The 144,179-nt window shown below is 38.2% G+C and overlaps 4 protein-coding genes across 4 annotated transcripts; 3 read left to right on the top strand and 1 right to left on the bottom strand.

Annotated features, from left to right (window-relative positions):
* The first annotated feature begins 9,772 nt into the window (after window positions 1-9,772).
* Window positions 9,773-12,801, top strand: LOC139131208 (uncharacterized). Its single transcript, XM_070697175.1, has 3 exons — window positions 9,773-10,219; window positions 10,590-10,688; window positions 12,257-12,801. Exons 1-3 carry the CDS (start codon window positions 9,788-9,790, stop codon window positions 12,413-12,415), a joined length of 690 nt encoding a protein of 229 aa, XP_070553276.1. The 5' UTR covers window positions 9,773-9,787; the 3' UTR covers window positions 12,416-12,801.
* A 23,177-nt stretch (window positions 12,802-35,978) lies between these two features.
* LOC139131207 (coiled-coil domain-containing protein 22 homolog) lies at window positions 35,979-63,975 on the top strand. Its single transcript, XM_070697174.1, has 17 exons — window positions 35,979-36,092; window positions 50,314-50,485; window positions 51,313-51,445; window positions 51,980-52,113; window positions 52,719-52,803; window positions 53,970-54,139; window positions 54,892-55,092; window positions 55,541-55,606; window positions 56,204-56,323; window positions 56,936-57,055; window positions 57,774-57,890; window positions 58,936-59,037; window positions 59,625-59,732; window positions 60,168-60,263; window positions 60,676-60,735; window positions 60,998-61,072; window positions 61,584-63,975. Exons 1-17 carry the CDS (start codon window positions 36,043-36,045, stop codon window positions 61,698-61,700), a joined length of 1,926 nt encoding a protein of 641 aa, XP_070553275.1. The 5' UTR covers window positions 35,979-36,042; the 3' UTR covers window positions 61,701-63,975.
* Window positions 41,609-46,669, top strand: LOC139131206 (uncharacterized). The gene is made up of 2 exons (XM_070697173.1): window positions 41,609-42,906; window positions 44,478-46,669. Exon 2 carries the CDS (start codon window positions 44,530-44,532, stop codon window positions 45,262-45,264), a length of 735 nt encoding a protein of 244 aa, XP_070553274.1. The 5' UTR covers window positions 41,609-42,906; window positions 44,478-44,529; the 3' UTR covers window positions 45,265-46,669.
* A 2,067-nt stretch (window positions 63,976-66,042) lies between the features above and the next one.
* Window positions 66,043-142,204, bottom strand: LOC139131211 (kelch-like protein 5). The gene is given in 12 exon segments (XM_070697184.1): window positions 66,043-71,018; window positions 71,563-71,734; window positions 76,456-76,552; window positions 76,555-76,667; window positions 77,724-77,886; window positions 78,457-78,681; window positions 79,164-79,353; window positions 82,882-83,094; window positions 91,436-91,632; window positions 106,029-106,339; window positions 138,843-139,043; window positions 141,997-142,204. Coding segments are annotated over 12 exon segments (1,971 nt in total). The 5' UTR covers window positions 142,005-142,204; the 3' UTR covers window positions 66,043-70,937.
* Window positions 142,205-144,179: the final 1,975 nt, after the last annotated feature.

The raw sequence follows: 144,179 nt of genomic DNA, 5'->3' as shown, positions 1-144,179 counted from the left end.
ACATAGTCTTTAGTTCATGTGGCTAGGTATAATAATTTGGTTTCTGGGTTGGTTCCAAATGTAGGTATTAGATTTCCATTAAATGTAACCAAATTAGAAACCAATTTGAAGAAAGTGATTATTAATGCTGACATTATTGCTCGGTAATACCCTCAAAAATCCTCGACTATAAATTAAATGGGATATTTTTGCCAATTGTTAGTCGATAATTGGCTTTATAACAAAGTATGTTTCGTCAATACATAGTCTTTAGTTCATGTGGCTAGGTATAATAATTTGGTTTCTGGGTTGGTTCCAAATGTAGGTATTAGATTTCCATTAAATGTAACCAAATTAGAAACCAATTTGAAGAAAGTGATTATTAATGCTGACATTATTGCTAGGTAATACCCTTAAAAATCCTCGACTATAAATAAAATGGGATATTTTCGGCGATTGTGACTCGATAATTGGCTTTAGAACAAAGTATGTTTCGTCAATACTTAGTCTTTAGTTTATGGTGGTGAATATCAAGTGGGTCAGTCCAATCACAGTCCATATGTGAAATTTGCAGTGGGTACTTGTAGACAAATGGATACATGAGGTGTGAAAAATAGTTCACAAGCCCCATCTGCTACTATACAATAGATATGGCTATATATCCCCTTATAGGTATAATAATTTGGTTTCTTGGTTTGTTATAGGTATTAGGTTTCAATTAAATATGACCAAAAAATATAATAATTGAAGAAAGTGATTTTTAATTCTGACTTTATTGCTCGGTAATACCCTAAAAAGCCCTCAATTATAAATTAAATGGGATGTTTTGCCTATTGTGATTCGGCAATTGGCTACTCTGTTTCGTCAATACTATAGTCATGCTTTTCTGGCACACCACGTTATATACAGCTGGTGCTGGTCATATTTCGGTTTTGTTTTCAATGGACTTTTATTCGTTCATCTGCTTGCTGGTAGAAGAAGGATATGCACGCAATCTACCCACAAATTAACCAAAAACAACGACGGAAAGATCGGCTCTTATACGACATGGTAATTGCATTGCTCAGGAACACAAAATATCGATGTATTTTCGAGTAATTTTCCTGTTCGGTTGTAAAATATATTCTCTATGCTACGATTAAAAAACATATAGAATTGCCGATGATTTTGGATTTGCCAACAAAACCCGCATGTGTATCAAGTCCCTGGTATATTTCGAAAATTGAATTCAAGTCCGGACTAGACTTCACTTCTGCGTACTAAGGCATGAGATAATCCGGTGATAATCCATGTATCCAAAGATAAACACAAATGTTGTTGAGAAATATGAAAACTTGGATAATTTTAGAGAGATGTTTGATTTTAGAGTATAAAAACCCCTAAACATGAAAAGCAGACGCATGGTTGATTTTACGTGTAAGACGGATTACAATACTAGGTTTTCATAAACAAGTACATAGATGATTAATATCATTACGTTCAAAAATCAGTATGTAGAGCTCATAAAACCCAAGCTCATTAACTGCAATACCTTAAAAAAATAAGACAAAGGTGAGTATTGTTTTAACAGTATGTAGCCACAAAACTTTTCGAAAATGATTTCTCTTTCAAATGTAAAACTATATAAACGAAAACTGTGCAAAAGAAGTTTAGTGGCTCGGCCATCCTCATGTAGTATTCGCCTCTAAATTGAAAGACTCAAAATTTCGCTGAAACTTTCCTCAATGAAACTTTAAACCAGTTTCTTTCAAAACCATGAATAAGATTTAATGATAGAAATTATTTTATCAATTACGGGATTCAGCGCGTCTTGCCAAAGACTTGCGATCGTGTAAAAGATCGCGAAAATGTCTTATGTACAATATCATATTGGATGATCACGAACTAAACTCTTCTCCTTTGGTTAAGGAAAGTTTTCAAAAATGCTTTTATCAAATCTAATCAGTTACTTTCTATTTTAATGTGGCTTCATATATATTTAAAGTTTAATCATTTGGTGTCTACTTTTATGTGGCTAAACACATTTTGTTGATTATATTAGATTTCTGTTAACTGTAACCATCTGTGAAATCGATTTGCAAAAATTGTTCATTAATTCTGTCATTTTTGCTAGGTGGATTCCATCCAGATTGTTTTAATATTAGAATGTTACTAATTCCAAAGGAAGATGACGTACGGTTCATTTCCTTTGGTTGCCTTTCGAAAGCGGAATACAAAGGCGTACTTGTACCCTCACAATTCTCACTAAATTAAATTCTTTTTTTTTAACAGTCAGTAAATATATTTATATTTTGTATACTTTAGGACACAATAAAATATATTGCTTTCCCGCAAAACAAACAATTAAAATACAACTAGTTCTATAACCAGATAAAGTTATGCTTTCACCGCAACACCATCCTTGTTATTTTTCTTGGTTTTGAATCTTTGATTCTTTAATTGGTACGCATGCCATCGACAATTTTTGATAACTACATTGTTCAATAGCAACAGCTTACATCAACGTTATAAACATATACATGTATACGGCAGTTAAAGATTAGTGGTTGCACACACACAGAGTATTTCAACTTATCATTATTGATCTAGGTAGTCATAGGGCTTCGGGATACAGCACATAATAACAATACCCTGCAGAAAACCCTTTAGGCTCATATCAAAATGCAATTAAATTGTCGACTGATCCTTATTCAAGCCATGTGAAGATACATGGAGGTATGTTGCTTTGCCTATCAAATGTTGTTCACATCAATTTGATTTCAGATACATTATCAAAGCAACAACTTTGTGTCTTCCAAATACGGACGTCAAGGTCAGAGAGTTTATTGAATTGTGTTGACCCAAAAGCTGCAACGCTAATGTAATGTCACAGCTGTAGCATATGATAAGATGGTTTAATAACCCAAGCACGGTACCTGTATTGGAAACATTGTGGAGACAAGGCAGTTTCGTTGACTTTTCAAAGTAACTTTATCTTCGAGATAAAGTCGACTCAGAATATTGGAAAATATATTAAAAAGTGTAAGCCTTAAAAACGGCCAGAGGGATCTCCTCGAAAAGGTCTCTTGCAGGGAAGTTGATTCGGGGCTTCGACTGAAGTTTTTCAAAAAGTACGAGTATAAACTCAAACCTTCAAAGTGGAAAAAGCCCTACCTCACTCCGAAGAAATGTATTGACCAAATACTAGTTTAACTTAGTGTCGCGTGTTATGCAAAGGAATGATCCTTTCTGTCAGCCATGACATCGATGCAAATGAAAATCCAACTCAACACTCTATTGACATTACTGCAGATGCAGCCTCTATATCAGCTTCCGACTGCTATTCCCCTTGCCCAGTATTCTGATAATATTGTGATGCATCTCATTTTGCAGAATCACCCTTTCCGTAGTAGATACGTATAGCTATATATGTACATGTATTCAATGACAGATGACCTATGCAGAATCTTCAAGACACCCATAACAGCCAGTTTCTCCGGTTTTCACCACTATATATGATCATCTTGATTTCCACATGCAGTCATATGGTAGTACAGGCAACATCCCAGCTCCAGCTGCTCTATCTGCAGCACCGCTTTGCAGCACCTAGCCCCTTCTCCGGTGTAGTTTGAGATTTAAGTTGACACTCATATGGCAGTCTTTCATCTCACAGCATCCAGATTTCCTCTAACCTGTCCCCTCTACCCGTAACCTGCGGCTATCAATAGCGGATCAATCTTCATGGCCACTAGAACATAAGGACGTTGATTATTTATTATTAAACTGGCCCATTGGGTTCACCTTATCCACCATTTTATTAGGTCAATATAGACATATTGAAGTGTGCATCAATGAAGAAATCAGGTAGGGTACACTACTTGGTCCCTTTATGAGCAATCAGTCGACGTTGAGGCATCATTTAATTCCTCCCTAGAAAGGAAAGACATCTTGAAAAGACGGATTGATATCTCCTTCGTAGCACAACCAGGACTTGTGACGATGGAATGCCATGCAACCACTTTCATCGTACTACATACAAAATGCCGAACCCTTCCATCGATGATATCAGTATCAAAAATGAATGCGGTCAATGTCACTTCGCCGAGCGCGAAGTTTTTCAGGGTTTATGGCTGGGTTCCTGTGGACTCTGGAGACTCACAAGCACCGAGCTCTTTTCGGAGATACAAAACTCTCGTTTGGTACCATCATGTACGCACCATAGTTAGTGCTTGTCAAGCGATGCTTTCTGATAAAAATGTATTTGATAAAAAGGCTACACAGCATTGAATTAAATTGGTGACTTTAACGGAGCTTAAAACAAGTGTGCGAAATTAACGTCGGTCCGACGGTCCGAGACCGACAGATTTCTCGTCGGCCCGAAAGTTATAGCAACATGTCGGTCCTTATGACCGACTGAAATTTGGAATAAGTGATGAAAATGTCTCCGTCAAGACCTATAACAGATGCAGATGATGACTGACTCTGAATCATGTGGTTCAGACTTGAATGTCATGCACCTATCAATGTTTTCCACCGTGGGAGTGAGGGGCAACATTGTTTCGATGTATACCATTTTACGACAGGTATGCAAAACTCACCGTCATCCTGGGCTGTATGCCTAATGTCGCAAAAATTACGTCTTTTGAGATTTTACAGTATCATTAACTGATCGTGGCGATGGTTTTCAGCAGTATCGAGTGTCTGTCAAACTTTTTACAAACATTTAATAACTTTAAGCTTTGAAAGGACGATCAGACCCAGCAATCGCTCAGGCAAAACTTTTCGATCAGAAAATATGCATTCATTTCCGCGAGTGGCGACGTGTGCCATTCATGATGTCTGCAATTTCTATAATCGAGAAAAAAGTTACGATACTTGTCCTTTTAATTAAGGCCAAAGTAATTAAATTCTTTGTTTTGCGTCCCCACCCACTTAGGTTTTCAAGGTTTTCATGAAAAACACACACAGTGTATTCGAATAGGAAATTTTAGGACATTACCGCTTAGCTTTTCTGAACTAAATATTTTGTTACAATTTTTTATTTGCTGCAATCAAATTACATTGTGTTAATTTTCTTGTGTGTGTTTTTCAGCCGCTTAGACGCCTACCTTTTCCCATTTTGAGTGGACGCAAAACAAAGAATTTAATTAATTTGGCCGAAAAGTATAACTTCATCTGTTTCTTCATAACAGAGGCCACTTTGAGCATATTTATTTTTTGAAAAATTTTGAAAGTAATCCATACGTCATATCAAAATACGAACCAGGTATTTTTCCCTTCTGTTTCACATTACAATAAAAAAGACATAGTGATCAATGTTTGCATAAAAAATTATTCATACACTCCCCTTACTCATGATTGTTTTCAGGATACTAAGTTATTCAGTCACTCTTCTACCACTCGCGTTGGTTTATTTCAGAAGTGATTTTCAGCTCGCCAACCATTTTCAAATCACAATATCACATGCCCTGATGTATTGTACAATTGTATACAGCAATGTAGAGAACACCATTCCCCATGAGAGAAAACTTTCTCGCTTTCATCAGCCACATGTAGCCAGTGCATGAGCCCGTATTCCCCAGCCCCTGGGTGTTTGACATCATTTTATAGTCCGAGAGTGGGGGATTTGACATGACTAGAAAAAAATTCAAATTCTCCTGTTAGTCCCATAGTCCCCCCTCCGTGGTGAAAAACATTGATAAATGTGTGCCCACGACAGTGAGGAAGATGAGGGCTGTGATCTTTTTCAGATTCCAGATAATGTAGGTGAATGATTCATGATCATTCACTTACACTATTCTGCAATCTATGTGAACAATAGTCCTTTTAGAGAATACTTATTGACTCTATTGATAAAGGGACATGAAAAATTAAATATTACAACATACAAAACCATAGTATTGGTGGAGAAGTTGACTTTAATGGTCGTTAGCAACTGCATTCATTGAGGACCGGCAGTTTTCTGTAAGGACCTGAAGCTTTGGCTTGGTGCAGGCCCTTATGACCTGAAGCTATTTTCTCTTAATTTCGCACACTGCTTAAAAACCCTAATAGAGATGTGCAGGCTTGAAATGCTCTCACTCCCGTACTTATGTAACGTGGTTTTGATCAACTACTGTCCTTCCATTTTAATAATTACATGTTTTACATTTACATGCGTGTTTAACCTAAAATTGCGATGATTCAGAACAATAAATAAGCATTATTTTACTAAAATTGTTTTATCATAAAATTACCTCCAGTATAGATCAGATACAATCTACCGTCACTTTCTCTTATGTATAGGGATTTTTACATATCAGTTATGTTATTACTGATACGAAATAAAAGTGACCCTATTTTCAATGTATTTTGTTTCCAATGAAAAGGCTAAAGGAGATGAAGCCATATTTGGCTAGGGTAATGATTCAGCGTGTATTGTAACATGTGAAAATTTGAAGGCTAGGAAATGCAACTTTTGCCTGTGAGACCGTGCAGTTTCTTTTTCCTCCAAAGGTAGAGTGACACATTTGATCAGCATAGCCATGCATACTCTGACTAAATGACCCTGACACTAACATTATCGCAGGCATCATTTTGCTCGAGTTGGCATCGAATGGTGGGAATCCAATACAAGGAATTGGGTTAACTGAACCATGGGGGGAAAGCCCTAGTACCTCCATGAGTGAACGGATATGGTCCGAACCTCGAATTCGCTTATACTCGGGACCTTCCGACGATGTGCTCCAGCTGGTCCATCCGACTTAAATATTAGACTGTGGAAGATCGCCTAATTAATTTCAGTAAAGTTTTATTATACCTTTTTTGTTTTAACTTAAAGGAGCAGGTCATTTATCAGCGTTGTCTAAAAAAAACATGTTGACTAACTTGATAAAAATTACTATAGAAAACAGATTGCAAACACCATGTCAACAAGAATTAATTTCAAAAGCCAGGGATTAAGAACAGCCCATTTAATTAAAGTTAGTGACGCAAAGGCGGGGCGGCTGTTTCGTAGCATTTTATTTTATAAGGTCATCGGTTCGGGAAAGTAAGTCCTCTCGAATGTAATGATGCTTAACATTCTAATCAGAAGTGGACAAAATTCAATTGGCAATTTTCAAACAATGAATTCACCAGCGCTGGCAGGCAGGATCCATAGAAACGGCTGTTGCATATCTGAAAACCGCTGTCAATCAAACGCATAAACTGATGTGCTCTATAGTGTAGGGTGTGTTTATCTAATCATATTCGTTCCGTTCGAAATTAACGGTAGGCAATAAAAATGTTCTTATCTGCTTTATTTGTACTATATGAATCAAAGTATCATCCTTACTCTTTGAAATATAATAGTGGTATACATCTGCCACGCTACAAGATGACGAAAATGAAACAAGCTTACTGTTCAGTACCGAGCACAGCATGCATTTTATCCATCAGATATTATTTATTTTATTTAGTCAGTCAATCATCCAACGGGCTTCAGCCCAATTAAGCGATGAGGTACCAATGACCTACAAACCAAATCATAGAGCACTGAGGAGTGAATTGCCTTGCTCATCAGGGGCACAACACAGTCCTAGTCTCGAACTCACCGTCCTCCGACAGTGAATCCGCTACTCTAGATCTGCATCTACGAGTCCGTTATCCTAACCACTGGTCCACGGTGCCTCCATAAATTATTCGTATTTTCGATTGTGATTTGACGTTCACCATTCAAAGCAAGGCTGAAGCGACTGTAGTGTATTCATCGACGCAAGAGAGGATGAGAAAAAAAATCATTGAGCTTTTTTGGCCTTCTGCAAGTCAGGAACTTCATGAGCAGACTTCTCTGGTATTTCTATTTCTAGGGACGTAATGTACTTTTTCACCTTCCCAGTTGTAGACCTAAATGGTTTAGGCTGTTATATCGCAAATGCACTCCAATATATCTGTCTTTCTGATATTACAGTAGTGATGAGAAATATTCGCATATTGATCCAGCTACACAAAAGACGGTTTTACGATGTGAAATCGCCGCATGTCATATGATGAGGTCTGTGACTCACAACTATGTCAGCATGACCTCGTTGAAGGTCACATAGCAGTCAGATGGCGGGTTGGAAACACGTTATATACTGTGCAAGGCTAACGGTTTATATGGTGTACGGTTGCTGATAGTTGAATTCCGTGTAGAGGCAGGTCTTGCAACTATAGACTAGAATCCAAACGGTTGATAATGGACAAAGTGGACGTTCTCCATTCTGATTTCGTTGATTACCATTTCTGAAAAAGCTCAATGCCTTTGTAAATTCTCCTTGAGCCTTTGCTACTTTATCTTGTCGGTCAATTACTTTAATTGAATCTCATAATGTCATTGATCGTCAATTTCTGGCTTCCCATGTAGGCTTAGTACTGCTGAGTGTATAACTTTGCTAAATTCACGCTCAACTTTAAACCACTTATTCTCTTTCACCGGATGTTACATTGCAGCCAGCATACTCAGCGATTTTCCTCGGCGAGCTTAGTGTTCAGACAGTGCAGTTGTTTGATTTTCTCATCTATTGCAAGATGTGAGCTGTACATTGACGAAACATTGCATGAAATTTATAATGTCCGTTTCTTTGGTATGCTTTCAAACTGAAGTCAAGTACACCGTACTTTATTGCATGACGTGGAATGGTATAATATGTGAAGCGGAAATATTTGACTTAATTATTTCACTCATGAATATTGTTAATGAAAAGAGTGATGCATTTGGAATGTCGATGTCAAATGTTTAAGAAGTGAGGGGAATTTATACCAATTCTGTGTTAGAATTATGTGGGGATATAGCAAGATATTATATTTCGCTCGGAAGAACATGAGGGCCTAAGCACACTGTCATCGCGGCAGATGTATACGCTATTCTGGTTACTTCTACTCCTGGTGACGGCTGTACGCGTACTTCCATTAGCCTTCGGTCAAGTCCCACTCTTTTGCTGAGAACAACTAGCGCGTAATTGCCTTAATGAGCACAGTCCCTAAACCCACTTTAGTTCCTGTACACTCCCAATAATTGCATTCGTTTCTGCATTTTGGATCACAAGCACGCGATGGCACAGCACTGATTGCGGGTATGTGTACAGCGTCAATAACACCCAAATTATTGTATTCCACGTCAAAGTTATTGGACTCCGTGTCCTCTGATACTGACACTTACTGTGTGACGAAACTCCATAGGTTGCAGACACAAGTGTATAATAATTTACTATACATTTGTCGGTTCGCCCTACAAATATCAAATGTTATACGGATCTGTTGACGAAAACAAATGACGACAAAGTATTTAAAGAAGAGACGAAATGTGTTTTTAAAATGATGCACTCAACAAGGTTGGCTGATGTTAGCAACATTTTCAAAAGAAGCAATGCTGCAGTATTAAGACAGATATTTAATGATTTAAAATTATTGTATTATTATCTACTTATTTATTCATTTTGCACAAAGGAAAGCTGCCGATAGTCATCGTCTTTTTCCATCTTTTTCGATCGGCTGGCTGATAGCAAAATATTTGCCATTGTTGAAATATTTGCGAATCATCGCAATACAGGGGTTAATATCGCAAAATACCAGCGAGCTGCTATGCTTGTGTAGGCTATATCGTTTAAAATCAAACGACAAAATGTAATCACACCCTCTATGGCGCACTCAGTCAAGCTATCCTTGTTCGGACCATGCAACCGGGGGTCAAGACAAACTATCATGGAAGGGACTGGTTCCGTTGTGGTTAGACATATCAGGTCACGAATTTCACGCTTGAATGTATCGTGAGTGCGTACCCCTGGTACTGCAAATCCTTTAAATAGCGCTCCACCACTGCCGGATAGATATGTGTAGACCTGTCACAGCCTACCGTGAGAAGTCTGAGGTCAAAATGCGATACCTCTTGTTGATCGCTTTCGTCTTGGTGTCCAGCGTTGGTGCTGAGTATCCTCCTCATCTTCATCCTCCTAACCTTCCTCAACGTCCTCATCCTCCTCACTGTCGCCGAGATGACGACAGTGTCCTTCGGGGTCGGTGCAACACTTGCCTGATGTGCACAGTCAAGAGAATCACAGGGGGCATCGATAACATGGCCTGCACCCATGAAGTTGTCTGCCCTCCGGGCATGCGACAGGCGCTACGGGAGACCGAGAGCCAGACACCTAATGCCACAGTTTCGGGCTATTTGACCACTTCAGAATTCATCGACAAGACCAAATCGTTCTTGATCTTCAGTATACAGGATGAAACGTTTGACAACAATACTAACATCGACTTGGTAGGCTTTGTGTGTAAATGATTGGGTTAATAGTTGTAGCAATGTAATTGTGGTGAATATATATAGTACGTTGTCACTCACGTATCGGTAAATACACATTCGATTTGCGTCTACTTTTGATAGAAATTTCGGGATAATAAGGTTGCTGTCCGGGTACAAAATACTAACTACGTGTATGTCACTTCGGCGAAATATGAAATATGAAATATGAAACGCGGTGTAAAGTTCCTATCATTGGACGCACGGTTTGTCCAATGGTGTGAACACAAAATAAATCGATATGCCATGGTATTATGTTCGACAAATCGGCTACTTATACTAATAATATGCGTGCGAGTGACTTTACGCTCTTCGTTTGCCATTCTTACAGGGAGAGTTGACTGGTTTGGAACGCGTTGACTGTGTCAGATGTGTCACCGATTTGTTCTTCAGTTCGGGTTGGGCCTTGGTCAGATGTACTCCTTTAGACGTAAGTCATACATTTTTTGAAACAAAAGTTTGCCACGTTAATCATTTATGCAATGCGACATGTTTCCGTCTCCTGATGTGTTTTTGTAACCTTTTCCAATATATGTACGTTTAACTTGTAATGCTTTATCACTAGTTTGGTCAGGACTGAAGAATGATTGACATATATTATGCTGTTAGTTGTACAAGACTGGATTATCCCAGCAGGTTGGCTTGCACCCCTATAGGCACTTATTTCTATCATAACGAGCATATGACCCGATGCCGTACGGATGTGCCTGAATTTCGGCAGCCAAAGAGGTTTATAAATTGTGTGCTACTTTAATACAGGCCTATAGAGACACAGGACGTTACGGTGGTCAGTTTAATTAAATACCCTACGCATGCTTACACCGGTTTATTTGAATGGTCGAGTAATTCGAGGTGGTCTTGCACATTTAGACCCAGAACACATGCTCCATTAAGTGTAACATTTCCGTCGTTTTTGTTCTTGCAGCTCGTCTTGAACTCGTTACGGTAGAACGCGCCTCAAGAACAGATATTTGAACTCTCAAATTTTTACAATTCTTTTCTGATATACCACTTGTTAGAGTTCATCTGAAAGCTCTTGGTGAAAGAAAACTCTTTACCACCTTAGTTTTTCGAAATTCGAAAATTTTATTTTTCTCCATAGATTTAACATTGGAATGGCGGCCATTTTGAATTTCAAATATGGGTAAATCTTGGGTTATTTGTTTCTCTTGTATCAAAATTTGCACGGTGACCCCCGATTTTTATTCCTGATTTTGAAAGAGAGTGGTCGAAAGATTCCTTGAGGAAAGTTTGAGCAAAAGTTTAAATCTTTCACTTTCGAGGCGCATACTACCTTTAAGGGACATAGCTGTAACTTTTGACTAATTTTTTCACTACTCTGTTTCAATGTATCAACTACAGAATTTTACTATAATCCGATCATCATGACCAATGCCCGATGTCTTGCTTGCCAACACAGCCTGTATATGTGAAATGACCATTGTTATTGTTGATAAATGTATTCTAGTCCTGACCTGAATACAAAGTTTAAACAATAACAATGCAGATTATACTCATATAGGGTATATTTATGAGCTAAATATCAAGAATTTCTCCATGGTTGAGGGATTCAAACCAGAAACTGCAGATGATACAAAGAACAAACAAAATTTAAAAACTGACCAAAGTTACAGCTAATGGATCTTTAACTCAGCCTGCTGAGTGCAATGTCAAGTGTTATTAATCGAAAACTGAACTTTGTCCGGACTAGCATTTGTCTGTTAACGATAATCCTAGCGTCGTCCCGCCGGGTGCGTTTTGTTTACGGTGCGAATAATCTGTATTTCAACATACTTTCGGTGAGAGGAAGAAGAAATTTAGTTGCTTTCTGTAACAAAACTAATGAAAATTCGATCAAAAATTAAAAAAAAAAGAAAAAGAAACTATGTCTCTTTCACCTTCAATCAAATCTAAGTGAAAGACTTCTTGCCCCATGAACAAGATAATGATCCATGTGAAAGTGTCTATTGAAATATCTCTGTCTTTTTATTCTTTCAGGAGTGTCCGGAACAATTATCGAACGGTGTTCGCTTCAAACCTCCAAACACCGAGGTGGAAACCGACGTCCTGGTGCAGTATTGCTACTACACCCGAGAGGGTAGCAATACTGACAAGTTCCTCTGCAGGGACAACTATGTCTATATTCATCCCGAATGAACGAACTTATGGCCAGTACAATACCTTATTTTCTGTTGAAACCGGGGTGTGCCAGTTGCATAGAATGGTGCCACCGAATGCCTTACCTCAACCTTTTAGACAGTAAATGTTTCCCTGAAAGCTTAGCTTCCAATTTACTTTGAATTTTCAGGAACCTCACAAAAATGTTAACATGATTAATGTTTTACCTACTTTTGTGGAAAATTCAGCAAATGAGCATATTATGGATTTTCTGTCTTCGATATAGTGCATGGACTCTCTCAATCGTATGCGCCATTGCCCTTATTCAAGTACTTCGCTTTGGTGCATCTATATCTATCAAACTTAGACTTGCTCTAAATCTATATTTAACTTTGAATTCAATAAAACTTTCCTCCACTACGTAACATCTGGTTTGTTTGGGTTTTTGTTCTTTTGTGTAAAAGTGGAACGGATGCCAACCAGTCGCAAGTTGGATTTGATTTTGGATTTTTTCGAGTGTTGTATAAGTTTATACTTCAATCTCAGTCTGTACATATAGAGGGCGCCATACTTTCATGTCTCGAATGTAGACAAACTTTTGCGGTGCAAAAGGGGTCTTTTTTTTGCTGAGAAATCTAGCAAAAGATCCTCTGCAACATTACATATCGATCGTACGTAGCTGCATTCCGTGTTTTCTTGCCTGCCAAGGCTGAAAAAAGTACACGTTCCAGCGCATGCCCCGAGTGCGCTTCGGGTTATGATCATGCCTTGTACGTGTGCGTTCAAACCTTCAGTTGGTGGCTGCACGCGGAATCGCTCAGAGTGAGACGAAAATATTCAACGCTATATACGAGTTACAAACGCCAATACTGTTGACGTACATTCGTACTAACAGTTACTTTTGCTCTGCTTGGAGAGGCGGTTTCTTGGTTCACTCCATAATCAAGTCGAAGAATGCTTAATGTTTACAAATTTAGTTTGAAGCAAGCCTGTATACGCAATGTCCGATGTTGCTGTAGAAACAAAATTGTGGTAAGGCCAGAATCATATAATGAATATTGCACGCAGAACATTGAGTTTCTAAAAGCTGGTACTTTGCATTCGTTCATACTTCAGACAAGCGGAGAAGAAACTGTACTTGGTATTTAGTAGGGAAACCCTAAAATATTATTCATAGGTACAAGTTTGTTCCCCTTTAAGATAGTATGCGCCTCGAAAGTGAAAGACTTAAACTTTTGCTTAAATTTTCCTTAAGAACTCTTTCAACCATTCTCTTTCAAAATCAAGAATAAAAATCAGGAGTCACCGTGCAAATTTTGGTACTAGAAAAACAAATAAATAGGATTATCGATATTTAAATTCAAAATGGCTACCATCCCTGTGTTAACTCCATGGAGAAAAATAAAATATTCGAATTTCGAAAAAGTAAGCCCGTGAAAAGTTTTCTTACACAAAGAGCTTTAAAATGAACCCCCACAAGCGGTAGATCAGAAAAGAATTGAAAAAGTTTGAGAGTCCGATAATCTGTCCCCGAGGCGCGTTCTACCTCAATAGTTGGTGACTCTGAATCGAAATGCTTTCAGAAAGAGGACGTTCTGTCGACTCTTTGTATTAGAGAGGTTTAGATACACATTTTCCGTACTGACGTAAGAGTTTTTGGTTTAGTTGTGCGTTCCTGCTATTATATTGCTGCAAGTTTTCTCGGAAACATGCAAAATTCGTGTGACTTTTGGAAAAATTAATTTTTCTGCGTGACGACTATTTTTACACCTCATTCTATCCTTGAATTAAGTCGGCCGAATTCTTTACTGCAGATATTTATGAGGAAGAAATCTTTCTCGAAGCGTTAGATAAAGAGTGGACTGAGGCCACGACATTCCGTCCGTGTCAAAAATCCGACAGTCAGTACTCTTGTACTGGTGAAAACTCTACGAAATATTGTGATATCAAAGATGTTTGCAAATTTTCAATGACTCTTTATGACGTTGCTTGCCTAAATTAACGAGGAAAAAGCGTCCAGGAAATCTGCAAAATATTACACGTAATTATGACTACGTGTACAAAAGTGTCGTTTGCCTTTGGTGAATGTCCCTGTCATACGTACATGACTTCTGGTTCTCACATGATGGATTGCATGTAACTCGACCTCCCTATACTGCCGCTATTCGGAAGATAATCTTCGTTCATCTCGGTACAGTTGACGGCTGCCCATCAGGATTTACTTAACTAGGACAGACGATGATTATATATTATGGTAAATACAAGATTAGCTTGTCGCAGCTATTACACTGACCTAAAACTCGCACATATGTGACTAATGCTGTTCTAGACTACTACCTATCACTGGACAAACAACTCACAAAGGTGGATGAAGCCACAATGCGCATGTACCATTCTGTTCCAATCATAATGCATTCACTAACAAGTCGTTCATCTCCTAACTAAGATTTTTTGGACTGAAGTTAAAGATAGTTGTCATGATTTCAGAAGGTCATTAACGTAACCACTGCTAATAGACAAAATACACCAGGTCCTGTTTCAGTGATGAGTTGTGCATGTAGATTAAGCAGTTTCTCGAAACATTGTTTTGGTAATTTTTTTGTTCCACCTATAATCTGAAGGACTCTACACAATATCTACGTTGTATATTCATCCTATGACTCGCCATAATTCTCAGTACCTTCGATACGATTAATTGCCACCTATTAAGTAGGTCATACAAGTCTCAGGTGGTCAGCGGTCGACCATATTTTCAATATGGCGGATTTCTTCTGGTAAAACACCTACGATTGCGGAAGCAAAGGTAAATTTATAGGTTATTCAGGAATTTAATGCCAGTCTGTCTAAAAGATGACAAGATGAATGAGTTTCGCTAGTTCACGAACAAACAGACAGACAGGCGAATCGGCAAACGGGGATTCGTTAACAGAGCCGAGGGTAGATAGGTCTAGGAAGATACGCACAGAAAAGTTGAGGAATAGACTTTACCAGCTACATATATACCAACGACTTGCATATGACCTCTTCCAAACTCTAAAATAATGACCTCGATATGACCGAGTAAAGCTCCAACGGACAAACACACATAAGATCTTATGGCTCATGAACAACAGCTTGCATATCGCAAAATAGAGAGACGTCAATGTATTTAAAATAAGAGAAGAGGCAAGTATTTTTTATAAGCGAACAGATTTCAAAGCAGATTATTGTTTGTGGTAACATATTGCGGAAGAAACATTACACGGCAAGAACAAACGATTTCAATCGATCGTAAGGGAGCCTTCAGTAATTACAGGGGTGGGCCGGCCGGGGGGAATTCTGGGCACACCTGTACTGTAAAATGTGACCCTCCCCTATCCTCTTGTCTAAAATGTGACCCTCCCCCTTGTCCGACATTCTAAAACTTGACCCTCCCCAACCACTGCAGTATTCTTCCAAGGAATTACTGAAACAGTAACAGCTAATTTACATAACAATTGGTTTAATTGTTATGTCAGTTAGCGACAAATTACGGAGGGGAGTGCTGGCGTTTTGGGAGGGAGTCGCAATTATCACACATGCATTTTTGAAGGCACATGATATTTAATACATTTGAGGTCACCATATTTTGTGCAACTATAAAGAAGGCAAGGTGTGGCTGATATAGTGCTTCAACCCAAAATATCAATTTATAATACATGGAGTCTATCTGGCAAATTATTGACAATTTCCCCCCACAAAACAAGTTATATCTGTATATTATATATATTTGATAATATATTTAAATGTGCTTTGCTTGATGTGGGAAGTAACATGTGAATTTGTGTACAAAAAATTCGATTTTTAAAAAAAAATTTTCCAATACAAAACTAGGTAAATCTGTGTATTTATGCGTGCTTGATTATTGACATTAATATTCATTAGGGGACGACTGCATTAACTTGCATGGTACCTGAAACCCGAGTCCTTGCCTGAGCAACTCGGGTGACAACAGAAGACTTTTAACCCCCAAGGTGTGAATGTTCCATTGTAATGTTTATCTAATCCAGCTGGTGCTATTGTAGTGCCATTGTAGGAAAGGCAGCTCTGTGAAATTGATCCTCTAGGGAAGTACGGTATTCCTAAGTTAATGGGGCTTTCCCGTAATGTTCTTGATTAGACTAGAGTAGTTGCAAGTCCATTGTTGTGCAAGACATTTGATTTTGGAATTTCACGGAAACGTTGATTCACTATACATGGCAGTCTATGATGAAACTATGAATAATTTTTTCCAGTACAAACTAGGTAAATCTGTGTATTTCTGTACGCTTGATTAGACTAGTGTGGTTACAAGTCTGTATGCAAGAAATTTGATGTTGGAATTTCACTGAAATGTTGATTCACTGTAGATGTAATCTATGAGAGAACTATGAACATTTTTTTAGAATACAAAACTAACAATATCTTTACATTTATGTACATTTGATAATTGATATACACTTTTCCACCTGTCGCATATGTTTTTGTCTCCTGTATTTCATCAGTTTTAACTGTTCAAGGTGTTTAATGTAGGATACAACTGCATCTTCTTTGCTTGTGAAACTTGTGGATAATGTGTATGTATTTAAAAGAATTGGCATATTTCGTCGGTGATTTCCTACACAGGAATTATCACACGGACAATCAAAGGTTTGGCCGTAAAATCGGCTTCTGTCAAAAGTGACCCTCCCCCTAAGGGAGCGTTCAGTTTTTACGGCCTGGGGGGGGCGGCAAAATCTTGTCGCCGGTGTTCAAAAAATATAGACCCCCCCTGCATTTTTTGTGAAAAAAGATGACCCCCCCCCCTTTGTCAGAAGAAAAAAATTGATGACCCCCCCCTGAAAAATAACCAAACCCATACGTCAAATTTACCCGCATGGTTTGGATTTGAACTCCGGTATGCGGCGCTCTTTATTCGATGCCAGTGCACAAACTTCTCAGCCACATCCATTGAAACGTCTGTTAATTAGGACGACTGTAAGGCAATTTTTAACTTCATTTCCATAGACAACTCATGTCCATGGACAAGAGCAGCCATCCGGTTAAGAGGGTCATGGGCCATTACGTAAAGTCAACTTTATTCTGTGGGCCACCCAAGGTGGCACACCGGTAAAGAGGGTCGATCATGGCTATTGCATAAAGTAGACTTTACTGGACAGGGCCGCTGAAGGCACGCGGCCATTACCATTATTCAGTGCGTGATCCCAGGGGTCCCTCAAAAATGTTTCTAATACAAGCCGCGGCTTCAATTTGGAATAAAGTCAATTTATTGTAGTGGGCCGCCGCAGGCGGCCCGCCGGTAAAGAGGGTCAATCATGGCCATTGCATGAAGTAAACCGAATTGGAGTGGGCCGCCAAAGGCTTCTGCCCGTTAAGAGGGTCATGGGTAATACATAATGTACCGGTATATTTATTGTAGTGGGCCGCCGAAGGCGGCCCGCCGGTAAAGAGGGTCGATCATGGCCATGGCATAAAGTGAACTTTATTGTTGGTATTATGTTTTTGAAATGTGGTGACCCCCCTTTCCTACCAGTGAAAAAGCGATGACCCCCCCTTTGCGGATTCCAAAATTATGATGACCCCCCCCTGAATTTTGCCGGGCCCCCCCGGCCGTAAAAACTGACCCTTCCCCTAAGATAGGTTTATAAAAAGTGACCCTCCCCCTTGATCAGTTTTCTAAAAGGTGACCCTCCCGCCAATTCCCCCGGCCCACCCCCTGTAATTACTGAAGGCTCCCTAAGTCCTACATGCAGCAATTTTAATGTGAATCGACTGAAATGTCTGACCAGAAAACAGTTCGATTCCACCAAACGGAAAGGTACCGGCTCTCCAACATTGTGAGCGGACGGTTTCAAGAATTTTCGACAATGGCATCTCCTACCAGACAGTATCACTCATCCCGCCCCTCTGCCGAGTCAGTGTAAAGGTGTATTGAGCCATTTTACCCACTTTGGCTTAGTATATTATAGCAGCTTTAGTTCCCTAAACTCACCCATACAGAATGTATGCTTTCAGTTGCCCTCAAATGTTAATTTTTTGTTGAAATGCGAAATATGGGCAGGGTGCGAAATTCACGCTTCATGCCGGTTCAGTAACTCGTAAAAGAAGCAGGCCCGACTGTCTTGTTGTTTCTAAAGAAGTGGTTGAAACTTTCACTTTTTGGCCTACCTACATATAGATTGAGCAAGCTTCAACACATTCAGAACTCTGCTGCTCGTTTGGTAACTGGACGGAAGATGGGCCGTCACGTTGATATGACATCTATACTCAAGGAGCTACATTGGCTCCCAGTAGAAGAACGAATCCGTTTTAAAATTCTTTGTTTGGTTTTTAAAATTGTCCATTAAGATGAATTGGTTCCAAATTACTTATCAGAACTAGTAACAATTGATAGCCCAGTACATCCTAATACGAGAAGGAGTGTCGGTGTATGATTGAATCCCTTTTCTGTCAAAGATCACGGGAAACAACTTTCTAGAACATATGGTGACAGAACTTTTAGCGTGAATGCCCCTAAACTGTGGAATAGTTTGCCGCCCGAACTTCTGATGATAAAGAAATTCGCTCTTTTTAAGAAGTCTCTCAAAACCATTAATTTCGTCAATGCTACTGTTGACTTGGATATAATTTTTACCTGCATTTTTTTATATTTTATTTAATTTTTATCATTTTTTAGTGAATTTTTTAGAATACTTCCTTTGCTGTTTTTAGGTGGATCCTTTAGTCTAGATTTTAAGCTTGCTTGTTTTTATCGATTGGTTTTAATTACACTATTTTCTTTGAGTTGTTTTGTATTTTCTTCGAATGTTTTAGTTCTTCCAGTAATTTTCTATAATGTACAGACCACTGACACAAGGTGTGTAGTGGTCGTTAAACAATAAATTATTATTATTATTAATATGATATGTGAGGTGGTGAAATCTCCGACAGAGGATATTTACCCACCGTTTTTGACAAGTCTATAGTATTGTATATTGTCGAAGATAGTGTCGGACTAAAGAAGTCAGGCTTGGCCAGACCGCGGGGCCAGATCTGTAAGGTAGTGAAATCGCTCATATGCATCGGATATATACCCGCGATTTGACAAGCCTAGATTCGACTAGTATCGATATTAGTCCCGATATCGCCGACAAATATCGGCGATTTTTATAAGCTTAGACCAGATGTGCCGAGACACATAGCACATTTAGACCCAGAAAACATGCTCCATTAAGTGTAACATTTCCATCGATTTTGTTCCATTTCTGAAATACATGCCTGTGCAGCTCCCCCAGATTACGTATAAATATCTCGTCTTGAACTCGTTAAGGTAGAACGCGCCTCAGGGACAGATATTTGAACTCTCACACTTTTACAATTCTTTTCTGATATACCACTTGTTGGGGTTCATTTGAAAGCTCTTGGTGAAAAAAAACTCTTTAACAGCTTAGTTTTTCGAAATTCAAAAATTGTATTTTTCTCCATAGATTTAACATTGGAATGGCGGCCATTTTGAATTTCAAATATGGGTAAATCTTGGGTTATTTGCTTCTCTTGTACCAAAATTTGCACGGTGACCCCCGATTTTTATTCCTGATTTTGAAAGAGAGTGGTTGAAAGATTCCTCGAGAAAAGTTTGAGCAAAAGTTTAAGTCTTACACTTTCGAGGCGCACACTACCTTAACTCTGCCTGCTGAGTGCAATGTCCAGTGTTATTAATCGAAAACTGAACTTTATCCGGACTAGCATTTGTCTGTGAACGATAATCCTGGCATCGTCCCGCCGGGTGCGTTTTGTTTGCGGTGCGAATAATCTGTATTTCAACATACTTTCAGTGAGAGGAAGAAGAAATTTAGTTGCTTTCTGTAACAAAACTAATGAAAATTCGATCAAAAATTAAAAAAGAAAAAAGCAACTATGTCTCTTTCACCTTCAATCAAATCTAAGTGAAAGACTTCTTGCCCCATGAACAAGATAATGATCCATGTGAAAGTGTCTATTGAAATATCCCTGTCTTTTTATTCTTTCAGGAGTGTCCGGAACAATTATCGGACGGTGTTTGCTTCAAACCTCCAAACACCGAGGTGGAAACCGACGTCCTGGTGCAGTATTGCTATTACACCCGAGAGGGTAGCGATATTGACAAGTTCCTCTGCAGGGACAACTATGTCTATTGATCGACAAACGGCTTCATCCCCACTGAACGAACTTATGGCCAGTACAATACCTTATTAGACAGTAAATGTTTCCCTGAAAGCTTAGCTTCCAATTTACTTTGAATTTTCAGGAACCTCACAAAAATGTTAACATGATAATGTTTTACCTAGTTTTGTGGAAAATTCAGCAAATATGCTTATTATGGATTTTCTGTCTTCGACATAGTGCATGGACTCTCAATCGTATGCGCCATTGCCTGTTATCAAATTACTTCGCTTTGGTGCATCTATATCTATTAATCTTAGACTTGCTCTAAATCTATATTTAACTTTAAATTCAATAAAACTTTCCCCCACTACGTAACATCTGGTATGGTTTTTTTTGTGCTTTTGTGTAAAAGTGCAATGGATGCCAACCAGTTGCACGTTCGATTGTATTTTGGATTTGCGGGTCTTGAATAATTTGATACTTCAATCTCAGTCTGTACATATAGAAGGCGCCATACTTTCATGTCTCGAATGTAGACAAACTTTTGCGGTGCAAAAGGGGTCTTTTTCTTGCTGATAAATCTAGCAAAAGATCCTCTGCAACATTACATATCGATCGTATACGTAGCTGCATTCCGTGTTTTCTTGCCTGCCAAGGCTGAAAAAAGTACATGTTCCAGCGCATGCCCCGAGTGCGCTTCGGGTTATGATCATGCCTTGCATGTGTGCGTTCAAACCTTGAGTTGGTGGCTGCACAAGGAATCGCTCAGAGTGAGACGAAATATTCAACGCTATACGAGTTACAAACGCCAATACTGTTGACGTACATTCGTACTAACAGTTATTTTTGCTTTGCTTGGAGAGGCGGTTTCTTGGTTCACTCCATAATCAAGTCGAAGAATGCTTAATGTTTACAAATTTAGTTTGAAGCAAGCCTGTATACGCAATGTCCGATGTTGCTGTAAGAAACAAAATTGTGGTAAGGCCAGAATCATATAATGAATATTGCACGCAGAACATTGAGTTTCTAAAAGCTGGTACTTTGCATTCGTTCATACTTCAGACAAGCGGAGAAGCAAATGTACATGTTTTTTTTTTTGTAGTGAAGAAAACCCTAAAATATTATTGATAGGTACAATTTAGTTCCCGTTTAATAATCGAAATGTTTCGAATTCTCTTGTCATAATAGGCAGGTGAGTAAAATGGATGAAACTAAGCTTTCAAAAAGAGGGCCTTCTGTCGACTCTTTGTATTAGAGAGGTTTAGTTAGTTACACATTTTCCGTACTGATGTGTGAGGTTTTGGTTTAGCTGTGAGTTTCCGCTATTATATAATGCTGCAACAAATGTTCTCGGAAACATGTGGCGAAATTCATGTGACTTTTAAACATTAATTTTTCTACGTGACGACGATTCTTACACCTCATTCAATCGTTGAATTAAGTCGGCCGAATTCTTTACTGCGGATATTTATAAAGAAGAAATCTTTGTCGAAGCGTGAGATAAAGAGTGCATTCCGTCCGTGTCAAACAATCCGACAGCAAGTACTTTTGTCCTGGCAAACTCCACGAAATATTCTGATATCAAAGATGTTTGCAAATTTGCAATGACGTTTTATGACGTTGCTTGCCTAAATTCACGAGGAAAAAGCGTCCAAAAATCTGTGTCATATTACACTTTACTATGACTACGTGTACAAAAGCGTCGTTTGCCGTTCTGAATGTCCCTGTCACACGTACGTGACTTCTGGTTATCACATGATGGATTGCACGTAACTCTGCTATTCGGAAGATAATATATCTCCGTTCACCTCGGTACTGTTGACGGCTGTGCATCAGGATTTACTTAACTAGGACAGACGATCATTATGTAGTTTGGTAAATACAAGATCAGCTTGTCGCAGCTATTACACCGACCTAAAACTCGCACATATGTGACTAATCAAGTCACAAAGGTGGTGTCCTAGGCATTAACATATTGTCCTGGGCATTCAATATATTGTGCTGGGCATTCACTTCCTATGACTGGATAATCAACTCACAAAGATGGAGTGAAGCCAAAACGAGCATGCACCATTCTGCTCCAATCATAATGCATTCACTAACAAGTCGTTCCTCTCCTTACTAAATTTCTTCCACTTAAGTTAAAAATAGTTCTCACGATTTTAAGTAGATCATTAACGGGATCACTGCTGATACACTAAATACACCAGGTCCACTTTCATTGATGAGTTGTGCATGCAGATTAAAGAGTGACTGGAAACATCTTTTGCTGGGTTTTTTTGTTCAGTTCTCTCATCTGAAGGACGCTGCGACAGTGTCTATTGTATATTCGTCCCATGACTCGCCCTAATTCTCGGTACCGTTATACGATTAATTGCCACCATGGTAAGTCACGCAAGTCTCAGGTGGTTGGCGGTCGACCATATTTTCAACATGTTCAATATGACGGGTTTCTACAGGTAAAAACACCTACAGTTGCAGAAGAAAAAGTAAAGTTATAGGTTATTCAGGAATTTAATGCCAGTCTGTCTAAAAAAGATGAAATCATGAATGAGTTTAGCTAGTTTTATGAACAAACATACACGACTATCTCAAACTCTTGCTGTGGTGAGAAGTCGACGTTTTACCCACAATGCATTTCAATATCACGTAGTTTGGCCCCCCTCCCCACACACACACAAGACAAAAGCTATTTACAGTAAGATACCAAGAATAGTTAAATGCCACCATCTAGGCATTCCCTTGCAGATGTTACTTCCTGGGTTTCAAATGGAATTTTAGTCAACCGTTTGGCCCAGATGGTATTGAATGCAATTGGTCCAATCGACATAAGGTCAAAAAGAACTTGAATAATGTATGTATGATGATTGCCAAGATAGGTGCATCTTAAATTTCCATGACACAATATTGAAGATTGTTGGTCGCAAACAACATGTTGAATTAATCACTAGTTTCCTAGTGAGTCGTCGTTGTTTGGATTAAGAGCAAAGTGCGTAGGACTAAAGTATATACGTGCAACTGATCTTTAAAAAATGTTTCAGCTTAGCTGTATTTGTAGGAATAAAATGATTTCTATAATTTAGGAAGGGAGCAATAAAATAAAGAAATCATGGGTATTCATGTAAGGAATACAACATTATCAAAAGTAATATTCTGAAAACTGGTTGTTCTCTGTTGCAGATAGCGTTTTGATGGTTACAACACGTGGAAGTCAGTAAACTAGTTTTTAGATATATCGTGTCTGTAATTAAGTTAATCAAGCAAATTTTAGCGCTGAATGGGAGAAGGCAAACTGCACTATACCACGCCTTTCTTGAAGAATGGAGAGACGAGGAGAGAATGACAGGCGAATCGACAAACGGGAATTCGTTAACAGAACCGAAGGCGGATAGGTCTAGGAAGAAAAGCTGAGGAATACATGTAGAGTCGACCAGCTATATGTATAGACCATAGGCTTGCATATGGCCTATTTCCTAACACTAAAATAAAGGGCCTCGATATGATCGAGTAAAGCCACAGCGAACAAACACACAAGAGATCCGATGGCTCATGAACAACAGCTTGCATATTGTAGAAAGAGAGACGTCAATGTACATTAGATGAGAGAAGAGGCAAGTACTTTTGTAAGCGAATGGATTACGAAGCAGCTCATTGTTCGTGGTAACATATCACGGCAAGACCAAACGATTTCAATCCATCATAGTCCTACATGCAGCAATTTTAAAGTAAATTAAGCGAAATGTCTGACCAGAAAACAGTTCGATTCCAGCAAACAGAAAGGTATCCGGCCTCCAACATCGTGGGCGGACGGTTCCAAGAATTTTCGTCAATAGCATCTTAACTGCTTTCCTATACCAGACAGCATCACTGCCCACTCTACCCAAGTTAGTTAAAAGCGGTATTGAGCCAAAACCATATGTATTTTTATCCACTAGGCTTGGCATGTTATAACAGCTTTAGTTGCCCAAAGTCACTCGTACAGAATGTATGCTTTCAGTGGCCCTCAAAGGTTTAATTTTTGTTAAAATGCAAAATAAGGGTCATGTTATGATTCCTAAACTTAAACCAATTTGACCAGATTGTGACATCTTTTCTTCGCGTTTGCTATACGTAATGAGGAAGTCTGCTTGTCTTTTGCGATGATGTTTTTAACGACTATGATGTTTTTAAATCTCATGTTAAAAATTACCTTTATCTGTAACCTTTTTAAACTTTTTTTTAAAACTTTCGCTTGGTATGTGGTTCTGCGCCTTTAGGTGTTGTTTTTACATGGAAGGCGTTTTAAAAAAAAATATTATTGTACTTGGGCCTCAGCCCAAGTACATTTGTTTTCATTCCGTGGGAAAAAACTGTAAGGTATAACCATTTCTGGCTGAGACCAGGGAGGGCAAAATGTATTGGCTTCATCTTTCTTGGCATAATAAATGGCGTAATGATGTTAACTGAATGGAAGTGCTGCTCTCAGTCAGTCTTGAATAAGTGAGATGTGAATATAAATGCTTCTCTATCTGAGTTCTGGCCACAAAATCTTCTGAATATAATCAAAATGTGCATCGAAATGCAACAATTAATGCACCCTCCGTTTCCTAGGCGATGGCACGACCCTTGCTACACCCACTGGACGAGCCAAAGTGGGAGGGTAATTTCGGTTTGGTCGAACAGGAGGGCTCGAGACCAGAATTTAACATTTAAACTTGAAACATGTTTAATCACTGACAAGATGTGGATTAGTGTTAATCAAAGAGAAAGTTTGAAAAGGAAAGGTTTTATATCCCGGACACAATGAAAACATTACGACTGGAAACTGTACCCCCGGTTGAGAATAGTAATGCCCACAGCGATGGAGAACACTTATCCTTGAGCTGAGAAAACCAGACCATCATTTCGAAATAGAGCTGCAGATTCGAGAAGCTCGTAAGAGTCGTTAAAAATAGCTAGGTACACCCCTAAGGGGTGGTTTCGCGTCTTGAGGGCAAATTTCGCCTCCTTCATTTAGAAATCGTACGTTTGTTTTTCCAGGGGAACACATCATTTGACACAAAATTTGCATGAAAAGGGGTCGCCAGTAAGCACGTGGTCAAATCTGGCATAAGAAACAATATGAAATGTTGGGTAAAGCCAGTCCAAAATAAACTGATTTGAACTTTTGTGTTTTGTAATTTATACCACTGCAGTAACATGACTTTTTTTTACAACATCACACAATGTAATACGTTTTGAAACTGAATACTCCGACGTATTTTGTGTCCCCTTTGCTAAAAAATACGGTATGCCAATTACCATGTAAGGAGATGATGACGTCAAGACAGATTTGTAGTGCGTTTGGTCTTGGATGGTGCACGAAGTTTTGTCAAGGTAGCTTGTGTATTTATTTCCTAAATGGGAGATATTAGGGTCGATCTAAAAGAAGGCCGAAAAATGTTATGATACTCTAAGCGAGCTGAACTCCAATGCGAATGGTTGGATAATTTGGAGGATGTCTAGACTGATCTCGTCTCATTAAGATTATTTGGCGGTCAGTATTGAATTTCAACTGCGTCACAGGTTTGCGTCGAACGGTCAACGAACGATATTTTAGAAATCTGGAGACATGGCACATCGCAGTTTTATTTAGTATTTTATATTTTACAAAAGATGTAAGAAGCAATGATTTTGTTGAAAATTCTGAAAAAAATATAGGAAGTTTGATCGCGAACACATTTTCACTTGGGGTCAACTAGCCCTGCGTACGATGCTGTGTGTTCCGCTACAGCTAACTGCCCCGCTCACCACAGCCCTGCAAAGACCCGTACGCGTACGTAGGGTCGGTGACTTCAAATCCATTTTGGGACTTGACGTAAAAAGCCAAATTACTGCCGAAATTCAGCGTTCTTGGGCCCAAGTCGTATCCCAGCCTACCTCAGCTACTCGATCGCTTCCAAAAATGACAGTCTTTTATTCACTTCTCGTAAATAACCGTCGATGTCGGCAACTCTCTCGCTGGCCCTGCGTACGATGCTGTGTGTTAGCTGTAGCACATAGCATCGTACGCAGGGCTAGGGGTCAACATGGGGTCGCAGCCATGTTGCCTCAAAACTTATTTCTGTCTGCACTCAAAACTCAAAAATGTCGCATATGAACCTGAAAAATCGATGTAATTTTGTCAAACTTCGGCGAAATTTCAGCCTATAGACAAAATTTCATCTAGGTAAGGTAAATTTACTGAAATTTGATCGACAAATAATCCTGAGCTCGAACGTGACAGCTCGCCTTCTCCGGGAAGTCATGCATCCGGCCAGCTGCCCATATGGCCGGGTGCATGAGATTGTTTTCAAGCGACGGCGGCAGACCGTACGGGGCTCTGGATATGAACCTACCGCCGGTGTAGCTGTAATAACTGTTGCGTTGTTTTTAATCACCACGGACGAAGTCCGAGGGGACTTATAGGTTTGGTCATGTCCGTGCGTCCGTTCACGCCTAGGACCCAACCCCATACAGATGCACGTCGATTTGTTTCACAATGCTTTCAAATTTGGCCGTGTTAGAGGACTTTTTAGTTTACACCTCCATAGACTCCCATGTATAAGGCAGTTCTCCATAGATTCGCATGTATGATGCCAAGAAAAATAAAAATTTAGTTTCTCATCGTATTCATATTGCCTATTAAAGGATGCAGTGACACAGTTTTTTTGTCCCCACGGATAAAGTCCAGGGGGCTTATAGATTGGCTCATATCCGTCCGTGAGTCCATCAGTGAGTCCATCGGTTCACGCAGATATCTCAGACATTTTGACAAAATATCATGTGACCTTGGTGACCTTTGACCTCAAATATACATTATTGTCCATAACTCAGTAACCACAAGTGCTAAACCTTTCATATTTGGTATGATGGGACACCTTATGACGCCACATATTGTACCCCATTAATTATGTGCATATCTAATTATGAGCGAGCCAATAGAGCAAGAGGTCTGATTTCTGGTATATAGGGATAAGTTAACAATATAATTTGTTTGACAAAACTTCACGTGACCTCAATGACCTTTGACCTAAAATATACATATTTGTCCACAACTCAGTAACCACAAGTGCTACACCCTTCATATTTGGTATGAAAGGACACCTTATGACACCATATATTGTACCTCATTAATTATGTGCATATCTTATTTTGAGCGAGCCAATAGAGCTAGAGGTCTGATTTTTGGTATATAGGAATAACTTAGCAATACAATTATTATGACAAAATGTGACGTGACCTCAATGACCTTTGACCTCAAATATATATATTTGTCCACAACTCAGTAACCACAAGTGCTACATCCTTCATATTTGGTATGATAAGACACCTTATGACACCACATATTGTACCTCATTAATTATGCGCATATATAATTTTGAGCGCGCCAATAGAGCTAGAGGTTTGATTTTTGGTATGTAGGAATAACTTAGCAATACAATTATTTTGACAAAATGTCACGTGACCTCGATGACCTTTGACCTCAAATATATATATTTGTCCACAACTCAGTAACCACAAGTGCTACACCTTCATAAATGGTATGATGGGACACCTTATGACACCACATATTGTACCTCATTAATTATGCGCATATCTAATTCTGAGCAAGCCAATAGAGCTGGATGTCCGATTTTTGGTATATAGGGATAACTATAGGGTAGAAATCTAAATATGCCCATCTAAATATTAGACATCTACCATCGAGAACAAAAGAAATTTGCTGAAATTTGAATATTTAAGGAGTTTAAGCAATTCCCGCTATAAATAAAGAACCCCTGCCTCAAACTCCACAAAAGTTGCTAGACATATTTTGCCGTTGTCATGCCATTGCTTCGTTTAATAACCAGTTAATCAAATGCCTCATTGACAGGAGGAAATTCAAGACCATATTTGAATAGTAGTATATATTGTCCTCAAAATTACTCTATCACGGCCCAAGTACTCATTGCCTTCAGCAATACTGCCTTGTTATTATTATTATTACTATTATTATTATGAAATGATTAAACAAAACAACATCGATAACGAAGGAAATACTGACAGCGGCTTGACAGTTGCAGTTTGAGTGAATCCCTAGAATCGAGAAACGTAACTGATCACTGACAGGTTATCGGTTTGGCGAGTTGTTAAAAGACTATGAGTGTAAACATGGACGAGGTGGCCATTATCGAATGGTGGGGAGATGGAAAAGGAAGGTTCTCTGCTATCAAGTTACGTGCTGCATAGGCACGCAGCAATATGGACATCTGTTCATTTATGTAAACAGGATAAATGAAATATGAGAGATAAAAGATATCCGGCAGAAACATGATACATTCGACCGTGGAAGGGCCGTGATTTGATAAAAGTTTTTGAAATGGACAAAATCAGTGAGGGCCCTGTAGGGAAGAAAATGTAAGTGAGATCGGATAGGTGAAGATCGGACGTAGACCTTTGAAAGATTAAAGTGGTTCTCCATTGTAACACTCTACGTACCTCTCTGTCCTCAAACTAGGTATAGCTACACCAAACGACTCCCTAGCTTACTGGCTATTATTCCTGTACGGAACGCTGTGGCGTCCAATCGTCTTCACTCTTGCAAAAGCAAACACATAAGTAAGGAGATAAATAGAATCTCACACCCCAAGGACCTGGGATCAGATTTCTCACACGAGTTGGGATATTTTGTCTCACACGAGCCGCAGGCGAGTGTGAGACAAAATATCCCCAACGAGTGTGAGAAATCTGATCCCAGGTCCTTGGTGTGTGAGATTTTTTTTTCTCACATGACCACAAAATGCGTTAAATTCATATTGGACACGTACAATATTATCAAAACTCGTGACAACTCTGTCGTCTGCCACTGTACTTTGACCTGCTTACTTTGTAGTTCTGGTCCGTCTGTTACTCGTCGTGCCATTGGATAACATTTTGCGCGTGGAACAAAACAGACTGTTTATCATCCAATCAGAGCTCGTGTAATATTTACTGCAGAGTGTGGGACGGTTTCTGAGAGTGTGGGATCGATTTATCCCACACTGTCGTTCCCGCACTCCCAGCGGCCAGGAATGTGAGAAAAAGTTATGTACATTTAAATGCGGAAGTACAAAATATGTCGATGAGTACATACCTTGAAATGATCAACAATTGTTAAAAAGTAGACAACGAAAATCAAATGAAGAAAAGACGGAGTAGACAGAAGACCATAAAACGAACGAAAAAAATATCAGATAGAGAGAGTAAATAAAAATTGGTCACAAATTTTCACCATTAACGGCAGTTTGAAAATATGTCTTGAATAACGTAGTATTATATATCACTGGATTTGGTGAGGCCATCCCTAGATTGTGTCCTATCGGTGCGAGGGTAAAGAAATAATAGTACAATGGTATCAGTATCTGTTTTGGTAATTTCTTTTTTGGTCGTAAGGCAGCTGGTTTCAATCAGACACTAGTAACACGTGACATTTCCAGGTCTACCTTTTTATAAATGGAGACACTGGAAAGAATATTGAAATATATACAAATTTCACCCTTCATTTGGCTGAATTTTTGTTCAGGCTTCCGACTGATCGTGTGAAAAGAACGAGGTGTATTGTATGGTCATATGCAACTTAGTGTTCAATGGAGATGGAAAAAACCAACAGAGTGAATTTTATCTTTAGTGGCCATTGATTCAAAAACATACTCGTATCCGCTTTTCAAATAGAAGAAGATCGAACAATGGTATAAGAGCGATCTTGTAGTACGCTTTGATTAAAATTCAATATTGAGATTGTGTACAAATCTAAGAATAAATTTCAGTTTGTCAGATCTTTCTTAGCTGGTGCTTGCCTTAATCTGGCGTCACTAAGTCGGGCAGGGATAAGCCGAATAAACTTCTGCTCGAATTTTCATTAATTATTAGCTTTCGACCAGAAACAAATGCGCTTTATACTTTCAGTGGCTCAATATTCCCCGTTTTTTTCAGAAAGCAGAGATTGTACGAGGTCACAATTCTGCAGAAAAAGGTTTACAACGAATATTTTCCGCTAACTATTTTTCCCGTCGCGTTTATCTTTCAATAAAATGGAGGGGAAAACATGGAAAAAGACATGCTGACCGAGAAATGTCGACAGATTTTGTTCAGAATTTCACTGATTTCAAGGTATAGTAAAAGACTTTCCCATCTGCGCATGGGCAATCCTGTCCAATCAGTGATGAACAATTAGGTCTCATATGATTCCCAATGCTTTGAAATTTTTGCCGGATGTTACACGGTACATGTACATATATTTTTTTTCAGAATTCCATAATCTTTTCGACTCTCCGTTATAGTATGCATGGGGTTGAGCTTTTTTACCATTTTTTAAGATTTATTTATTCAGCTTTGACATGTCAGGATGAGTCACACAGGTGACTGGCACCTATAGACATGATAGAAAGCGACCTTCCACAAAGTTACACATTCAAATGAAGAAGACGGGAAAAGATAAAAAGGACAAGAAAAAAAAGACATGAAAAATGTACACAAAAGCAGAAAAGACAAATGAATTACATAAATATAAAAAACCTACAAAAAAATTCAGAAATCCAGAGAACTTAGCAAAGACGGCAACTTTTACAGTGGCACTTTCCCACCCATTGTCAAGTACAAGTGTTGTCAGGAGAAAATGATTGTATTGTTCAAAAGACCCATGTAATGTTTTGATAATTTAGACTTGAATGACCTAACACTTGCTAAAGTTTTGCCATGAAAAGGTATTGCACTACATGAGTAAAAGGCTCTATTCAATGACGAGAAATGTGCAGTTCTAAAAAATGGCATCTTCATGGAAGTAATATCAGGGATTTGAATGTGACAAACTGGCTTAAATAAAACATTCAGCCAAAAAGACACGATCATTTAATTCTCTCCCGTAGCTCAACGGGAGCAAATTCAATCTAATCATACGCTCTTTATAATTCTGCTCTCAATATTTTTGCTTTGCAGATGTCCCTAAATTATGACTAATTAAGGTAGCACATGTAGTGGGCAAAATTTACAAGTAATTCCTCGCTGTAGTTCTCGCTGTAGTTTTGTCGGCCTTCTATAGAGAACGCTTGAACAATCGAGACTTGCATGGACGGTTTGATTATCAGTATGCAGCTGACTCTCAGATATAAACTCGGTCGGGACATAGCTAATATTCAATACAGGACAGTTAAATGTACGTCAGCTTTCGAATTTCTATTTGTTTCCTACATAATGCCAGGCTAGGACGCGTCATGTCAAAGGCCCAATCAAATGTCAAATATTGATATTCACGTAATTAAAAACGTTTTGGGCCAAGTTAAGCATCGCTGAAGCGGAAGAGTTGATGTTCGGCATTCTGTATTGTGTATTTACATTACATCGTAGATGCCATTCTGATAATTAGAGGGATTGTGTTTAAATGTATATCAACATAAAAACCATAGACGGTGGAATGGTGTGAAAAGCCTTTCGGCAAACTGGCCAAGACAATGAGAAAAAGTAACTACATGTATTTTATATTTGTTCTGAACTGCCATCCAGCTACGATTTAAAAAGTTAACCCTAGCCTCCCGCTGTTCTCTCCGCTCCTGTCAGGAAATCTCCCAGCTTCCTCCGCCCACTAAAAAAACAATTCCCCGCTGCCCTCTCCCAACTGTGAAGTTCACTGTGCTATCTCTTTGCCACCCAATCGACCTTGCCCATTGGCAAACATATTCGATAAAGACTAAATTATTCTCCTGGCCTGCCAAATGGAGATTTTTGAAGTTGCACGCTGGCAGCATAGAATGGAATTCCCGAGTCCACTCTTGAGGAAAGACACAGAACAAAATATGAATGCCCGCTAATTCGTCACGAAATCGTCACCGAACTGCGCTTGCTAAGTCGCTTCCGTAAACAGCTGGCCTTTCAGCCGTCGGCAGCCTCTGTTCGAGTGTCTGGACCCCCAGAAAGAGGGGGAAATAATATTTTAAAGCTTGTTCAACCATAGACCCTCGAAGTTTTTTCTCGAGGGTCTATGGTTCAACGCGTATACCACAATTGGACTTTTTTATCTTGTGGAGGCGCTGTTCAGAAATGATAGTTACTCACATAGTTGCCAGTCGGGGTCGACGCGCCACATACGTAACAGGCGCACTTGGAATGAATATTCCAAGAAATATTATGTTAAGGCTGCGTTCAAAAAATTGGTTAGGGGGGGGGGCTGGATGAATTCAGGGGGATTCGAAAATTCTGGGGTAGTCGAGGGGGATTTGAAAGTTCAGCTGTGCCTATAGGGGGGGGGGCTGAACATATTTTGGTTCCCAACATGTTAATGTCCTCCAAAGGTTCTAACGTTAGTAATAATTAAACAAAATCTAGAAGAGTTTTGTTGCATTTTACGACTTTAATCTTGAAAAAATCTAAATATGTATGAATGCCATTGAATTTTCGTAAAAACAACAAGCTTGCCTTGTAACGGAGCAGGAGCGGTAACTGTTGATATTTTTTCAATATTTCTATGCAATGTATCAAATACAGTTTCTTGCTGTCTCTCTACAGAATGCTGAAAAACACAATATTCAGTTTGTCAACAAAGCCCGTTTGTCTAAATATAGGTGATAGTTGAATTAGAGTTCAAACCAAAAGTTATTTGTCAATGATACAAATGCGGGGTATATATTCACAGGCTGTGTTTACAGTTCAACACGCTGTACTATTGTAGGAAGAACACGGTTGTATAAACTGAACAAAAATATTGTCCGATACAAGTCGGCTTGGACTGATAAATCCAAAAAGTCCACTGATGCATTTAACAATGAATCAATTCAAGAACTTGCCCTAGGTATATGGCTCTACAACCTGCTGATAAGAGGTAGTGTTGAACATCTGCGTGCAGAACTACGCAATACAAGTTTATTTTTACTCTGCGTGCATTCCTCACAAATATGCGGCTATATGATGATTTTTGGGGGAACTTGAAAATTTTTGATCATATAGACGGGGGACTTGTGAAAATTCTTCAGGTTGTTGAGGGGAATTTGAAAAAAATAAGATTTCAATCGCAATTCCTCCAACCCCTCCCCCCACCAATTTTCTTTTTTGAACGCGGCCTAACATCAAAATTATGAAATATGATGAAATATTAATATTATCCATGGACCTTTGTGGACATCAGGGTTGAGGTTCCACTCTGTTCTACAACGTCAGTGAACGTATCTGAATCATAATGGACGTGGCCCCGGGACGCACGGTAGACTCTATGTCAAGTCATAGACCCTCGAGAAAGGGCCTATGATCAAGTATACGTGTAATTCATACACGTTCAGTGATTTTTCAAGTATTGATGAGCAGAAAGAAAGCTCAATGTAATACCAAAACAGTTTTATTAATAAGGCCGCGTTCAAAAAAAATGGTGAGGGGGGGGGGGGCTGGAGGAATCGCGATCATCAAGTTGAAATCTTATTTTTTTCAGATCCCCCTCAATACCCTCAAAAATTTTCAAGTCCCCCCTCAATACCCTCAAAAATTTTCAAGTCTCCCCCAAATTACCATATAGCCGCATATTTTTTAGGAATCCACGCAGAGTGAAAATAAACATGTAATGTTTCGTTCTGCACGCAGATGTTCAACACTACCTCTTATCAGCAGGTTGTAGAGCCATACCTAGGGCAAGTTCTTAAATTGATTCATTTTAAATGCATCAGTGGACTATTTGGATTTCTCAGTCTAAGCCGACTTGAGTTTATCCAACTCTGGCCAGTTCAATGGCGCCAGCTGAAAAACACACGAAATGACAATCATGAGAGGGTATGAAAATTGTGTATTCCTAGCTACGTTTAACCCAATTGTGAAAAAATGAGCACAGTGACCTACCAAATATTTTTTTTCAAAAGTACAAGACATATACAACTTAGATGTCACTTATGTTTTACAAAATTGACAATACTGGAAGGTTAAAATATTTCATGATATTAATGTTTTAATTTCAGAAATTTTGGGTGTAATAATGGCAAATTTGATAAAAAATAAATGATTCCATCTAGTCACACATTTTTCCTTTGAAATTAGTCTTTACTGTTCAAAGTTTTACTTTTGTGTTATTGGTACAATGAGATGTGAAAATTTCATTCACTGCTTGAACTTGAAATGAATGGTTTTGTATATTGATGTAAAGTGATTTTAGAAAAACTGACTTTTCATCATACATTTGTATAAGATCAAGTTCCATTTAGTCACACATTTTTCCTTTGAAATTAGTCTTTACTGTTCAAAGTTTTACTTTTGTGTTATTGGTACAATGAGATGTGAAAATTTCATTCACTGCTTGAACTTGAAATGAATGGTTTTGTATATTGATGTAAAGTGATTTTAGAAAAACTGACTTTTCATCATACATTTGTATAAGATCAAGTATGGTGACCCATCTTTTTTGTCTAATATTTGATTGTTCTCATATGCCAGAATTCAAAAATCCATAGTAACTGTTAGTCCCCTAGTCTTCTTTGTGTTGCTCTCTGGCTGGATCTTGTGTTCAAATGGATGTATGTTTCACTGTCAATTGAGTGTCCTATGACCAAAACTCTTCTTAAACTACATCAGAGTCAGAGCTACATATATCACTGTCCCTGCCAGTGTGTAGTAGCAGGGCAGTAGTTGTATTAACTTTTTATTTTGACAATATTTTTGTTCAGTTTATACAATTACGTTCTTGTTCTACTCCCTACAGCATGTTGAGCTATCAAATATTCAGCTTGACAACACCGTGCCAACGTGTACCGTGCATTTGTATCATTCAATTATCACCAATATTTAGACAAACGGGCTTTGTTGACAAACTGAATATTGTGTTTTTCAGCATGCTGTAGAGACACCAAGAAACTGTGTTTGATACATTGCATAGAAATATTGAAAAATTATCAACAGTTGCAGCTCCTGGCCCATTACAAGGCCAACTTGTTTTACGAAAATTTAATGGCATTCGTACATTTTTAGATTTTTTCGAGATTGTAAAAGACATAAAATGTGACAAAACGGTTCTAGATTTTGTTTAATTATTACTAACATTAGAACCATTGGACGACATCAAAATGTTGGGGAGTCAAAATATTTTCAGGTCCCCCCTATAGGCAGAGCAAAACTTTCAAGTCCCCCCTCGACTACCCCAAAAACTTTTGAATCCCCTCTGAATTCCTCCATTCTCGCGAGCCAGAGCAATAATTTCCGCTCCGTTGACCTACGCAAAAATCTTAACGGGTAGCGCTGAGCTGTTGCCGTAAAGAGGCGCGTGGTTTACGACGATGGAATTCCTCCAGCCCCCCCCCCCCCAATTTTTTTTGAACGCGGCCTAATATTAATATTTCATGATATGACATGATGTAGAGACAAAAACTGGACTCAATAATTTACACTTTATGAAAACAAATCCATGTACAAAAATCTACATGGCGAAGACGGGATTAGTATAACCGCACCGTGTGTGTTTATACGGTCCCTGGCAGATGACCTGGTGTTATAAGAGGTCACCACTCGCGAAAAGTGTGGATGGCGAGTGGAAACAAACGAACCTGGTGTCACATGAGAAAATCAAGATGGAAGAGGTGGATAACATTATCGTGCACACGTTGCGGCAAATCGGCTGGTAAGAGAGTTCATTTTGCGTGTAGCGTTTTTTAAACGCTCTGTAGAGCGAAGCGGCTTGTTTACAAATATTTTCTCATTATAGAATGTGGTATTTAGAGCGAACCGGCCGATGGCAGTCAGAGCAGCCCGTTCAGTTGTGTACAGCTTCGTTGTCATTCACAGAACACTCGCTATCAGTGTCACTGACACTGGGGCCTTACTCAGTTACTGCAGAGTGACTTGTGATTTTGTATGGTTCTTGAAATAGAGATAATCTGAGTTCTCGTATGGCGGCTGCAATTCTATTCTACCCCCTATTCACGATTGTGCATTCAGATGACACATGAGCGATGCACAATCTGATACCTATTATTGCGGCAGACGATGGCCCCTCCCCTCATTAGTAAGGTTCAAACTGCACACCTAGCCCAGCGTACGATACTGTGTGTTCCCGGCGTTATATGGCCTCCCAACACAGCCCTGCTTACTGCCATAGAAAAAACGGTTTCTGGAAAACTCGACCCCAAACCGACTGGACCCGAGTCAACTCGACCCCAAGTCAACTGGACCCCGTACCCAAGTCAACTGGACCCCGGACCCTGAGCAACACTACCTCCAAGACAGTTTATCTCTTCATATCATGTGTGATTATTATCCACCTATTTTGAGAGTTATTCCGTCTCTCTGTATGTACGAATCTTCATTGACGTACTTACTCTATCCCACGCTTGTACGACACAACTATCTGACTACGACAACGCACCGCGACGCTTACGCTGAAGCCCTTGATCTGAATATTCATGAACAATGATTAGAATAACGGCTGATATATTGACGGGCCGCGCGGGCTCCCTCGAGCACATTTTTGGACAGACATAAGCCTTTCTATTTAACGTTCATTTAAGCCTATTTGCCTGTGCGATGAAAGTAAATAGTTGAACGGCAGTTTGGGTGAAGATTTACAATAAAATCCTGCAATTGACAATGTCACTTCACTTTTATGCTTTCTAGAGCAGTCTGAGGGCGTCACTGCGCAATTTTTTTGTAAACTTCATGGTTGGTGTGTCGCTAAATACAAAGGCTTTGAATAAAAAAATATTCATTTGCAGCATGAAATGATGTGTGTTGTGCATAAAATGAGTCAAGGTGAACGTTGGAAACGTACGATTGTGCAAGTGGTCATCGCCCGCCGCCTGCGCACTCATGTAGTGTGTGAGGCTGCATGATGTCATATCATTAAAGCTCTTCATAACGCTATGCGCCAAACATCTACACCTTGTCCCAAGCTTACACCTTTTAACACTTTGATTTGGCGGCAGAACTGAAGGTCCCTGTTCAATACTGCGCTAAAACGCTGTGCCCACTTTGATGTTGGAAATGAACCATTATTATGTGCGGCCTGTCACAGATCATGGATGTAGAAAGAAAGAAACACACTCTCTGAGTGTGTTGTTTAGCAATAAAGGATAAGTAAAGATAATCCTATTAAAGCATGGTTACTCGTCGAGTGTGGGATTGGTAAAGTTACATTGCCTACATATGCAGAAGGCTGAAGTCATTTTCAGTGTAGCATGAGCACCAATCCGAATGGGTGGCTCTGCCATAAATATACAAGTTTATCCAAGTAGGAAAATCAGTTCTGTTGTTATGTACCGCCCATCACAACATAACCAACTTCGTTTGCCAAGATCTTTTCGTAGGGCAGGGACCCTCCTAGCTGTTGAAACGCAGCTGTCTGTGGCGAGGTAGCGTATGTCTATGCGGGTCATCAAAAGGTTAACCCCGCCATGGATAGCTGCGGCCCGGGCCGCCTCGTGGCGAAAATGGGTCAATTACGACGACCCAACTTTGAATGGCAAAATAAACAAAAATGAGCGTAATTCCATAAAATGACCTATACCTGCCTGAACTCTGATTATTGCTCATTCCTTACATATACTTTGTTATCAAAATCTCTGGTTTGTTTACATATTTCGGCTGATTTTTCAAGGGCTACTCAAGATTTTCACTCTGACCGGTCCTCTCTCTATTCACGTCTGAACACATGTCGTTCATATTAGCATATAACTAAGTCGGAGTCCGCTGCCCGTGGCGGGGTTTACCTTTTGATGACCCGCGTAGACGCATGCCCCCCCTCCCCGCCACAGATAGCTGCGTTTCCACAGCTCAGCTAGGACCCTACATTTCACACCAACCTAACCAATATTAGCCAGAGCAACCAACCTGTCATGAATAGTTTTCAAAAACACTGTTGACAGTCCATTTGTAAGAAATGTCATCTTACAAAAACAGAGATTTGATTAAGTGTTGCGTGTCGGTGGTGTGTGAATAAAGGCGCTTGGTTTATTTACGGTCCTTCCAACTTCCACCAAGCGCGTAAAAATGGTTTACCAAAACTGCAACGGTCGACCGTGTCGTTGAAGGCAGTCATTTTCTCCCAAACCTCGGTAAAGTAAAGGGGTACAGGGATAGAAATACTTTTTTATTTCTTGTGGCAAAAGTTTGCCACCGGATTTAAAATCAGGTGGCAATTATGAAAAATCTGGTGGCAGTTTGTGATCGGTATACTACAACATTTTGTCATTGCCACATACTCATTCTAATTTATAATTCTTGAAAATATGGTGAGTACACGTCACAAAAAATCAACCCATACTGCAGGCCTCGAAAAAAAAATTTCAAACTTACCAACCGTGGGACACGTGAATTTCATTTTTACTTGCCCGACAGGAAAAATTACTTGCCCTAAATTTCCAGTAACTGTACTAGTAATTTGAACAGAAAGCAAGAGTTTGGCCATATGAAGTGAATTCAAAGAGGAAAAAACAGATTCAAACATGAACTACATTCTTGTTAAATGAAGGACTATTACCAAATCTGAAATGTCGCAGAAGTAATGTGAGGATACTTTAGTTTTTTTCTGTAGATTTGGCCATCTAGAAAACATCTTTGAATTGGAATTTTTCCACAACCTAATCCAAATTAAAATCTTTGCATAAGAGTAATAAGATTGTGTGATTTACAATGTGCATGGCTGCTGCTCTTTATTATCAAGCTGAGATCACAAACAACTGCTCTGCTAGTGTTTATCTGCCAATGCATACGCACATGTACATCTGCAACCCTTTTGTTTACATGTTTACTCACTGAGCACAGCCGTCTTTCAAAGTTTTATTTTGATAAATGTATTCGTCAAGAGAGCAGATTAAAGTTTCGTTTTCGTTACTCTTCAGTGCAGATTTGTTTTCTGTAACTGAGAGCCGATCCCTAACAACCAAGGTCACGTAATTTGAAACTGTCTGCATCTCACGCACTACGTAGCTGCAATATGTGGCCTCCTTGGTTGACTGAGCCCGTTTCGACTACGATGTAAACTTGTACTTTTTCATCTGGGTGTTGATTTACGTTGAACAGTAAGCATTGCCGAGATCCATGGCTTCGAATAAGTTTACATCCATTTACCAAGCACAGGGTGCAATTACACTATCGCGTGAAGCCGATCGACTGTCATACGACTCATGCTGCACTTGCACAAAGAGAATGGCAACCACTGTCAAGAGCATACCACTTTACGGCACACATACAAAACAGTACCTCGTGTCGTCGGAGAGAACATGTCGCAAAACTGTATTTTTACGACTTTTTGTGTTTTACAACAGCAAGAACGATTATTTTGCGATGTCTGGCGGATTTTCAAGGGTTTTCAGAAAAAAAACTTTTGAGAGTTGAAGGACTTACAATGATTGTAGGCGTGTACAGACCTAATGAAATACGTTTTCAAGCTTGAATTGTCCAGAGCTTAGTAATTAGTTAATTCAACCGCTGGTGCACTTGCCCATCGGACGAGAAGCGGTCCTACTAATTACTGCCCGTGACTGCCCGTAGCTGCCTGAGGACTGCCCGAGCACTGCCTGAGGAAAAAGTGGGCTAAATTTCGTCCATTTTAACGCTTGGCCAATAGGTTCAGTTTATATCATGCCCAGCCAACCAAAAATATCATTGATTTGGCGTTAACCTGATGTTTTTTCCGGCAGTTTTGGAACACGGAAGACGCCGGGCCTGAAGGACGTTGCAGGCTTGACAGTAAGATCATACCATTCAGTCCTAGAGGTGGCACAATAACCTCGCCGAGCGCGTACAGCCTGACAGCCTACCACCCCTTGCACTGAATGGTATGATCTCAAAAGCAAGATGGGGACGTCTTTCTCGTCGAAAGCCCGGCGTGTTTCGGGTTTTAAAACCGCTACAGAAAACATCAAATCAATGATATTTTTGGTTGGCTGGGCATGATTTAAGTTCAACCTATTGGCTTAGTGTTAAAATGGGCGAAATTTGGCCTACTTGCTCCTCGGGCAGTCCTCGGGCAGTTCTCGGGCAGCTACGGGCAGTCACGGGCAGTAATTAGTAGGACCCCGAGAAGCATATTGATTTTACTTGCCCGAACGCAAAATTCACTAGCCACGGGCGTTGGGCGATAGGAATTTTTGAGCCCTGTACTGGCTAATGAATTGCAAGTATTTATTGTTATTTAATTCATGCAGGCTGCAGTTTGGCTTTGTTTTCAAAATGTCACAACATGCTTGTACGGTATCTTGTTTCGTATGACTGCATATGCGGCTATCACAGAGGGCAACAACATGTCCAGCGTACAAAAGCTGCTGTCATCGATATGGAGATTAGCCAATCACAAGTTTGGATTCACGCTGTGTTTTCATTCATGCCAAAATGTCGCAATTAGTTTGGGTTTTTAGCTACTATAGACTATAGTCTATAGAAGCTATTGGGATGGGTATCCGTCCGGCGTCCGTCGTCAGTCTGTATGTATGTATGTATGTATGTATGTATGTCCGTTTGTGAGGCGTCCGTCCACTCAAATATCTTGAGAACCGCAGTACTTACTGATTTGATATTTGTTGTGTAGATGAAAAATATGATTTTGAGAAACTATTTTTTTTAATTTTTTGATATTGTTGAAAATAGGCAAATTAATGCCAAAAAAGGTGTTTTTGGTTAAAAATCTTCTTCTTCATAACCGCTGGTCAGACAGCTTTGTTATTTGGTATACAGGTCCCTAGGGGTAACCCAACTTAGATTTGTTCAAATTGTGATGAAATATGCAAATCTGTATTTTTAAGGAATTTTTTTATCATTTTGGTCAAAATTTGACTTACATTGTATGTAATTCTTGTACTGTATAAACCCTATCAATTCACCCAGAAAAAAATAATTAATATGATTTTAAATAATTGAATTAATTAGGAAATCATCAAAGCCAAAATAATTTTAGTGTAGAATTATCAGAAAGTTCAACTTTTTTTGACAGTTCATAGTGAAATGCTTACCATCTTGGAGGATTAAAACATGTAAAGGCAACTTTCCTGAATCCCAACTTTGATATATTCTGAACCGTCATTTATTGTGCCCTGTATGTTATCTAAAAGAAATTGCTCAAAATAGTCAATAGAGATAGAGATAGAGATAGAGAAAGTTCTAATTTCCATTATGGTTGACTTGGTAAGATAAAATAAAATTACTTTTTGAGGAAAAAAATAGAGTGGTCAATTAAAAGAGTGGTCAAAGTGATAGGGTTTTTATGGTAAAGCTGGGCTGTATAAAGATTCCTCATGTGCTATTTATAGCAATTATGCAATCTGTGTAAACAGTGCAATGAAAGTGTAACATGATTCCTTATAATGCTTTTGATGACCTTGAACTTCTTAAGTTTCAAACCTTTGTCTCTTCAGTGTGCTTTCTCTGAGTATGTACAGTCTCAACTTATTAAACAGAACTCACAATGTTAATCAAAGATATCCACCTTCTTCATCAATACATGTGTCACAAAAGGTTATTCTCTACATAACTCAACAGAGCTCTGTCAACTGTTGAGTTGCTTGTTCTTTCAAAACCGCTGGTCAGACAGCTTTAATATTTAGTTTACTTGTCCGTAGGATGACCTTAGTGAGATAATTTCATACAGTAAGGAAATACTTAATTTTGTATCCATGTCTATAGTAGCTTCAGGGACTTTGGCCCTATGTTTTTTTTGGCTAATGAGTTTTTCCGCCGTCATACAACGCGTGTTCCTTCAGACTAGTGTTCCTTCATTCAAGCTGTAGGATCGATGACAAGATGACCCAAAATTTAGTGGCAGAAAAATACCACCAGAAAAAATGTTGGTGGCAGATTGACAGTTTTTGGTGGCAAATGCCACCATTGCCACCGATTATTTCGATCACTGGGGTATCACTACCCTTGTGTTAATGAAGGCGGTCACCTTGTCGAAAATGCTGAAAAAGATAGCGCAATTATGGTGTCAATGTCAACCTGTGATAAGCTAGAGGATTACAATTGTAGAAGTGTCAATGAAGGCGGTCACGCTCCCGTAAGGAAAGCGATTGTTTAATTGTAATTTACATGCTAAAAATTGCCGAAAAAGATAGCGCAATTAAGGTGTCAATGAAGGTGGTCAATCTCAGCCCAACCTTTGATAAGACAGAGGGATAACAATGGTAGACGTGTCAATGAAGGGGGTCATACGCTCGCGTAAAGAAAGTGATTGTTTAATTTTAATTTATGCTAAAAATTGCTTTAAATTTAAAAGCAGTAACATGATGAAAAGTTCCTTACTCCTGAGTTCAGCTTAGACTGCTCACGACTACTGCTCGGAGCCTCTGTACTGCTGTTCCTGCTTGCTTCGAGTTTGATTCATCGCTGTGTTGAAATTCCTGCATAATGGCTCATTCAACATCCTAGAAGGACCAAGCTTTCTGTGTGGTATGTGAGAAAGTTGTTTCAACCCATCAACATGGCCTCTGCTGTGATGAATTCTCAAGGTATGTGTCATTTCTTTAAAGTCTATGCGCAAACAAACAGCAAAACTTTTGGTGGTTGTCTGCGCATGGAGATACCATAGAGACTGCATCAATTGTAATAATTGCGGTGTGTCATAATTACATACATGGAACAGAAGCGACAGTGCACTGTCCCTTCTGTCCCATGTACGCAATTATGATACATTGCAATTAACTTGCTTTTTTCTGTGTTGTCATATTTTCAGTCAAGTCAATTAGTTAAAAAGGGGGTTTAGCAATTTCCCAAAACTATCTAACCGCTACTCCGTTTAACTCCATTTTTATGAATCAGAACCTTGAACACAATCTGAATATCTGTACCAACTCAACCCATCACAATAACATGATGACCTTTGGTCATTATGTTGAAAATTAGCGTGAATAACATCTTTGGTAGAGTATATGTACTTCAGGCAATAAATTTAAGTTGGTGAGTTTATCCGCAAGAAATTAAAAAAATGGTTTATAAAGGAAGAAGTCACCGTGAATTCGAAACAAGTGTTCATATCCAAAATGTTTTGCACCAGTATTTCTGAATGAAGTTATGTTATGCAATGTAATATTTTAGAGATGGGCCAGACTCGATTAGCTTTAGAAAGAGAAAATTTTTTTTGTGGAATCGGCTTTAAATTGATGTTTACCAGTGTTCACTAGCAATATTGCGCAATATTGCGCATGTAGTAGTTGTTCTTGAGCGACGTGTTCTGTTTTATGCACGCAAGAAAATCGAATATTTCAATGTGATACACCATGAACTTGACATTGAAAGTAACTCGTCAGAGTCAAACGATTAATCGTAGGCTAAAGTGTCATATCCAGAAGTGAATATACCGTTTTACTGTTCGTGTTAGTTTCAAAACTGCAGCTCTATTTACAGAAAGTTTGTAAACTGCCACAGTTTTACAGACAACTGCTGCAGTTATATCCATGTACTCATTTCCTATCTTTTTAAACCACAAAGTTGGTTTTAAATTTCATTCAATTTTGTTGTCACTGCCACAGTTCCACAAAAAGCTTATGTAGAATAACCCCCAACCGTGTTTTGTAATGTCTGACTCCAGCCGTTTCGTAAAACTAAACCCCATGATTTCCGCTGACACCACTGTAAAATATGGAGGCTCCCTCAGTTGGTCACTTGGTGCCAATTTCTAATTTCTAATTTCAATTTGCAGTTAACATTGCACAACTAGCGGTTCACATCGATATTCCTACTCGGGAAAACCAACTTCAGTTTAGTATTTAGAACTTGCAGTTTTGAAAGGTTAAAAACACACTGCACAGAGTTACCTAACATAAATGAAAATAGGCATATTTCTAAGATAACTAGCATTTACGATGATGTTGACGAATGAAATACTGATTGGCCGCAAAGTACCATCCTCACAAGGGTTTGAAAACTTGTTCTATGGAATACCTAAATTAGAAATGAACTGGCCGCAAAGTGCCATGGGTGATAACGAAAAAAAACAATTTTGAAAATCGCATCGAATTTAAATTAAATATTTCTCTAAGTCTCTGTGTCGTTAGTAATGTCGATGTCGTTTGTATTTCAGTTGGCAACATCAACTCTGTAACTCCGGTATCGACCACATTCAATATCGTAGAATGGTTAGAGATGAACTTGAGGACTTCACCTGGCGTTGTTCACGTTGCTCCATCTCGTCATTAGTCAACGCTCCTCCTCCTTGTGAAGAAGATAGCATTTGTTTTGATCGACCTATCACCGAAAGCAGCCGTCTGTCTCCTTCCTCACCTCCTATCGATTCAGAACTGGAAGAAGTGCCCGTCTTTGATGCCTCCAGAGACCGTGCACAACCATGCTCCCTTTCTTCCGTTGATTTCTCCAATGACATTCACTTCGACCAACCCCATCCTCTGCTGGAAGATTCTCTTGCTGAAGATTGTTTGCCTAGCTCACTGCCCAACCATGAAGACCATGTCATAACCTATGAGGTGATCGAAGGTGCCTCTCAACATGGAAAACCTTTGCTTGTTGACAGCAACGGTTACGTGTACCAGGCAAAGACAGATAAGAATAAAAAGACAACATGGAGATCTATATCAACCACAAGGCTGCGGAAATTGGTTATGGACTTTGAGGCTGGTTTGTGGGGGGCGGTTCATGTGCTTTTTCCAGAGAAGACCCTGCAGGACTGCTGCTTCCATTGGACACAGGCAGTCTGGCACAAGGTGCAGCAGCTTGGCCTCCAAGTTGCCTTTATGGAAAATGGGGCGACCCATAAGAGACTTATGGCCTTGCCGTTCCTGCCACACGAACACATCCCAGATGCCTTTAATCGCCGAGAAGAAAAAGTGCGCCTGACACACAACCACTGGTAGCATACATTCATTCGACTTGGATTGAAGGCAGCGTCTGGCCCCCGTCTGCATGGAGTGTTTACCTCATGAGCATCCGCACACACAACGACGTTGAAGGCTGGCACAGACGAATCAATGGCAAAGCTGGTTGGAGCAAACTTCAGTTCTACCTTCTAGTGCCACTACTGTACCAAGAAGCCCGCCTGACCACAATGCATCCGAAGTTGGTGAAAGATGGAAAGTTAAGCTGCTACCAGAGGAAGAAATACGCTAGCATCAATTGCCATCTCTTCAGCTTGTGGGACCAATACAGCAAGAAGGAGATCTCAGCAAAGAAACTGTTGAAGGCCTGCAGCAAGCTGAACAATCCATCGGTCTAGTCACGATTACGTGAGGTCTGAAAGGTAATGGAGGTGGTTGTTGGGTCAACTCATTTATATGGAATATTTGTCAGTCATTTCGGCAAACAAACATAACTACTAAATTTCACGCAAACATTTTCGTTATTTTTGCTGCATTTTCAGGCACTTTATTTGGCGAAAGTACCAATAAATTGTTATATCCTGATAGAGATTTTTATATTCCACTAGTCTAAATTTCATGTCAACGGTTTCGTAATTTCGGGTCAATGGTTTCGTAATTTCGGTTGCATTTTCAGATACATTATTTGGCGACATTACCAGTAAAGAGGCACTCCCACTTGGTAACATTTTTAAAACACATTTTTTTAATGCCAACGGTCGATATTTGACGTGGCGACTGCGCGCGGATCGCGAGATATCAATACAAACATGTCATTTCCCGAGCGTATTTTTCACATCCCGAAGTTTTACGATCGTTTCTGATTTTGACCCGAAATCCCCCGAAGGTTTGTTGTTGTGCTGATTGACGATATTCTAGGGAGTCCATAATAAGTTCGAACGACGCAATGAATTTACTTCCCACTGCAAAGACTTTATATACAGCATTATGCCTTTACCTCAGGTAAGTTTTTTCTTAAATTCTGCTTAGTTTTTGTCGTTTTCATTATTCTAAATCAGTTGTATTATATTTTTAACCAACACCACATAAAACATCAGTTTTTACGTGTTAAATATTAGCCGCCTCCGATGACTACATTTTGTCGTCTGCCACACAGTACGTGTGGTTCGCCGTGCGCGTGGTATGCGTCTATGCATACCACGCGGCGGCCGCTATGTATCAACAGCACGTAACTGTGCTAGTCACCTATGCGAATTCTGGTGGAATCAGCAAAAATTGTTTTCGTTTTTTCGCCAAGTCAGTAAGACTCAGCTTTCTCCCACGGGGCATGACCGATCACCGACGCAAGTGGTACTGTGGCGTACAGCAGCGTCAGTGTAGATTCGTACGCCATAGCTTAGTTGACAATGGCCCCAGTGTGGAACGTTTGATGTTCGGAAGCTGAATTTAGGTGGGCCACCGGAATTCAAAATTTTACTGTATGGAAGCCATGTTTTTATCGATATCTCGCAATCTGCACGCAGTCGCCACGTCAAATATCGACCGTTGGCATTAAAAAAATGTGTTTTAAAAATGTTACCAAATGAGAGTGCCAATATACCAATAAACTGTTATACACCATTAGAGATTTTTATAATCTAATTGTCTAAATTATCGTCAAAAGTTTCGTAATTCCGTAAAATTGTCTAATTTGTTATAATCTCAGTGTCTAAATTTCACATCAACAGTTCCGTAATTTCGGCTGCATTTTCAGGGACTTGATTTGGCGAAGGTACCAATAATTCGCTATCAATGCAATATTCAATCAAAATTCCATATATTCGAACCATCCCACAAGTTCAGACACCACTTTTCATTCTTCTCAGTATCAGCACAGGTTCGTGGCAGACCACAGTTCCTCGGACCGTGGCTAAAACAAGACTGTCTGTACGGCATCGTACACATACAAAATGGCCCTTTTCAGGGCCGCTACATCCTCCAAAAAAGAGATATACCGTTACTTTTACAGTTAAGGCACACTTTGCAAACCGTTTCTTTGAAATACATTAAAAATGTATCCATTACAGTGGTCACATATCTAGATCATGAGGACAACAGGTGCTATCATGGATGTAAAACGATGCAACTTCTTGATGTTAAACATTTTGGATCGTGTTTTATTAATAAGGAGTGGACTGCGTTTATAACCATAAATTACATAAATTAGGTTTGTTGGTTTAGTTATTATGCATCATGTCATTTTATCGTCATTCAATTTTCGAGAGAACACTGCTCGACACAATTGGAGAGGTTGATATGAACAACCTTTAATTGAATTGGCCGATTGTCTTCGATACAGTTATTCTGAATGCACCAGATAAAAAGTCAAGTGACTGAGATCAATGCATCGAATGCTTACAGCGGCCATGCCACCGCCGCGCCGTGTATCGAACAACAACTGAGTGTGAGTGACACATTTCATTCATCTGCTATTACCCGGTGACCGTTGTCAGATGAAAATTAAGAAGAACGTTACAAAAAGTGCTCAGTTCCCTAATGTTGAATGTAAATCACCACACAATCACGTATTTCAAACATTCAGAATGAATGGAACCTGTCGGAAAGAAAAAAAGATAAATTAGGAAACCATGATTTTCAAGTCGGAATGTAAAATTAGCGTTGGTCGTAATATTCCCCTTGTCAGATTTTGTTTGTACCGTACAATCATGCACATGTAGCTCTGCATGGCAGGGCTGTGCATTGCGCAATATCGAACTTCGAAAGTCGACGTTCTGAGAGGAGTGGAACAGGAGAAAATTGTGAAATATGTAAAAATTCTGAAGAGAGAAAAAGAAAATTATTTTGTCAACAGAAAATGATCATCATAGATTGTACATAGCTGAGTGGTGGTTAGAAATAATGTTAATTACAGAGTGCTACATCGCGAGGCAAGGTGGGTGTGCTCGAAAAAGAAGATCAATTCAAGTTTTGGATTCAAAATCGGCTGTTTTCAGCGGAGAAACTGCGCGCCGTATTTCCGAGGAGCTACCAGCGGTTTTGTCTATGGCAGTCTGCAGGGTGCAATCTAGTACTTAGACTTCTGAGTTCATCGCGACTATGAATTCCTAGTCAGCAACCAAAGGCTACATGCGTAAACAAATAAAATAACCTTTGACCTGGTAAATGCTGATTAGGGAACTAGGGAAGGCAGGTTGACGGGTTACGGACAGGCCATAGAGGTACATGTAGAAGTGCCTCCATTCACCTAGGCTCAGTAGGTGTATGCATGAAAACAATAGAATACGAATATATTTGCATATGTGTGTACAACGAACGCTTTGATTTTTTATTCGCGTTCACATTATGTTCCGGCATCATGTCCAAAATGGCATCTTCAGAGTGAAACTGACCAGTGCCAAATAAATGCTGAAATTGACAGGGCAAGTTATATTTCAGGTCCAGTTGACTTGGATTCGGGGTCCAGTTGACTTGGGTACGAGATCGAGTTCACCGGGGTCGAGTTGACGCGGGGTCGAGTTGACCTGTTACCGTCCCAACTACTTTCGGCCGAAATCAACTCAATTCTGATCTATACCTACCCTATTATTAACTCAACCGCTCACAGACTGAAAATAATTTTGCTCTTATTATGTCCCAAACCGTTAGTTTGCCAGCGATGCATGGTCAAGGGCGCGCCCAAGTGGCTCGCCATCAGATACGTTCAATGCAAGATATGTCTTGCATGAACCACAGTCCCAAATGGCGACCCAATATCATTTCTGATCTTGCGAGCTTTGCCGAATGTAGACCGCGATTTCGAGGTCATGTAATCTCGCTTGCAGGCCCATGGTGTAAGTAATGTGCTTTGGAGACTGTGGTATAACGTCGCCAAATTTGGATCACCAAAAAGATCATCAAACATGTAGGCAATTGACCTGCCTGAAGGAAATCATGAACTCTTTGCTCTTGTCATCTCAGCCATCATTTGTCTCTTCGGAAGGATTACATTGCCGAGGTTTCATCTCAACTATGAAAAAAAGAAGAGCCGGAATACATGCGGTGTCACACTATCACAGAATCTGTAGACAAAGTTGAAGGCAGTCCACTGCATACTGTTCAGTGTTGTTCCATCGGGAGTTGTACAAAAGTTGTTATTGCAAAGATATTGAATCAGATTTACAACTTTATCAATAAATTAACATCTGACATCAAGGGATGCTTTGTGTTCTATGTTTGTGTTTCTGTTAAGGTGTAGGAAGATAGATTAACAGTATGGGAACCCCTCTGTCATTTCTGTCGTCCCCTGAAAGAATTGCATTGATGTCATGGGGAACCAGGTAAAATTTGTAAGGCTACCAGCTGTTAAGAGGGAGGTCTTGTATCAGCTTTATGTATAAGCAAATGGACTAACTTGATAAAAATTTCAGTGGAAAACAGAGCAACTGACACCATGTTAATACTCAATCCCAACAAGAACTAACAAAGATTGAGAACTGTCCCTTTCACATTAAGCTAACATTCTTTCATATGGTTGAACAGTATGTGGCCAGTTGAAAATATCCAGATATGTGACTATGTTACCTGCAGCAAAGAAACTGAACACATTCAAACAGCCACTGCACATAGTAATTGTTCATTTAGAAAGAAGTATAGCATCAGATAACTTATCTATCTAGCAGAGTAGTAAAAGTTCCGGATTGTGTTTATGTAACTTATTTAGAGTTTGTCCTTACTTATTTGTGAATCATTATATCTGTTAGTGGTCAATGTCGTCAGCCAGATTATAAATGCCACAATATCATGTTGGAATTGCTTGGGTCAACACCATAAGTTTAGTGAATGAAGACAATTTCAAGCTATGTTTTCACCTGAGCCTCTGATGTTATGTTAGTGAGACATGGACAAATGCCTATGATTTATACATTGTAACTCACCTCTGAATGTCAACATTTTTGTGATGTTAAGATGTATGCTATTTCACAAATTATAACGTGTTCCACATTTGAACTTGAGTTTGACATCGATGTCATCTGCTGGCTAGAGAGAGTTTCACACCAGTGTAATCGATGAATAAGGTTATTTGTGCTCTCAATCCTGATTCGTAAATAGTGACTTGCCGGACGAAGTTGACAGTTTGAAGAAGTTCTCAACGGAACTGATCGTGGAAGCTGCAGCAAAATGTCTGCGTGTGATTACAGAGAGAACAGACATCTCTCCCACCTTGCCTCCTGGAATGTCTGCCAAGTTCCGCGTCGGCACAGCATTAGCCAACGCCTGTACGGTAAGTGAAACTGCTTGCTAATGCGTGCTTACATATTCTGACCGCTGGCACTCCGTGACCAAGGCTTTCTCTATGAAACCACTCTGAATTACTAAATAAGTCATCACAGCTCATTATTTAAATTTCATGAGAGAAGCTGCAGCGCTACATTTTGTTGTTACCAGCGACGGGGTGAAAAAAATTAAAATCACAGTTCTAGGTACCTATTGCAGGGGCCTTTTCATATGGGTGTGCTGTGAAAGTTTTAAAATTCACCAAAAGTTGTATATAATGTACAATCGGGGCAGATGAATATTCCATATTGATAAAGACACATTAGCATAAAATTTCAATACCTAAACAATGCTCATTAATATAATTTGCATAAATTAATACTAATCGGCCCCTTATACTGCACTAATAGAAAAGTTGTAACAGTATGGTTGACTTCTAGCTAGGCTGAAAGGGGCAGCTGCCATGAAAACACCACAGCAGGGCTCATATGCGCTGTATATCATATCAGTGTCTGTTTATATGTTATGTTACTTTTTGAATGTGTGCCGAACATGATACCTTTATGCAGATGTTTGAGTAGGTACAATTAATATAAAATATATGTAACGCCTGCTTGGAAGAATATTTTTTTGGTTATAACTGCTATTGGAGCCAAAAGTTCATTCTGTCTTTCCAAACTGTTTATGCAATAAAATATGTACCAATGCTTGCACAACTTTTAAGCATTATTGCTAAATACTGAATGTAAAGGGAGACAGTATGTATTTTCCGAGGAATAAATGCTTTCATCGAATATAGTTATTTAAGGATAACATATGTTGTATTATCCATAGGAAATTGGCTACACAGGAGAAATAGGATACCAAACATTTCTCTACTCCAGTGAGACTGAAATAAGAAAGCTCTTGCTATTTCTGATTGAAAAGCTACCCAGAGACAGTTCTGAGGGTGCCGATGAACCCCTAGGTAGGTGATTTCATACGGTGATTTCATGAGAGAAGCTGCTGCACTGCACTTTGTCTGGCCAGGTGAAAAAAATTAAGGTTAACAAAGTATGCTCGGTATCTATAGTGAGGAATTTACTTTTTGGGTGCAGGGGAAGGGGCCGACACAACTGGTAGGGGACCCCTGGTCACAGGCTGAAGGACTGTGGATGTTTGTGGTATTGAATTCTGATGCACTTTTCACCATACAGATTCTGCATAATTCATGCTATTGGACAAAATCAAGCAGGCATTGCAGTGAAAGACGAAGTATGTTGTACACTAAGTACAATGTTTATAATATCATTTATGAAGCTCCGAACAAGATGACCAATGCAGGGCTCAAAATAAATATAAGTCATGCTATGAGTAAAGACTCAGTACTCACACTCTTTTTGCATTAGAAGTAATTCAACAAAGATTGTACTCTGTTTTTCATGAGGAGTCCTGAATTTTTAACTTTTCCTTCTGTTTATGTATTTTTTTTATATATATTTGCCCCTTTTTTGCCTGGCAGCCACATCAGCACTGTTGCAGAGGGGCATAGCATCTGAAATCTCCAGACAGTTGAAAGGCACTTGGACACCTTCATATTGTAAAAGTAGAGGTGTCTGTTGGAGGGGTGTTAAACAGAAGCAATGGAATCGCGAGGTATGGCATGATTTTCTCAACTATAATGTTGCAGTTCATCATTATGTCGAACTGCTCTGTGCTTATTCTATCAATCTGCCGTTGTTCTATGATCATTTTCTTCTTTTGTGTGTCATGTACAGCACACTGTGATATACATGAATGTGTAGTGCGCTTTTTTCCCGATAAATGATAATAATAAATAATAACACTAATTTAAGCATGCTTTCTTCAACATCAGGAAATATGACCGTATGGGAGAGTGCACAAAGGTGTCCTCACAGCAGAAAGTTTTGCCCATCGGCTGAGACTACAGTTTGTTGTTCTATCCCCCAAAAGCATGATGAGGTGCACAGTATTCAGCTTGTCAACTCAGCATGTACGTGCGTAAACTTGGTTGTTCTTGTCCACATTGGAATTCTAGTCTGGACTAGAATTCAAATGTGAACAATTGCGTTGCATTTTACACGCATAGACGCTGTGTTGACAAACTAAATAGGGGTCGTTATAACATGCTTTAGGGTGTTGAACAATGATTTGCTGTTGACATACAAAAATAATGAAAAAAAATGATCGAAAGTTACAGTTACTTGCCCTTTAAGGAATTTTTTTTCCGTTTTTGACAGGGCGTGATTGGTATGAGGGGATACCAGAGCTGTGTCCTGTCAGTACCTCATGGAGTTGGTGATCTTACAAAGAAAATACCCAAAGGTCAGTTATGCTATTGTCTTCTCATCGGAATTTGCTGTGTTGAGTTCAGTGATACCACAGAAGGATGTGAAACACATCAGATGATACTTTTTTGAAATTCGAAAGTTCTAATCCGAGTGAAACACCATGTTAATTTTTGACAAAGTTTCAAGATTACTTGTGAAGCGTATATGAACGCAGGCTGTGTATTCAATCAGACCCACACCCATTTTCTCAGGGGGTATCTTTGACTGTACTGATGTGTATTGTTTATGTGCTCTTTTGAATTTTTGCCGAGCTCATCGCTAACAAAACTGTCAACACTTATATGTAGCCATTTGTAGACAGATTTGTTGTTTTTTCCCCTTCTTTTTACATGAACGCGAGAGGTGAACACAGATTTTTCTACCAGCCAGGTAAATAGGGCTGTTTGCAAATGATGCCATAGTTTGCTCATTAATATGCAGAAATAAATGTTTGTCCACATTTTACATTACACTTTTGGAAATAACGAGTTTTAGAACAATGAAAATGCTAGGTGATCCGCTAATGTTACAATGAAAACTGAAGGATGCATTCAGGGCGTCAGATTACAAGCTGCAACAACAGCCGCGCATGTAACTCTGAAAAAATTTCAAACTAAAGTGTCTGATGTCGCCCATTTGCAATTATACGTAGTAACAAACCTGTGACCGTGAACAGCCCTGTTGAATCTGCCTGATGTGGGATAACACATTATGTGGCATTTGTACTCTACATTCATTTTTTTCTTCTTTTTTTTTTCATCCTATTTATACTAGTACTGGAGAATTGGCTACAATTTCCAATAATCCTCCTGATGAAGTTTGAATGCTAAAAATTCCTCCATTGAATAAAATGGACAACGTTTCAGAACATGTGCTTTATGTTAGACTTGGTTTCTCTCGTGTGGCTCAGCTGAGATAACAGTCTGGCCATGTTGTAGAGAGTAGAAATTCAACCTGGTCACCCCCCGATTCCCTGTGAACAGGTCCACAATCACCATTGATGACAATGGCTCTGGGACGAACCATGGTGGTGAAAGGGTGAGAAGAAATAACAGTCATGACGGTTTAGTAGCAGTGTATATTCAAAGCCTGTCAGTTGTACACGTATGAAAATTGGATGCAGTACTGTACATGAATTTCCTCTTCTTCTTGCCACTGCAGATGTTAAGCAGTATTATTCCAAAGATCTGCCAATAATCAGCGACCAGCCACCGCATTCTGACGATCTGCCAGCATCAGTTCTGGAATACAATGCGGCAGCGGTGACCGCAGCACAGGAATGGGAGAATGAGTGGAACTCGTCGGGCCTGGCATCCAGACTGTCGGAACAGGTACATGGAGAAATAGTCAGACTTTGGGGAAAACAATTTCAGCTCAAAAAAGAAATTTACAGAAATGCAGAGCAGGCAGACTTTTGTCTATCCTGCATGATTGGGCTTGAAAATGTTGAATCAATTAAGATATTCTCAGACATGCTGTAAAAATAGGGACATTTCAGACTTGATATCTGCAAACAAAACACATTGTTAATGATTCTGTGATGTGTGTTACCCGTTCAGTCCATTATATAGTTCCAACCAGTATTGAAAAATCAATGGGGACTGCACCATAGTTGTTTAATAAAAGCTTTAAGTAAACACCTGCACTCTGTCAGAACCACAATATCATGTTTTCACCTTCTTTTCCACTTTGCACCGTGGGCAAGTCAGTAGGCTGTGATGCCAAGTGGAAGTTTCCTCAGTTTGGTGAACTGTGGCCACATTGCGTCACGGCCGTCCTTTTCCCATTGATACTGTATACAGATTGTTGTAGTAATGTCTTCCTACGCCACAACATATTATGCTGATACTATTAAGGTTCAAGCATGTAGAAAATAGCCAGCAGCCGGCAAAACAACTGGCTGTCAGCTAAAATTTGCAGGCTGTGAAAATTTAGATTTAATAAAAAATCAGGAAATTTTGCACAAACTTTATGTACACATACCCTGCTTGTATCCACCTGTACTTTTGTATTTGCCACCTGTAAGCAAAATTTTCTACATCTCTGAGGTTTAGTATATGAAAATGTGATTTTTGTGTCTCAGGACTACAGGGCCAGGAAACGACAGAGACTTCAGAAGAAAATCACGGAGCAGCTGAGACAAGGAATACAGAAGAGTGAGGCAGCAAATGCCGCCGCTTCCTCCATGGATCTAACGGATCTGTTGAATTCCATCAGTGAAAAGGGTGCCGGGAGAACCAAAGGATCAAGGTTTACACATGCTGAAAAGTTGCAGTTCACACAGGTGAGGAAGAATATTCTAGCACTTTTTTTTCATCTCAGACAACAAAAAATACTCATGTGATGTGGAAATAGAGTGTCATTGTCAGGACTGCTATTGCAGACCAACAGTCTGCTCACCCAAAAGTGTTCGTTGGAGAGAACACAGGTCAGTTCTGATGTCATGCTTATTGAAACATGTAGTGCAAACAGTCATTACATGGATAGTGTCACAGTGCAGGTAACTCTGATATAATCTTGCCCAGTCACTTGTATTGACAAGATGCAAGCGAGAAGTTGTTTTGTCAGATTTGTTTTTCCATTGACATGAAGACTCCTAGAACAAACTCCCTTACCAAATTGCAGTGTGAACAAATATATTTGCCCCTTGCAAACAGTGAATTGCCAATACTGGCAGCAACTTTAAGATACTGTACCCCCAATTTCACAAACTATTTCTTTCGTTTTGACAGGACGATGAGAAAGCTGCTGCCCAGATGGGCATTGGGGAAGGAGCTGGAAAAGTGGACACTGAAGAGGTATGTATCACATTCATACTACATTCACAAGCATTGATAGAGAGTACAGTAGCTAAAATCTACAATCTGTATTTATTACCTTGTCCATGGCAATGACCCATCACTCTTTTAATTTCTCCATATAACTTGTTACACGTAAAAAACTTCAATTCACTTCGGGTTTTTCACCTGTCAGATTTTGAGTATCAACCATTCACTTTCTAGCAATAATATTTTCCTCATTTTAATTTGCTCACAAGTGGCTGATATCCTTGCTAGAGACATCAAATAGTATCTCTCAAGATGTAGCAGTTCATGTAAACCTGCATCTCAATAAAATTTAACCTAACGATTTTTCGACCCACTTTTTTTCTGAAGCTGATGCTGAAAATTTAAAAACTTTCCTTGTCAAATTTTGACATTTCATTGAGACAAGCCTGACTTTAGTAGACCTGGTCAATAATCAAATATTACAACTTTACAGGGAAAGAATAAAAAGGAAAGTAATGCCTTACTGTTAGATATATGGGTAGATGGGTGTGTTGTTTGAACTTTGCCAGAAAAAACAGAAATTTGCGTGCAATTTCCTGTGAGTGCAGTGTTTTTTGTTTCTTTCAGGAACTTCAGAGGAAGCGAGAAGAGGAAGCACAGGGTCTGAGAGATAAGTTGAATGAATTAGCGTCTCAGATTGAAGCCATGGAAATTGACATGAAAAAATTCAATGCTGCCTCTCAACAGGTTTGTCATTCTGCCCACTCATTATCCATGGCTGCGTGAACACCCTTTAGAGGGAACATAATTAATTTTTAAGTGATCATTTTACCCACCAGATTTGTGCTGCAACCAGAATAGCTGCATGATTTTTTTCAGCATTTTTCGGATTTGCGTTGCTGTCAGCAGGTTTTCAATTTAGCTGAAAAGACAACGTAGCAGAAATAAATATAAGGGAAAGTTTAAATGAGTGAATTGACCTTTATAACTAAATTAGCTAACATAGGATGCTAGCTAAATACGTTCCCATTTTACAGTATTAAGTGAAAACAAAAGCAACTTCATAATTATTTGTAAAGGGCGATGTAGAATCGTGTCTCCGGAATCAGTGTCTTGATGGTTAAAGTGCACAAGACACAAAACCAAGTAGTCTCCAAACATGGTGACGTGGCTAGAAAAATACATTTTAACCTACTTTGTTTTATGAATTCGATTAATCATCAAGGTTTTCATTTCAGTATGACCTGTTTAGTCATCTCATTTTATTCCCAATGTGAGTTTACTGTACACTCTGTCCCAAAGTCAGAATAGTGAGCTTTGTTTTTTCCCTCTTACACTACTCTATATGTATGGCTGTAGATGGAAGAGCAAATATCAACGCAAGGAAAATCAAAATCTGAAAAAGAAGATGCCTACAAAGTGAAGAAGAGAACTCTAGATCTCCTTCCAGACGCTGAGAACAATATTTTAAAATTACAGGTAACGGAGGAATTTGATTTCAGTTCCGTTGGTGGATAGGTTTGTTGTTCCTTTGTAAGAATAGTTTTGATACATTCCTAAGTAGAGCAAAAAGAGATGTATGATGATAGGTGGATATTTAATAGGGTTTACAAGGATATGGAATTGACCCACTCCAAATGATATTCCCTCCACATAAATTCATTCTGTATTTTATGAGCAGGAGTGACACAAATATGAATCAATTGAAATATAAAAATACCAGTATACGTAGGTTGTTTGTTTATCATGCCTGCCAGTCGCTTCCATCACCAAACATAAAACATTGGGTGAAATAGTTTCTGGTCATGGGTTCTTCCCAAAATTGGGTCCTGACACACATAAAAACATTTTCTTTTTAATTGCTGTTGGTCAGTCTGTTTTCCAAAAATACACTTAAAATTACATTTGATTAATTTTCATGTGTTTATTGAATTCTGGTTGTTTGAATGCAGGGGAAAAAGATAGTGTGTGTATAAAGCACAGTATCTTGTAACTTCAGTGCCTCATTTTCTCCATCATTGATCTCTACCTTATAGAAACAGAGACAAAAAGATGGACTCAAAGGCTTTCAGGCGATGCATGTTGACGGGAAATAACTATTTTCTTTTGGTCACATGGTAGTTGATCTAATCATATCAGCAGTGCATAGTTGCTGGTTTATATGTCAAATGTACATTTTCTACATCCCATCTACCAGGCTGTGGTTGATTCCAGTGCTCAGAGGCTGGTAAATCTGGCCAATCAGTGGGAGAAGCACAGAGCACCATTGATAGATCAGTACAGAGAACTCCGTGAGGCAAATGAAGGGAAAGTGGTGAGTATCCACACAAATATTTTGATGTCATCAGATGTCTATACGCTCCTGGAAAAGTCCAGGAATTTTAGAAGTCTCCTGGAAAGTTCTTGTACAGTCCACAGAAGTGAAATTGAGTTCTGGAGAGTCCTGACTAATTGATGTCACCCATGATTTTTGAAAGTCACAAAATGATCTGTCATGGTATCTTTGAAATGTGTAACGATATGTAAAACTGATGTATCGTGAAAATGATACCCTGAAAATGGTGTTTATGGACCTCAAAAAGTCTTTGATTTTGTAGGGCCTTGAGTGTAAGGACTCTGAATTATGGGTCTGACCACAGGGGCTGTCTACATGTCCGTCCCCAGGGGTGGGTAGGTGTTTCGTTGTATCACTAATAAAGATATATTCTACCAACCTTTGGTGTTTCGGTCTTAACTTAGCACTGCCCTTGACAATCTTGCGTATACGTTTTATCAACATGCTGCGTCTATTATCTGATGAGTTTGAGTGCCTAATTAGCCAAAGTAATCAAGGGTAAATTACTAATCTGTGGACGCTCTCACCAGATTATCACCGGATTAAATTTGACAAAGTCAATAACGAACGCACCAGCAAGGTAATCTTCAGTTATACCTTGCTGGTGCGTTCGTTATTGACTTTGTCAAATTTAATCCGGTGATAATCTGGTGAGAGCGTCCACAGATTAGTAATTTACCCTTGATTACTTTGGCTAATTAGGCACTCAAACTCATCAGATAATAGACGCAGCATGTTGATAAAACGTATACGCAAGATTGTCAAGGGCAGTGCTAAGTTAAGACCGAAACACCAAAGGTTGGTAGAATATATCTTTATTAGCGATACAACGAAACACCTACCCACCCCTGGGGACGGACATGTAGACAGCCCCCTGTGGTCTGACTTTGAATACGTGCGTCTTTTATTTTGCATCAATATTTGTACATTCATCAAAACCTTACACACTATTGCTGGTCCAGACATGAATAGTGTCACTTACAAGTACATCACTTTGGGCTCTTTTCTGTTATTCCGTTTCCAGTCTGAGTCCCAGAGGAAACTAGAGGAAATCAAGGAATTCCGGGAGAAGATGAAGACAGTGGCTGATGAAGCAAGGGGAAAGGATGAACTGCTTAAACAATTGGTGAGTTGTTTATGTGATGTCTGACTCAGAGTGTGTGTGTATGTTTGTGTGTCTGTATGTGTCTGAGTTTATGCGTGGTGTTTTCTTCCAGTGTATTTGGCAGAGGACCACTGTTACCTGGTTTAAAATATCAGCAGAGACTGACAATAGTCACATGTGTATACTGTCAGTCCATAGGCAGGGCTTGTACTACCCAGTTGCTACGTCATCAATGGCCACAAGACATTTCAAAATGTTACAGTAAAGCTAATTTGGCAGTCAAATTTGTGATAATACAATCTTATATGGTTAAGCAAAGTGGCCATTTTGTCGTGACTTTTTTGTACCCACTCTCATAACATATAGCCACATCCATATTACCCAACTTTTGCACAAAATTAGCTAAACTATAATTTCATTTGTACTTGGTACATCAACAGCGCACGTGCACATCAATACAAAGTCAACACTTTCTCAACCATTTCCTGGATGTGCTTGGACGACTTTCATTTCTCTGCATGATTTCTGTCAATGGTTTCCGGACTTATCAAACAAGCGGGGACTGTGTCATTTACAATGACTCGTTTTTGTTCTGATATTTACACTAGATGTCCGAGTATGAGCGAATGACGAAGGACGTCAACCGATCTGCGTACACTCGTAGGATTCTGGAAATCGTCGCCAACATTAGGAAACAGAAAAACGACATTGACAAGGTTAGTCGGTACAAGTAGCCATATTGCTTGGAGTTGGCACCTCTTTTAGTTTTGAAGTACAGGAGTTCTGAGGAAGTCCTAACCCATGTCACTCTGTTAGCACTGCTTCCGTACAATCTTTAGCTGACTTCTATTGGTCAGTCTACATAGTTCAAAGGTCACATAGCATATAGCATTACCCTAGTGCTTGTTGTGCTCTGCATAGTGCACTGAGCATATAGGCTTGGTTATCATGTTGCTATACATACCGGTATATCTATGTGAAGCAATTTTTTTTTCACACAAACAAACGATTTGAATACTGCAATCACAGTGCAATGCAGCTTCTTGATATGTAATACTGCTTTTAGACAGACATGTCCATGTAACTGAATACAACATATCATAGAAACAATGTCTGGTATTTTTGATATGTATGTTTTTATTGACTTTCAGATTCTTATAGACACCAAGTCACTACAGAAAGAGATTAATCAGCTGACTGGTAAATTGGACAGAACTTTCACAGTCACCGATGAACTCATATTCAGGGTAGGTGCCACAGCTGATGTTAATTTAAGAGGATATTTTTCAATTTTGTGAAAACTTTACATACTCCAAGAGCTTCAAAATGAACCCTGCACAAGAAGTAGATCAGAAAGGGTTGTGAAAATTTGACAGGCCGAATGTCTGTCCCTATTGTACATTGTACCTTTCATGAGAGTGATCCTGTAATGTTTGGTGCAGGTTTAACCCTTTCACTGACATGGTTTTACCCAAACCCCTTTGTTGTCAGTGGGGATTGTGGACCTGTTGACAGGAAATTGGGGGTGAACAGGTTAACCAGGGGTGTGGTAGAAAGAGAGAAGTAGAGGTTCAGGACTGTGTGCCACCAATGATAATTCCCATTCATTTGTTCTGATAATCCAAGGATGGTTGTTATGAATTCTTCTCAACATTTCAGGATGCAAAGAAGGACGAGGCCGTCAGGAAAGCTTACAAATACCTTGCAGCACTGCATGAGGTAACGTCAGTCTGTCATGATCAGCCAGCTAGACTAAGCTGCCCCTTGTCAGAATCATCGCTTTTCACATCACTCACAGACCATAAAAGCAGGAAAAAGCATTCTGTACCCCACCTGGGTGGATATTGTAATTCCAGTCAGTATTTACATAGGAGTACTTGCATGTGGAAAAAAAATCTGTGTCTTTCAAAAATGACCTGCCATTTCCGTGATAGGCATTTCATGTATTGTGTCTGTTCTGAAGTTTATGTTTCTCTTCCAGAATTGCAGTCTTCTGGTGAAAACTGTTGAAGAAACAGGAAGTATCAAGAGAGAAATCAGAGACTTAGAGGATCAGGTGAATAGACTCCCTAGGCTCATGGGATTTTATGGATGTAAAATTATTTTTATTTCTCAAGTTTAACCCTTTTAGTGCCAGAATCAATTTTGTCACCTTTACAAAGTATAACCTAGACAATATTTTTTCAGGTCCAAAAATTTTTTTTCAGATTTTTCCCAAAATTTTGACCTAAAACTGGAGTCTGTGTAAAGTGCTATCCATTTGCTCCAAAATTTTCAAAAGAATTACAGAAAAATTCATAAAATTTGGTAAAAATATTGCCCTAAAATATTGGTCGGAAAGATTACAGCAGGCAAACGATTAATGGTGCTTTTGTATAGAAGTCATGCATTTGCCTTGCTTTGGATTTCAGATAATAGAATTTCTATTACATAACGATTAGGCAAATAGTTCTTTCTCATCTTGATGGTAAGTATTATTTACAGAAATTAAATTCCCGGGGGGATTTTCCATTTCTGGCATCACCTAGGCAAAAACTTTTGATTGATGGCTCATCTTGTTTCTGTAGATTGACAGTGAGAGCAACTCGAAGACCTCTGCCAACCTGGCCAAGATTACAGCCGACTACAAACAAATGAAGAAAGAGAACGACAGTCTGATGGCCAAGTTGAAAGGAAAAGCGTAGCACAGGCATTGATGGAGCAAAATATCATGTACTTTTTCAACTTCAAGAATAAAATGTGTGCTTCGCTTCACAATAACAAGCTGTTATACAAAATTACCGGTATTTCATTGGACACAAGCACACAAGTAAATCTCTCTCTGCATCAGGACAGGTTTATGTGTTTACATTACTTATTTAACAACAAGTCAACTTTTTAGGTGATGTGCAGCATCTCGGAAAATTGTAAGTTATTTTAGGCTGAATATTATTGTCATTATTGATTTATTTCCAGTCGGCCAATCAGCTACAGAAGGGCCTTAGTTTCATTAGTTTCAGACTCCCTAAGCTTCTGTAAATAAATTAAAATCAAACAATCAGACGTTAAATTCCAAGCTGCTGCACATCAGCAGCAACTTAAAATCTTTTTCCTGTGGGAATAAAGTTTGTATTGAAATTGCCACATATGCAAGGATTTGTTACACTTTGGAAGTAACGTGCCGATGTTTTGACTAACCGGGCAGTGCTATATAGTCGAGTCAGTCAGCAAAGCAGTGCTGTAACCCTGACTGTGGAAAGAGAGCACAATGGCTTTCTGACGAGCCTGTCCAACAAACAGTCAGTTTACTTGTTTTGTTTATGTCCTTTTGCCAACAGTGCAGGGTGAAGGAGTGTCAAAGGGACAATCACTATAACTTTTGAGAAAATTTTTTGCTGTTGTTTTTCAAGAAAGCCAGTCAAGTTGCTCCGTCTTCTTAAAAGTATGTTGAAATACTGAGCATCCAATCGTGAGGACTCATTGTAAAGCTGTAGGAGTAAGAAACAGTATCACTGTTTCTGTTTTTCAAAACTTGAAATCCAAATTTTTCCCCAAAGAGTTAACAAAGGGATGGCAGCCATTTTGAATTTCAAATATTGGTGAACATCAGCGGATTTGTTTCTTTACTGCCTAGCTGCAAAGTGACCCCTGATTTTTTATTCTTGATTTGGTAAGAGAACTGTTGAAAGTTTCATTTAGGTAAGTTTGAGCAAAAGTTCAAGTCTTGCACATACTACTTTACAAGCAGATCAGATCATCTGAAGTACTTGCATTCGAGATGAAACAAATGAAATTCCTCTGAATGTAACATCACAATACTTTGTAATCTCTTAGGGTTTACATGTATGTCGCTTTTGAAATTTTACGTTTATGACTATTTTTAAATCTGATTATAGGATGAAATGATTATTGATGTGACGATTTGACACCTGGACTCTGTGACAAATAGTCTCCTTCACGGGACTCAAACTTTGACTTTGTAAGCTATAAATGACTTGAAAATCACATTTTTGATATTTTGCCGGTACAGTTATTCAGATTTTTTCATCAATAGCAAACTCGTCCACATTGTGAAATATATAAGTCTATCAAATAATGCTAAAAACAAGCCATTTGATAACAAGTCCTATGCTTGTATAAAGGTGCCATTCACAGAACTTTGCTTTTTTATTAGATATTCACAGTTATTTTTAGGGGACAGTCAATGCACTATTTTCCTCAAGATTTTAAAACCCATTTGGTGTATCTTTTTTGCAATTATTTTGATAAGGTGGTGTGAAGTCAATGTGACTTATGTAAAGATGCTTGCTGAAGTGTGCCCACAGAACGTTTCATATGTATTTCTAACATATGAGATGAATGCAGAACTTTGATTTTTAACAGCTAAATAATTTTTGAATTGCCACTCCAATATGGCCGCCGCAAATGTACATGTGTGTACCAGAATTTAATTCACCAAATCCATCACCCAGGATTGAAATAGTGACATTTTCAAAGACAATATGGCATTGTAAGGGAAATATCTTTCTGAAGGTTGGATATTATTTTGGGTATTAAGTGAAATGAAAAAAGATACAGCTGAACAGGGGTTTGAAGACAGATCAGCTCTGAAGGACGATACCAAAGGATTCAATTTGCTTAGCAACATTTTCAAATTCAAAAATTAAAAATACCCGCAAAACGGGGATTTTTTATGTGATTTCATTTGTATGTCAATATTTAGGCTCAAATATATGACAATGTAATTCATTGAATACAGACACAATTCTTGACTTCATAGAAATGCAAAATGAGTTTGGTGAGCTATGACATTGCTTCAGCTACTGCAAATTAGTCAAAACCATCACAAATATACAGAGATTGTACACAAGACATTTATCTATGCCTCAATTAGGTAAAGTAAAAACTCATGTAAGTTACCAGTTTGTGCAATGGTATGAGTGTCAATAAAACACTACCGTGCATCTATTATTTTGTTCAGTGGCAGATTTATTGTCTTTTGTTGAATCGGACAGTACCATTCAAAAAGTGGTACAGCCACAAACTGATGATGGCAATGAACGCAGAATTCAGATGCTTCGGCTGTGTGGCACTTACTATCAAAAAAGTTGAATAAAAAAATCATATTTAACTAGTGAAATTGCCGTCGTGATCTCAGACTATTTAAATTCTTTTTCAATCAGTTGATGTATAGCCAGTGCAAAGGTTTGAACAGTCTGTAGTCCAAACCCCACTTCTACCATTGGCTGGGCAATCCTGAAAATAGGGTCAGGTATGGTACATTGTTAATATAGCCATAATTCAGCGTCATTGGAGCAAAAGATTGAAGTAAGTTAGATTGTTTTTGCCACATAAAACTTTTGTGTGAAATTGAATGAAACACTCATTGTCATGTTCTGGTTATATAAAAGTAACTTCACTGCCATCAAGCATCCTTTCATTTGGACTGTAATGGATTACTAACAGGATGCCCAAGGAAAATCACTCATTTTTTGAGTTCCTCCTTATATGAGAAAGAACTTATCAATCCAAACCATAGATATTCTTTTCAGTGTAGGAGTCTTTGGCATCCAACCCAGCCCATGCATTGCAATATACACACTGGATAATTTTTGTTTCTTTTGTACCTAGAACAATACATCAAAAGTTTACCACAATCCATCTTTTGGAAATGTCTAATTTTCATAAATCCAATATGGCTGCCAGCATTCCTAGAATTGTCTTACCACATATCACATGATATCAAACTAGGGCTGAGCCCATAAGCCTGCACAGCTTTGCAATTTCAATAAAAGTGACAGTTCACAACAAAGTCACAGCTAGTTCTCTGTTCTTAGTAGATGGGTTTTTGGGTTTTTGGTAAAGATAATTTGTAAGATACTCCTGCTCACAGGTGTTAATAGTCTTGCAGCTTTGCCCTGGCTATGCATGCTACAGCTTGCAGAGACTACTTACTCAGCAGGCTGCAGTGTACTTTGTGCCAAAGCAATGACCATTGACACAAGACGGCTGCCATGTCTTGTCCCACAACATTGTTGCAGGCGTGAGCCTATCTAGGGAATTTGCCTTTTGCCAAGTAGAAATGTTGTTTGGGTGACAGGAAATCACCAGTTGGTTTTCTGTCGCTTAAAGTGGAGGCTTCTCTCTTCATTCTATCCCGGACCTCTGAAAATCACTTGATCAAATATGAGATTTTGTTGAGAGAATGTTCAAATTTACGTTGGAACATAGTGGCAGGGTGTTGCACTCATTGACAGACATTTTAAGTTTACGCTTTCTTCCTATATAAATCATGAAAATGTTGTTTCTGCATAAATCTTTTCTGAAGGAAAACTTGATCACAGTGAAGATTTTATGTAAACTTCTCCGTTTTTACAAATTACAAATTACAAATTACGTTTTTACAAATTACAAATTACAAATTACGTTTTTACAAATTACAAATTACATTTTTACAAATTACAAAACGTTTAATATCAGATAATTCTGGTGAGGCTTGTGAGCCCATGCTGCATCTGCAGGTTTGTCTGTAATATTCTCAGTCAAATAATTTTAGTGTGTTGTATTCCAGAATTATTGACAGTGGGGGTTTTATGTACAATGTCGTTGTTGCAGGATTATGTAGTAATATGGCTTAAACAAATACTATTAGCTAAAATGTTACACTATAGTAAGTCTTGTTTTATTACAAGCTGAAATATACTGTCATAAACCTAGGTGATATTTGTTGATTTTTCAATTCACAATCCACTGTTAACTCTCCACATAAAGCTGTGTGACACTTATCCTTACCAAATGGTTTCATACCAAGTCATTATATACTAGTCAACTAGCGCCCTCAACGACCAAATCAACTCTGAACTACACTTCAGACTGCATGGCTATTCTGAGTTTCCACTTCAGATCGTGGGTATACCTAGAACACTCTACAGAGACCTTTGATAGCTCACAGAACTAACTTATTTTCCCATTCCTTATTCTGTCTAGTACTAAGATGCAAAATAATAATACATGCTAGAAAACAATAAAAAATCTCACAGACAGAAATAATATTTTGAGATCGTTTTATTACCAAGACCAGATATATATAGCGAACAATTACAATGTCATATTGCATCAAATAGAAGATTCTTTATATAATATCACGATAATTTCTTTTTGATGCTTTACACATGAGACTATTGGTAAAAAAATACAGCAAGAATAACCATACTGTTCTGCAATGCTATAAAGTGCAATTATGGTTTACACATGCTGTACCTTTTGACACATTCAAGAGGTGTTACAAATTGCGATGCCTGTTCTGCAGCACACAAAATAAGTTTCAGCCCCAATCTGAATTTGAGTTCCGAAAAGCAGGTGATGAGAGAGGCTGCCTGTTTCAACATAAAGAAAGCAAGTTCATTAGCTTTCATTTTGTGCAACTAGCAAATTTTGGCATGAATTTGAGGACACCCATCTATATTAGAGCCATTCAGATTAAGAATACATGCAGTATTAAACATGAACTACAATTGTACACAATCTATTAAATTTGAAAGTAACATGGAGGTACTAGTGGGCCTGGAACCTGCTTAACTCCAAAACTAGATTTGCCCCTTGTGAACTACAGTACAAAGTGACAATTGACTTAAGCTAATTATGAGACTATAAAATTGAATCTTGTCTCTCTGCATCATGACACGGAATGAGAAGTGTCTTTATATACAATCAGCATGTAAACAAGCATGGCAACACAAAGGTGTACTGAAATTAAAGTTACGTTAAATGCACATATACCTAGAGTAGAAAAAATTGCCAATATCATACTGCTCCTTCATACATGCACAGATTAAGCTACAGCTCTATAGGATAGTATTTCCAACAATGCTGCTTTGCAGATATGGGTAATGATAATGTCCACTGAAAGATTCAGTGTACTCCTGCATTGACCTTTGACCTCTGATCCTGAAGAATGCCCGCACACGGCTTAATCTTTCAGTCTAATGATGCTACTGGTGATCACCCAGCAGCATCAGCATGAAACAACCACCCTGTTAAAATAAAACCAAGGAATGCAAGACACTTCCTCCCAACTGGTTGCAGCAAGGGTTTACGGATGGAGTCAGAGGGTAAATATCTGGGCTAATTATTCTAGGCCTGTGTTCCCCCCACCCCACCTAACCCCATAATATTGCATTGCCTTTCAAGTGTTCGTGTACCAACAGAAGAAGCACGGCCCAACAATGCTGGCAGTAAGAATTATGGTTATGTTCACATTCTGGGATAAAGTTCACTGCAGGATCTCAAGACTTGCAAGGCAAACTTCAAACTTTTGCCGATCTGCCATGAGTACCTCCCACAGGATATTTTTTTATGGATAGGAAAAAACAAAATACTCGTCTGGTATCAACTTATTCTCAGATATGGTTACAAAAAATGTCAACTCTTGAGGTAGTATGGATACACAAGATAAATATGAATGCTTGAATAACTTATGAAGTGTATAAAAAATCGAAACAGCATTTTGGGGCTGAAATTCGTTACTTATTGTAAGAATGTTACCATGTCTTCAGCAATGACATTTCAGGGTATTGTTAGACTAACTTGAATATTCAGCCTACAGTGTAAGCTGGACTCAATACATGTAAGTAAAACATTTCTATAAACTAGCGCTACATTTCACAAAAACAATCTGTATTCATATTTTTTTAACAAAACTGATTGCTTACAATGCACAATAAAATGTCGTTTGATGACACCTTTGCTTTAGGCTTTCAATTTTTGCTCTCTTACCGCCCTCATGATGAAAAGCAAAATCATGAGGTTGTCTGAGTTTTCTTGATAAAAGTTCATCACTGAATGTTGAACTCTTTAAACCCTTCGGAATAATCAATTGATATACTAGGAAACCATCATAATTATAAAGTGTCATGTCAGTTGGCAGTTGGTTGACAATAAGCACTAGCAACCTAAGGAGTCATTGGCATCAGTAATATGGCGGAGTACACAGCTACAGCCCCCCTAGGAAAACCTTTTTTCAGTTCTTATCCAAATGTTTGTGTCCATTGATCTTAACTGATGCCAAATATGGACATTTCCAATGGTTAGACGTTGTAAATATAGCTTCTATACAAAAACTCCTGATGAGAGTTAAAACTCACTCATTTTGAAATGAATGCTTAACTGTTGTAAAGTCAATAAAGAAAAGGTCTTGGTAGAAACTTACAATAAAGATATATTGTCATGGAAAGGTGATAAAACAGCTGTTTAAATAAATAAATACAAAACCATGCATTTATGTGGTTAAGTTTTATGAAAAGAGACTGGGTAGATAATTTTCTGTTGACATTGAACACTTGCATGTCTCTGCGAGCTCAAATGCATTGAATTTTGTGAACTTGTAATTCCTGTTGAAGATTCTTCAAAAATATACTAATATTGCAAATGAATGTAATTTCGTATTTGTTGTGGCTTCTTGGATGTATGTAATAACTCTCTCATCAAATTCAAAACTTTCAAACTGGCAATAACTTTTACCCTGTTAATATGACAAAGAAATATTTTGTCATCGTTTTTTGAACTTCTTTGTGTTTACAGTATATTATTAAAATCTAAAAGACTCCAAATGATTCAATGCTGTGCTGCATAAAATGACAAAAAGAGGAGTTATGACATCTACGTCATCATAACTAAACTTTTGTCCTTCAGTACGGAGTATTAATTGCAATATTTTGCATTTATGATCAAAATTATGTACATGGAGCAAAACCTGCAATAAAATGTAACTGTTAGGTCATTTGAACGCAACTGAGAAAGTCTTTGTTCCAAATCGTTTGGCAACACACTCTCAACTGTTCCAAAATCCGATGTTGGGATATCCAAAATTTCTTTTAAAAAAAAACAAACAAAAAAAACAAAACAAAAGTAGGTGGTATATCCTTTCATGAACACTATTCATAGTTTCTTTAGATCAATTTCAATCCTACTGGACAGTCCTGTGCATTGGTTCTATATCAGTACGAATCATTCTGTGCTAGGGACTCTTACATGTCAATGGGATATCATATCGTGTTGTCATAGAGGGCGCTCTTTACACTTCAGCAGACAATCTATTAAACCATCACGTGTGTTTTGACGATCTTTGTAGAATCATGTATCATGCATTTCGTTTCAAATTGAGATTCCACAAATTAATGGAAAATACAAGAGCTAAGGAGGTATATCACTCTTAAAAATCAGATAAAATAAATCGTGGAATGTGATTTCTATATTCAAGGAAACAGATTTGATTGAATAAAAAAAATTATACCCCTGTTTACTTGAAAAGAAGTAGACTTGGGGAAACGAGAAAAACCTGAAAGTTTTGAGTAGATTGTTCTTGAATCACTTGCCTTTAAAGTGTTGCACAAGTTTGTTTACAACTTATCCAAACCAACATCTCACACGGGACGAGGCACACAAACACATGGCATGCTCGATAGGGTCAAATCTGAAAATTGCGAGTGATATATATATATATTATAGACAGAATTAGATAAAATGCTGGACATTGGAAGCACGTGGCGATGGCTGGACTGGGCTCACAAATACAAACATCTCCTAGCATGGTTCATGCCGACGGAAATTATTTAGAGTAGATGAAACCATATAACAGGAAATACATAAAGCATCCACGTAAATGTAGAAAATGGTTGTAAGTATTATACAGTTTTCAAAATTACTCCCCCCAAAATATCCGCAAACTTTCATTGTAATGTACACTTTATTGTAATAATATCCTTGGCTTTTCTTCAGCTAATTATGTGTACATTTCAGAAATGTACATGACTGCCCTTCCTTGCCCTGTCAAGGCTAAACCATGACCTTGTGGTCTTCGCCCCGACACTTCCATGCATCTCTTCTACCAAACTTAGAAGTAATTAATATCTATACGAGGTTCAAATTTTTAGATTTTGAATTTGACGTCACTGTAACAGCGAGAATATAAATCTTGGCTGTACACTGAGTGAAATCAACACTGAGAGATATTATTTGAATTATGCGGATAACCAATTTAGATATCCTGGTAAACTGACTGACCACAGTTTTAAACATACCATCGATGTCTACAAACTGAATGCAACCCTTCATGTATATTACAGTTCCTTACGTACAGATTACCCTGTCCTTTACAAATGGGCAATTATAGCTTTTCTAAAGTCAATATGACTTGAATTAAACTTCCCGACTGGTGTGAGTTTATGACGAGTATGGCGCCACCAACGTTGACTTCTGTCTGGAACCATCAAAACACGCAAATCAGCTGGATGTCTTTACAGCAAGTTCTAATCCACTGGGCGTGTCAGAAGACACTATCCTTGGAAATCGTAACAACGTTGCTTCTCTTGATGTATCTTGCATCAAGCTCCCGCAAGTTGAGAATCCATTTTCCTTTGATCAACCCCGTAATTATTTTCTCGGTATCTTCAGAGCTATCATACAACTCCCATGAATATCTTTCCACTCAAACGTTCCGCTACTGATGCAAAAACCATCATGGAGGTAAATGTTAGATGCAGTGGACGAATACGGCCACAGGTTACGGACATGTAGCACAATCACTGATGTGAAGCTAACACACATTTGTTGTCCATTTCTATTTGTTGTCCATTTCAATCTGGAACATCTGAGCACAAGTGTTTTGATTACAGCATGGTTTACACATTGGCGGCATTGAAACTTACAACCAGCTGGCGTGGCACAGATAAGCAACAAATGATGAATAATTTGATTCATTCGTACTCCACTGAACACTCACATACACTTTGTAAAGCTGTAGCCCGCATTTGATGATAGCGTCAGAGGTCGGTGAGTTCCGATCTGGTGATGCGCAAAGACCTTCGGGAGAAATCCACGTGAGTTGAACGGCCCTGCACGTTCACAGAGCCGTGGAAGCTGTTCCTGTAAGGTGACACGGCTAGTCATACCGTCTGTTGCACACTCCTCGCCTCGGGAACGTGGACAACGCAGGCGCCTGCCCTTCCAGTGCATAGAGACCCCATCTGCAGCAAAGACACAGGGCACTTTAATACTGCATTGGCAAATGTGTGTCAAAGACAAGTTCAAAATTCAAACAGGAATTCACAACATTTATGTCATAAATCTAACCATGATTGGAACAATGCAATATAACTACAGGAAGTTTTTCTTTTACTTTAAAATGGCCTATAGCTGGATTTTTTTCACTGTTTTTGTTTTTCATGTCAACTACAGTTTCTTGCCAAACTGTGAACATCATGTTGAGATAGACAGTATTCAGCTCATCAACCTAACCCGTATATTGAACTGCATTGTTTTTGCTGATAAGTGAATACTAGTCTGGCTAACAATTCAAATCTATTAATGATAAAAGCACATTGCATGTGTTCAGATGCAGTGTTGACAAGCTAAACAGTGGATCTTTCAACATGCTTGGGGAGTATAGAACAAAACTTGCAATTTACATGCAAAACAAAAATAATGAAAAACAATCAACAAATGTTACAGCAACTGGATTTTAATTTAAAATTCCACAAATTGTCACGATTAAGACTTTTTGTTCCCTACCATCGTCCACTCATTTGCCTGGGTGTCGTAACATTCCACTCCATTGAGATAGGCCTGTCCATCGTAGCCGCCCACTGCATACAACTTATCACCTAACACAGCCACGCCGACGGCATCTCGGCAGATCTTCATGGATGCAACAGTCATCCATGTGTCAGACCTTGGATCATACCTGGAGAAAAACAAACAAATAATATTTGTTTTAAATCCTAAAATAACATTTTGTGCCTTGCTAGATATTGTGTTTCACAATCCACAAAAAAATTGAAGGATTTCTTTCAGGTGAAATGTGTCTAGTGGACAGATATTTGGACTCTACAATTTTTACAATATTTTTCTGTTCTACTGCTTATTGGAGCTTACTTTAAAAAATACCGCAATTATACGGTGTTGCTCACATTTGATCAGAATTGGTACATACCAAAGATCAACAATAAGTGTTATTTCTGTCTGTTCAGTGCAGGAAAATTATATGTTGATGTATATGACAATTTATGCACAGTACGACCAGAAAAACAACAAAAAATATTTAAACCAGAAAATTAAGAATGACAAAGTAAACAAGTCATCGTTGATGACACAGTCCCCGCTTGTCCATTTTGTTATAATCTTTGGTGTCTAGGTAGCTGTGGTCTAGGTCGCTGTGGAATGACATTGATGCAACGGGTGCATCCTGAGGCCTGTGACTTGCATAATAAAGTAATCTGAGGAACATTCAATAAATGACTCATCTCTGCCGGTAATGACCACTGAAGAAACTTTTGATTACATCACACATAACGATGCCCTCACTGCCTCTAGTGTCATGACGGCACATACTATACACATGGTTTGGTGGAATTTTCGAAATGCTATGGGATCGGGTATGTTGTCGTAATCAGCCATCAGCCATTTCAAATCATATAATGAAACAAATTAATGTGCACAAGAATGTATTACGTTTGAAACAAAATCAGTCCATCGAGGGACAGTGACCTATATTTATGTTTCAAAGACATAAAAAAAATCACACCAAAATTGAAATCAAATGGCTGTCTGTTGACCATATGGATCGTAGCACAAAATTCGTAGACATGCATATGTACGCCATGGTAGTACTTTATCTTTGTACCAATTAAGTCTCAACAACATTGGTTAAGGAATATTTGCATATGATTAACCCTCAAAGACATGAAAAAATCCAAAAATGGCCATCGGGCAGCAATATTGGAAAACATAGGGCCAAAGTCCCTGAAGCTACTATAGACATGGATACAAAATTAAGTATTTCCTGACTGTATGAAATTATCTCACTTAGGTCATCCTAGGGACTTGTAAACCAAATATTAAAGCTGTCTGACCAGCGGTTTTGAAAGAACAAGCGACTCAACAGTTGACAGAGCTCTGTTGAGTTATGTAGAGAATAACCTTTTGTGACACATGTATTGATGAAGAAGGTGGATATCTTTGATTAACATTGTGAGTTCTGTTTAATAAGTTGAGACTGTACATACTCAGAGAAAGCACACTGAAGAGACAAAGGTTTGAAACTTAAGAAGTTCAAGGTCATCAAAAGCATTATAAGGAATCATGTTACACTTTCATTGCACTGTTTACACAGATTGCATAATTGCTATAAATAGCACATGAGGAATCTTTATACAGCCCAGCTTTACCATAAAAACCCTATCACTTTGACCACTCTTTTAATTGACCACTCTATTTTTTTTCCTCAAAAAGTAATTTTATTTTATCCTTACCAAGTCAACCATAAATGGAAATTAGAACTTTCTCTATCTCTATCTCTATCTCTATTGACTATTTTGAGCAATTTCTTTTAGATAACATACAGGGCACAATAAATGACGGTTCAGAATATGTCAAAGTTGGGATTCAGGAAAGTTGCCTTTACATGTTTTAATCCTCCAAGATGGTAAGCATTTCACTATGAACTGTCAAAAAAAGTTGAACTTTCTGATAATTCTACACTAAAATTATTTTGGCTTTGATGATTTCCTAATTAATCAATTATTTAAAATCATATTAATTATTTTTTTCTGGGTGAATTGATAGGGTTTATACAGTACAAGAATTACATACAATGTAAGTCAAATTTTGACCAAAAATGACAAAAAAATTCCTTAAAAATACAGATTTGCATATTTCATCACAATTTGAACAAGTCTAAGTTGGGTTACCCCTAGGGACCTGTATACCAAATAACAAAGCTGTCTGACCAGCGGTTATGAAGAAGAAGATTTTTTACCAAAAACACCTTTTTTGGCATTAATTTGCCTATTTTCAACAATATCAAAAAATTAAAAAAAGTAGTTTCTCAAAATCGTATTTTTCATCTACACAACGAATATCAAATCAGTAAGTACTGCGGTTCTCAAGATATTTGAGTGGACGGACGCCTCACAAACGGACATACATACATACATACATACATACATACATACATACATACATACAGATGACGACGGACGCCGGACGGATACCCATCCCAATAGCTTCTATAGACTATAGTCTATAGTAGCTAAAAAATGACAATCTGGCAGCCATATTGGAACATGTCACGAAGTAAATTGACATGTATGCCATAGTGCTTGATCTTTGTGCCAAGTTTGGACAAAATGGGTGTAATGACCTTTGAATTACGCTTCAAAGACATGCAAAATTCCAACAAAATGGCAGTTCTGCAGCCATATTGGATCCTATCGCAAGGTTAATTGATACATGCATATGCATGCCATAGTACGTGCTTTGCCTTTGTGCCAAGTTTGAACAAAATCGGTTCAAGGATAAGGATGTTTGAGTTACGGTTCAAAGACATGAAAAAATTGCAAAAAAATGGCCGCCTGTCAGCCATATTGGATCATTTCACGAAATTAATTGGTGTTCATATGAAGGGCATACTGTTTTGCTTTTGTGCCAAATTTGAACAGAATCGGTTCAAGGATGTCTGAGTTATGGTCCAAAGACATGTAAATCGCAACAAAATGGCCGCCTCATGCCCATATTGGATCATATCGCAATATAATTTGACATGCATATGTAGGCCATAGGTTATGCCTTTGTGCCAAGTTTGAACAGAATCGGTTGGAGGATGTTTGAGTTATGGTTCAAAGACACGAAAAATCGCAAACAAAATGGCCGCCTCGCGGCCATATTGGATCGTATCGCAAATTAGTTTGACATGCAGATGTAGGCCATAGTGTTATGCCTTTGTGTCAAGTTTGAACAGAATCTGTTCAAGGATGTCTGAGTTATGGTCAAAAGACATGTAAAATCGCAACAAAATGGCTGCCTCGCGCCCATATTGGATCATATCGCATAATTATTTGACATGGATATGAAAGCCATAGTGTTATGCCTTTGTGCCAAGTTTGAACAGAATCTGCTCAAGGATGTCTGAGTTATGGTCCAAAGACATGAAAAATCGCAACAAAATGGCCGCCTCGCGGCCAAATTCGATCGTATCACAAAATAAATCGACGTGCATCTGTAGGTCATAGTGCTATGCCTTTGTGCCAAGTTTGAACGAAATTGGTTCAGCAGTGTCTGAGAAACTGTTGATGACGGACGGACGGACGGACAGACGGGACCCAATCTATAAGTCCCCGCCGGACTTCGTCCGCGGGGACTAATAAGGTCTGAAACTTTAGGTACTGAAGGTCAACTTTAGCAACATGCATAGCAGAGATCTTTCAACTATGGATGCACAAAAATAGACATTCATGGTTTCAGCAGATCTGTTAATATGTCCACAGTTCATAAACAATGACAGGAAATGACCAATTAGCTGTTTCAGTTACTGCTACCACTCCCAAACATAATAGGTACCCTGCATACAAATAGGTTAAAGGTCAAATCCTCTTATTCAGATGTGTGGGCTGATTTAGTTCACTGCCACCACTCCTGCACATTTGCAGGATTTCCCTTTTACTTACCTCATTTGCACATTTTTGACACTGACGTGTTCATTTGAACAAATTCACATCTCAACCCCTACATCTACCTGTACACCAAATACTGAGACGGTAGCTTTGGCCGTATGGGAGCCTTTGTGTGTGACGGACATACATCCGCACATACATACCCACAAATATACAGACATACAGACGCCACCGACTCATCATATAAGCTCTTTTTGGTATTTATATATAAAACCAAATATGAGCTTACTTTAAAAGTCTTGGAGAAAGAAAATGTTCAGTGTCTTGGTTTTTCAAAAATTGAACATTTTTCCCTAGAGTTAGGGATAGTGGTCACTTAGAATTTCAATATCAGTAATGTCAGGTAATTTGTTTCTCTTGTACAAAACTTTGCACGGTGACCCCTGACTTTTATTCTTGATTTGGTAAGAGAATGGTTGAAAGATTCCTTGGGGAAAGTTTGAGCAAAAGTTTTAAGTCTTTCACTCTCGAGGCCTATACTATCTTAAAATGAAGGCCATTAAAATGTCTTGGTAGTTTTGTTCTTCAGTTGTTCTGAGTTCTCTCATAAATTTTGACAAAAGTAAAGTTCATGATCTTGCATTCCCAAACCTATATGTCCAAACAACAACTTGAGAAATCACACATTCATGTTAACATAACGTACAGTACACATGTAGATAAAGACTACAACGCAAACATCTCTGCCACATTTTCCATCAAAATTTTGGGTGAGGTCACAACATTTATCATGGGCATTCTCTGCCTCTTATAAAACTTTGATATTTTCACATGAATTTAACCTACAACACATTTTTTATTTTTTTTCAGAATTTTTTTTTTTAAATTAGCAAAAAGTGTAATTTGACAAATTTGGTAAAATGCAACTAAAGAGCAATAACTTTGAGCTAAACGCTGCATGTTTTACAATGGAAATTCAAAATAAGAATTGATTTTTGGTCCTTTTTTTTCTTACCTTTCCACACAATCAAACTGTCGAGATGTCTGTTGACTGGCTGGGGCATCATGTCCGCCTACTGCATAGAGACACCCATTGCACACTGCAACGCCACGCCGCCACGCCGCTTGGACATTGGAGCGCATGTGGTCCACTTATTGGTGTGTGGATCGTAACACTCCACAGAACGCAGACATGAGCTTCCATCTCTTCCACCGACTGCATACAATCTGGCGCAATATGAAGATAACAGACATTCAAAGATTACGCAGCAGTATTTTCTTATTATTAGTAGAGAAGTTTAGTTACACCCAATAACATTTAATTAGTATGTGTCATGTCTTTGTCATGTGATAACAGACGCAACATACGTGTAGTGCAGCCGTTCAGAACACTTCTACATGTAATTATTATTTCGTGTAATATTTTTCCAGCTATTTCAAGGTTTTCTGATAATTTAGGCGAAAAAGCTTGTAAATCGTCACAGAAATGTCTCCATCTGGATATTACGTAGGGTTTACACAAGCAACAGAAGTACTTGATATGCTCCTCGGACATGAAAGCAAAATTGTAAAATGTAGTCTCACTCCACTTCTTAGCGGTCAAAAAAGATTTTCTTAACCTTAATGTTTAAGTCTGCCGAAGAAAATCGGCCAATTAAATACATTGGTGGTGTAAGTTTGAAGTTACGTTAAGAAATTAATTTTACGTGAAAATTATACAAATCTCGCATGTTTCATGAAACGTTTGTAGCAAAGCATCGAAAACCCGCAATTAAGCTGAAAAGATCACATGATAGTATGGATACGTGTACACATTATGCTGCCATCAGACATATGTGTAATTACATGTAACTAAAAGTCTCTTATATCATTACTTTACTTGTCAATCATAGGAAGGTATACACAGAAATGATATGCAAGTTGTTGACTATGGCTGACAAAATATATTCAATCTTCAGATACATATTCCTTCTGCGTAAATGTAGGTAAAAATTTACTGTAGTACTAATCTAATGGGTTAAACCTGTGACTTTAGGGGGTGAAAGGGTCAAAAGTGAAAGGTCAAAGGTGAGAGCAGCATCTATCCTGGGGCATATTCTGATTCGTAACAATACACATTTCTCTGATGATACTTTCATATAAGAACACATGGGAAGGTATACAAGATTTATTTGTCCATGCATTAATTTTATGCAAGCAACGTTTCAAAACCCAGAATCTGAGAAATAGCCAGTGAGCCTCTAGTTTGGAAGATGGTGATAGGAGGAACAGTACTGAACATACTTTCCATTCAGGACAGACACGCCCACTGTGCTGCGGGGCATTGACATCTGTGCCACAAAACTCCACTGCCTACTCTGTGGGTCCCATCTCTCAACGGTTGCTAGGTAACTCCATCCATCATGGCCACCAACTGCATACATCGGGCCTTCTAATACTCCAACACCTGTTATATTGTCAACACAACAAATTTAAATGATTTACGATATGAACTTAAGAAAAAATGTGTTTTCTTTTCCACCAGGTTGTTCTTTTAATTAGCAGATCAAATAAACCTACTTCTATATTTGCAAATAAAACATGTATATTACTGGTTTTAACAAATTTTCTTCTGGGATATCCAACGATCAGTGATGTCTTTCCAGCGAAGGATCTGGACTTACTGGAGGAATGCTTGTTTTTTGAAAAGGTAGGTATGAAAATATTTTTCTGAGATGACCTGTTTCTATGAGTGTCAGATAGTTTACAAGACTGTAGACAGTGATGTGCAGGAGAATGGATATTTCTTTAGCTTGTAGGCGCAGCCAATATCTGTCAGTGCAGCTATTGTATGGGCCAATACTCTTGGCAACTGACTTCATGTCACATTTTCATTATCCGTCCACCTAAAGACGATGATATTAAATTGTGGCATTGACAAGCAGAATACTTTGAATTTGAAGTGTTATCATGAAGTAGAGCAAAAAGTTACCTGATTATACATGTTTACAAGATTTTAAAGGGAGTAATGTCTCACCCAAACCGTGTCGATGTGTTGCCATGGCAGGCATCATGGTCCAGGCCTTTGTCTTGGGATTATAGCATTCCACAGTGTTCAAAGTCTTAAGTCCATCCCGGCCACCGACCACGTACAATTTGTCCTCCACCACGGCCACTCCAAACTGTAACCGGCGACCGCTCATGTTAGCGACCTGGGTCCATGTATTCGTTCTGAGGTCATATTTTTCAATGCTTGTTGCACCTGAAAGCCGGAAGAAATGTTTGTCACATCAAGGAGAATTGTCAAACTGCAATATTTGCTACAGAATCAAACAAGTGGAGGTGATTCTGATGCTGTTATTGGTATGTAACATGGCCCTGACACTGTACTCAATTTGTACATTAGCTGTGTAATCTGTGCAGGACTGTCATCATGTGGACTAACACATAATCAAAAATTTTCACAATGGTGTCAAAACATCTGTTTCACCCTTAGCTTATTGCCTGCAAGAGATGTGCCCTGCAAGAGAGTGACCCTAAGTTACATGTATATGTAGTTATGGTAGAACTGCATCCACTGTATGCAATCTTGCATGCCACTGATGCAACCTAACAAATGCCTAAAAAAACCTGTAACGGCCCCATGCTTTTCATGGAGGGAGCCCAAATATCTCCCGATTCTGAAATCCTAGATCCAATTCTTGTTTTATCTACAAATTAGAAATCAATGGAATTAATGGTAACCTTTAGTATTGTCCATTCCGCCTACAGCGTACAGCGCACCCACTGTCGATTTACGTGGCTTTGTCCTCTGAGTCTGCAGTGAAGCTCTCCTTTCAGGCAGTAAATGGTATTTCATGGCTTCCACGACAAGTCTCTGGCACTGCTCATCACCTTTGAACAGGGGATTTGTATCCACATGGTCTGATAAAAACTGCAAAACACCAAGTGAGCATAAAATGTCACTAAATGGTTGTATCCTTCAGTAGGACCAATACAATGTCACTACGTTGACTGATATTGTGAATATACTAAGTTTCGTTATTCTGTGTGTATCGAGTTTACCGATGGGAAATTCAAGGTTATTCAATTTATCACTTAAGCCTTAAAGAGGCACTCCCACTTGGTAACATTTTTAAAACACATGTTTTTAATGCCAAAAGTCGATATTTGAGGTGGCGACTGCACGCGGCTGCCGAGATATCTATAAAAACATGTCATTTCCCGAGCGTATTTTTCGTATCCCGAAGTTTTACGATCGTTTCTGATTATGACCCGAAATCCCCCGAAGGTTTGTTGTTGTGCTGATTGACGATATTCTAGGGAGTCCATAATAAGTTTGAACGACAAAATTTTACCTCCCACTGCGAAGACTTTAGGCCTATATACAGCCTTATGCCTTCACTTGAGGTAAGCTTTTTTAAAACTTCTCCTTAGTTTTGTCCTTTTCATTATTCTCAGTCAGTTCTGTTATATTTTCAACCAATACCACATAGATATCAGTTTTTACGTGTAAAATATTAGCCGCCTCTGATGACATCATTTTGTCGTCTGCCACACAGTTGCGCGTGGTTCAATACAAAGCGGCTGCCGCGTGGTATGCATGCATAACACGCGGCGGCCGCTATGTATCAACCGCACGTATCTGTGCTAGTCACAGAATTCTGGTGGAATCAGCAAACTTTGTTTCCATTTTTTCTCTGAGTCAGTAAGACTCAGCTTTCCCCCATGGGACATGACCGATCACCGACGCAGGTAGTACTGTGGCGTACAGCAGCGTTAGCGTAGACTCGTACTCCATAGCTTAGTTGACAATGACCCCAGTGCCGAACGTTCGATGTTCGGAAGCTGAATTTAGGTGGGCCATCGGAATTCAAACTTATATACTTTTTTGAGGACATGTTTTTATCGATATCTCGCAATCCGCGCGCAGTCCTCACGTCAAATATTGACCGTTGGCATTAAAAAATGTGTTTTAAAAATGTTACCAAGTGGGAGTGCCACTTTAAGCTGGTGTATTGCTTTCTTTATCATGTAAAATTTTCTATGAATAGCTCCTGAGTCAGTAGTCCGTTGCTCCAGGGTCTATGCTCAGTATGCATGTATTGTGCAAGTTACATGGTACTGCCCTCAACTGGCAAAACAGGGCTATTCCTTTGTTTTTATGTGCAATTGAACTCTTGGTGGCGCAGCTCAGCTTTCATTGAGGTGTGATGCTTGCCCTTCTATCAGTGCTCTAGCCAGAGGGAGATTATCAGCAATTTGATAACTGAAAACAAAACTAGGGTTCTGGGGAGAGGATGATGGTGAAGTGGTGGACATGGCAAAGTACTAAACATTTTATTCTTATGCTAAATTATCTAGTGTACAAATGTAAATGTAGACTTTCTGATGCACCAATCTGCCATGTATTTGGGTTTTATAACGGTAAAAGTTCATTAAAATTTGCAAGCTAATGAAGAGGATGCATTTTCAGAATTTCAAGACCTTCATTTTCCTACTATACTGCAAAACTGTTATCTTCTCTAGTTAGAGGGTAAATACATGTAGCTGTTGTTTTGATGACTTTCCACTATTTTGTTAACAATGATAATTTCAGTTTCTCAAGAGACTCTCAACGGATGTTGAGAAACAGTATTCAGCTTGTCAACTCAGCCTGTACATGTGTATATTGCACTGCTATTATTGACAATTTAAATTTTTGTCAAGAGTAGAATTCAAATGTAAACAATAATAGTGGATATTACATGTGCAGATGCCATGTAGACAATCTACATAGTAGGTGTGTCAATATGCTTCTGGGAGTAGAACAATAATGCACAGTTGATATAAAAAACAATCATTAAATGTTACAGTTTCTGGTCCTTTAATTGAGCCTGTTCCCCTGATATAAACATAGGGCCAAAGTCCCTGAAGCTACTATAGACATGGATACAAAATTAAGTATTTCCTGACTGTATGAAATTATCTCACTAAGGTCATCCTAGGGACATGTAAACCAAATATTAAAGTTGTCTGACCAGCGGTTTTGAAAAAACAAGCGACTCAACAGTTGACAGAGCTCTGCTGTGTTATGCAGAGAATAACCTTTTGTGACACATGTATTGATGAAGAAGGTGGATATCTTTGATAGCTCATTTCAGGATGGCCTGACCAAAATGGAAAAAAATTCTGTAAAAATACAGATTTGCATATTTCATCAGACTATATTAGTCTATAATAGCAAATAAACGAAAGTTAATTACGTTCTGATTAAAGTAAACAAGACATGCTTAAATCAAGATTTCCGTCATAAAATAACAGTATATCTGTCAGGTTATAAAGTAAGTTCTGTTGAATAAGTTGAGACTGTACGAACTCAGAGAAAGCACACTGAAGAGACAAATGTTTGAAACTTAAGAAGTTCAAGGTCATCAAAAGCATTATAAGGAATCATGTTACACTTTCATTGCACTGTTTACACAGATTGCATAATTGCTATAAATAGCACATGAGGAATCTTACAGCCCAGCTTTACCATAAAAACCCTATCACTTTGACCACTCTTTTAATTGACCACTCTATTTTTTTCCTCAAAAAGTAATCTTATTTTATCCTTACCAAGTCAACCATAAATGGAAATTAGAACTTTCTCTATCTCTATTTATTTGACCATCCTATCATGACAAACTATTATGAGCAATTTCTTTTAGATAACATAAATGGTGGTTCAGAATATATCAAAGTTGGGATTCAGGAAAGTTGCCTTTACATGTTTTAATCCTCAATTCACTATGAACTGTCAAAAAAGTTGAACTTTCTGATAATTCCACACTAAAATTATTTTGGCTTTGATGATTTCCTAATTAATTCAATTATTTAAAATCATATTAATTATTTTTTTCTGGGTGAATTGATAGGGTTTATACAGTACAAGAATTACATACAACGTAAGTCAAACTTTGACCAAAAATGACAAAAAAATTCCTTAAAAATACACATTTGCATATTTCATCACAATTTGGACAAATCTAAGTTGGGTTATCCCTAGGGACCTGTATACCAAATAACAAAGCTGTCTGACCAGCGGTTATGAAGAAGAAGATTTTTTACCAAAAACACCTTTTTTGGCATTAATTTGCCTATTTTCAACAATATCAAAAAATAAAAAAAATTAGTTTCTCAAAATCATATTTTTCATCAACACAACAAATATCAAATCAGTAAGTACTACGCTTCTCAAGATATTTGAGTGGACGGACGCCTCACAAACGGACATACATACATACATACATACAGACTGACGCCGGACGCCGGACGGATACCCATCCCAATAGCTTCTATAGACTATAGTCTATAGTAGCCCTGATATAAAAATGCCCTCAACATTTGCAATGTTAACTGTTTACACTGAAATGTGATATCCCCCCCAGCCCCCTTCTCTAACCTTCCTTGCTATCCAACACACAGGACTAAGCCTCACCTGTGGGGTCAGAAGCGGCAACCTGATAAACGCCATCAGCTTGCTCAGGTCCTTTTTCCTGGCAGACAGGTCGTGTTTGACCCAGGTGATCATCGCGTAATACATGGCTTCCTCACTGGCGATGTTCAAATCATCACTGGAAAACAGATCGCAGACTTCGTCCACAGACAACAGCAAAAACTCTTGATTCTGCGTCACTTCAACAAAGTGTTCCTAAAGTTTATAACAAAGTGATAAGAGGTTAATTACTGGGATGGCACCAGAGAAGAGGTGAAAATTCATTCATGCTGTCAACGTTTTGAAGGGTATTTTCCCTCAGCAACTAGATTTTTGTGATTCCCGGGGAGATGAAATAAAAATACCGCAATTATACGGTGTCGCTCAAATTTGATCAGAATTGGTACATACCAAAGATCAACAATAAGTGTTATTTCTATCTGTTCAGTGCAGGAAAATTATACGTTGATGTTATGACAATTTCTGCACAGTACAACCAGAAAAACAAGAAATATTTAAACCAGAAAATTAAGAATGACAAAAGTAAATAAGGTCTGAAACTTTAGGTACTGAGGGTCAACTTTAGCAACATGCATAGCAGAGAATCTTTCTACCATGGATGTACAAAAATAGACATCCATGGTTTCAGCAGATCTGTTAATATGTCACAGTTCATAAACAATGACAGGAAATGACCAATTAGCTGTTTCAGTTACTGCTACCACTCCCAAACATACTAGGTACCCTGCATACAAATAGGTTAAAGGTCAAAATCCTCTTATTCAGATGTGTGGGCTGATTCAGTTCACTGCCACCACTCCTGCACACTTGCAGTATTTCCCTTTTTCTTACCTCATTTGCACATTTTTGACACTGATGTGTTCATTTGAACAAATTCACATCTCAACCCCTACATCTACCTGTACACCAAATACTGAGACGGTAGCTTTGGCGGTATGGGAGCCTTTGTGTGTGACGGACATACATCCGCACATACATACCCACAAATATACAGACATACAGATGCCACTCTCAGACTCATCATATAAGCTCTTTTTGGTATTCATACATGAAACCAAATATGAGCTAAAAATTGCATCGTTCTGCTTTATAAACTTGATGTGTGATAAAATGCTTGAAATGAAATCATCTCATGAATAATTACACAATTTGCAGACTTTAAGATATCAGCGGAGACTTTTTATCAAAGAATATTAAACAAAGACTGAACTGTCTTAACCAAAGATTTTCATGATTTGAAATTCAAATGTAAAGTACAGGAACTGCAGAGAACCAACCAGGTACTGAGATTGAAGATTGCATCATGCACTAGTCCAGCCGGTGGTGAACAGGTTAACCAACAACCATACCCCCAGTCAGAGTCTACGCAGTCAAACAGCAATGATGTTAAGTTCTTACAACTTCAACAGCAGATACAAGAGATTAAACTTGGTAATCTTATTCATGAAGTTGAAAATATGAAGAGCAAAAGTGTGAATAACCATGTTACACAGGGTATGGCTCCTCAATACCAACACCCTTTTTCCCCTTTGAACGTTTCACAACAAATGGGTATCCAACAAGGACTTCAGTATCCACAGTTACACAACCTTGGAATTCTACAGAACAATCAAGCACAGGCACAGATGATTTATGCTACGATGCTAAACCAGCTATCAAACCAATTTCAACCAAACCTTACTCCATACAGGTATTTCCAACCTCCAATGCATAGGCAAGGGAACGTACCATCCATCAACAAACACTACAACCCCACGTATAATAGATATCCATCATCCCATTTGAATAGGGCAACTGAACAGAACATAACTCCAACAAATCAACTCCAAAAGAATTCAAAAGTTAATGAAATTCCTGTCTCCTTACATTCACGTGCAGACGGCTCTACAAATCCTCCTATCATATATACAACTGAAGAAAAAACTATACAGAAAGAACAAAGAATCCCAGAACAATCTATTTATAAAGCTGTTCCGGGACATACATCGGTGAATCCTCTGAACAGAGAAGAATACATAAGTGAAGGTTGTCAAGCAGATACACAAACTCTGCGAACATCGCAAACAACAGAATTCATAAACAGTGACACGGTAAGCACATCAAGTCATGCCATAGGAACTCTCCACAGAGACTACGATATTATGGGAAAATTCTCGGACTCAGATTGTCAACTGAAACAAAAGGAAAAATCACCACCTACAACCACAAATAAGTCTTTTTTAGAGATAGGCCAAGCCTCCATTCGGGAGTGGACTTCGCCCCCACAAAGAACTCCTATGAGACAGACATAGAGGAAATAACATTAATTACCTTCAATGTGAAGAATATCAAAGCAAATAAGATGTACACTCAACAACTTCTTGGTCAAACAGATTTTCTCTGCCTACAAGAACATTGGTTGTTTGACTTTGAAAAATCATATCTTGAAAACCTATCTCCTATTCATAACAGCTCAACAAAAACAGTAGATCAAGACAACCCGATCCAACCTTTCCAAGTCCCTAGGGGCTATGGAGGAGTATCTATTCTCTTCCCAAACTCCTTGACACATCAAGTTAATAAGAAACCGGATGGAAGTAACAGAACAGTGGTAATTGAAATTCCCACAACTCCGCCAATATGTGTTGTTACAGTCTACATGCCTACCCGAGGAACAAGTGCCAGTAATGATGACTTTGATAACACCTTAGCCGAGATAGCTGAAATAATTATCAAATATAAATCTACCCATTATCTTCTTATCACTGGTGATTGGAATGCATCCCTTATGAATAGAGCCAATATTCCAAGAGACAAGAAATTCTCTGATTTCTGTCAAGAACACAGCTTAAACTCCTTACAAACTGGAGATCCCACTTTTTTTCACCCAAATTTGAAACACTCCTCAGAAATTGACTATATACTGCTCCATGACAACATAATGCCTTTGAAACCTGTCGTCAAAGTAATCCCATTGTCTTCAAACAATACGTCAGACCATTTACCAGTTATGGTAAAACTCAATATACCAACCAAGAAGTTGAACTCCAATGCAAGTATCAAAACAATTATAGCCTCAAAACCTAAATGGGACCTCTGTAACAAAGAACACTACCAGCACTCCATACAGGAAATCTTAAATCTCTTGACATCCATGATAATTCAGACTTTGCTATTGACTTTTACTTGGAGCACCTGAGTAAAACTCTCAAGGAGGCAACCAAGATCAGCATCCCAAATTTCAGATCAGAAATTGTCATAAAAAAGAGGCGTGAAATATGGAATCCAGAGATAGCACAAGCTGTAAAAAACAGTAAGAAGGCCCACTGGGAATGGAAGAAGGGTGGCTCACCATTGGATCGTGACAACAGATTATTAATCAACAGACTAAAGGCTAGAACAGATCTCAGGAAGAAACAGAGACAAGAAGCAGCTAGGAAAAAAGAAGAAGTCATCACTCAAATTGCTAACGAAGTAAATAATCCCAAAACATTCCATAAACTTATTAAAATGCAAAGGAAATCAACCAGCAGTACACCTTCAGAACTTATTATCGGTGAACAGAAATTTACAACAACAGAAGATATAACTCGTGAATGGGCAAATTATTTTGGCAAGCTGGCAACTCCCACTAATCTTCCTAAATACAACAGTTCTTACCAGAAACAAGTACATTATGACGTACAAGTCATTAATTCTCTCTATAACAAGTCATCGTTGATGACACAGTCCCCACTTGTTAATGGGTGCTTTGATTACAGGTCCTCAGAGAGGATAGAGTCCTCTTCATTAGGTCTGTGATAAAAATACTTTTGAATAAATTCGCTTGATACATGTCTGACTTGTAGTTCAGGACATGAAAAAATCGTAATAAAATGGCCACATGGTGGCCATATTGGATCGAATCACAAAACAAATCAATGTGCATATGTATGACATAGGTCAATGTCCTTGTACCAAGTTTGAATAAAATTGGTTGAGATATGCCTGAGTTATTGCTCTGTACATGAAAAAATCGTAACAAAATGGCCGCATGGCGGCCATATTGGATCGTATCACAAAACAAATTGATGTGTATAGCTATGACATTGGTCAATGTCCTTGTACCAACTTTGAATAAAATCTGTAGAAACATACCTGAGTTATGACTCTGTACATGAAAAAATCGTAATAAAATGGCCGCCTGCTGGCGGCCATATTGGATCGTATCACAAAACAAATCAATGTGCATATGTATGACATAGGTCAATGTCCTTGTACCAATTTTGAATGAAATTGGTTGAGATATGCCTGAGTTATGGCTCTGTACATGAAACAATCGTAACAAAATGGCCGCCTGGCGGCCATATTGGATTGTATCACAAAACAAATTGATGTGCATAGCTATGACATTGTTCAATATCCTTGTACCAACTTTGAATAAAATCTGTAGAAACATGCCTGAGTTATGGCTCTGTACATGAAAAAATCGTAATAAAATGGCCGCCTGGCGGCCATATTGGATCGTATAAACAAATTGACGTGCATATGTATGACATTGGTCAATGTCCTTGTACCCAATTTGAATAAAATTGGTTGAGATATGCCTGAGTTATGGCTCTGTACATGAAACAATCGTAACAAAATGGCCGCCTGGCAGCCATATTGGATTGTATCACAAAACAAATTGATGTGCATAGCTATGACATTGGTCAATATCCTTGTACCAACTTTGAATAAAATCTGTAGAAACATGCCTGAGTTATGGCTCTGTACATGAAAAATTCGTAATAAAATGGCCGCCTGGCAGCCATATTGGATCGTATCACAAAACAAATTGATGTGCATATGTATGACATAGGTCAATGTCCTTGTACCAATTTTGAATGAAATTGGTTGAGATATGCCTGAGTTATGGCTCTGTACATGAAAAAATCGTAACAAAATGGCCGCACGGCGGCCATATTAGATCGTATCACAAAAGAATCGACGTGCATATCTATGACACTGGTCAATGTCCTTGTACCAACTTTGAATAAAATCAGTTGAAACATGCCTGAATTATGGCTCTGTACATGAAAAAATCGTAATAAAATGGCCGCCTGGCAGCCATATTGGATCGTATCACAAAACAAATCGACGTGCATCTGTATGACATATGAAGTAATCCTTGTACCAAGTTTGAATGAAATCGCTTCAGGCATCTCTGAGATATCTGCGTGAACGGACGGACGGACGACGCACGCACGCACGCACGGACGCCGGACGCACGCACACACGCACGGACATGACCAAACCTATAAGTCCCCTCGGACGGTGTCCGTGGGGACTAACAAAACTGCTATCGAGGACTTATATGTCTCTAAACAAGAAATAACTAACATTTTATCATCCATGAAGACCAATAAAGCGGCAGATGGTGATGGCCTAACTGTTGAGCACTTTAAATATGGAGGAGAACTCTTGCTAGAAGAAATCACAAAATTAGTGAATATGATCCTGAAAAAAGGAAGTATCCCAAATAGGTTAAAAGAGGGTATAGTTACACCAATCTACAAAAAAGGTTTAATTACCAATCCAGCCAACTATAGAGGAATCACTGTTACTTCGGTTTTGCTTAAAGTTATTGAAAAAATCTTAAACTCCCATACCAACCAGCAGCTCCAAGCAACTCAGTCTCAACTTCAGGGCGGATTTACTACAGGATCTTCATCCACCAATACAGCACTAATACTTACAGAGACAATTGAAGAAGCCAGAGCCCTTAAAAGGCCTCTATATATATCATTCCTGGATGCAGAAAAGGCATTTGATGTGGTTTCACATGATTCCTTGCTTCGGAAACTATATTTTGATGGATTAGCAGCCCCCTACTGGAGATTAATTAACGATATCTACACAGATCTCACATCAAAAGTCAAATGGTTTAATCATCTTTCACATAGTTATCCAATTATACAAGGTGTCAGACAGGGCGGAGTTTTGTCGACTGCTCACTACAAGAGATATAACAACCAACTTTTACTCAACCTGGAGAACAACTATGCTGGAGCTTCAATAGGTTATATTTCCATCCCCCATGCAACATGTGCCGATGATATAGCTGTCCTATCTCACTCTGAACTTGAGCTACAAGCAATGCACCACAATATTGAAGATTACTCTCATAATGAAAGGTACAATATTCAACCATCAAAAAGTCAAATCATAGTTTATAATAAGAATCTTTGCCCCCTGGACATCACCTTTAAGTTTGAGGACAAATCTATTACAGAAACCAAGGAAGTAGAACATCTAGGAATTGTAAGAAGACACAACTTCACCATTAACATAGAACAGCGAATCAAGTGTGGTAGAGCTACTGCTTATGCCCTATTAGGGCGGGGTTACATGGTAGAAATGGATTACCTCCACATATATCAGCGAAAATTTGGTCTACATATGTTATTCCACGGGTATTACATGGCCTAGAGGTCTGCAACTTAAGAACTACAGATATTGACACCCTTGAACAGTTCCAGACTACAATTATCAGGCAACTCCAGTTTTTACCGACAAGAACAGCGAACCCAGTTCCGTATATTCTATCAGGAGTCCTTCCCATACAAGCCCATCTAGAAAAAGCTGTCCTTACTTGTTTTGCAAATATAATTAGATCTGGTAGTCAACTCGAGAAAGATATCGCAGAAAGGCAACTGAGTCTAAAAAATCCCACAGACACCAGTTGGTACAGCCTAGTAAGGAGATTATCTTGGAAATATGGATTACCTTCACCATATCAAATTCTACAGTGTATAGCAAAAAAGACTCGGTGGAAAACGCAAGTTAGTACAGCAGTGAATTCATATTGGGAACAGAAATGGAAGGAGCAGATAAGTGAGAAATCATCTTTAAAATTCATTAATCCACTGATAATCAAGATTGGAAAGCCACATCATATATGGACATCAGTACGTCATAATTCTCAAGATATTCAACGGGCAACTATTAAAGCTAGACTTCTAACTGGAACATACATACTTAGAACAAATCAAGCTGTGTTTAACCAATTTGCAATTGACCCTACATGTAAACTCTGTGGAGACGAACCAGAAAACAGAGAACACTTCATTGCTAAATGTGCAAGTCTACAACCATTAAGAATTACATACTCTAGACAGCTACAAGACATTCTAACTGATGACATTTGGAATAGGATTGCTCATAACCCGGAACAGTTCACCCAATTAACCCTTGACCCATCTGCGCTTATACCATGTGACCGTTTGGACATTATCAACAGGATTGAACTTGTGAGCAGAGAGTACATTTTTAAATTACACAACAGAAGATCAAAGTTGCTGAGTGGACCAGAGACTTGAGGGCTGCCCCATTCTCCAATTTTTTAACTAGTTCGTCTTTTTGTTTTTATGTTGTGATGTGACTTTTTGTCTCGTTTTAATTGCAAGATTACTGGAGTTACCAGGTGCTGCGAAAAAATCAACGCAGGGATTTACGAAGATACAATACAATACAAAATGGCTGCCATCCCTGTGTTTACTCTATGGGAAAAAAAAAAATTTTCAATTTTTTGAAAAACTAAGACAGTAAAATTTTTTCTCACTCCAAGAGCTTTAAAATGAGCCCATACAAGTGGCAGATCAGTAAAGAATTGCAAAAAAAAATGTTTGTACCCTCGGTGCAATTTCAAACAATTCCATGAAGGGAACAATGTGCCTATTATTTACTGTTTACAGACAGCAAAAGCCACACTGTGAACGTGAATTACAGTAGCCATTGCATTCAGTTATTACAACTGTGTGAATTTGGCGTAGATTCTGAACATCATTCCAGATTCTAGTGCAGGTATTTATGTGAGTGGACTACCATGACTAACTCAGTATCTGTACCAGAAACTTTCGCATATGTACATATATTAATAACATAAACAAGTCAACTTTGATTATGACTAATTATAATGACTTCTGACCTTTTAATTTGAGCAGATATTGAATACATCAGTCATTATCATTTATCGGTGAGCAGTTTAAAAGGGCCAGTAGCTGAAACTTTTGATGATTTTCAACAATTTTTCTTTTGTATGTCAATTGTAAGTTCTTGTTCTACTCCCCAAAAGCATGTTGAAACACCCTCTATCTAGATTGTAAACACAGTGTCCATGTGTCTAAAATGACTGCTATTGTCTATATTTGAATTCTAGTCCTGATCAAAACTCACTTTCTAAGAATAACGATGCAGTCTACATTATGTATAGGCTGAGCTAACAAGCTCAACACTGTGTATCTCAACATGCCTTAATGTGTGTCCTATGATATAGGAACAGTTCATCAATCATTGGACAACTTGGAATCAACCTACAATAAATTTTCACCATAATACACCCCAATATTTTCTAAAATGCGTCAGAGAGGAATGTATAATGGTTTATTCTACACCTTAAAATTGAGCAGAAAGCGGCAAACATCACTTCAAAACACCCACTCAGGGCATTTCAGCAACATTAGTCAGTTAGAAAAATGACCAACATGAAAACTCACAAGGTGTCTCCATGACAGATTATTCCTCTCAAAACACGTACCGTGGTGAAATTGTGCGCCACTTTGAGCAGATCGTTACAGCCGTGAGTCTCGGCAAACGAGCGGATTCCCAGACAGTTGGATGGGTGAAGCTGTTTCATCAGGAACCCACAGCAGGCTTCTACAACTTCAGACAATTGCAATATGCAAGCTGTGGCAAGCAGGCTCTCTACACTGTCTTCTTTGAGATCAATTTTACCTGTAAACATTGAAAAAAAAACAAAGATAATAAAAATTACTTATTAATGAAGGACATTTGCTGATATAAATTGCCAACTGACCTACTTAGTCAGCTACTGCGAATAGTGTACCAATCAATTACTGTCAGAAGCCATATTCTATCACGCTTAAATCTGACAAACTCCCATCAGGCAATATTCAAGATGGCTTCCATCTCCATTCAGGACTTCCCCTCTCCCCTGGCAACACTCAAAATGCTGTCTCCTCTAATACAGCTCTACCGCCATTAAAATTGTCCCCTTTGAAGCAGTCTCCCTTACTTTGCTCAGCCAACAGCATATGGGTCAAAGGATTTATGAGGTTTTTTGACAAGCTGAAGAAATTTTGGCACATAGGGTAATGAAGAGCCATGGGTGGGAAACAAAGAAAAATGAATCTTTTACTATAGTACACACTTTCTCTGAACATCTGAGTATGTCTACGTGATTAAGTCAAGAGTGACCCGTTCACCGCTATTATATGGTTTGACCCAAACCAATTGTTTACAATGCTGATTGCAGACTTGCTTACCGATAATTTAGGGGTGAACAGGTTGAAATTATTAAAGGTGACTCATGGTACCAGTATGTAACATGTATTGTCTGGCAATTAAGGCTGAACGAACAAGAAAACTGGAGCAAGGTAACTGCTGCATTGAACTTGTATTGCGTTCACTCAAGATTAGGCCAAAGTAAGTAAATTCTTTGTTTTGCGTCCCCACCCGCGTAGGTTTTTAAGGTTTTCATGAAAAACACACACAATGAATTTGAATAGGAAATTTTAGGACATGACCGCTTAGCTTTTCTGAACTAAAATTTTGTTACAATTTTTTATTTGCTGCAATCAAATTACATTGTGTTAATTTTCTTGTGTGTGTTTTTCAGCCGCTTAGACGCGTACCTTTTCCCATTTTGAGTGGACGCAAAACAAAGAATTTAATTACTTTGGCCTTATTAGTGTATAGAAGGTATAAATTCTTGTTCATCTGTCAGTATGAAGTCAAACAAATACAGCAAAACTTTTACAGAATGCACAATATATATATTATGACCGACTGGAAATGGCCCATCTGACAGACTTACACATTCGGAAGCCCCTAGTCAAGTATTTGCATGGTACATTTGTGACTCTGTCAGCCCAGAATAAATGGAGATATGAATACGCGATAGATAAAAGAGACTGAAGACCACTTAACTGTGCACTGAAACACACAGATTATTCACTGAACTTGTTCTATGCACATAATAGTTAATTTGTATTGACTGCCTGTGGATTCGTGTTGACAACCACACTTCTGGGTATCTCGGGTTTCTATGCTGAATTTTTACCAACTTATCAAAAAAAGTTTCATTTAAAGTAAAAATGTTCATGATGTTGAGGAAGAGTTTGGATGAAAGACCTGGGAGAGATTAAACTAAATCAACATCAGCTATCCTCCATTAACAGTTTTAACACAACACTGATGAGAAATACCATTTCAATTTATCACCCACAGACAAAACAAAACAAAATTGTCAATATATATTGGTTAATTTCCCATTTTCTCTGTAAATCAAAATTCAACAAGCTATTATTGCAGGCAATGTGCCATCCATAGCTGAGACAGAATAACCTTAGCTGAGCCTTGTACGATGAGATATGTCAGCTTGGTTCAATGACAAGCCTCACATTTACACTGCCCGTGTAACTCACAAAAAGGCCTGCAAATTAAGATGAATTTCATCCACTGTTCAGGATGTGCTGGCCGATAAGCCAATAATGGTAATTTAGACACCCTTGCATAAATCCTTGACCATTAATTCACCGATGCTATCTTGACTCTTCCATTCCCAGTGAACACAGTCAAATTGGCCATGGGAGACGCTGGCAACAGACGCCGCTGTCTTGCCCATCGAACATCAACAGAGTCAGATCATGAGTTGTGCGCCAACTGTTCTGATCAGAGCTCCTCTAAGGACATGCAAGATGCAGTTAATAGGGTAGCTTTTTTCAGTCTGATATAATTAATGATAGTCAATATTTATGACAAAGATATCCGTGGAGATAAATGATGAAATGTATGATAAAACATTTTGACAAAACTATTGTTTGCCAAAGGAGATTACCAGATATTGTATGGATATAACTGTAGATTCAACTTGTGACAGTTTTCAATTGTTTATGCTGAATTTATTAAAATTTCTTCCGACCAGCTCTATACCAGCAGAGCAGCTCAGTCTACACCGGTATTTTTAGTAGTTTCATTCTAATTTTTCAACTTTTATCTGTTTTCCTCTTTCTTACTTTCATCTTATTTTCATTTGTTGATTATGATGCTGAATGTCATATTCAATTAAGATTTTTTCAGTTCTTTAACCAGTACTGTTTTTATCTACACCAGTAAACCAGCTTTATACTCGTAAATCAGCACTATACTAGTAGACATGACATGCAAGATTTCTTGCATCAAAGAGAACCTTAGATTAATGATACATCAATTTAGCCTACCAGTAGGACTCACTGCAGCTGATTATCAAACAACTTGCATACATGTACCCGGTATATAGGCATGAAGGTATATATATATATATATATATATATATATATATATATATATATATATATATACAGAGTTCGCGTTTACGCAAAAATCGTGCATATTTACGCATTGAAATTGACTCTCTACGCATTTTTTTCATCGTTATGCGTTTTCTATACGCAAAGGATAACACCGAAAGCACTCCACGACTGAGCTTAGGCGATTACCAGACGAAATTTGTTGCAACACATTTCTGTCAATCACTCATTTTGTACGGAAAGTTTCGGATTCTCTGGGCGTTGTCTGAAAAATCGGCATCGTAGTCCACACGTTATCACGTTAGGCACGTTATCATGTCAGCTGTGCCTATGAATTACGTTGCTAATTTTCAGGCGAGCGATAGTTTCTGAAAGTGAGTGATTGACAGAAATGTTGCGACAAATTATATAAATGCCAACCGTGCACGATCATCGCGTCTCGCTGTTCCCAAATTTTGATCAAGCATACATGCAGCATGGCGTCGAAGCAGACAAATCTGTTTTCTTTCAACTTTGCTCTACGAGTCCGTGAAAAAAATCATTCATCGGTAGAGCACGTCGGAATACCGATAAATGTTGAACACTGCAGAAGTGTCTGGATGGTAACTGGTCGTTCAGGCACCAAGTCGTTTCGGCCCAAGTCGTTTCGGCCTCTCAATTTCCCGCCCCAGTCACTTCGGCACCGCAACCCAAGATGTTTCGGTATCTGTATTTCGATTTTTTTCAAACTATTTAGTAATTGACTGATCCGTCATATTCGTAAGCGTGACCTTTGCGTTCTGACCAGTACTTCATGTGCATTTTGTGTGAATTTTGCCGTGCTGTTTCGTAACAGCTTTCAAACTTTTGCCGTGTCGGCGGCTGTTGATATCGATAAACTTGTGTCACAGATTTGAAAATGATATAAAGTTTTTTCTTACGGTCTCTTCCCATGTTCTCACAAAGATTAAAGCATGTACGTGAATGTTAGTTGACACTATACTTTTTAGTACTTTGATTTGTAACATTACGCTCCGGCACCAGTTCCCACAGGTAGCCTTCAGCGGTGCCGAAACGTCTTGGGTTGCGGTGCCGAAACGACTTGGGGCCTGATATTGGAAGGCCGAAACGTCTTGGGCCGAAACGACTGGTACCGAAACGTCCACAAACCGTCTGGATAAGCTGCCATAACTCTAACTTTTGGGTTGCCCGATGTGTTTTGACGGTCGCATGTATACCCTTCGCTGTTACGTTTCAACATTGTTCAAGTTGTTCGTTAAACTGTTTTCATTAAAATAATGTTACATCGTACAATCTAAATATGTAGTGTAGGTTTGTTCAACGGCACAATGTATTTTGCAGTCAGTTTTTTCATCAATCGAGTCCGGAAGTGAAATTACGCACTCAAATCCAGCCATTACGCAATTGTAGCAGACTAATGCGTATGCCGTACGCGAGGAGAAAAAAGTCACCGCGAACACTGTATATATATATATATATATATATATATATATATATATATATATATATATATATATATATATATATATATATATATATATATATATATATATATATATATATATATATATATATATTTACATACACACACACTCACAAACATATACCAGGTACAACATATTAGGTACTGGTACATATATACTATTACATACATCAAATACATTCATTATAATGACTATCTTTTTCTACAATTTGATTATTTGCTGTATTTTTCTTGTATTTAGGAATCTGAATATCTAATGCAAACATAATCCCCTTAAAAATGCATCTATTTTTGGTACCTGGCATTAAAGATTGACGAGCAGCTAGGACAGCCTTTCTACGTATCAACTCTACTCAGCCTGTCAATTATGATAAACATTTGAGCAAGATATTGCAATGCAGCCTATGGAGGTACCTGTATGCATCATGAGCATCTGCTGTGCTGAATATTGTCTGTTTATCTGTTCTTTCAATATCATTAGCTTCCTTCTATCTTTGAAATTTCAGATGAAACTGTTAATATTCATTATTTAATTGTTGGAGATAAGAGTCTGTCAGCTACTTTCTGGGACAATACATCTTCCTAGTTGATGATTACCAACAATGATGTCAGCTTGGAACTTGATCCTCTTTTTACCAGGCTCCATAAACAAACCATAGAAATAGATACTATTTGGGAGAAAGAGGATTAATTTGTTACCCCTGAAATTTGTTCCCCCGTAGCATGCACTAAGCAGAGCATCCAAACTTGAAAAGCTATATTCATATTGCTTGCAATGAATAGAATATGGAAGAGTGCCATTAGACATCGCTGTAAATGGATGCCAGGATGATAGTTGTCTCAGTTTTTTCACCACTATCAGCTCAGAGTACCTAGCGATTTCTCTGTCACACAACCACTTGAGAACACCTTGCAAAAATCAAAGTTTTCACATCCTTTCATGTCTCCTTGCTGATCAAGTTGTGTCACGCTATTGTTGATAAACTGTCTTTCCAGTTCCATCAACAACACCTGACCTTTGACATATGACAAATACAATGAAAACATTCTCTAAAGTTACAGTCATTGTCCTGTTAAGAGATACCGGTATTTGCTATCATGTTAATTTTACAGCCTGTTGTACATTTCAAATAGGGTTGTTTGCAAATACTGTCACTGTTTTCTCATCAATATGCAAAAATAAATATTAGTCTGCAAACACAACTTAATAGGCAACTGACGATGAACAGTAGAAGTTATATCAACAGCTCAGCAGTCTAGAAGCTGCAACATCAGCCATGCATGCAACAATGACTGATGTCGTGCACTATAGTGCTATTCTTGTAATTTAACCTGGGAAATTTGTCCTAGCACTTGATTTCTTGACAGTCAAATGGTGGTACATATATATGTCTGGCTGTTTGAGGTATCATTGAAATTTTCAAGAAATAGCACATGCAATTTATTGATACAGGTAGGTCATTATTCTGCACATATTCTATTTTCAAATTTGACAACACGTCTTGAGCAAATTACTCCATCATTGAAAATTTTGCATTCTTCCTGTTCAAAGTGACAATGTGATGCATGCACCATTGTGTATACCAGTCTAACACATGTAGTTGTATAGCAATAATTAAAGTCTGAGGTTTAATTTGCAAAACTACCAGTGACCTTAACTGGTTATAATACTGCAGTTGTAAAAATACCAGACAACATATGGTACATATACAAGAGTATAAAATTTAGTGTCCTGGCAGTCTGTCCCTTGGCTTTGAAAATTCAGGACAAATGTTAAAGGTCAAATGACGCTGATGGACGGCTTTCAACTCCATCCAAGCACTGATACATGTGTGCATGATGTTTAAGCAAAAAAATATCATTTGCTTAATGTTGAACTAATGGCTTGTGCGCAATTACTGTTCTGAGACACTTAGGTCAATAGATGGCTGTTTGCTACAATTTGTATTTGTTATCTATGTCTGCCAGTACACATTACGAGGCATAATGAATGTTTCATGGTTTTGAAAACAACCCTGGACGAGAGAGATGCAATCGCGCGCGCAGAGACAGCTATTTCCGAAGAGAAATAGGTTAGGGGGTTCTGGGAATTTTTATATCAGTTCTAGATTCATCAAGGGATAGAAAAGTCCCGAACTGGGACATTTTGATAGAGAGATTGAGTTGTTGTTTGAGGGGGCTACGAGGTGCAGGTGTGTGCCAGCATGGCTCATCGGACCCTGTCATCGGAGTGTGAGGGTGTTAATAATGTGGAGTGACAGAGAACTCAGCGCCGAGGATCAGAATAACTAATGGCAGAGGAAGTGTGGAGAGAATGCCGGCACGCAGCTTGATCGTTCTGATTTGTAGTAGACTCATGGCTCTACTCAGCTGGCTTGACAGAAAGGAAAAAAGCCTAGGCTTTGATTTTCGCTCATTGTTAATGTCATAAACATGCCTCAGAAATGTATTTTGAGAAGTTGCTTTTGAATTTAAACCCTGAAACTATTTTTGTGGACATGTATAACAAAATTGCATGCAAGACAACTACAATGTAATTAACCTCCACAAGTCAAGGACAACTAAATTTATTTTAATACAAATCCTTGTATGGAAATTCAGGCCTTTTTCGCATACAGTATAGAACCCTAAATTTGTATTGCTAATTACAGGTCTTGGAGCAATTCTTATGAGCATACATTGTACATAGGGATAGGCCTAAAATTTTGAAACATTGCAGATCTGTAACAAAACCTCATACAACCCTAAAACAGCTCTTTCAAAACCCCAACAGGGCTACTATAACCGATCTCGGCTACAAAGACATGACGCCTAGACTCCCAATTTGCATTCTCTACATGCAAAATTGATATTCTGAAAGTTCCCCTTTCAACATGGGAGTTTCGGAAAATTCTTGCCAAATCAAAAAAGGCAACATGTGTCAGCTATGAGTTGATGCCCGTATTTTGTTCAGAAAAGTGTAGATAGAAAACTTACACTGCATGTGTGTCCCAGTTTGAGTATCAATGCAGCAATGTATAATGTTCACAAAATACCAAGAAGCGGTAAATATTATTGGTACAATTTGATTATTATATTTTGACTAAAGGGATGGGAATGGAGGGGCTCCTGAACTGCCACATGTAACATCCCTTTGCGGCCAAATCACTGATTTCATTTCAAGTGGGTACTGTTCATTTACTTTTCCTGTGATGTTACAAACCAAACCTGGAAACTGTGTGAGGCATACCATAGTTTCTCATTATCTTGGCTTGGATGTGATGTTGATTGTGATAAACCATATCTCAAAAATAGCGTCAATGACACTGTAGCTCCCATCCTGGACTATTTAGTGTTTGTTCTCTGGTCAGATATTTGAACATGTGTGAAAGGGATAAAGTGCATGAAGTGAAAATACTTAAATGAAATGTACTGGAGACAGTGAAATATGTTTAATGTAATTATTCAGAATATAAAATGGAAAAAATACAGAATGAGATATATCGAATACTGTGATACAACCATTAACTCAACAAGTCATTTAAAATGACATAGTGCCCACTTGTAATAGGAGTATTAGTCTTGATGGGGCAGGAAAATGTGGTCATTAAGAAGTATCACTGGAGTGTATATGTTGAGATCTATGGGCACATAGGTCTATGTCGTTGTTCCCAATTTGAAACACATGTGGCATGTCTAAGTTATGGTTCTAAATCGGGAAAAAAGATCAGACCTCTAGCAGTATTGGCCAGCCAAGAAATACATATGCGCATTATAAATGAGGTACAAGATGTGACATCTTAAGGTCTAATATCCTATCAAAATTGGAGGGTATAGAACTTGTGGTTACTGAAATATGCATATATATGTATAATCAAGGTCAAAGGTCATTGAGGTCACATGACATTTTGAAAAAAAAAATTATATTGCTAATTAATCCCTATATGCCAAAAATCAGATCTCTAGCTCTATTCGCTTGCCCAGAATTAGATGTGTACATAATTAATGAGGTAAAGCGTGTGTTGTCATAAGGTCTCCCATCCTACTAAATACAAAGGACATAACACTTATTTATTGACATAAACATATATTTTAGGTAAAAGGTCATCGAGGTCACATGACATTTGGTCAAATAATTTCTCTCCTATAGTTATCCCTATATACCAAAAATCAGACATCCAGCTCTATTGGCTCGCTCAGAATGAGATATGCACATAATTATTAAGGTACAATATGTGGCGTCATAAGGTGTCCCATCATACCAAACATGAAGGGTGTAGCACTTGTGGTTACCGAGTTATGGAAAAATATGTATATTTGAGGTCAAAGGTCACCGAGGTCACGTGACATTTTGTCAAAAAAATTGTTTGCTAAGTTATCCCTACATACCAAAAATCAGACCTCTAGCTCTATTGGCTCGCTCAAAATTAGATATGTGCATAATTAATGAGGTACAATATGTGGCGTCATAAGCTGTCCCATCATACCATACATGAAGGGTGTAGCACTTGTGGTTACTGAGTTATGGACAAATATGTATATTTGAGGTCAAAGGTCATCCAGGTCACGTGACATTTTGTCAAAAAAATTGTATTGCTAAGTTATCCCTATATACCAAAAATCAGACCTCTAGCTCTATTGGCTCGCTCAAAATTAGATATGCACATAATTAATGAGGTACGATATGTGGCGTCATAAGGTGTCCCATCATACCATACATGAAGGCTGTAGCACTTGTGGTTACTGAGTTATGGACAAATATGTATATTTGAGATCAAAGGTCATCAAGGTCACATGACATTTTGTCAAAATATCCGAGATATATGCGTGAACGGATGGACTTACGGATGGACGAACAGACGGACATGACCCAATCTATAAGCTCACTGGACTTCATCTGTGGGGACTAAAAATTGTGTCACTGCATCCTTTTTGCAATATGAATACGATGAGAAACTAAATTTTATTTTTCGTGGCCTTATACATGGGAGTCTATGGAGATCTGCCTTATACATGGGAGTCTATGGACGTGTAAACTAAAAATATGCAAATTTCACCACGATTTGCCCAAATTTGGGAAGGTCACTCCTATGCACTTCCATACCAAGTTTCAAATCAATCGGACTTGTGGTTTCAGAGCAGGAGATTTTTTGACCAAAAATGGGAGAAAATTACAAAAAAATTCATGAAAAATAGCAAGTCCAAGATACTGACCCAAGATGTGCACAATCATTTCATGTCAGCCCAAAGTACTTACATGCTAATTTTTCATGTAATCTGCTCAGTGGTTATTGAGTTTTTTCAATTTTGACTGTTTTTACATTTTTTCACTTAATTTGCATATTTTTGGCAATGACAACTTCATTTGAACAAAATCTCATCTACAGCCCATCATCCATGTACACACCAAATATCAAGATGAAATGTACAGCGGTTTTGGAGTTTTTGATGTTGACGGACAGACATACAGACATACAGACATACAGACATACAGACATACAGACATTTCCCTAGCCTATAAGAATAGCTTCCATTGCCATATATACATATGGCTATGGGAGCTAAAAACTAATGGAATATTAATTCTCACGTTTCATACTTTCTCAGGTTTTCCATCAAACTCATCATTTATCTGTCTGATTGCCTCCTCCCTCCCTCCCCCCCCCACACATACACACACTATAATACTACCAGTACTGTGGTCTAGTACTACAAAATTAATATTTTCACCAATACCCTGTAGTTGATAACATAAGAAACTCTTCATGATAGAGTCGATGTATCAAGACAGCTACCACATGTACATACACCTCCAATGCGCTACCTTATGGCAAAGTATCCTTATTGGGTGTTTTGAACAAACCGGCTGCCATGTGAAATATTGCTCTGAGAATATCAAATATTGGACTTCATGTGCTTTCACTGTATAGTAGAGACATGTTTGTCATAGCTTCAGTTTTAAATTAAAGTCATCTCTCGCCTGTATCGAAAAGTCAAGTGGCTGTAACTGAATCAAATATGAACATAACGATATTATCCTGGGGAAAATTGCTTACAATAGAAATTGTCGATACATTAGTATAAATTTGTTTACACTTTGACAGAAACAATCAAATTATCTGTCCTTGTCATGTGCATTCAGACTCAGATTCGGAGGGTCCCTATTACACTGTGAGACTAACATGCTTAAAACTGGCCACCTGGAATAACTAAGAGCTTAAGTGACTGAAACTACGTTTTGTAAAACTTTTCCTTTCCTGCCATGGTTAAAAGGATCGTAGAGTCGATGGTGCTACTACCTCCATGGTGAAACATGTTCCTTGCTGAGACAAACATCGACAAGATAATGGATTGGCAAAGTTGGAGTTTATCATGCGGTCATATCCGTACATCATGCATTATCGATGGCCTTTCCAATCCAATGAGTTTGACTTCTCATCTTTGGAAACCTCGATCAACACGGTCTGTTTTTCTACAAAATGTCAGAGTTGTACATTTTTTTGTTATAAAAATTACAATAAAGAGAGTTAGTAAAAAAATAAATAATCCCTTCTCTTTGGTGTAAAAAGTACTCATATATCATGGGATAAAATAACTTTCACATTTTTGTGACGTTTTGGAAAACACAACCCCCACTATGCATTTTTTTAACTCTTCACCTGCCATAGTTCGGCCCAATGTCATGGTTTTCCTACAACAAAGATGGGCGTTTATACAGGAAAGCTGGGGATGAAAGTGTCAAAAGATTTTGTGATGAAGATTCTCTGTAGGCTGGTATACGTGTGGTAAAGTATACCAAATGCATTGGAAAAGCATGTTAATGAATGGCTTACGCCAGCAACAGCTGCAAGATGATCACCTTTGCATGCCTGGCATGGGATGTTTTGTAATACTGCTACACCTAGTACTGGTGTAAATACACAATCTACGCTATTAAAGTTCAATTGCAGACACATTTGCAAACGTTGCAGCATATGAACTTTAAAAGTACTATATTTTATCTTCTGAAATGGTTTCTTTTGCTAGTCCAGAATTAAATGGAAATACATGGTGTGTATAGTCCAATATTTGTGTCGACAACTGAATTTTAGTCCCGACTGTTATTAATTTGTCAATAACAACATTGCATATTGTATAGAGTGCCTTAAGACTACAAGGCTAATACTCTGTATTTCAACATACCTGTTTTTCTGGGAGAAACAGAAAAATGCAATTTCTTTCACAAAAACAGAAATAACAAAATTACATAGACAATTACAGCTATTGTCCGTTTAAATTATGCAGAGAATGTCCATGCACTCAGTATCCAACATCACCTCAATACACAATTCATATTTACGGCGGGAAGTGCTTCCCAGCATAGAAAAAATGGCTGCATTAGCTCTATGGAGGATTGTCCCTAAAATCAATATTGCTTACGGTGTGTGACCGACCACGACGCATTCCCGTTTTGTGTCTACTTTGTGTCCATATATTTCATTCTCTTCTCAATACTAGCAGACTGGAAAACATTTTGTCTGTTATTTGATTAGTTTTTGTGAACGTGCATTTTTCTTTGGACGGACTACGTTCCTAATCAACCATGAATCAATCCATCAAACCAACCATCCATCAAGTGAAATAAATGCTAACAGCCCAAACAATGCCTCATTCCATTAAAATTTTCAAGAAAAGTTTCTCATAAAAGTCATAGGTCACTTTTACATGTCAATGTGAAGTTTGGACAAAAATCAAATACATCGCTAGTTTTTTTTCTTGTAAGGAACTTGCACTCTTGCAAAACTGATTGAAATTCAAACAGCATTTCCCTGAGTCTCAATCACATTGTCAGCAGAAAGTAATCATGACAGGGGGAATGGGAAGGGCATTTACCTGAATGTAATTCATTTCAATTTTCAATGAGGAATATGAAAAAAAAAAAGATTGGCCGATTTCAAACTAATTAGCAGCTGAGTACCATACTGTACTACATGTAGTTGCCAGTGAATTCATAGGTATTCAGAATCTTTAGAGCTTGAAGAAAGTATACGTAAAGCTCCAATAGCTGTGACTTTTTGATGTGTTTTCCAGTGTTTTTGTGCTGTCTGTAATACATTATATGTAGCTCTGAATACTGTATGATACTGAAATGTTCATCTCGTCAATGCATCCTGTATGTTCTGGTATGAAATATCCAATGATATTCTGATGACGACTGAAATCTAGTCTGGGCTAGAGTCCATTTATCGACAATTTAACTTAGCATATTGTGGGGTTGTTGAAATGTGTTGGCAAGGTTAATATTGTCACCAATATAACAAACCATATTGCAGTTGTTGAAATGTGTTGGCAAGGCTAATATGGTAATGTGTATTTCAACAATTCGGTTCTCTAGGGAGAAAACTATGAAAACACATTTGTACAACAAAAATGATGAAAATATCACGAGAAGTTACAGCTGCATACTGTCGTCCCTTTCGAACGAACTGCACTCATCCTTACACAGCTGCAACTTTGGAAATGGGACGACAGAAAAGTCGACGGAGCGGAATGTTTTATTACAGATTCTGTTTGCATTCCTATGCACATGCCCATAATGATCAAATCATTAATTCAATTTACCATAAAGATATGGCATTAAGATTACGACCCCTGCCACAGCCATGCTTTTGCAAATCAATTGCGGTTCAATGGTCCAAATAGGAATCTAACGATTCCTCCAAGACTGTCATTACCCAGATGCCAGACATGAAGCGCTCAGAAAGCGTCCGCAAAAAAAAAAAAGCCATCATGCGGAATTAGCATTACACACTGCACTTTTTACCGACGCAGAGGATTAATAACAGACGCAGAGCACGCAGAGCAAAGCCAATCAGAATTCAAGGTTAAACTTTGGCTGACTGGCTTACATCTGACTAACTTTCATGAAGAGACTGTTAATTCTTTTATTGAACGCAGCCTGCAACATATGCTACATATATAACTGATCAGCAAGGAGGCCATGCGAACACATTCTTTTAATTGATACACAGCGCGGAAGATGTGCGGTGATTATGGATAAATCAATCCCTATAGCCATTAAATGGTATTTTTGAAAAATTCATGAGGCACTCTATACTTCAAGCATATTTTCAAACAGTTTCACAGGTAAGGTATGTGATGACAGATGTCGTGCATACAAATGATAATTTCAATTTAATAAAAAGTTTCTTTTTACAAATATCAGATGTATAGGGTGGTACTCACTTGTCAAACTTTCTAGCTATTGACTTGGGGACAATATCATGTAAAAATGTCAAAATGTGATGGCCGGCACATGAAAGTGTTTATTCAGAGATGTAACACGGACCATTGCGTTTTCCAGTCAAGTGTCTTCACTTGAACAGGAACAAAATTGCAGTAACCATGTGTTGGTCTGGAGTCAGCTTACACAGTCAGCTTCCTCATTTCCAAAGCAAACAATCTTGCCTGTCCCCTAATGGCCCATCACTCACTGACTAGCTCCTCTTAAAGCTTTGACAATTACGGCTGTCAGACCATCCATGATTTCCTGAGAAAGACTTTTTTTTCGTTTCCTTGGGAAGGTTGAAGAATGGATCATGGAGATGCAGTAGATACCATGTTTGGGGACGCTAATTTGAAAATTTGTAATTGCCCCCCAAAATTGGTCTCTTTTGGTTATTTAGTGACACAAACATTCATTTGTTCTCTTGCACCAAACTTCCAAACCACGGAGACTGCGGTTTCTAAAGTACTGCGGTGATTTATGGAAATGCCAGTAAGTTCCTAAAAGGTCAGATTTTCATGGTAGATTTGAGGATTTTCACACATGAGCTAATCAACTGACGCCGATATTTTACACCTATTAACGAACATGCCAGATCACGTAAATTTTCAATGCTGGCTTGCAATTAGTAATAGCATAGAGAATTTCAGTATCGATATAGTTTGAACAAACCTGTGGGACAGGAATTTCAAGTGGCCATACAAATGAATATTTCACAATTATATCGACAGAGTTTTAGTAAATTCACTAGTAAATAAACTGATGCAATGAGCGACATTAATTTCATTGTAATTTACTCCTACACACAAATTCAGGCATCTCCCATCATTTTGAAGTAAATTCACCTTGTCAGTTCCTGCAATTGCACAATTAGCATCATATTTTCTACAAAATTTTTAAATATGAAACGATATTCTGGTTTTTTTTTCAGCTCATTTGACACCTTTTGCCACAGTACAATGGTTTGGCCCAAGTGATATGAACAGTGAGCATGGGTCTGTCCATTTTGAAAGTGGGGAAACTTGAGGTTGGATAGCATAAATCACAGCACAAACATTTTCTGTGAAGACGGATGTCAATATAATATTCCCACCTGTGTACGTGTATTGTATAAGGGAGCTCAAGGCCTGCGGATCAACTCCGTGCAATTCAATTTCACTCTCCCGGGCTTCCCGTACGTCATTCGTGAACATAGCAGCAAAGTAGTCCGACACCGCGCTCAGCACCAGACGGTGCGCCGGTATCCGAACTTCCCCGGCGACGAGCACCACATCGGTCAATTGTTTCTTGCACAGGTAATCTTGCATTTTCTTGAAGGTTTTCTCGGCGTGGTTGATGGATCGAAAGCATTCACCGTCGGAATGGTCTTCCATTTCTTGGCAGAAGCCCGGATTGTTGAAAATCCTGAAATCATGAACAGAAATATTAATTTATCATCATGCACCCATACAGAAATACATACATGACTACAAACATGTGAATCATCTGAGTTTACGGAAAAAATGCTCCGGTAAGGGTGCAAATTTCGTATAGAATACATAAATAACAGAATTAGACAAAGCCTGTGTGAATTAAGTGAAAGCAATGCGCGGAAAAAAATTAAAGACACAAAAACGGGAAAATTGCGATGCTTATCTAGCTTGGAGATAAGAGAACAAAGATTTTTACCGTGTTAGGCAGTTCATCCCCATTGTAAATGTGCCTGACATACATAACAACACGGCTGACTCACGTCGCGGTGATTTGCTTGTGGTGATGCTGCATAGTAACATAACTCACTCATTGTGCCTATCAATATGTACACCAGCCAATCTCTCTCTCTTGCTCTCTCTCTCTTCACACTGAGAAGCAGAGCGGGCACGTAAGAGAGAACGAGAGCGCCTGAGATACAGAGAGAGAGGACGGTTTCATCACACGGGAGACTGTGAGAGAAGAAGAGCACAGTGTGAGCACTGCTGGATTGGAAACCACGACAGCACACACAGTGAAAGTGGCTACGGCAATCCATCATCGGTGCTCTTGACAGTGTGCGGTGAATCTGCGGCTAGGTGTCTGAAGGGCGACGCCCACCCAACCCACAGTGGAGTTGTACCAAGTAACAACACTTGCTTCAAATTTTTTGTTTTCAAAGCAGCGTTCAGCATTACATGTCAGACGCACTGTCACCAGCAAACCTCTTGGTAAATGGTAACTTTCTTCCGTTTCATCAATCAACTGAGATCTCATGAAAAAATGATGTTCCTTCTACTTTTTTATACACAGAACAGGCACATTTGAAATTCAAAACACATGACATTCCATGACAACAGTCACTTTGAAAAGATACCTAAAGTCGTGAAATAATGATAATCCGTTCTTGTATTTCAATAATTTTCCTCTCTAAACTACATCAATCAGATATGCCATCACAGTGACACTAGACTGGCTGCAATGGAGTCTGGTTTGACCTTTCCTTCGTTCTCAGATTCCGAGCAATGATACTATAGATGTGTATTCTTTATTTGTACATGAATCACGATATGATGCTGGCTTTGATGGATTTGAGGGCAATGGAATCTGATGGGCTTACATGTAGATCTAGAATCAGTACTGCCTTTAATATTTTTCCCTTAAAGTAGCAAGCCTATTTATAAAGAACTGGAACGACCTTAAAGACAAAAGTTTCCTTATTCCGTTTCTCCTGTAGGTTATCACTGTATCAAAATATCAGATTTTTACACAGTGATTGTTATTTTTAATATTCATATTATTTTCCTATTTTGTGTTTCATATTGACTGACCGGTATTACAGCTTATTGCATTAACAGCTAGTCTCTTTCCTGATGAAGTACTGTAACCGACAAAACACCCTAAAAACTGAATTTGATGAAACTGTGACCTATTATCCATTACGTTTGTTCCGTTTGCAAATTAAAATTTCCTGTTCTGCTTGCAATTTTCATGGTAATGCCACGAAAGTACAGCTTGTCAACAGTGCTGGTACAATGTGTGCATGCCCAATGCAAATGTTGACAACTGGACAAGGATTCATTTGTCAAAAAGATGCCATAAAATCAAGACTGCTTAGAGGTGGGAGGGGGGGGAGATATTGTCATCTTTTACTCATGTATTCGTTTACAAAAATGAATCCATCCCATGCCAATCTTCCGCAAACAAAATTGCTTTATCTCTGCGCTGTAATGAACTGACGTATACCAAATTACTGGATAATAGCCAGACTGCAAAAAGTTAGACTAGTGCCCGATTCAATATTATTTGAATAGGTATGTCCCTGTTTTACTGATTAGGGAAGGCTCCCCGAAGCCCACAGCGCTGTCAATCAATGCGAACTTTTCATTTTTGATCTGATGGTTTACACGGTGATTTGGATGTCAATTCTACACAAACCCTTTATAACAAGCAAGTAAATTTGGTTAATTTTTTTTTCCGCTGAACAAGAGGGCTTTGTATTAGGTTTATGGGTATAAATCAAAGAAGACTGCACTCTTATTCATGTAACTGAAAAACGTCACGATCGATATGAAGACAATTTGATCAACCTGAGTAAGAGCTTTTAATGGCATTCAAAACTCGCTTTTTGAACAAATATATTTCTCTATTTGAAGAACGGAAGACACAGTTATCAAATCAAATCTAGGACTAAGTTTTCCAGGTCATTGAAAACTAGTGATCGCAGGATGTGACTTTAATTTCCTGTTTCTGTTCACACAGTCGGAGAAAGCGTACTGCAACATGTATTCTTTTCTCGGATGAAAAAGAAAAACATTCAAACAATAACGCACCTGAATACATGTAAATTTTTTTCTGACCAACTGATATGTATACCGTACACTAATGCGCAACTTTATGTCTGACGTACAACACGCTTTCCTGTTGGCTGTTGAGAATTTTTGTAAAGCTCTTCTTAGCAACCACATTTTGAACTGCAATGCGATGCAAAGTTCCTGTTCACAAGCCACACAACAATTGTCACATGCACACAAACATACACAGACATACACCTACATACACACCGAACATAAAAAACAAACACTCATGCACAAACCTAGAATTAGCATAATGACACCCCAAGGTGCTTGATAAAGAATGTTGGTTTTGTGAGTAAAATTTTCCTCAGGTGCCCATTATCCTTGCAAAAGGACAGCTCCCTGTCTTAAGTGAGAACACCATGCAAATCAATAATTACTATGCAAGACAAACACATCACACCTTAACTGACATCACATTAATATTCATATCATGCACAAGCATTGGCTGCCCGTGAAAATTCTATCAGTACGTAATTAGAAGACTAAAACAGAGCTTGTCTTGTTGATAGCGCGAATGTCAGGGAGGAAAAGAGATCTTGCGAAGTCCAATAAATATTGGTTAAGTTCTGACGTACCTGTCGGCGGCCTTTAAATCAATTATTCCGCGATACAATGTACTCAGGTCACAGCATGCAAAAAAATTCACATTGGGTCATTTACATATTTGCATGCAGATATAGTGTATATCTCTGTGACTGAAACTGTTGAATATTTTCTGATATTTTTTGTTTTGTGTATTACAGTAACTAAATTTTCATGGTGTACACCCTACCTGAAACACATCATATTTGGCTGACAACGTTACAACACATAAATGTACCAATGCTAGATGCACAGTTACTGTAGACAGATGAATTCAAATCAGGACAAAAATTCAATTACCAACAATATGAGTTTTTTGCCTGTCAGATGTACAGGCCGTGTTGACAAGCCGAATACCTGTTATTTCTACATGCCATAAAGCGTAAGTCCAGAACTAGTACTAAGGTACCAAGAAATTATGAATTATATATAGTTAAAGGCACTCTAGTGTTTGTATATGGAATTGTGTCGGATAAAAGATGCTGCAGCGCAGAGGTGAAAAGGGGAGGGGGTTGCTGAGGATGCCAGTACAAATATGCAAATTAGGGTAGTTGTCAATTTACATGGAAGCCATACCATGGCTTTCTGCACAGCCACCATTATCTACAAGCATGTGATCAATAAAGTGTCTTGATAAGGTCAAACTGAATATAATCCTGCTAATGTTGCCCATTCACACGACTCATTAAAATGAGAGTGAATTTCTTCAATGATAGTTCCAAATTCTGTCACAACCGTGTTTCATACAACTAATACTGTCCATAGAGAGACAGTAATTATGGTTACCCTGCGGTGACTGACATTTTACTGAGCTCAGTGGTGGACGTAATTGACAACAGTCACACAGCAACAAGTCCATTAGGAAATTACAGCCATTTTGGATCTCTCAGCAAGAACATGAAAGGGTTAAATTAACTCCCCAGCTGAGAGTCAGATGTCTGTGGCAAATGAAAAACCCAAGACTGCTGTAAGTTTTAGAAGGCTATCTTATTCCAGTGACTTTAATACGAAGATTTATTTCTCAATTTTTTGTGTTGTTTTTAAATGTCAACTACACTTTCTTGTTCTACTTCCTAAAGCACAGTGAGATAAACAGTATTCAGCTTGTCAACTCAGCCTGTGTACATGTATGTGTCAACTGCACTGTTATTGTTGACAAGGAGAATTTGGGTCCGGACTAGAATTCAAATGTAAACAATAACAGTGCATTATACATGGACTGTACGGTACATGAAACACAAGTCATCGTTGATGACACAGTCCCCATTGTTAATAATGGGTACTTTGATTACATGTCCTCAGAGAGGATAGAGTCCTCTTCATTAATTAGGTCTGTGATAAAAATACTTTGATACAGATGGCGCTCAATGGCCAAGAATGAGTTCCATGGTGATGAAAACATAAAACCAATGTAGGCCACCATCCTAAAGTTCATAAAATGAGTCAACTAGGAATTAATCAACAGGATGTTGCAAAACATTTTTGCATACAATTCTAACACTTAACAGATTATCACTGGTACCATATTTCATAAAGTTTGATGCAGTATTTACAACACTATGAGATCAACATCTGTATCAAGTTTCATCACATTTGACGTTGTATTAATTTGTGGCTATATCACCCTAATTAGGAAAGTTCATTACTTATGCAATTACAAATTAATTAAACTGACACTGATAAATGTCTTTTTCAATGTTAAAGCAATGTGAGCTTAACATCGGTTAACATCTGTATAAAGTTTCATGAATTTGATGCAGTACATATTTCTTGACATATCAGCCTACTTATGAAACTTCAATAATTGACATGTTACTGCTACATGACGTGAAACAAATTGACGAGCATATGTATGAAATAGGTCAATGTCAACTTTGAATGATACTGGTGGAAATATGTCTGAGTTATAGCTCTGTACATGAAAATTAGCATCTTAAGGTGGTTGGAAAGGCTATTTTTGCACCAATTCTTTTCTCAGAGTTAATGTCAAGTTTCAAGTGTTAGAATCAAGATATTTAGTTCAAATTTTCAGGATAAGTCTCTTTGTTATTACTTTCTCCGAAGAATATAAAAATTGTATATTTGCAGCCATGATTTTGAAATATGACACCAGTAAATATTAAAATTTAGTTTTTCATATTTTTTTTACATATTTTAATTTAATAATAATTGGATAGTATTAATATTACCAAATTAGTTATAAATATGTTGACACTATTTATTGTAAGATTTGTACGGCAGGATTTGTAAATAAAATTTGTTTTTATGATTTTACATAGGTTTATATATCAAAAAATTATTAAACATAGGGCCAAAGTCCCTGAAGCTACTATAGACATGGATACAAAATTAAGTATTTCCTTACTGTATGAAATTATCTCACTAAGGTCATCCTACGAACAAGTAAACTAAATATTAAAGCTGTCTGACCAGCGGTTTTGAAAGAACAAGCAACTCAACAGTTGACAGAGCTCTGTTAAGTTATGTAGAGAATAACCTTTTGTGACACATGTATTGATGAAGAAGGTGGATATCTTTGATTAACATTGTGAGTTCTGTTTAATAAGTTGAGACTGTACATACTCAGCACACTGAAGAGACAAAGGTTTGAAACTTAAGAAGTTCAAGGTCATCAAAAGCATTATAAGGAATCATGTTACACTTTCATTGCACTGTTTACACAGATTGCATAATTGCTATAAATAGCACATGAGGAATTTTTATACAGCCCAGCTTTACCATAAAAACCCTATCACTTTGACCACTCTTTTAATTGACCACTCTATTTTTTTCCTCAAAAAGTAATTTTTATTTTATCCTTACCAAGTCAACCATAAATGGAAATTAGAACTTTCTCTATCTCTATCTCTATCTCTATCTCTATTGACTATTTTGAGCAATTTCTTTAGATAACATACAGGGCACAATAAATGACGGTTCAGAATATGTCAAAGTTGGGATTCAGGAAAGTTGCCTTTACATGTTTTAATCCTCCAAGATGGTAAGCATTTCACTATGAACTGTCAAAAAAAGTTGAACTTTCTGATAATTCTACACTAAAATTATTTTGGCTTTGATGATTTCCTAATTAATTCAATTATTTAAAATCATATTAATTATTTTTTTCTGGATGAATTGATAGGGTTTATACAGTACAAGAATTACATACAATGTAAGTCAAATTTTGACCAAAAATGACAAAAAAATTCCTTAAAAATACAGATTTGCATATTTCATCACAATTTGAACAAGTCTAAGTTGGGTTACCCCTAGGGACCTGTATACCAAATAACAAAGCTGTCTGACCAGCGGTTATGAAGAAGAAGATTTTTTACAAAAAACACCTTTTTTGGCATTAATTTGCCTATTTTCAACAATATCAAAAAATTAAAAAAAATAGTTTCTCAAAATCGTATTTTTCATCTACACAACAAATATCAAATCAGTAAGTACTGCGGTTCTCAAGATATTTGAGTGGACGGACGCCTCACAAACGGACATACATACATACATACATACATACATACAGACTGACGACGGACGCCGGACGGATACCCATCCCAATAGCTTCTATAGACTATAGTCTATAGTAGCTAAAAATTTCTTTCAAATTTCAAAATGTGATTTTTCAAAAAGTACTTCAAATATAGGAAAATTGTGCCGTACAAATCTTATCTGTAACCTTGTTAATAGGCTGTAAAAATTCCATGTCCATATCTCATTTCAAAGTTGGATTAAATTGGTATACAATTATGTAGGAAACTGTTATTCTGTCAAAAATGTTGAAAACAAGCCATATTTGCACCCCTCGTTTGAAGTCATAGAGTAGTTTTTTTGGTTAATCTCACTTTTGACACCTCTTTGACACTCAAAGAATCTAAAATGCATTTACAATAGCAGTCACTCACTCTGAATGCCAGCACCGCCTTGTCAAACTTTCCTGAAAAATAGCAAATAATGACTTTCCCTTTTCAAACATTTTATTAAAAGCTAGGGGACCTCTACCATAGTTAATACACTAAGGACTCCCCAACTTCTTCTTATTTGGTCAGTTTTTCAGAAGTTTTAACAGGCTATAACTCTGCAATGCCTTTGTGCCAAATGTCTAGTTTTTTTTATTCCACAGAGAATGTTGACTACTTTTATATTTTAATAGTTTTGTTGAAATTTATAACTGACGCTCTAGCCTTTCCAACCACCTTAATAAAATGGCTGCCTAGCAACCATATTGGATCGTATCACATAAAAAATCGACGTACATATGTATGACATAGGTCAATGTCCTTGTACCAACTTTGAATAAAATCAGTTGAGATATGCCTAAGTTATGCCTCTGTATATGAAAAAATCGTAACAAAATGACCACACAGCAGCCATATTGGATCGTATCACAAAACAAATTGACGTGCATATCTATGACATTGGTCAATGTCCTTGTACCAACTTTGAATAAAATCGGTTGAGATATGCCTGAGTTATGCCTCTGTATATGAAAAAATTGTAATAAAATGGCCGCCTAGCGGCCATATTGGATTGTATCACAAACAAATCGACGTGCATATCTATGAAATTGGTCAATGTCCTTGTAGCAATGTTGAATAAAATCGGTTGAAACATGTCTGAGTTGTGGCTCTGTACATGAAAAAATCATAATAAAATGGCCGCCTGGCGGCCATATGGATCGTATCACACAAAAAAATTGACATGCATATCTATGACATTGGTCAATGTCCTTGTACCAACTTTGAATAAAATCAGTTGAAACATGTCTGAGTTATGGCTCTGTACATGAAAAAATCGTAATAAAATGGCCGCCTGGCGGCCATATTGGATCGTATCACAAAGAAAATTGACGTGCATATCTATGACATTGGTCAATGTCCTTGTACCAACTTTGAATAAAATTGGTTGAAACATGTCTGAGTTATGGCTCTGTATATGAAAAATTGTAATAAAATGGCCGCCTGGCGGCCATATTGGATCGTATCCCAAAACAAATCGACGTGCATCTGTATGACATATGAAGTAATCCTTGTACCAAGTTTGAATGAAATTGCTTCTTGCATCTCTGAGATATCTGTGTGGAACGGATGGACGCACGCACACACGCACACACGCACGCACGCACGGACGCACGCACGGACATGACCAAACCTATAAGTCCCCCGGACGGTGTCCGTGGGGACTAATAAATGCGGTGTTGACAACATAGGCAGTGTTGACAAGCTAATAAGTAGCAAGTGTTTCAACATGCTTTTGGAAGGAGAACAAGAACTTAAATTGCCATTGATTTGCGAAAAACAAAATAATGAAAAACATCATTAAAAGTTACTGCTATTGGCCTCAATAACACCTTAGCTAGCCTACCGATGCTCTTAGATGAATTAAAAATACATGTATTCGTGATGGTGTTTGCAGTCCTATCTCTTGAAATTCATGCTGCATGTATGCTCTATGTAAGTCACTCAAAATTGAGACCTCTCTCTTTCTGCTTAGAGGCTAATCATTTCATCCTGTGTCTTCCACTGAACAAACTGAGCTCCAGGGTTTCAAATGATAATCCTGAAACAAAACCATTGGGCAATATTTCAGTCCCAGAGAACAAACTCCTCTCCACTCAGATAGACTTCTACCACATCTGTATATTGTTATGTACCCCATGCTTTTTTTGTAATTTCAAATCAGTGTTGTTGTTTTTTTCCAAATGGTTTTGGGTACTACTTATGGATAAATCTGATACAATATACAGTACATGTATCATTATGGCAGGAGAGAACGGAGAGCACTCATTAACAGAAACTTTACGCAGGTCTCATATTGACGATGTGTATCATTGCAGAGAGCTACTTCACTATCAGCTTTTACCCATCATCAACATTATTGCATGAATACTGCACAAATCTCCATCGCGTAACCTCAACCATGCCATCTTGGGCATCCGCCCAGTTAATCTGACTCGATCTCTAACAATCACCGACAATTTACGCTCCCTCGCTCTATCAACCGCTACGGGCAGTAACAAAACTAATTGGGTCAGCTTTGTTCCGCCGGAGACTGCAGCCCTCGATAAAAATCAGTTGCTCTTGCATACGCCCATTTGAGTGCTTTACACGAAGAGTTTGAAGAGATGTTGTTATTTCAAAAAAACGTCTAATTACGATCCCTATCGGGGATTTAGTCTTCTGACATTTTTTTTTCATCGGATCCGTCAAGGCAAAGTGGTTCTTAACACGCAATCGTTTTCTTTATCACTGCTTAATATAAGTGTATCATCCTCTAATCTGACGTGCTGTCCCATCACCGTTTGTGCTAATGCTAGGAAAAGCTGAAAGCTGATCCCAGAGAAGTAGGGGTATCAAAACATACACGATAACGACAATGTAGAATATACTGAATATTCGTAGGACACAGTTATGTACAAGACTATTCACATCTACTTTACACGTGAGAGTATAGTAATAAGAAAATCATTCTAATTGTAAGTAAGTTCACAATTTCAATCAAAGTTTTCACACACATGTGTTTGAAGCAAGCAAATTGCCTGTAAAATATTTGGAAAATCCATAAAAGAATAGTACACAATCTTGGATTGGCTTTGCCAATATCATAAAATAAACACATTTAAGGCAATCATTCCAAACTCACGATTCGGAGAAGACCTTTCCCTTTATGGACTAAGCTATTCAACATTTTTATTGATCTGTACTTTTATCGGCACTTTTTAAATGCAATTCCTACACCCTCCCCTGGCAGTGTGTTTTATTAGGGTTTTCTCTTACCCTCTTTACAGTTTTACCAAGTGTGTAATTTGAAGATTGACTGACTCGGAGCAAAGCCATATCTACCTGTGGGTTGTAATCACGTACTTGCCCTGAAAGTACCAGTAAAATGCGTGCCCTACAAATCAACATGTCGTCGCGTTGAAAACTTTCTACAAGCAAAGGAAAACTATCGGACAGTACATAGCTTGAAATAAAAGTGGCCAACTATAGCAACTTCACATCTGGTTTAGCCTAAAACCAACAATTATTGTACTTGGGCCTCAGCCAAGTACATTTGTTTTCATTCCGTGGGAAAAAACTGTAAGGTATAACCATTTCTGGCTGAGACCAGGGAGGGCAAAATGTATTGGCTTCATCTTTCTTGGCATAATAAATGGCGTAATGATGTGTTAACTGAATGGAAGTGCTGCTCTCAGCCAGTCTTGAATAAGTGAGATGTGAATATAAATGCTTCTCTATCTGAGTTTTGGCCACAAAATCTTCTGAATATAATCAAAATGTGCATCGAAATGCAACAATTAATGCACCCTCCGTTTCCTAGGCGATGGCACGACCCTTGCTACACCCACTGGACGAGCCAAAGTGGGAGGGGTAATTTCGGTTTGGTCGAACAGGAGGGCTCGAGACCAGAATTTAACATTTAAACTTGAAACATGTTTAATCACCGACAAGATGTGGATTAGTGTTAATCAAAGAGAAAGTTTGAAAAGGAAGGTTTTATATCCCGGACACAATGAAAAACATTACGACTGGAAACTGTACCCCCGGTTGAGAATAGTAATGCCCACAGCGATGGAGAACACTTATCCTTGAGCTGAGAAAACCAGACCATCATTTCGAAATAGAGCTGCAGATTCGAGAAGCTCGTTAAAAATAGCTAGGTACACCCCAAAGGGGTGGTTTCGCGTCTTGAGGGCAAATTTCGCCTCCTTCATTTAGAAATCGTACGTTTGTTTTTCCAGGGGAACACATCATTTGACACAAAATTTGCATGAAAAGGGGTCGCCAGTAAGCACGTGGTCAAATCTGGCATAAGAAACAATATGAAATGTTGGGTAAAGCCAGTCCAAAATAAACTGATTTGAACTTTTGTGTTTTGTAATTTATACCACTGCAGTAACATGACTTTTTTTTGACAACATCACACAATGTAATACGTTTTGAAACTGAATACTCCGACGTATTCTGTGTCCCCTTTGCTAAAAAATACGGTATGCCGATTACCATGTAAGGAGATGATGACGTCAAGACAGATTTGTAGTGCGTTTGGTCTTGGATGGTGCACGAAGTTTGTCGTAGCTTGTGTATTTATTTCCTAAATGGGAGATATTAGGGTCGATCTAAAAGAAGGCCGAAAAATGTTATGATACTCTAAGCGAGCTGAACTCCAATGCGAATGGTTGGATAATTTGGAGGATGTCTAGACTGATCTCGTCTCATTAAGATTATTTGGCGGTCAGTATTGAATTTCAACTGCGTCACAAGTTTGCGTCGAACGGTCAACGAACGATATTTTAGAAATCTGGAGACATGGCACATCGCAGTTTTATTTTAGTATTTTATATTTTACAAAAGATGTAAGAAGCAATGATTTTGTTGAAAATTCTGAAAAAAATATAGGAAGATTTGATCGCGAACACATTTTCACTTGGGGGTCAACTAGCCCTGCGTACGATGCTGTGTGTTCCGCTACAGCTAACCGCCCCGCTCACCACAGCCCTGCAAAGACCCGTACGTTGGGTCGGTGACTTCAAATCCATTTTGGGACTTGACGTAAAAAGCCAAATTACTGCCGAAATTTAGCGTTCTTGGGCCCAAGTCGTATCCCGGCCTACCTCAGCTACTCGATCGCTTCCAAAAATGACAGTCTTTTATTCACTTCTCGTAAATAACCGTTGATGTCGGCAACTCTCTTGCTGGCCCTGCGTACGATGCTGTGTGTTGGCTGTAGCACATAGCATCGCACGCAGGGCTAGGGGTCAACATGGGGTCGCAGCCATGTTGCCTCAAAACTTATTTCTGTCTGCACTCAAAACTCGAAAATGTCGCATATGAACCTGAAAAATCGATGTAATTTGTCAAACTTTGGCGAAATTTCAGCCTATAGACAAAATTTCATCTAGGTAAGGTAAATTTACTGAAATTTGATCGACAAATAATCCTGAGCTTGAACGTGACAGCTCGCCTTCTCCGGGAAGTCATGCATCCGGCCAGCTGCCCATATGGCCGGGTGCATGAGATTGTTTTCAAGCGACGGCGGCAGACCGTACGGGGCTCTGGATATGAACCTACCGCCGGTGTAGCTGTAATAACTGTTGCGTTGTTTTTAATCACCACAGACGAAGTCCGAGGGGACTTATAGGTTTGGTCATGTCCGTGCGTCCGTTCACGCCTAGTACCCAACCCCATACAGATGCACGTCGATTTGTTTCACAATGCTTTCAAATTTGGCCGTGTTAGAGGACTTTTTAGTTTACACCTCCATAGACTCCCATGTATAAGGCAGTTCTCCATAGATTCGCATGTATGATGCCAAGAAAAATAAAAATTTAGTTTCTCATCGTATTCATATTGCCTAAAGGATGCAGTGACACAGTTTTTTTGTCCCCATGGATAAAGTCCAGGGGGCTTATAGATTGGCTCATATCCGTCCGTGAGTCCATCAGTGAGTCCATCGGTTCACGCAGATATCTCAGACATTTTGACAAAATATCATGTGACCTTGGTGACCTTTGACCTCAAATATACATTATTGTCCATAACTCAGTAACCACAAGTGCTAAACCTTTCATATTTGGTATGATGGGACACCTTATGACGCCACATATTGTACCCCATTAATTATGTGCATATCTAATTATGAGCGAGCCAATAGAGCAAGAGGTCTGATTTCTGGTATATAGGGATAAATTAACAATATAATTTGTTTGACAAAACTTCACGTGACCTCAATGACCTTTGACCTCAAATATACATATTTGTCCACAACTCAGTAACCACAAGTGCTACACCCTTCATATTTGGTATGAAAGGACACCTTATGACACCATATATTGTACCTCATTAATTATGTGCATATCTTATTTTGAGCGAGCCAATAGAGCTAGAGGTCTGATTTTTGGTATATAGGAATAACTTAGCAATACAATTATTATGACAAAATGTGACGTGACCTCAATGACCTTTGACCTCAAATATATATATTTGTCCACAACTCAGTAACCACAAGTGCTACATCCTTCATATTTGGTATGATAAGACACTTATGACACCACATATTGTACCTCATTAATTATGCGCATATATAATTTTGAGCGCGCCAATAGAGCTAGAGGTCTGATTTTTGGTATATAGGAATAACTTAGCAATACAATTATTTTGACAAAATGTCACGTGACCTTGATGACCTTTGACCTCAAATATATATATTTGTCCACAACTCAGTAACCACAAGTGCTACACCCTTCATAAATGGTATGATGGGACACCTTATGACACCACATATTGTACCTCATTAATTATGTGCATATCTAATTCTGAGCAAGCCATAGAGCTGGATGTCCGATTTTTGGTATATAGGGATAACTATAGGGTAGAAATCTAAATATGCCCATCTAAATATTAGACATCTACCATCGAGAACAAAAGAAATTTGCTGTAATTTGAATATTTAAGGAGTTTAAGCAATTCCCGCTATAAATAAAGAACCCCTGCCCTCAAACTCCACAAAAGTTGCTAGACATATTTTGCCGTTGTCATGCCATTGCTTCGTTTAATAACCAGTTAATCAAATGCCTCATTGACAGGAGGAAATTCAAGACCATATTTGAATAGTAGTATATATTGTCCTCAAAATTACTCTATCACGGCCCAAGTACTCATTGCCTTCAGCAATACTGCCTTGTTAGTATTAAATTCTAGTGAAAAACACATCAAAAGATTACTACATCCATCAGCTATGAATAAATAAGTCAGTGAACAGTAGGGGATTATGCACTCCATTATACCGGTACATACCAGTAGACAATCTTGTCACAAAATCTCAGTAGCAAGACATGGATGAGAAATATTTGTTCATTGCTCAATGCATCATGTCCTCTTGGCAAAGTACCGGTAGTCTGACTTGATGATACAGATACAATGGATTCCATCACTGCACTAGACTAATGTATCATCATGTTAAAGGGCCAATGGCTGTAAATTTAGATGATTTCTTTTTTCCACTATTTTCGTTTTTAATGTCAACTACAGTTTCTTGTTCCACTCCCTAAAGCATGTTGAAGATACACAGTATCCAGGTGTCAACTCAGCTTGTATACCTGTAGACTGCATTGTTATTGTTGACATATGAATTCTACTATGGACTAAAATTCAAATGTAAACAGAAACAATACAATTTACACATATAGACGCTGTCTTGACAAGCTGAATAATGTGTGTATGAGTGGGGAAGCGAGTAGCAAAAAATATATCACCAAAAGTTTGTACAGCCACTAGCCCCTAGGAAGAGAGTGCAGAGCACTGAGAAGCAAAAAGAATCTGAAAGAAGGGAAAACATTCAATTAGAGAAAGCAATTTGCAATCCCATCAAAGTGGCTATTACGGACTGACCATGTATTGTTTGGGATTGACTACTGTACCAATACACAGACGCTGAACAGATTACAAATGAGTGATTCAGACTGCTAGCCCTGATTTCATTTTCAGGAGGCAATGTTCGGCTGACCCACAAATTGCAGATCAGTGCGATTCCCTCATCTAGTTCTTTTTGCGTCTACAAAATCTTCAAGTAAATGAAGATAAAGCAGTACTGTTTCAACAAAAAGCATATTTCATCGGTATTCTGTTGGTGGGGAACGTGGGAGAAAGATGGATTGTGTTGTCTTTCTCTTGCCAAAAGAGGTATATGAAATTTACAAATAAATTAATTGATAAATAAAGAAGGCAAGAAAAAATACAGAAAGAACGAAATCTGTTGATACATTCAATCAATAATCTCAAGGACACATTCACCAACACAAGATTGTATTCTTTCTTATGATGAAAGAGATATGAAATTTATAAATCAATCAATCAATCAATCAATCAATCTGTCAACAAATTCAATTAATAATCTCAAGGACACATTCACCAACACAAGATTGTATTCTTTCTTATGATGAAAGAGATATGAAATTTATAAATCAATCAATCAATTAATTAACCGATCTGTCAACAAATTCAATTAATAATCTCGAAAACACATTCACCAACACAATTACTATGTACATGGGTACAAAGCTGTACATATATTTGTTCCAGAAACAGACATCTAATCATATAATATTATTTTCTGGATAAAAATTGCATACAAAAGTACCAATGAAGCCCCCAAGGAAGTTTGAATGCAGTTTTTGGTGATCCCTTGAACCCGACTCACCAACACTACAGTCTATACACATTCTGTAATACTTCAAGTTGTTTGTTTGTCTCTTCCAGTGGTACTTGTTTCCAATGTTACAATTGCCATCAAATTGTTACTCTGGGAGGGGTACTCGTGACATTTTCATATTGGGGTGTGCTGTCCTACTTAGGGGTGAAGTCAAAAACATCTAACCATTTATGTTCCAAAAATATGACCCATTGTTAGGGATTTGCTTGACAAATTTGCTCAATTTTCACCTTTATTCTGTCGCATGTGAAGGTATTTCCTAAAGCATGGGACATTTGCTTTGTTATCGACCCATGCTTAGGATTTTCTCAGATTATAAATCGGCCCATGTTTCGCGATTTTTGTGAAAAAAGGTGAAAAAAGTGACCCATTCAGGTGACACATACCCTTACACCTTTCTATGGGAGAGCCACCCTGGGATTGTCACTCTCTTTTGAAGAGAGCCAATCAGAGGCTGTTGAAGGCCTCTCTGATGAACTCAACAATCACAAGCATACAGGCAATTAACTAATCTCTGACAAGATAGCTGTAATTCTTTTACTATCTACTGGAATTGAACAAATGTATGAAATAAAATGATAGACAATGTATAGAAATTACGTAGCTGCAACCACTGCCGGTATACTCAATGTCGGGTCCTTTCTCAAAGAGACATATACTACGAACATATAGCTGTGTAAACTTGAAAGTTTAAGTAAAATTAAAGAGAGGGGGCTGCCCTCAACGACCCATAAACCGATGTAAACACTGTATCCAAGGTATGTTGGCGATTGGTGAAAGTTAAAACAGGCTTGACATTAAATATACATTGTAAAATTTAAATGAAGCTGCAGTCTTGATGTGATGCATCTACCGGTATATGTCGTACATGACAAACATTGTTTGTATACTTGAACTAGAAAGTCGTGCAGGTCCAGTTCCTATGACCCCCCTCCCTTTAAACTACTTCAACAATACTAAATTTCTTTCTTTCAAAATGTATGAAACAGGCCAACAATGGAGTGTACGTAGGGCACGTGCTCATAATGTTCTACTATGCGATAATTAAGTATTCTAGTACAGTAATGTCACCATGTACCATATTTCAAAAGATTTTTACGACCTGGACATAATAGAGAATGTATATTAAAAGTCTTTTATGACTTTGCTTCACAGAGAATGTGTATTAAAAATCTTTCATGCCCTGGAGTTACATGTAGAGTTGCAAAAATGCACTTGAGCTGAGGTAATGTACTGCTAAGTATTGTTCAAATCCTATAAGGTATGTGACATATTGATGATATCTGTTGTAGGATATACATTTCAAAACTCCCACAGACATGTAGCTGAATTTCTGACCAATCTTACGATAATAATTCAATCCTGTTTCCCTGTTCCTGCTATTGAGCCTGCTAACAGCCTGGAAGACAAGGCATCGTGACGAAATTTGAGATTATTAGCACTTTCCTTTATGATGGAGAAAGCATCACGTGGGTACCAACCAAAACATTCGCTCCAGGAACAGAAATGTAACCACCGAGAGCAGCACACTAGTGACACCTGAGAGTAGGATTATATTACCAATTGATGGTGATGAAAAACCAATTGCACAGGATTATACATTGGATAGTTACGCAGAACTTCCCCTACAAAAGCCGGATTATCGTAAATCAATGCAAATGTTAAAAAGGCCACGCTCCTGATGGGCCGTGCCGTGTTTGGTCCCAGAATCCCATAATATTGCCCTGTTTCAGGCATTCATTGTTGTTGAATCTTGCATATATTGTCTGTGAATATATAGCGACTAAATTTGAGTCAAAATATACTGAAAATCTGTTCCGTTTTTTTGTCGGAGAATGCGTATGTTTCAAAATGAGTTCCTTGTACGACCATTTGACCCCTCTTTGCATATGTCACAAAAGTGCCCATCATGATTTTTCAAATTTATCATACAGTCAAAGCAATGCTATGAGAATTCAAAAACTCCCGCCCAGTGTATGCAAATGGCTGTATCATTAGTAATCCCCCTATTGTGCGCCCATGGTCCTGTAATTTCCCGTTTAAAGCTCGACCGGTATGCTCTGTTCTACTACAGGGAAGCAATGCAACAAAAGGTAGAGTTCATCAGGACCAAAGATGTCAGTGACACATCCCCGACATAAAAGAAGACCCACCTAAATATTTTAATGCACATACTGGTAATTAATAAATTCAAACCAGTTTTGAATTTTATACTTTCATCAAAGGCATAATTTTAGTTACCTGTGCATTGCAAAATTTTGTATGTGCAAATTGGTTTTTCTGTTTAAACTCTGCCATATGTTTTACTTGAGATGAATTTCTTCAGAATCATAGAAGAATAGATATGTAATATCACTAGAAAAGTTATCTAAACATTAAATCTCCTCTTACAACAAATGCAATTGGCAAATGATCGAGTTACAACGCTGGAGATGATAATTTGAGCATTTTATAAAATATGGCCTGTTCCTAGGATGTATTGGTACGAGTGTCATTTGTGCTGTGTCAGACATGAGACAAAAATCTGTTGTCATGACTATGCACCATCGATACTGAGTCATTTACTAATCAAATCATTCAATCACTTGTTGTTATCATACAGGCAGAGTCAAAATCCAAGACTGATAGTTCACTCTGTGGGGTTTGAAGGCTAAAATTCACAATGCTCTCCACACAGACTCTCACAGTCCATGCATGGCTCCCTACACTGAAGCTTTCAATCTCTGACCTTCAATAATGAGCCCTCAACGGTATGGCTACAAACAACCTTATGGCCAATACACAGACAAGCTTGCTGAGTTGGGCTATGTACTCTCGGTGCTTAAAATCAGAGAAAGCTGGTATAGTCTGCACACACTATCGCTAATAAGGGGTAGAGTCTAGCTCTGGTCAATACAAGTACAGCTTTGTATTGAGCAAATATCAGAAAATTTTCCTTTGAAAGTGTCAAAGCTTGTGGGTTGTTAGATTTGAATGTAATTATAATCAGATTCATCACGTATATGTACCGAAACAATGCTGGCCGTCTTTTCTACTGTATACACAGAAATGAACATTTTATTTCAAAATGAAAACTCTGTATGCCATTGAATGACAAATGCACATAAATAAGGTGGAAAATTTTCCATATCCAAAAGTGATTGTACCTATTAAAAGGAACACAATTTAAAGGATTTATGACCCAGAAATCAAATTCCCTGCAAGTGAGTTTTCCTGGCAGATGAGGACAGAAAATTTACATTACCACACAACATAAAAAGGCTGTGCCACAGGATTTCATTTTATAGCCATATAAAAACAGTTTCACTCTCTAGACATCCATGACATGAGGTTCTATATATTCTACACTGATATGTCAAGTAATACAACATTACATATTTTACGACTGTGGCAAATCTGGCCCTAAAAGAACACAACTTCTTTAACACACAACGACTTGGTGCAATTCTACAAAATGGATTGGAAATAGCGTAACATCAGTGTTTTATGCGCCCAATGTCAGCTGGTCAGAGAGTCAGCCCTTAATTTATTGCAATGTGCAGCAAGTGCAATTGAAGTGATTTCAAAGTTCTGAACAAGGATTGTGAGGAATGTAGCAAGAAGTGTTCTTCACATGTACCAGGGAATGGGGCAGACCACCCAACTGTTCTGCCCAGCTACATGTACTTGTTCAAACCGAAACAACCAAACAATCCAATATTTTTCCAAAATAGAAACATGCATGTAGTGGTACTACCATCAAGTTCACAGTTTTCACATACATACAGGTAAAACTAATTATTTCTTTTAAAATGTTAATTTAATGCAAAACTATATTAGATTATCAAATATTCCTCTACGTAAATACTATACTGAAGTCATTAATGCCACCAGTATGTGCATTACTGGTACATGTAAACTTTGTCAAATTTTAAGTCTGAGAATAGGTTTCTGACGTGTAATTTATTATTAAAGAGATATATTGCATGTTCATAAGTGTTTTCTCCAAGACGTGCGATTGCACCAATACCCCATCTAATAAAAATCTAATCAAAACCCAACCTCAAATAATCACAAACCACCACGTCATCCTTCAATGATGTTTGAGATTATTAATTACATATAGAGTATTTATAGTAGCATTGCACTTCATTACTGTCTATGATGTAACATCATACAGTTGATGTAATCCACTATCTGTAGCCACAGTAAAGAGATGCAAGCTTACTATCTAACCCTAATTTCCTAATACTGTGGAAAATCTTAATTTGCATAATTTAAATTTGCATAATTTATCATAGGCCCCCTTAATCAGAACCGAATCCTCCCAAAATTTTCAAGCAGAAGCGACATTCAGAGATTCAAGTACTGAAACTGAGACACTGCTGTGGTCATTTCGATAAGCGACAAGTCATGTGACAGCTATTGTATCGGTATAAATTGTAATTTAACATACTACATATTACATCATATTATATTATATTACTGGTATACTTAATACATTATATTATATTCAAGCAATAAACCACACCCAGCGATGGTAACCACGGGAATTTGACCAGTTTACAACATCTACAGTAAGCACAAGCAACAGCAATGGAGTGAACTGGTCAAAACAAAGTGATATACCCATTGTTAGGGTGGTTATTGATATTATATCATAATATTGAAATTCTGGCGCTAAATGTTACAAAAGGAAATTTTCACTAGATAAGACCTTGTGTGTGTTACAACTGTGCTATATCATGAATATAGCACAGTTATTTTCACATCTCAACTGATCAGATCACTTTATTTGTGCCGTCAATATACTAATATACATATATCATGCCAGTATATTGATGGTACAAAGGCAGCGATGTGATTGGTCGAAATGTGAAAAGAACTCTGGTATATTCATGATATGCTATAGTTGGCAGGTGCAAAGATCCTTTTTGACGTTTCATCCCAGAATTTCAATATTCTGTTATGATATAATAGCAATTAAGCACCCTAGCAATGGTATACCATCGCTCAGGATGCTTTCTTACTTAAATACATTATATTATATTGTAATATTATATCATATACCAGTATATTGATGGCGCAAATACAGCGATCTGGTTGGTTGAGACGTGAAAAAAACCTTGGTATATTTGTGATATACCACGGCTGGTGCACGCGTGAGCTTTTGGCTAGAGCAAAAATCTTTTTTTGACATTCCATGCTAGAATTTCAATATAATACTATTATGATATAATAGCAATAAATCACACCCAGTGACGGTATACCACGAGATTTTGACCAGTTCACTTCATATATACACTTGCTATTGCTCATGAAATATTTGTCATGAAATCTTGTGGTATACTGTTGCTGGGTGTGCTTTATTGCTTATTATATACTATACTATGATAATATCATATTGTTATTTATATTACATTATTACAACAATGGTCTGCATTATTTTATATCTATTCATTTTCAAGGGCAGAGTGGGCAATGAAAAGTGAACATGTACAAGAATGCTTGTGTGGCTAAATGCAACATGTGTGTTCCGTTCTCAGTGGTCAGATAAACCATATCAACAACTCAACTATAAGAGAGGTTCACGGTACAAATCTACAAAATGCAATTAGTTCTAACCGCCCTCTTATCGGTAGATCGATACATGCAATCTTGACTCTCACAGTGAATGAATACACCCGTGGCCACTTTAGTGTTGATCAAGCCTGTCTGGTGCAAACAGAAATTCTGTCTGCAGAAGGGTGATAAAACGGTTACTTTACCCTGTATCAGTGGTGATAATGATCCTACTATCGGTACCCCATGGACACGCCGATTAGCCTGAAATTACGGAGTGATTATAAAATACACTGTATACAAATGATGTTGACCACAGCATTTGCCCTATCAGTATTCAGTTTCAGGTAAAACTCATGTGTTTCAAATGCAGTCAGTGTTACAGAACATCACACATTTGTGTCGATTTCAATATTGCATTGAATGAATACCAACGATACTACAGCGTGCATCGCAAGTGTCGTGTTCAGACTTTGTTCAGACGCGGGAATTGAGAAAATGCCACTGAGAAAATGTTTGCAATTAAATTACAGACATCGCCCGTCTTGACTGCAAAAACTTTCGAAATAAACATTCACTTGCACTCAGCCATGTTTCTTTCCTACAAACCGTGAATAAACGTACTCCAATTTACTTGGTACGAGAGAAAAGGTAAGAGTAAAGTACAGTCGGGGTAGCATTTTACATGTACATGTATTCACATGTGTGTAACCATATGAACGACACTTTTTCTATCCCGGTTGAAGGGAACCTGTCCTGATACATGTATATCTCTTCCAAACTTTTCTGGCTCCCTCCACGCTTATCTTAAAACGGTCGCTTGCTTGTTTTTTGTATCTCCTTGTGGTACCTCGCTGGATGCCAAATTGCCACCACAATGTCTTATATTTTGAACAATCAAGTTGCCGTATGATATTCACGACCGTTGTTATTGATGTTCATAGTCGGAGTGCAGACTTACAGCGTGTCTACAGTGCAGTGCATGCTGCGATCGATTTGAATTGGGCAGGCGAGACATTTTAGTAGAACGTTATCTCAATCCTAACAGTGGGGTGCCGATAGTGAACCTTACATTTATTACACCGACCACCACTTCGTTTCGTTTATACAAACAGAATTTCTGCTTGCACCAGACAGGCTTAATCAACACTAAAGTGGCCACGGGTGTAAGTGAATGCCTCAATGCATGGAAGAGCAGACATCCAGAAAATTAGAAAATATGACCTAGGCATTCCCACAATGTGCCAACCAACATTCCGTGGAGTTTTTGAGTCAATGAACTCAACCACGGTGATCACAACTTGAAAACGTACACACACCGTGCATGATGTAAGCAGATACTGGATTCCCACTCTCGGCCGTTTGCACTTACCCAAACATACCGTAGCGGTTGGTGGAGTTATTCACCACACACTCGTAGACAGGGACCACACAAAGTGAGCGAGAAATAAACATCAGATGTAATCTTTCTTTTTTGTTCACTGCCGATATCGGTAACTCACAACCCAGCTGGCACAACAAGCAAAATGCTATCTGAGATACATGTGCTGGTATTATTTCTGGAAAACTCTTGCAAAGACAAATACCAAATCTATACTGAAAGATCTATGGATGGGCTGTCCATACAAAAATGATCAGCAAATATACAAACAATAGGGTGTCCATAACAACAACAAAGATGACTATTAGACAATGCGTTTTAATGAGAAATTACTAATTTCTGTATATCAATTACTAGCATTTGATCCACACCATAAAATAACCATGTGCATGTACAGGGATGCCTCCATCCGACCAAAAGTTTTTGGTTGAATCCTATTCCTAGTTGAGTGGATGGAGCTGACAAGTTCCACACTTGTACACATTGCCTTGATGGTTAAAGTATTTTATGTACTGCTCAGTCTCTGAAATCTGTCCCATTGTGTATGGGATGGCAGTAGACACTGTGCAGTCGCTAAGCCTAGCATTTACAAGCCAATTTTTACAGATCTGCAGATCAGCAACCACAGTTCTAGCTCTGTGCAGCAGGGCTGCGTGTTACTAGCTATAGGCCACCCACCATAGGCCTACATGTATGCTATAGCCAGTAACACAGCCCTGCCACGCAGAGCCACCACAATTAATTTACCTAACTCCTGCAACTATCTCATGCAATCTGTAAATGCGACTGATGTGTCTATTTGTGCACTTCTGTTGACGTGTATATTGATCATAACTGCATGTGCTGGTATTAAGGTACCTACAATTTGAAAATAAGCACGACACAACAATACTACAATTCGTGCACCTGATGCATGCACAGAGCAACTGGTAGGAACAACAGCTAATTTACCAACACTAATGAATTTTCAATGTAAGCTGCCATGCCATGCAATTTCAGTGTCATCAGTCACAAACATCATTGGTTGCGTACGGTATATCTCAATTGTGGGCTTTTTGATTGATCAAAATAGGTACATAGCTGATTGGTGAGGACAGTTTAAAGCCCCAATAGCTGCAAATGTTTGGCAAACCGATCTCAAAATATCCTTAGTTTTCCAAGAGTTTTATTTGAATAAGACCCATGAGAGACTAAATAAGTGTATAACGCTGCCATGACTGTCAAAAGTGGCATGTAAATTCAGAGGTTTTAACGTCATTTTAGATTTCCCGCCATTTTCAAAAACTAATCATATGACAGAGAAAATAAAGATTAAAACAACAAAATGTTGGCCATCGTGTGTTGTGCAAAAAGTAAATGGCATCATGCTTGTTTCTGGTTTGATCACGATGTGTATGTGCAGGAAATACTATTTTTTGTATTTTCCTTTGGTGGTGCCATTCTATGGGTGTGGCACCCGTTATTATTAAGCCTGTTAAAACGTGTAGGCATGGTCCGAATCAGCGAGCAGTGATACTGCAATGCACGTCCTTCAATTAACACATTTACACGAACCAACTTTGGTTTGAAAATAAAATCATGAAAATAATGCATAAAATTAGCAGCTATTGCGGCCTTAACAATTATATGTATTATCAGTAGCTTGGACTGTTGTTGCTCCAATTGCTCAAAGGGTTATGAAATAGAGAGACCAGGCAGTGTTCTCCACAGATTTGAAACTCAGAAAGGTGCCATTTACATTACAATGCATAATTTGCATATACCTGTGTTGTGAAAATGTATTCTTTTGTGTGGTTAATAACATAGATTGCTCAAAAATACCGAGGGGGTGACCCACCCCTAAAAAATCCCTTGCAGAGAAGCCTGTCATGAACACACTATAAATGCTTTGAAGATATTGTACATATAGAAACTTATCCTGACTTCATGAAATATGTCTCTATGAAATATGTCTTTATGAAATTCAATGGCATCTGCCATTTTGTAAGAGCAGGCCTGTGTTTTCTTTAGGGATCTAACACCACACCAGGTCACCCTGTAAAACATTTCAGACTTGCAGACATTAAAAAAATGTTTTCATCTACGCGCAGTTGATAATCAGGAATGATATGTTAAACTGTAGATCTGATTTCACCGAGCCATCTGGCTGTGTTCTCTCCACAGCCTTCAGTAAAATGTCACCTCACGACCGGAAAACACATTATCACGAGGCAGCAAACGTGCTCCGTGCATTGCCACAGAGGAGAAGTGGATAAATATAGTCAGCCCTCCTGCAGGCAAATCTAACAACCTTTCTGATATTTTTGTTCCCAACATACTGGTAAAAGTTGATATCTCCTTGCAGATAACAGGTGCTGGGGTTATTGTTTTTAAATTTGCCAGGCACTCCTGGGGAGCAAGATATGGAAATAAGTAGAAGTGGACAGACAGACAGACGAGGCCATGGCATCATGGGAGACTTTCTGTGTTTCTGTGATTAGGGAAAATACCCCCATGCAGAGGAGACTGGTCATGCGAGAAATGATAAATATCCGATTTAACAGAATCCATGCTGAGAGAGCTGTACCTATGAGTACTGTATGTAATTCACAGAAATATTTTGAATGAAATCACCTGTGCAGAATATGTTTACCAGTTTTATAGGGTTAGGTTCAAGATTGTTGTCTTCAAGGGGAGTTCAGACCTTTATACACTGAAGTTCACTGATAGGGGCAAAAATATTTTAAGTAAAATCACCTGCACAAATCATGGCTCACCCATTAACCTATTTAAGTTTGCTTCAACAATGTTACTTTTAATGGAGAATTCAGACCTGTACACTGTAGAATAGGGGTGATCAAGAGCTAGCTGATTCTGTGAATGAGAGGCTGTTTTTTTTCTCTAACAAGAAAATCTCCATTGGACAGTCAACAGAGTTTAGGCTTGTGTTATGATTATTAATATTAACCAGATACATTCTAAGCTTTATTATAGGAAGGAAAATTTGGTCACAGCATGAACTTCAGCTCGTTACACCTACAGGTGTTTTCCATCATACACCATGGTTCACAACTTCCGCGCCGACTCCCTCTTCACCGGCTATCCATTTCTCACACTTTTAAACATTAATGCTTAGCTACACCGACCTAAATAATATCGGAAGATTGCAGAAAGGGCCGTGCACATGTGTACAGCTGTGAGAAACATGACAATCACCACTCTCATAGCTACAGTAATATCCGTTCCCTGGAGCGATCAGGCTGTCAGTCGCTGCCATTTCAGATCGAAGAGATTGGTGCTCGCTTATCGCATGGAACATTTGAACAAGAGGAAGCTACTTATAATGTGTATGTCAGGCCATGAAATCCCCCAAGGGCTGTGTTCTCATTATTAAAAATTCACCTCAAACAGAGAGCATGACATCCATAACGCTGCATGCAATATGAAAACCAAGTGCCAGCACAGATCCAGATGTAAAAAATTCCTAGTAGTGATACATTTTTAACTGCTTCTACTATCTATCCGATGTCTTGAAACACCAACATCACATTTCATCATACATACTGAACGGTGCAAGAACTGTAATTTTTGATTATATTACTGTATTTGTTTGTCAAAATAGCACATTTTCTCTGTAACTCCAAAAAGTCTCCATATATGTTGAAATACAAAGTACGGTAGCATTAACAACATATTATAATGCATTGTGTGCAATCTTTAATATTTTCAACAAACAATAAGCCAAGGCTTTTGACAAAGATTCCATTGTGAGCAGTATCATATGGACATGACATGATTACATACTGGCACATGGTACATACATGTACATGTCCGGGATCTCTGCAGTGTTTCGGTGCCCAAAACTATACTGATGCCAAAAATGTCTGACAGACTCTACACTAGCTTTAACTTAGACTCTCCACAGTCACTGTGCCTTGTTTTGTGCGCGCCCACGATGGGCCTGCATACAAAGACTACGCTGTGCAGCTGCAGCTGTGAGCACGCGCTGCCACACACAGCGACTGTCGGTTTTTGCAAGGGTATGAATATTCATAAGGGTAGTGTCGTCAAAAGAAACACCTATCTAACTGGGCGGAGAGAATATATACTAGTAGCCGGTAGACCTATATACGTGGTATGTTTTTATTTTTCAGTTTTCATTTTATTTGGCTATGCTACTTGTCATTTTTGTTTTGATTAACGGGTGTGTGGAGTTCTTTAAAGTACCCGGATCAGGCAGAAATCCGACCGGTCGCTTGCAAGAACGTCGAGACCCTGAGATTCGTGTCGCGTCTCTGAAGGGCGCGCGTGTTCCAACACGGAAGAACGCGAATTGCAGGGTCTCTGCCAGACTAGCTTTAACTGAGTTGACAACACAGATATTGGGCATTTAAACATGATTTTAGAAGTAGATCAGTAAACTGTCTTTTTTTATTTATAACAGTGCAAAAGTCCTGGAAACGCCCGTGCTTGAATGTTTGAGTTGGGGGGATACTCAACAAAGCAAACAATGGTATCCTTCCTGTACTGTAAATTGTAAATGATATGGTTCTTCCTGACCAGTGATGATACAATACCGGTAGATGGCAAGGAAGGATGCTGACTTGGCAATCCTGCTTTTCAATAATTTTCCATGTGAAATGAACGGATGCAGTGTCAACACAATTAACATATTTGACATCATATTAATTAGTTCTGCCAAACCAAGTCATAGGCCAATCATGAGAGGGTCATTTTCAGTGATTGACTTTGAAAGGAACGCTGGTGACGTCATGGTCTCAGTTGGTGACCATTGACATTCAAATGAGCAGTTTTTACAACTCCAGCTCGAAATACTGCTCACGAGACTAGACGGTAGTGGGGACAGAGGTACAGAGGCAAGCGGACGGAAAAGGAATCTAGGCTAAAATACCCTCCACTCTGCTGCTGCTTGGAATATTGAGCATGCTGCAAAAATGCTGCAAAATGGACAGATAATTCCATGTCGAAAATGCAAACATATTATACAGTATCTCCCAAACCACATTTACAACCAATTCTTGTTCATTTGTAACTTTTTAACAAAATGACATTCAATCGTAGCCTATTGAAGATGTGCATACAGACTACATTCTACCAAGGTACCAAGTACCAAACAAGTTCCTTTCTGGAATGTAGCAGTGTTCTCCCAGAGCTATTATAGAGTGGTGGCCGCCACTCTATAATTTTGGTAAACAATAGAAACTCATTACCATAACAATTACATTTATTGTTATGCAAATTAGCCGCCACTCTATCAGAAAATCCTGGGGAGATCACTGGAATGTAGTGATATAAAAATAAATGAATTTCTATAAAACAGCCTAATTATAGCCTACCTAGTAAATCTATTGCTATCTTTTAGTAATTTGAGAGCTGACGTAGGATAAATTTTACATTGCTCTTTGACGTACAATGGACATGTACATGTATTTCAGACAAGGAATGCCCATATTTTAACGCTGCCTTGTATGCTGATTGTCCCTTCACTTACTAAATGATAGTTGTAAGGCCACAGAGCTCTTATTGCTCCGATTTTCTCGGCAAGAAAACAGATGTGGCACACAAAATTTTTAATTCTCTTTAAACCATTACTATACTGTTTCCTCATGAATATTCATGTACTGGATACATATGACTACACAGCATGTACGATGAGAGGAAAAAGAACACTACATATTGTTTCTCAGTCAATATTTCCTGTTATTATAGAGTCAAGACACAAATAGAACATGGACAACTAATTAATTTGCTTTGTTGATGTTCATCTAATATCAACAGATACTTTTGTGGACAAACATATTAAAGTAATAAAAGTCCCGCATGTGTACAGTATGGCCTATCTGAATCTTTTTTCCTGATAGTAAATGTACTCAGATCAGAGAGCCTTTTATGTAAAAACTTTATTGGGGTACAATGTGTCAACATTCGTGTGCCATATAGAAAGTGAAATAGCTTGCTTTTGAGTATATAAACACGGAGTGCAGTGTGCTCATTCTAAACAACATTAAGAAATCATTTTGCAGATAAATTAGAAGATGGAAAAATATACAGTGGCTACCCCCCTTGCAAATTTTGTAAATATTTCCAGAAGAGAAGATGGCCCACACCCAAGGTACATGTATATGAGATCATCTTTCCAGCTTTCAGGCACTGCATTGGACACACCCACTGCCCAGCAATAACACATTGCACAAAGTGGGATACCACTGCATGTTTAATGACTGCCATGCCCAGTTTTGGTGTGTACTCAAGTTTAATCCAGACACTCAGACTGAAAACTCCACTGTCAATGTAGAGACACTGATCACAGATATTTACTGTTCCACTTCTTCAGAAGACGGAAAGATTCTGGCATGCATGGATACTCCACTGACTCCAAGTAGTTCCAACACAACTTTTGCCAGAGAATGGATATATTCAACACTTGCACCTCAATTCAGTAATAGTTACGGTCAGAGGTAGTGGAGCACCTCCTACACACGTTTGAATATTTCAGTCTTCTTCTCATTGGATGTTACGGATTGGTTCAGTAAGATGTTCTGGAATCACCAAGCTGGCATTTTTCAACAAAACATGAATCCATAATATAATTTGAAAGGTGTATTATGAAATTATGCTAGACAGGACTGTAGCTTTGACATGAATATAATGATAAAATCTCTGCAACTTTCCTGGTGTTGTCATGGCAACATTCTTGAAAATTCCAAATGGGCAAATTTGTTTATTTCTACATCAGCAACAACTGATAAATTACTGGGTTACAATTGCTAGAAGTCATAACAATTTTAAAGGGATGACAGCAATCACTTTTGATATTACCTAATATTCATAAATTTTGTTTTAATGATACTTTTTTCCTCCCTGAAGCATGTTTAAGTACCAAGCATCAGCTTTGCAAACACAATTTGTTATGATATTTGGAATTTGCTAGACCACAAAATGGCCAAATAAATTTCAGAGTGCTCATATAATTTACATACTACTAAGAGTATCAGTAAATCATTGTCTTTGAGCTTTCTGCCGGGAGGACATTAAAAACTGACCTTACATGTATGTATAATTTTTCAGCAACAACTATGGTCTGTGGGTGATTCCTAGTGAGAGATGCATGTAGTGCTACATTACTGGACTGCTAATGTCACATACAATACACGCAGTGTGGCACCACGTGTCAAAATACTGCTGTAACTTTGAGGCTTCACATGGAATCCAATTCAGTGAAAATGTATGCAAATGTGAGAAAAAAATTAAAACGTGCTGGGTGGGGTGGGGGGGGGTGTAGTTAAATGAAGGCTGTAAAAAATCCTGTCGCCATGGATGCAGAGTTTAAGCATTCTGAGTCCAGAACCTGCTCTGTCACTTGGCTGTACGGTACATGTACTTGCTATACTGTTCCTGAAACCTACCCCAAGCATTCAACCAGATATGAACTGAAAATGCTCACGTTTCATTATATATTGCATTATATGTAAATTTGAACCTTTGCCACATGTTTGCAACTTCATTGAAAGTAATATGATCAGTATAATGAACAATATTCACCGCTGATTAATTCTAAAAGTTCATGAAGTATACAAATATGTAATTAGCTGAAATAAAAATATTAAAGTTCTTTGACTTCTGTCATTGTATCACCACTTTATATAGCAAGTGTAATTACCCTTGGCCAAGTCATTCAAGCCATATATGCCGAACTGTGAAAGCTCATTAGATATGCAAATTATAAATTAGCTGACATGAAAATGTGAAATGACTTTTGATATTGTTTTAACCTGGTATAATCATCAATGTACATAGCATATTTTGCCAACTTTGATCAAGTAAATCCCAGTATATATCCCTAATAAGCAAAGTTCATTAAATATGTAAATTAGGAATTGGCTGAAGTAAAAATCTTTAATGACTTCCAAAAATGTTGTATCATAGTAGCTTCAATACATGTAGCAAGTTTCATCAATTTTGGTGCAGTCAATTCAAATATATATCCCTAATTAGCGAAGTTCATTAAATATGCAAATAAGGTATTGGCTGCAGTTAAAATGCTTAATGACTTCCAATAATGTTGTATCATAGTATCTTCAATATATGTAGCAAGTTTTGTCAACTTTGGTCAAGTCAATTCAGATATATATCCCTAATTAGGAAAGTTCATTAAATATGCAAATTAGAAATTGGCTGAAGAGAAAATGCTTAATAAAATACTTTCAATAATATTGTATTATAGTGTCATTAATGTACATAGTATGTTTCATCAATTTTGATCGTCAGTTCAGATATATATCCCTAATTATGAAAATTAATTTAATATGCAAATTAGGAATTGGCTGAAGTAAAAATGTCTTTTGACTTTCAATAATGTTATATGAAAGTATCTTTGATGTATATAGCAAGTTTCAACAACTGCAATCAAGTTAATTCAGATATATATCCCTAATTAGGAAAGTTCATTAAATATGCAAATTCGGAATTGGCTGCAGTAAAAATGCTTAATGACTTTCAAGAATGTTGTATCATAGTAGCTTCAATACATGTAGCAAGTTTCATCAACTTTGGTCCAGTCAATTCAAATATATATCCCTTATTAGCAAAGTTCATTTAATATGCAAATTAGGAATTGGGTGAAGTTAAAATGCTTGATGACTTTCAAGAATGTTAAATTATAGTATCTTCAATATACATACCAAGTTTGGTCAATTTTGATCAAGTCAAATCAGATATATATCCCTAATTAGGAAAGTTCATTAAATATGCAAACTAGCAACTATCTTTCATGTCACCCCTTAATGGTTCCCACTACTGATATATTTTGGTGTGATCAACATTTGTAGCAAATCTCGTCAAATTGTGTGCAGTCATTTTTAATGTATAATTTATAATGTATAATGTATATTTTTTCTAAAATCATTAATTATGCAAATGAGCAAAAAGTATGCAAGACAGACCCACCAAAAACTAATCAGTTCTTGCCATTTGCTAACTGAATCTATTTACCAGATTTGATTCTGATCTGATCAGCCGTTTTTGAGATATCGGACCAACAGACAGACAGACAGACAGACAGACAGACAGACAGACAGACACACACGGACACACAGACAGACAGACAGACAGACATCGCTGTGACATATGCTCACGTGTGTGAACACGTGAGCAAAAACTACCCAGAATTTTGTATCTAAATGCATCGTGTTACTTTCCCATCCCTCCCTTGACGAATCTGAATAGAGTGATACATCAATCTTGCTCTCATGATAGTGCTATGCAGCGGCAGTATATCAGACAGGTCTAACGAAAACTCACCATTTAGCATTCCAGAGAACAAATGTACTGTTGATGATATCAAGAACACTGAAAATGCACATTCAAGCTCTCTACAATATACCAGTATACACTACAACTTTGCTACAGACAAGCAAAAGGTTGAAAAGAACATCTATGCCAGACAGTTGTCATGGCAACATGAATCAATCTCTTTAGTCTTTGTCTGAGAAGAACAGTATGAGACACATTAAGATACATTAAAAAGGTAACATTTAATCTTTAAAAAATTTCAGTGATGACATTACTGCTGAGAGGAAGATCTGAAGTCAGAACTGTGGAGACAGGTTACCATAGTTACCACTAATGTGACAGATGACACAAGAGAAGGAGACTGTAGCTCAGATAAAATTAATTATTTCCAAGCTCACACACATGCACATGTACAACGAAAGTGGTGCTGACTCCAAACATTTGTTTTTTGAATGCCTGGGACAAAAATTCTTTCAAAAAACTCAGTATATGAAATGATTTTTTCAGAGGTTCTGTTACCTACAGTAGCATTGATTATGCTTTAGTGATTAGTGTTATGCCAACAGCACAGAATGAGGTTCTCAAATTTGATCTTCAGTTCTGCATATTCCGACGATTTATATGCCTAGAATCTATTCATCCGTTATGAAATCATTGAGGGCTTACAGAGCCCATAATAAACCATACAGTTACCAGACTTACTGTAAGTTTCACATGTACTTTCACATTATGAACATGGGCTATTTAGCATACCGGTATATGCTGTAGATCTCGAAAGTACAGAAGTTCAAAAACACAGTGAATGGGAAACATCATCTGTTGATGAGGATAATACACTAGCAAACAAAAAACAACTTGGAGTCGTGAGTTCCTGACTATGAATCTAGGAGTCCAAATTAATACGGTTACACCAGGAGGTTACACCAGGAGTCTATACAATGACAGGAACACGGACCAGAACCAGAAAAGATTATCTGGTTCCCAGCCAGGATGAGCAGCGGATTGAAGAGGGAAAGGAGAGAGGAATGTACACCGATAAATGAGACTTATAAGTGAACCAAAATATAAAATTTTCCCTTTCCAAGGTTACCTGAAGTCACATGCTGCGTCCAGAAGACTTGAGCCCGTACTGTGGCGGTTTGTGTTGAGCAGGGGGACTATGGTTGCACCACTTCCACCACCACCACCATGCCCGTGGTCCAGGGAGGCCACTGAATGGTCGACAACGGCGGACTTCCTCTTCGGGTTGCTGGCTTTCTTCGACTTAGGCATGAACTTGAACTCTTGCAGGCTATCAAATTTAGTGAACAGAAGTTCTCGGAATGAATGTCGGTGAAGTCCCATGCAGTATTGATAAATAAAAAAATAAAAAATAAAACAGCGAGAGAGAGAGAGAGCGAGCTATACAACAGAAAGCGCGGAAGGGGAAACAGGAAAACAGACGGAGAGTGACAGAGACAAGCTGCTCAGACTTGGCAATACATCTGCGTATTGAAACCTAGCACAGCCAGGCATACTGTCCGATGAACAAAGTGTGGTATTCTTCAAGTGACATAAACATCTAGCTAGGAAACTGGACCTTCCATCGCCAACAATAATCTCCTCAGCTCTGTATCAATTCCACCACCAACAGTTCCTATCTCTCCAAGAAATCACCATACGATGCTCATCCACCAATGACAATCTTTCCCGCTCCCCGGTCGGTTTTCCCCTTTTTACTTTCTGTGTTTGTATACATTTTCCAGGCACAGGAAGCTCAACAGCATGACGTCTGACCTTCAGGGGAGGTCATAGGTTATCACCAATGTTACACTTTTTTTTTTACTCTCAATCATTTATGAAGTGAGCTGAACAAGTGCACTGTACCCTAGAAAGTACGATGCTCGATACATATGAAACTACAGTATTCCCAAGTCTAGATTAATATATCTTATAATAACAGGCACAGCTGCTTCCCGACAGAAGACCTATAGAGAAACAAAACCTTGTGGAATAATATACACTTAATTATACTTAATGGGAATGTTTGATGACATGTTATTGTATGACCTAGTGAGATTATTTGGATCCCTGAATTGCATTCCAAGCTGAAAGTATGGAGGAGCAACTGCCAAATGGCAAAGTCATTGTTGCAGTAATGTGTCTGGCTGGCCAAGGCAGCAGTCGGAAAGTCTCAATCCAAGAATCTGTTTGGTTTCAGTCTAAGCAGGGCTGGCGTCATTGATTTGCCAAAATATTATAAAGGAGACTTTTTTCATATTATGTTGGACTATACCATTTCATTTTGGAAGGGAGGGAGAGGGTCGGTATTGCAGTGGCTCTTGATTATCAATGGGTCCTAGTACATGTATGATGTAGTGTACAGCAGGGCTTGAAATCCTCAAGCGCATGACGAATGCAAGTCCTGAAATTTTGTTACGTTGGTGTGGGCATATGATTGCCAGACCAATGTGCACACCGTGTGTGTTGAAATTGCTGTAATACAGAATACCTGGACCTGAACATTCTAAATATAATCATGCTTGGACCGTTTTGACCTGCACGTTTTTAACATATTCAACGTTTCATTGAAAGTGCCAAGAAAAAAATTGAATGAAAAGTGATGTCTGTGGGCCAGACATAGAAGTACGATATACATGTGTACATGTCTTAAAGTTGGCTACATGTACCTATGCCCTGCAACTGAACTTTGAGCAAAGATGGCAAAACATCAAGAATACCTATGAACATGGTCATTTGATCCAAGAAGACAGAGAAGAATGAACTTGCAAGGAATGATAGAGAAGATGACTAGGAATACAAAACTATACAACCCTTTCAGCGTATACATACAAGTACACTGGGAAGAATTTGCATGCAATGCAAAACCAGACATACACCGTGGGCATGTTGGCAAAAAAAATTATTTCAAAGCCTGGTTACATCAGGCAACGAGATTCAAGACAAATGAAATAGTGTAAAGCATGCTGCATAGTAGTCTAGGTCTAGAATCTTACCAGTATCAAACCATTAACTGGCTAGATTCTAGACTTACATGTAAGGTTTGTTTTTAGACAAAAAGATTTCTTGTTTCGATCAGGACCTTGCATGCATGGCATTGCCATTGAGATAATCTAAGTGGATGTGTCAAGCTTTTCCCGACTGACAGTTTCCAACTTGGACAAATGTTAAATCTGTTTTTGTCATCAGCTCTGTAGATTGCGAGGCAGGAAAGAAAAAATAAAGTTGCATTAAAAAGGCATACACCACCACAAATTATGAAAGGGCCAGAAATAATTTGGGGCATTTAACTGATCCCATGCAAAGTTGTCTGGATTGGACAGGCACGTTAGGAAAATAAACAATATTGGTTATGAAATATTCTCTCATAATTTTCTGTGAATGCTGTTCAAGGTTTGGTTTATAGCCAGAATTCTGCAAACTATTGCAAGGTCTACCAGAGCTTGTACGTTGTGTAAATCCAAAAAGTATAAAAATATGGATACCTGTATTTTATCATTTGATGGCTATATTTGAGATTACTGTATCATAAAATGTTATCACTGGAACTTTGTAACATAGGCGGAAACAAGCCATTTCATATACACCCGATGACCTTAGTCTCCCTTTGATGACCACTACGACACTTACCAGACATTTAACAGAATTCTGCATGGGTGAAAGAGATGTAGCTATGCGGTTCACTTCAGAATCTGCTGACCATCTGAAAACCACCCATAGGTTCTCTTCCAAATGATTCTTTCTATGGTTTATGATAAACCCTATAGATTTGGCAGAATTACAAACTAAACTGTGCACCCCTACTGTATATGCTATATTAAAAATGGACTCACTCTCAAGGTTTACGGATAAAGTGTAACCAGACACACAAAATGTGTTTACCAAAGTATGCTATGCCATGTCCTGTTGTAATTTACATAATTCTACCACGTAATACTATGGTAATTACCTGTCTCCCATTTCCTGTTTTTCTTTCCATCACACAAAGAAAAGTCAAAAGTTGAAAAAAAAACACCTTTATGTACTCTAAAATGATTTTTCAAACTATCAAACTATTCATTAGGGTTTTTTTTCACTTTGGTGAGATTCCGTACCTGATCACTTTACAGTAAATGATGCATGTAAACAAATGAAGAAACAACCGCTCTTGTCGGGACTCAATCGGCAAATTAGCTTGTCTGCACCGGTTGACAATTAGTAACATGCAAAATCACAAGAGGTTTTTGTGCATTGCATTGTCTCACCTAATCATTCAGCTGTACCGGTAGATTCAACTGAAGTGGGGGATTTGAAGCTGATAACGACAACTGCTGAAGATCGAACCAGTCTGAAAATTTTACAGGTGACTTGTGGATCCCGTATGTTGCACCGTGTACATCAGTACCCAATGACATTTACATGTATGTGTGGTGCAGACTGCGCTGTACCCGGAATAACTGCAATGCCATGGGTCAAAAACATCTCATGAATAAAACATGATTCCAAAAAAGGGGTGGAAAAACAGAGTTATATAACTTTTTTGTTGTTTTTATAGCAACTTCATTTAGAGCTGGCAAGTGAATAGGTCTGGAACTCCGTTCAGGATGAATGAACTGAAAAGCCAAATGGTGTAACTGGCACTTTGGTACCGACAACAAGTCTACTACTAGAACTCTTCCCTGGTGATTTAGGCTTAGAATTAATGCAATTCAGCAGCTCAACAGAGTCTCCAGACACTTGGCATTTTCCATGATCCATCTTTACTAGCTGAAGTACCAAACGATGCCTCAGGGTCAGGCGTGTATGTTAGGTGATGTCGGCCAAGACTCAGAAGTTTTTCCCCGATGCCCGATTGGATCATCCTTTACGAGACAGCATTTAAATTACCATCAGTCTTTATGCCTTAATGTACAGCCCAATTTATTTGAATGCTCAAAATTAAATAGACAAGGACCCTGATATTGTCATTGGGTACATGTACATGTACACAATACTTAACTTCGATACAATTACAAAATGTACATGTGGGACGAAAATTCCATATGTGGAATTTTATTAGTGATAGTAATAGCATAGCAAAACTTGATGATAAACACATGCAATTTGTGGTATAAAGTGTTTGATGTTAGACTGGGGAAGATTTCAATAAATTTCGCACACCTGGCAGTTTAACTTGCCTTGCGTGCCGGTTGGTTTGAAGAAACTGCAATTACTGTCCATACTTTTCCAACTGAGCCTTAACAATGAACTGATAATACACTTAGAAAGATTACCCGGCTGTCAAAACGGAGAAATTGCTGCAGAATTTCAGTTCAGGGTCACCAGTCACGGAATGCAAGGGACCACAAACCACTTCATCCAATTAGCGCCCAGGCAGGAAGGCTGCGACCACACAAAGAGCTGTGTTATCGTGCATGTACGGTAGTTGTACCAACACTGAAAAACCACACAAAATACTGGAACCTCACAGAAACAGTCCTACACCTCAAAAACAACTTACAGCCACATTAGCTGCATCTTTTTGCATTTTATTAAAAATACATACCATCTGGTAAAATGTTTTGGATTCCTGTTACTTATCCATATGGTCTTTGAAAATATTACTAATACCATTTCAATGCTTGGTGATTGATTCGGTCAAGTCAAAATTACCAAAGTGTACTGTGTTCCTTTATGTGAAAGTTCCACTTTTTTTCAGTGCAAAATTCAATGAAGTCTTACAAATTTGTACAAATTCACATACTTTAATCTGCTGACACATACACAGGAATATTTCATTTTCTAGATCAGGGTACAATATAATCTATTGATTTACAATAGACCCCTCTAAGTTACCTAAGAAATTGTAGTTTTTGGCATTAAATGGGGTGTGTCATGGCTGGGTGCCCCCCTCCACCCCCAAGAAAAGTAAAACTCCTAAGATACACTTATGAAAATATTCAGTTCACAGAGGGGATTGAACCGAATACAATGACATGCATCAAGGACAAACTTTGTGAAAATTAGTTTCACTGTATCATAAAGACTTTATATAAATTTCATTTCCAGTGTGGCTGTTGGTCAGATGAGTATATGGTGACTGCTTTAAAGCATCAGAAAAATATCTCACTACCAGTGGCCAGAATTTTCCTCCTTGTAACTGGAATTAAGGGAATTCCTCTTATTTATCTATATGTGATAAAATTTGCATGTTATTAATTTTTTTTTAATATTTTGCCTGTCTGTTACCATATGTTACATGTACTTGGCAACTGTCCGAGCAGACAGCTTGACAAGACAGAGGACTATTTTTAGATTTAAAACTAAAATAATTAACCACAGAAAGAACGAAAGTTGTATCAGACATGTATCATGCATAAAAATATAGGCACATACTGTACTACAGCAGGGGGAAAAGTGTAGCCTAGAATCCTATTCCGTCCGCTTGCCTCCTTGCGCTCGGAGATAC

This window comes from Ptychodera flava, chromosome 4 (genome assembly GCF_041260155.1).
Source record: "Ptychodera flava strain L36383 chromosome 4, AS_Pfla_20210202, whole genome shotgun sequence".
Lineage (NCBI taxonomy): Eukaryota > Metazoa > Hemichordata > Enteropneusta > Ptychoderidae > Ptychodera > Ptychodera flava.
This window is presented reverse-complemented; position numbering and strand designations above follow the sequence as displayed.

What these genes read in the sequence shown, in the direction of transcription:
- LOC139131208 (XM_070697175.1), top strand. Translation starts at nt 9,788, where the DNA reads ATGTGTAGACCTGTCACAGCCTACCGTGAGAAGTCTGAGGTCAAAATG. An exon ending in ACAATACTAACATCGACTTG is followed by an intron (nt 10,220 to 10,589) that starts GTAGGCTTTGTG and finishes CCATTCTTACAG; the next exon opens with GGAGAGTTGACTGGTTTGGA. An exon ending in TCAGATGTACTCCTTTAGAC is followed by an intron (nt 10,689 to 12,256) that starts GTAAGTCATACA and finishes TTATTCTTTCAG; the next exon opens with GAGTGTCCGGAACAATTATC.
- LOC139131207 (XM_070697174.1), top strand. Translation starts at nt 36,043, where the DNA reads ATGGAAGAGGTGGATAACATTATCGTGCACACGTTGCGGCAAATCGGC. An exon ending in CATCCAGACTGTCGGAACAG is followed by an intron (nt 54,140 to 54,891) that starts GTACATGGAGAA and finishes TTTGTGTCTCAG; the next exon opens with GACTACAGGGCCAGGAAACG. An exon ending in TCAATGCTGCCTCTCAACAG is followed by an intron (nt 56,324 to 56,935) that starts GTTTGTCATTCT and finishes GTATGGCTGTAG; the next exon opens with ATGGAAGAGCAAATATCAAC.
- LOC139131206 (XM_070697173.1), top strand. Translation starts at nt 44,530, where the DNA reads ATGGTTAGAGATGAACTTGAGGACTTCACCTGGCGTTGTTCACGTTGC.